Raw genomic sequence first — 142914 nt, forward strand, 5'->3', positions numbered from 1 at the left:
AAGACCCTTAAAATCATTAACTGACCATTAATCTAAAACTGCCAACTCCATCACTAAACCATGTCCCTAAGTGTCACGTTTCCAAGCCTTTTAAATGCCTCCAGGGATGGTGATTCCACCACTTTGTGGGCAGCCTGTTTCAATGCTTGACAACCCTTTTGGTAAAGAAATTTTTCTTAATATCCAGTCTAAACCTCTCCTGGCACAGCTTGAGATTGTTTCCTCATTTTTCAGTCATATTTTCAGTCAGCAGCCCATGCAGATACAAGTGGTAGCATACTTCTCTATAAGCAGGACCCCAGACCCGAGCACATTAGCAGCCCATTAGTTACGATGTGTTTGTGGTTTTGAAGTGTCTTGTTTTGTTTCCAGTCAGGTATTAGAGCCTCAGCTGTAGTCTGGTGAGTCTAGGAGTGACAGCTTTAGGAAGCACCTTTCAAATCCAGGAGCTAAACCAGTAAAACATCTGGGATGGTTACTGCTTGAGTGAACAGCCCAGTGAAGAAACAAATCACTGCATGTGACCCTTCATGCTCATTGTCTGCCTGATCTCCATTTTCCCACTGCAGCCAAGGTACCCTCATCACCCAAAAATCAAATGCAATGCAGTACAATAATACAGTGCAAGAGTCTCCTTTTTCTTCTCCAGCTGGGCTTATTTTCCATCCTGTGCTACAGAAAAAGGGGGCAAGCAGCCACCAAGCGGAATTCAACGCTCCTGCTCTTGTTCAGCAAGAAATTATTCGGTGAGTTGCCATTGTGTCCCAACAACCTTGCACTCCCTGGTAGATAGGTGAAAAATGTCTTCCATGTGGCACTGGCACTCTGGGTGGCAAACACTCCCCTTTTTATGTCTGTTTATTTTAAGGTGGTCTAGATAAGCAGTGTGGCAGCCCTTTCATTAATCAGATGTGTTGCTGGCCTGTGACCTGCTAAGCCTAGAACCATTTCTGTCAGATTTAACCCTCTCGAAGGCAGAGTAGAACGGGCCAGTGGTTCTGGGGGGACTGGGGTTGTGTCTAGTCACATCACATTTCTTTGCTGAGGGCCATGCACTCAGATAAATAAGTGAACCCATGGAGCATTAGCTTGATCATTTAACAGCCTCTCTTTCAAATGCATGAAGCATTTAGTTCTTGTTAGTCTGCAATTAAACCAGTGACTCACAGTTAAAGGCAAAAGAGAAGAAGGAAGTATCAAGACAGCTTTCAGACAAGCTTCTGAAAATTGCCAAAGAGCAGCACCTTATCATTTTCCAATTGCTTAATGTTAGTTCCAAGGCATTTAATTTTTGAGTGTTGAATGCCCTCTTAAATACACCCTGCCCCCCAAGTGAGACTGCTAATGAAACAAACAGATGGTGATTTGAATAGAGTAAAAGGACATAATAAAGATGTGCTTTGAAATAGCCAGACAGAGCAAATTAAACAGAAGACTGGGGGAAAGATTGATGGAAAACCGAGAACAAACCACCTCAGTATTTACTTCAGTCACCAAATGGCCCAGCATATGAGTGGAAAGCTGTTTAATGATCTTCCATAATCTGATATAAAATTTGGGGGTTCTTTTACTATGCTGAAAGTGCTGGGGTGATAAAAACAGGACTGTAGCCTTGATGGAGCACCAAGGCCAGTTGCATGGATCTGTCTGTGCATTTTGCTGCTGTCCCTGGGGCTGTGTGTGTCAGCAAGGACATCGGTTTGCTTTCTGTTTTAAGCAGTGCCTGCAGAAAAAAATACAACTTTTTGTTGTTGTTGCTTGCCACTTTCCCAAACTAATGTAGTTTCAAATGCTGTGCCAGAGAGTTTGGAAGTCCTGAGGCAAAAGTCAAAACTGGCCCTCTTAATACCAGACTATTGTGGTAAGCTTGAGTATCTTCTCCCTGGGTGGGGGACTGCGGAAGGATGGCCCCTGGGTGGGTGCCTCATCACTCCCCTCTTTTAACTCCCACTGCACTGTATCTGGGCTGCCCTGTGTTCTATGATGCTGGCTGGTGCTGCTGGTTGGCCTTTCAGTGGTTCTTTCTCTCTGGTGATCTCAGGCTGATTTACAAACACTGAGTTAAGCTTTATAAGATGCTGTGAGGAGAAAGAATGACAAAACAACAGATGATTTACTTATTTCAAGTCCAAAGAAAAATAAGTAGTGAAATCTGGCCCAAGACTGCAGCTGAGGAAAAACCTAATCTGATTAAAAAAAAACAACAACCCAAACAACAACAACAACAAACTCAACTGATTTATTCTTTTTTTAATACAATTCTTCCCTGTGAGGGTGGTGAGGCCCTGGCACAGTTTCCCAGAGAAGCTGTGGCTGCCCCATCCCTGGCAGTGTTCAAGGCCAGGTTGGACGGGGCTTGAAGAAACCTGGTCTAGTGGAAGGTGTCCCTGCCCATGGCAGGGGGTTGGAACTGGATGAGCTTTAAGGTCCCTTCCAACTCAAACCATTCTATGATTCTATACAGGCAGCAGTTTGCATATGAGAGAAGGAATGCAGATGTGGTACGGGGGCAGCCATCGACCCTTGCAAAGTGGTGTAACAAACGGGTGATGAAAGATAAGAAAGAAACCTCAAAGGATCTTCACATCAAAAGCAGAGAGAGAAGCTGCAATTAACCTGGTCAGATGTGGGAAATTTGGCATGGGAGAGAACCAGCACCAGAATTTGTACTGATGTCCTCCTGTCCAGACCCTATCAATCTTGCCAGGGAATCTGACAGGTGAAAAAAGTCAAAGAGCTGCCCAGGGATTTTGAAATCAAAGGGCTTTGAAAGCTGGATCAGAGAATGGAGCTCAGTTTTCCCATGTGCTTTGAATTTATTGTTGCTAATGAGGAAGCAATCTCTGGTCTGAGTGAACATGCTGGACCAGAGGGGTCACTTCAGATTTCCCTCGCATTCAGGAGAGGGATATCAGGAGGCTTTCTCTAAGTTAACCCTTTCACTGCCAAGCATGTACACATGAGCAATTCGGAGTAAGATGGCATGTAGAGGGAAATGTTGGCTCCTTTCAGGCAGATGGAATCTTAGAGACCTTAGAGCAGCTTCCAGTGCCTAAAGGAGCTGACAGGAAATCTGGAGTGGGGCTCTTGACAAGGGCCTGTAGGGACAGGACAAGGGGGAATGGCTTTAACCTGACAGAGGGGAGATTTACATGAGATATGAGGAAGAAGCTTTTCCCTGTGAGGGTGCTGAGGCCCTGGCACAGGTTGCCCAGAGAAGCTGTGGCTGCCCCATCCCTGGCAGTGTTCAAGGCCAGGTTGGATGAGGCTTTGAGCAACCTGGTCTCGTGGAAGGTGTCCCTGCCCGTGGCAGAGGGTTGGAACTGGATGAGCTTTAAGGTCCCTTCCAACCCAAACCATTCTGTGATTCTATAAACTTCTTTGTGGACCAACCCTAATAAAGGACTACACCTGAGCGTAGCTGGTTTACTGCAGGCATTTCTCTGTCAGGTGTGGGATGTCCAAACGTCACAAAAAAAAAGAAATACAAACAACCCCCAAAAACTGTATTTATATTTCACTCTAGGATGCCTTATTAGGCCCTTTCCCTGTTCTCTGCATCTGTTTCATCTCAGGTTTATTTGAGTGATACATCACTCCACCCCTGAGATATCTGCAGACCTTCCTAGAGACCTGCCAAGGCTGTACTTCCCTCCAGGACATATTTATTCTGTAGCAAATCCTACAGCCAATGCCTGTATATCTGGCAATCCTGACAAAAAAAAAAACAAAAAAAAAACAAAACAACAAACAAAACAAACCATGGGTAATAGGGAGCTAGCTGTGAAAATGAAATTCATGTCAGTGAATCGATCAGAACCATCTGGGCTTGACTCATTTGGAAGTGCCACAATCTCTTCCTCACTCTGCAGGGGTATGTGCACCACACAGACGGTGGGGAATGAAAATACATGACATTTCTTTTCTGTGCTGATCAAATTTAACTGACAGCTATATGAAAGGAAGGATAAGGCTGCCTCCAGCAGGTGGAGAAGGGAAGGGAGCATACCAAGGGGAATCATCTCAGTAAGTTGCTGGTTTACATGGAAAGTCTTAAATTGAGACAAAGCAAAGGAGGTTCTTCCAAAAGAAAGAGATGAGCTGATTTTTCACTGGAGCTTCCATTCACAATTTCTTTCCAAAGCCTTTCATATGAATGAGGCAGAAGGACACACTCAAAGTGGGTCAGGGAGAGGTGAAGACTTGCTCTCAGCTATAAACCCCAGCAGGACATGATTCCTTTGAAGAGCATTGTAATAGTGATTCAGGTTTTAGTTCAGGAGTATGTTGTATTCTTAAAGCTCTGTGGTACTGTATTCCTGAGAAATGGGAGAGAGTGATAAATTCCACAAAAGACTGTTTTCTTTGTAGACAGCAGAGAATCATTTCAGCCTGCACTGTCTTAGGGAACACAATACTCTAGCACTGACCTCTTTTTCTTGGCAGTATGCTCAGTACATTTGTAAGTTCCTTTGCCTACACACTTCAAGAGGCTTAACACCAAGAGGATCAGGTTAATTATCCTATCTCCTCCTAAATAGATGTAATGTAGCTTTCTAGCTGCTGGGCAGAAGACAGAGGTAAAGTGAGATGCTCAAAAGTTCTGGCTGTGTGTCCCTTTCTAGAGAATTACCAATGGATTGAATTTCACTACCTGAAAGTTGACTTCATTTTCAGTGACTCACAGACTTCATGACTCTCTTCACTGCTTCAACAGAAGCATTAAGAAAGTCTGTGTATTTACTTTTTTTTTTGGTACTTTTCATTTATCATTGAATTCCTGAAATAGGATGGTGTTCTTTCACTGCCAGAGTGCAGTCTGCTCTGGAGTGGAGGATCATAGAATCATACAATGGTTTGGGTTGGAAGACACCTTAAAGCTCATGAGTTCCAACCCCCTGCCACAGGCAGGGACACCTTCCTCCAGACCAGGTTGCTCCAAGCCATGTCCAACCTGGCCTTGAACACTGCCAGGATGATACAGAATGATTTAAGAAAAGGGAAATGTAGGGGAAGAAGAAATTTTAATCAAAAATGCCACAAAAATGATTTTTCTTGTGCAATGTTTCCCTGGGATCCCTTTTGATACTGCATATTGGATGGGCCCAGAGGGACGGTTATCAGAAGTATATCAGAAGTATCTGAAGCCTGAAATCTGATCCTGAAATAACTGAATGAAGGTGCAGGATCCTTGTTGATATGGATGAGAGTGTCAGTGTCAGTCCCCAGTGGTGAAGACAAGGCCTTTGCCTTGGAGAGCAAACAGTCTAGAGAGGTGATGTGCAGACTAGGGCAGAAGAGGGAATGACGGGTACACCTTGGTTAGATTTCTTGCTTAGCAGTTTTTATTTTGGGGTTTTGGTTTTTTGTGTTTGGTTTTTGGTTGTTTTGTTGGTTTTGGGGTTTTTTTGTTTTTTGCAAGCATAGGAAAGGTTTTTAATGTTTCTTGCCTGAGGACAAGGTCCAGATTTCATTTCATTTCCAAGGGTCGTTGCTTTATTGAAAACTGTGTTATCACACCCACAAGGGGAGCTTTGAATGTGTCTCTTCTAGTGCCTTTAATATTAGCCAGATCTTCTAAGATAGTACCGAAGGGAGAAATGAGGTCACTGGAAAGCAATGCATAGAAATTGTAAATAAGATTTCTCACAGGGTTGATGTGATAGATGAGACTAACAGTGATGTTTGAAGTTTACCATCTGTGCCCAGGAAAAGGAAAATATCCTGAGACACAGATGGCCACATACACTTTCATGCTGCCCTTTTGAAGGAAGTAAAAGAAAAGTTGTCTCTAAATCCAATTCTCAAAGCTTACAGTTATGCAGTGCACTCCAGTTATGCTTTTGTGTTTCTTTGATTTCATTATCTTCTGATTCTTTATTTGTCACCAGACATGTCTTTACAAGAGCATATCAACTGTGTGTAGACAGCCAGTTCAAACTTTCTAGATTATCCATGATGCTCTGCTGTTCTGATTTGGTATATCCTGGAATAATATTGACTGTTATTAGTGGATTAAGAAAAATAATATTCAAAAGTAAGGGTCATGTCTCAATGTGGGCATATAAATGAGATAAATACAGAAACAGGCTTGGGCATGAGGCAGCAATGCTTAAATGCCATAAAGCACTAAGGAACCAAATAATCTGGGACAGTGCGTAATTTACTGGTTCTGGTCACAGATGAACTTTCTGCAGGCTGAGCCCTGCCATGATGTGGAGCAGAGACACAACCCAGGGAGCCGTGCTGGCTTGTGTAGCACTTTGTTGGGAAGTGATGATGACATTTGCCTCAAGGCTTACTGATACAGACAGTTAGAACACCCCTGCACCTGCAGTCACTGATACAGCTAGCTGTAAAGATGTCAGCATTTCCCATTAGCCCAGTTCCCTGTCAGTGCAAAGGCCAGGCACTGGTATGCTGCAGTATTCTCATTTAGGTTTCTTATCTCTTCCTTATAGCACTCCGCAGTGTCAAAGCAAACTTAGGTTGTGGTGGGATTTTATTGCGTTTGCTGGGTTTGGGGTTTTTTGGTTTGGTTTTTTTTTAAAGAAACTAGAAATCACACTGCAAGGTCCAGATTTTCAGTGTAAAGTTCCTCCTCCATCTTATTTGCATGGCTGAGTTATAACCTTCTAAATCACAAACAAAAGCCCTGGCTGACTCAAGCTAACAGCTCTAATGGAGGCTGTTATATTTCTGCTGCTACTTGGCAGTCAACCTTCACTACCTCCTCAGCATAAAAGAATGCTGTCAACATGAAAAACTGTCTTCTTTGGAGGGGAGGGGGGGAGGCATACCTACTCTTGTTCCAAACCAGCCTTTTACAACAGCAGTAACTCCAAGAGAGTAAGGATGCAAGTGGGATGCTATTTAATGGTCTCTGTTTGGTGTGTTTACTTTGCATGTTTGACAGCACTCTGTGCTGTGCAAGTGCTGCTGGGATGCATTAGCATTTCCTCTTTTAGACTGGCAAGAGAATGCCTGCTTGGAGGGTGCAGAGGGGCAGTGAGGAGAGGAGATGCTTTCATCCCAGGCCTTTTATTAACAGCAGCAAGAATCCATATATATATGTATATGTGGAGAATAGAGATCAAATATACAGGATGTATTGTGCTTAGAATCATAGAATCACAGAGTGGTTTGGTTTGGAAGGAACCTTGAAGATTGTTCAGTTCCAACCCCCCTGCCATGGGTAAGGACACCTTCCACTAGACCAGCTTGTTCAATAAAATTTGTTTGCAACATGCTTGGGAGTGAAGGCGCTCTCCCTCCGCCTTCTTCCTTCCCCCCCCGAGACGATTCTTACGGTGCCCTGCTCACCACTATTTAAAGCCAAAACAATGCAAACCTTCAGTTGTCTGCGATGGGCCAGTTTGGAAACTGGTCCAAACATTCCAAGCTGTTGGTATCCTCTATATACAATGCCATTCTTTCCCTTGCAGGTGCCAAAGCTGTCCCTGGAGGAATTTACAATTCCCTGGCAAAAAAAAAAGAGAAGGCAGGTTGTCTACTTCTTTGTGATTAAAATGACTGGCACACTGCAGAGAACTGACTGCCACTACCTTCTCTGCCAGCTTCCCCTAAACTGTGCTCAGCTGCTTCACCCCACAAATGTGTTAGCAGATGACAGACCTTTTGCTAACCAGTTCTGTTTTGCTGCTAAAGTGAACTGGTCTCTGTAGGCTATTGCAGGCATTCGGTTGCTCCCAGCTTCTGAGGACAGCCCAGGCTACTGCTTCCTGACCAGGAACTGCTGAGGGAATAGAAATGAGAGATCAAGGTCGCCATCTCCTGGGGAAAAGGTATTTACGCTTACAGGAAAGTTTAGTGTATTCCTTTCATTCTCACACTTCTCTTTGTGAAAGACCAGGGTTGTAGGAGAGTCTTAGGAAGCATGCCAGGCTTGCAATGCTAGCTCTGACCCTACTGTGGTTCCTCTTTTCCTATGAAACTTGATAAAACAAAGACAGTGAGTTTATGTCACAGGCTGTTGGTATTTTTGTTATATACTTCATCCATACTTCAGCAGTAGCAACGTTGGTGGCAAGACTCGTATGCATTAATAACCCCAGAAAAGAGGTGTGTAGAGTGTTGAGCAGATGCAGGAATAGTCAGGTTCTTAATGTACCTTAAATGCTAACGACTGTTAGCAACTGCCATGTATACCCTGTGAGAACAGGGACATGTTGTAGCTACTGATTAGTTGCAGTATAATACCTTAGTTTTCACCAATAGTTGTATGTCACTTCAAAAACTGATGCCTACCATGAGGCTTCTAAGGATACCTATGGATTCAGCAGGGCTGTGCTACTGCAGTGATACTCCTGGCAGTGTTATTGTAAAGTGGTTAGCCAACTGGAGGCTAAATTACATTGCATTAATCAAGTTACACATTGGAGGTAGCAGTAATAGGCAAAGCCCAAATGTCCCAAGTATTATTAACTTCTTATATCAACAATAAAAATATTATGAAAATGTAATAGGCAGAAGTTCTTCCCTGTGAGGATGGTGAGGCCCTGGCACAGGGTGCCCAGAGAAGCTGTGGCTGCCCCATCCCTGGCAGTGTTCAAGGCCAGGTTGGATGGGGCTTGGAGCAACCTGGTCTAGTAGAAGGTGTCCTTGCAGGGACCCCCAGCAGGGGGTTGGAAATCGATGAGCTTCAAGGTCTCTCCCAACCCAAACCAGTCTGTGATTCTGTGAAAAATACAGCAAAAATCAGCAGCTACCTGCACAACGTCCATGTAGATGGGAGGAAAAACATGTAACAGTGTAATTACCGTGTTGTGGAATGAAGTTTCTAAGTGGTCAAGTAGTTAGAAAAGGGTCTGGGGAGGTAGGATTCCTCAACCCCCAGTGCTATCACTGGTTAAATTGCAACCTTATGCACCTACTTTACCTCTCTACATCTTAGTGAGATGAAGTTTTTTTCAGGGGTATGTGAGAAAGATTGATGAATTCATTAAACTAGTTACTTTTGTAGGGGTTAGTGTGATTCAGAATAACTACAGTTATAAAGCATCTAAGGAAGTTACACGTTGTTCCTAGCAGCAAAAACTGAGATTAAGCTGAGCTTTTGTGATTTTGGGAGAGCGATGTTGTTCACTTAGGAGATTTGTTACAAAAAAAAAAACAACATTTTTCAGTCCTGATCTGGGAAGGGGGTCCCATATACACTGTTAAGTATAAACCCTATTGGACAATTGGATGCCAAAAAAACTGCAACTAACATTTTTTACTTAGGTCAAAACAATTTTAAATAGGATTTTAAACTAGTCATGGTATGTGAAGTGAAATAACAACATCTCCATTATAAACAAAGCAAAAACTTTGTATAGGTAATAGTTTTGATAGAACTTGAATATGTAAATTTCACAAACCCAAAACTTAAACCTAGATAGAGTAACTATTATACTTGTACCAAACCAGGATGATTCTTATAGTCTTCTACTGTTTTAAATATGTTTTGCTGTTATACTCTTTAAAACTTATGTTTAAAGATTATTAATTGAAGGGGAAGCTTAGAATCCTAAAGGCATTTTCTTCCTGAGTTGTTCTTCCTCCCAGTCCCATCTATACAACTTTTAGCCTGAACACCCTGAAGTACACATTTCTCGCAGTAAGAGAAAGCAAAATTTAATTCAGAATAATACAAAGTAGGCTTTAAAGTTTTTAATGCTTTTTCAATGCTTTGACATAGTCAAATCCAACACAATGTCCGAATTGAAATTATAGTTCAAATTTAACTTGCATCTTGTGTTTTACAAACAAATGTATGCTTTGCTTAGTGTAACTGAGTTATCACTTGATAAACAGTGTGCATGTAGGAGGTGTTTTTTGTATTCCTCAAATACTGGAATGAAAATGGAGTTTTTGAGCTCCACTTCCCAACCAAGGCTTGTGGTTTCTTGGGAGGAGGAGTTCATTCAGGTGATTCACATACTATGCCAGCTCTATTCTTTATTAATGTCCTTGAACTATTCTCCCAAAATGAACAACTGTGGTGACCCCACTCAAGGAAGATGCAAACTAGAGTGAAGAATGGTCCCTACGACGCTGAAAGGCACAGAATATAGAGCTTACTAGGTTCAGCCATCAAAAGCAGAGGGGGATTTTACTGCTTCTAAGTAGGAGGGTGTCATGGTTTCATCTCAGCTGGCAAAAATTGAAAGGTAGAAGTAAGCTGAAGAGAGTACTGGCTCAGGAACAAGTAATTCTAAACACATATAGGCTAACCCACCAAATAGCAGCAGTACATGGAAGGAGGAGAAAAAGTAAACTGATTTTGAGAGCAATCATCTTATGAAAGAGATCACATACAACTGCCTGCGATAGCAGGCACATTACTCTCTCCCTGTGCAGCTGTCTCTGTAAATAGGACTTTAATGTGACATACTCTTGCTGGTCAGGTAATGACAGTCTTACTCAGCCTGTCTTGTTTTATACACCTTTTTTTATTGAGCAGTCTCAGCTCTTCTGGCAAAGGTGATAACAGCCAACAAGGAAATACATATCACTTGAGGCAAAGATTTGACGGCAAGTTCTGTCAGCCTCCTAAAGCTTGGGCTAGAAAATACCAGTATTTTCTTGCAGAATTACTTGAGCTATAGCCCTTGAAGTCATCAGATCTTTGTCCTGACTCTGAGTCAGTGGACAGCCCCTTCTATTAAGTCTTCACAAACAACTTAGAAATGCCTGCAGCTAGCACCACTCTAACACTGGAAAAGCCTTTTCAGTTTTAAGTCTTTCTTTTCTTTTAATTCTATAGCTGTATAACAGGTTTGTGAGGGAACTCTATGCAACTATCAGTTTTTCATTTCATTGGGCCCTACAACATTCTGGCTGTAGCGTCAGTGTTTATCTTGAGGATTTCCTCTGTGTATTCACTCCCTAGCTCCTCTAACACTGACTATTTCATTATGCATCATTTACCTCCTCAGTGAGTCTTACCTTCTAAAATAAACAGTACAATATAAACTACTCGGGGATTTTTTTAAGGCTAGGCTGCAAAGCCACAAAATTCCTCAAACTGAAGAACTGTCTTCTAGTCTGGAGCATTACAGAAGCTTATCAGAAAGAAACATCTGAATTTTGTTAATTTTCTGCACTTACTGCTCCACACTTTCAATGAAGATGTTTTTAGGTCAGGGTCATCACCTGTGATATCACACAGAGCTGGTGCCCATGTTAAAAAGGGTGTCCTGAAACTGTTATTATAATGAAGAGAAGACAGTTTAAAAGGTGAATTCATTTCAACAGGAAACAAAAGATCTCTCTCCAGCAACAAGAGTAAAGATCCATTAAACAGCCTACAAACTAGCACCGTCACAAAGAGCCTGAGGTAACCCAGGACAACATTTCTTCTAGCCTCAAAATGATTCACTAAATCAATTATCAGTTCATTTTTTAATTAAAGGAAGAATTAAATAAACAAACAGCAGAACACTTTGGGGAAGTATAGGCACATATTGCCACAGAAGGATTTCCTCCAGTGTACAGACAATGGCCATCAATTTTTTACTGTCCTAGTCTTTCGTGCAGTGAAGGCAAACCCCAGAGCATAATAAACCCAAACACAAATTATCTGAACTCTCTTTTTTTCTTTTCAAACAGAAAGAGGAAACTACTTGCTGCTAAAGATATTAAGGCTAGTCATTTTGCAAATGGTGCTATGAAGCTGATTGGGAGGGAATGTGTTGTAGCGTAATTGCCCTATTTCAAAGCATTAGCATGTAAGAACAAACTTGCAGCACGGCTGTGTTTCATTGAGAGGGAGAAACTGCTATATCCAGCATGCACCTTAGTACATGCACATTCCACAGAGAAGCACCCTTCCTTTCTGCTAGTGCTGGAAGGCAACACATCAAACAGCTTAAGCCTTTTAGATCCTAATTTCAGGGCAGAAAGATAGCACTTGCTTCACTGGCTGCAGCTGTTTGCTGTTTCCAGTTATGATCCTTGTGATTAAGCCAAGCTCTGAGACCTCAAATCCTAGTCTAAAATAGAGACCAGCTTTTGTTCAACAACATCTTAGGAAAACACTTTCTGGCATCAGACCAAAGGAATGTTTAAGTGTTAGCTTTTCAACAACTATCTTAATCAAGAAATCTCTTTGATTTTGTTTTGCTACAACAGGAAACATGTTATGCTAGGCTGCCACTTGTGAGAGCTATAGGTGGAGAATACTTCCCTTCCTCACTGCTGGAATCCATGTCCTTGAGTATTTATTTGTTTGCAACAGCAGAAAGTTGGTCCCGGATCCTTCCCAGACCTTCTAACATAGTGTCTAGGGTTTCTTTGCTCAGTTCCACAGTCAGTGCAGAAACAACAGGACTATTTCCACACAAGGCAATATCTTCCTGCATCTGAAAATAGGAATGCAGGCATTAGCTGATGAAAAATGTATTCATGTGTTTCTTTGGCACCATTACGAAAATCAGTGTTTATTAGCTAGATTAAGAAAAATGGCTTAAATTTGGCATCCAGCTCCATTCTGAAGGACCACAGCACATTTTCTAAGCTGTGTGCCTTACTAATGAAGCATGCTACCACTGACTGTGTTTAAGTAAGCATAGACTGCCATGGCTACAGGGAAATTTTTAAGAGACTTGTAGCAGGAAGCCACATCCCTATCACAAACATCTTAGCAGATACTGCATAGGATACTTCACCCATCCCACACACAGAAACTAAGGGGTTTTTCCCCCTCCTCTTCTGAAACCCACTCATCCCACTTTTTACTGGTTGGGGAGATCCAAAACTCTGTAGAATATAATAAGCAGCAAGTTCAGCTATAATCCCTAAACGATAAATATGGCCAGTGAAGGCAGTTATTAGTAATCAAAAGTAATTTCCCAGCTAATGCAGTCAGCTAAACATGGCGATGAGTGGCTCAGAATTAAAGGGAAATGACTTTATAATTTATCTTCATTTTTTCTGCAGAGATCAACGGTGAGCAGGCACAAATACACTGTCTCCTCGCATCCTCCTGCAAAGAAAACTCTCCCTTGCAAGAAGAGGAAGGCTTTCACCAGAGACATCATTCCCAGGGTCTGTGGTATTTCAAAGATCACCTCTGGTTAACTGCCCACTAAGCAATAGGCAAACACCAGACGCCTGTCTGCACTGCTTTGAACTATCACTGGTAAGTCTGGTGTTGGACTTGGCTGTTTTGATCCTGTACCCTTTACAGCCACTGACATTACCTTTAACTGAAGCAGGCAAGTAGGAACTGCCATTCTGCTGATGCTGTCTGAAGATGTCTTGATGTCCACCCTCCAGTCCATGTCGACCAGCCGAGGCAGGGAGACTGAGGGATTAAAAAATGGGTCTGTTAGGCCCAGCAGCACATGATGACACCAGACCCTGGAACCCCTGACTACCAGGACGTACACGCTTCTCCACTTCTGGCCCTGGGAAGTGTACAACTTTAGTGCTCCTACCTGGTTTCATATCAATTTTACTTGGCAATAAGCCAGTCTCTGAAAGCCTCCTCATGACACTGGCAGGACAAACAGGGTTCTCCAACCACCACATGCAAAGACGGTACAGTGCAAGACAAGTATAGTTGGGAAGAGAGCAGTAGCCATTCATGTATCTGTTGTTTAAATCTCTGCCTTGGTCCCTAGGTAATATATGTCAGATATTTCATGAATATAATACTAAAATAATCCATTCCCTAGAAGACAATCTCACTGCAACAAGGTTAAATATTCTTCTAATGAATACAAAGACATGAGTGTCTGCGCAAAGCTCCTGGGTGGTGCTCCAAAAGCCTTGCTTCTGGGTTATGAAGAGCTAGCTTGTGTGTTACGCTGGTGTGTTACGCTTGCTCTCATTTCCTCTAATGCATGATAGCATCAAGGATACAGGAAAAAGCATTACATGTCTTGGTAACACTAGAACATTGTTTAATGTAAGCAACTGCTTTATTTACTGTATTAGCATTACACAAGTTTATTCCCTCTACCTACTTCCAGGCCATGAAAACTTAGAGGGACAGTGTATTTCCAGGTCTTGCCATACTGTTTAGCTGTTGGGCATTATCTCCTCTGGAAGGAAAAAAAAGGGTTAGGAAGATTGATGCAGACCTCAGAGTAGTCTGTTATGCACCGGTTCTCATTTGTAAGCCTCCAAGTGCTACGGTTGTAAAGAATACCTCTTGGAGAGAAAAAGTGTTGTAGCTGCATGAAACACCTAACTGGGATGTAACTCATTGCCTGTGACATTAAGAGTTTGCATTCCTTAATTACATCACAGTTTAGAAAGGTGAGAAAAAAGCAGTTATGAATGTATGCAGTGTACTTCCTGATGCATGGAAGAGAAGAATGCACAGAGTTGTGTAGACGTGCAAAGATAAGTTATTCCCCAACATATACATCTCCGTATTATTGAATATGGACATCACTTTATGACTTGAATGGGGAAGTCAGAGTGCTTCACTTTCAAACTCTTGCAAATAATTACTTGCTATACATTGCACTCTGCAAGGCAGGAACAAACTGAGCATTAAATGGAATTGCATGAAGACTGGTAACAATTTTGAACAGATCTAAATGCAAGCTTTTTGGCCTCTGCTAAGCTCTGTGATTCTGCAGTCATACAGCTTCATCTAAGGCAAATGGGTGTATCCATGTGCTACATTAAGAAAACACACTGCAATGCACTATTCTAAACAATGACCTCAAGAAACATTAATTGTATCAAGGTATGAATTACTACTTACTCTGACTCGCTTGTGCTTCATTCCTCCAAGCAGAGCTGTGAAAAAGTGAAGAAAAAAGCATCAGCAGTGCTTGAGGCAGCAGGAGGGAGGAGATGAAAAGAAAAAAGGTAGGGAAAGCATTCAGAGTGGCTTATCCCTGACAGAAAGGTCACCAGGGCTCCAGCAGTAAGCAGGGGAGAGAAACTCCTTATGCCAGAGTGCCAAGGAAAGGCTGTCACTGGTGATGGTAGGCAAACTGATGACAAGCCATTAGTTTTTTATAGCTCACTTACCCCACATACCTTTCTCCCAGGTTTTATCAAAGTGATGAGCTACCAGGCAGTGAGATGTACAAACGTGCAGAATTGCCACCACTTCACTTATGCTCTATCATATGCCTCTACACATAAGCCAAGGTGGTAAGTGGCTGGGCATCTAGATACTACTCAAGCAGATTCTGTAGTGCTGAAATCTAGCCCTCAAAGTTTTATAATTTTTCCGCCACACAGGTGAGTGTTAGGATAAAACGGGGTTTGCCTTATGTGAATGAGTTCCATACCCATTCCAAAAGTCTTGGAAAAACCCTCTGTGCCCACCACAGTTGTGTTTTGCTTGCTGTTCTACTCAGATGATGGATTTCATTCCACTCTGCTCATCCCAGCCTGTGTGATTATGTCCAAGGTACACACAGAATTAATTAATCAATCACACATGAATTTAACAGGGGGGTGAGGCTTTGAGCAACCTGGTCTAATGGAAGGTGTCCCTGCCCGTGACAGGGGTCTGGAATTAGATGATCTGTAAGGTTCCTTCCAACCCAAACCATTATGTGATTCTATGAACAGAAACAAGACTTTGTATGCTTCCAGCTATCTACACATCAAAAGAGATACTATGGCTTTGACTTTCCAGCCAAGAGCAATGGCAGGTAGGTAGCACTCACATGTTCTCCAAGATTATCTTAGTCAGAAGGTTTTTCAGATTTTGATGGAAGTTTTCGGGAAAGAGCGCGAGGACGTCTTCTGCCTTTGTCAAGCCACGGTACACGACGTGTCTGGTGAGGTTATGCAAAGCAGATACCAGCTGTAGGAAAGAAAGAGGAGGAAGGGCTCTGCTGGGTTTAAAAGCATTACATGCAGCACAGGACGAGCCTTAAGTAGCCAAGAAAGACAGAGCTTCTGCAGCGAGACTGACACACACCCCCCCCTCCGCCCCCTCAGGGTCTTGGACATTTCAAGTGGTGCCTGACAGCCTCAACAGGTATGGAGCTGAGATTCAAGCTGCCCTCCGGCGTGCATGCCTCTTCCCTTTTGCCACCCTGTACGGCCCCTCCAGGCAGTGCCTCCCGGAGAGGATAGCTTTTACCGAGCACGTTTCGTTCCCGCAGCGGCCGCGGTCCCTGGGAGTCCCATGGGGCCGCGCATCGTCCACAGGGCCCGTGCCAGCCCCAGTGCTGCCGCTGCTGGAGGCCGCTCCTCCCCTCCCTCCCGCGCAGTGTGGCCCGGCGAGGAGCTCCTGTTCTCCTGCTCCTTCGCACGGGGCCTGACGCTGTCCCGTCCGGTCCTACCTGCTCCGCTGCCTCGAGGTCGGCGGTGAGGCCGGGGCAGGCGCGCTGCGACAGCGGGCCGAGGCCGGCGGGTGAGCTGGAGAAACACTCCTGGCACAGCTGCCGCACGGCGTCCTTCGAGGGTGCCTGGTGGGGAGCAAAGCAGGGTATGCTCGGCCACGGCCCGGGAGAGGCGGCAGCCGCCGGGCAGGGTGCCACGTCCCCCAGCAGCTCGGAGAACCGCTCACCTTCAGCAGGCTCTGCAGGGCGGCGAACTCCCCGTCCCGCAACGCCGCCATCTTGGCGCTGTCAGCTGAGGCGAGCGGCGACCTCCCCGTGACGCGCCGCCGCCATCTCGGTGCTGTCAGCTGAGGCGCGCGGGCACGGAGCAGAGGGCGGTGCGGCCGGCCGGGCTGGGCTTTGTAGTCCTGCCCTCGGGGGGCACCTCGCGTTCCTGCAGGCGCGAAGGCCGGCGCGCCCTCAGAGCCCGGGAAAGGCTGTGGCTGCCTGGGGGTGCCATTGGCCGCCGGCTGAACATGATCCAGCTTGTGCCCAGGCGGCCAACAGCATCCTGGCCTGTATCAGCTGTAGCGTGACCAGCAGGGCCAGGGCGGTGATCATCCCCCTGTACTGGGAACTAGTGAGGCTGCACCTCGAGTCCTGTGTTCAGTTCTGGGCCCCTCACTACAACAGGGACATTGAGGTGCTGGAGCGGGCTTAGAGAAGGGCGACAAAGCTGGTGAAGGGTCTGGAGCACAAGTCTGATGAAGAACAGCTGAAGGAACTGGGGTGTTCATCTTGGAGAGAAGAGAAGGTTCGGGGGGACCTTGTCTCTCTCTACGACTACATGAAAGGATGATGGAGTGAGGTGGGAATTGGTCTCTTCTCCCAAGTAACAGGTGATAGGACAAGAGGTAATGGCCTCAAGCTGCCCCAGGGGAGGTTTACATTGGGTATTACGAACAATTTCTTCCCCAAAAGGGTGATCAGGCATTGGAACAGGCTGCCCAGGGAAGCAGTGGAATCACCATCCCTGGAAGTGTTCAGAAACCTTGTAGATGAGGCCCGTAGTGACATGGTTTAATGGTGGTCTTGGCAGTCCTGGGGTAGTGGTTGGACTTGATGATCTTGCAGGTCTTTCCAACCTAGTTGATTCTGTGACTTGAAGAAGAGATGTAGGTTTGTAAGGACTTACTAGTCTTAAAAATACTGAACTTACAGAAACCGTAATAGCCTCCTCAAGTAGGAAGACTGAGCTGGCTTGAGATGAGCAAACATTTTGAGCCAGCTGCATCAAAAGAAAAGTATTTTGCTGGTTCCAAAGCACAGGAATCTGAGTGATTGATGGAAAAACTTACTAGTGCCTTTGTGCTAATGTAGCTGCTCTTAACAGAATCTCAAAAGTACAGAGACACCTCACGAAGACACAGAGGTCTGTTTCTAAGTGATAGCTGTTTCAGCTGCTTCTGGTCTCTAAATAGACACAAGGGTCTCACCCCTGCTGACAGCACTGCAAGCCAGGAGGCATTTGGGGCGGTAACTCAAAACATCCCATATCCAGCTGTCCTGAAGAGCTTGTGAGGAGCACATCTTGTCTGTATTTTCCATCTATAACAGCTGGACTGAAGGAAAAAAGCACGATGTTGCTGAGGTTCATTTCCAGATAGTAGTGATTATTTTTAAGGCTGCTGGTGAAGGCAATACCAGCAAAATACTCCAAGTATAAAATTATACATTAGTTCTCATTATTTGTGTTACGGGTACAGCCAAGGTTTTCGCAGTTCATATACAGAATGGAAAATAAATATAATAGTAGTAATAATAATAATAGTAAATGGCCCATAGCACCTGAACTGTTTATCTACCTTGAGACTTGCTTATAAAAGATTACCAGTTAGAAGTTGGAAATTTTGTCTTCTCTTTTTCTTTCTTACTAGGTAAGGTAAGGAAAATGCACATGAAACTTGGAAGGTGGTGTTGCAGGTCCAGTACCAGAAATCCCTATGGCAGGTGGTCTGCTGCAGTATTCCCAAAGAGCTCATCTGTGATGATGTTTGCTGTGAAAACACTGGGGGGAAATGGCTGGTAATTCTGAAAACAAAGAAAGAAAAAGACAAACAAGGAAGCTTCTCTCTTATATTTTTGAAAATTATGACAAAAAGTAAAGTAGGTGTTTTAAATATAGACATACAAGGAAAAAACTTTACTTTAGAAATGAGATCTGCATTGTTACCAACAGAGCAGAGATTCCTGCTAAGAATATTAATGGTATAATTCTTCCCTTAATAGTGGTGGAATCCTACTACCATGGCATATTTCTACAGTCTTTTTTCTGTTGATAGCTCTCAAATGGAAGGATGTCTTTCACAATGGAAAGCATTAATTTTGTGGAAATATAAAAAGAATGGAAAGTCATAGCCATAGGGCCAAGAAACAATATCTAAATTAAAACTGATGTTATAATGCAGATAAAGAAGGAACTTGTTTTTAGAGAGCTCGAAAAATAGCCATGACATTCTTATGTATTTCCATTGCACTGTGATTAAATACACCACAGCATGAAAGACTGGAAATAAATCTGGCTTCCACTATGTAAGAACTGTAATTGCTCAGTACAAGCAATTTTACAGTGTGTTGTATTTATTTGAAATAGATACTATGAAGAATTCTAAAAGCATGCAGGGCAGCAAGAATAATCTAATTTTAAAATTTCTCTGTATTGTGAGGGAAAATATTTAATCCCAAAGCAGATTTTTTTTCTATTTTCAAAAAGAGAAATAGAAATAATGATTTGACCTAGTCTTGCTTATGGATCAGAATTAGAAGGAGGGTAGAAGAGAGGGGACATTAGAGTGGGGGACCCTACCATGGCAGGGAATTTAGAATTGAATGATCTTAAAGGTCCCTTCCAACACAAACCATTCTATTATTTTATGATTTAAAAAAAAAAAAAACACAACAAAACAAACAAACACCACCAGCCCTCCCCCCCAGAAAAACCCACAAAACAACAGGGATCTTTTCTTGTACACTTTTCCTTTATTTCATACATTCATGTCACAAGGTGAGAAGCTGATACAATGTCAGAAGCATCCTAATGCTCTTAAGGAAAAGCAGATTCCTAGTAGTAAAGTTGCTTATCCATTTTTAAATTAGAAGACACAGGACTTAGCTCCTAAATTAATGCAGTAGAGATGTGACATCAAGTATATGTTGGTCGAATTGGATGTAGACTATGTGGTGACCTATGCAGGTAAGCCCTGCAGAGTTTCAAGGCACAGCGCAGTCACCTGTCTGTCTGTCAGCACTTAGGGACCACACAGGAGAGTCAGCAAGAGGAAAGCCTGCTTATGCAGCACCCACTGCAGTGCAGACTGATGCCTTAGCTTCAGAACATAGAATCACAGACTGGTTTGGGTTGGAAGGGACCTTAAAGCTCATCTAGTTCCAACCTCCTACCATCAGGCAGGGACACCTTCCACTAGACCAGGTTGCTCCAAGCCTCATCCAGCCTGGCCTTGAACACTATCAGGGATGGGGCAGCCACAGCTTCTCTGGGCAACCTGTGCCAGTGTCTCACCACCCTCACAGGAAAGAATTTTGTATGAGAATAGGTGAAAGATCAGTCACCATTGGTTTAAATTGCAGCTCGGTAAGCAGAAGAATTCTTACTCCATTATCAATGCAGTGCTGGTGTCATTCAGGCCCCTTTTGTTGCTGTTGCTGCCTTTTATTCGTTTGAAATGATAAGTATTAAAGGCTTATTTCTGCTTTACTAGCTAGGATTGTCTTTTCATTCTGTGTTAGTATCGGAGAACATTATCATAGAATGGTTTAGGTTGGAAGAAGCCTTAAAGATTATGTAGTTCCAACTGGCTAGTTCAAAGAAGTCCAGGTTTAAGTGATAAGAAATAGTAATGAAATCATAAAGCTTTGATTTAGTTGGAGAATGTGTTGACCACACATGTAATTGCAACAGAAAGCAAACAAAAATCAGTTTATTTCTCTGATTGTTTTGGGTGGCTTAAAACTCAGAAAAGGTGAGGTATACCACACACACTCAGAGAAGCCTCTAGTAATGCTTCAAAACAGAAGAACAGGATAGTAAAAACTAAGAAACTTGAATATAAATTATATCCCTCTTTCTTCCGCTAAAGCTTTACCTCATCACAGTTGAATTACTGTGCTTTACTTACCAGGGCACAAAAGGGTAAATGTCAAGATAAATGTTTTTCAGTTTCCTTCCCTGTATTATTAACACCACCATGGACTGTTAAAATTATTGGGGTCTTTAAAACATAATTGTTTTTTCATTATTTATCTGCTGTTACCACTGTTCACTTCCTTGAGTGCAAGTAGTAAATCCCCAGAGGGGTGTTTCATATCTGTGTAAAGGTGTATTAGAAGCTTTGCCTCTGGCCTTTTAGAAATCGTACCAGTGCAGCTGTGTTTGTTTGTGCATCTCTAATTTCAGGATTTGAGCCAGCCTCTCAAAGAAGCTTCCTGTTGTTAGCCTGTATTTTACTGTCATCTGCAGAGTTTTGTGGAATATCTGATATTAGTGACTGGACTGTGTGAGGCAGCAAATGCTGTGGACTATTCATCTGCTCTGTCATGGAAATTTCTATCTCAAATTATTCAGAGGTAAGAAGTGTCATTCAGTGTCTTGAACATGTCATGGCTGCCCAGTTGTGTTTACAGCCTCTGTGCCTGCGCATGTGTTTGCACACACAAGAGAGAATAAGGGCTCTGATGAGGACTGTTACGACTCTGTCAGTACTAACCAAGTGGGCCTGAGATGGCTATCACCCTCACAGACATACAGTCATTTTCTAAAGGGGGAATAATACAGTTTCTTCACTTTATATCTGTCACAAATAAGAGAGCATTGTTTGCTGTAAGAGATGCTTAATTTTATGCTTCCATTTCTATTCATAGAATTATAGAATCACAGAATGGTTTGGGTTGGACCTCCAAGTTTTTCTCCTCAGGACCGTTTTCAATCCATTCTCCACCTAGCCTGTAGTTGTGCTTGGGATTGTTCCGACCCAGGTGCAGGACCTTGCACTTGGCCTTGTTGAACTCCATGAGGTTTGCACAGTCCCATGTCTCCAGCCCGTCCAGGTCCCTCTGGATCCCATCCTTTCCCTCCAGCATGTTGACTGTACCACACAACTTAGTGTTGTTGGCAAACTTGCTTGAGGGTGTGGTCAGTCTGGCCCCAATACCAACCCGTGAGTAATACCACTCATCACTGGTCTCCACCCAGACATCAAGCTGTTGACCCCAACTCTCTTGAGTACAACCATCCAGCCAACTCCTTATCCACCAGGTGGTCCATCCATCAAATCCATGCCTCTCCAATTTAGAGAGAAGTGACAGTGGTTTCAAGACATTTTATGCCTATGTTGATTTATGGTCTTTTCCTCTCAGTAAACTGCAGAACAGATCTTGCAAAAACCCCACCCTCTCAGGACATGCTGTATTTAATCCTGCACCCTAGATACATAGTTTGATGTTTTCTCTGAATCTTTTGCCATGCTGAGAAGAACACCTAAGCATTGGTAGGCTTGTTGTTTTGTTTCCTACTGACTGGTACATCCGGCAAACAATCTGATTTCATTCTTTGTAGCCACAATGATACCATTGTACAATGTCATAGATTCAGTATCATCTGATGCATGGTTCCTCGCAGTACCAGAGACTGAATTGAAGGGCTACTGAGGAGTGTCATAGCCTTAAAAAAATTATGTGGCCAAACGTAGAATTTGTTTCATTTTGCTTTGTTTTGTTTTGATAGCTGTTGTTTAAACTAGGCTCCCCAGTATTTCTTGATTAAAAATAAATTCTTCTGACATGGTTAAAAAATTACCTTAGTTGAAAGGTAAAGCCAGTGACCTCAGGTCTGTCATCAGCCTTAAGAAATTGTCTTACAGCTCCTGATGTTGCCCTGTCAGTGGAGTACTTGGTTGCTTTTCCACAGGCTGTGTATCCTCACTGCAACAGATTATATTGTCAGAAGAGTCACTACCTGGGGCTTGTCAATCTACAGTGATGTTACATGCAACTTCATTATGCAGTGACACAAATATCATTGAGCCAAAGTGCTACTTTCAAGGAAAATTGCTTCCACCATTAAAAATAATGTTTAAATCAACACAAACACTGATTTTGGTGGTAAGGCAGCTTCATGTCAGCAACAAATCTGAATCAGCATGTCTTGAAATGAAATGATGAATTCTCATATCACCCCCACTATGGAGACAGGCTGAGAGAGCTAGGCTTGCTCAGCCTGGAGAAAAGAAGGCTCCAAGGAGAACTTAGAGCAGCTTCCAGTGCCTAAAGGGAATGATGAGAAAGCTGGAGAGGGGCTTTTGACAAGGGCCTGTATTGACAGGACAAGGGGGAATGGCTGTAACTTGACAGAGGGGAGATTGAGATGAGATATTAGGAACAAGTTTTTCCCCCTGTGAGTGTGGTGTGGCACTGGCACAGGTTGCTCAGAGAAGCTGTGGTTGCCCCATCCCTGGCAGTGTTCAAGGCTGGGTTGGACGGGACTTTGAGCAACCTGGTCTAGTGGAAGGTGGCAGGGGGTTGAAACTGGTCCCTTCCAATCCAAACCATTCTGTGATTCTCTGATAAGTAAATGTTAAACAGTGTTTGGAGAAAGTTTCAGTGTTTCAACTCAGTACTGAAAAATATGCTGCACTTTCAACAGATTACACTAGATTTTTTTTTTTTTTTGTAAGCAGAAGCAAACAGGAAGCATAACTCTTTCAGTATCACCACTGAGTCAGATTTGGTTCAACTAGGAAAGAAAATCTGTAGTAGAAAAACCCATTAAAATCCCCTTTCCTTCCTGGAACAGGAAATGTAAAAATAGGAATTGGCTACTTCCAAATCCTGCTAAAAGAGTTAAAAATGACTCATTTCTTTGAAAAAAAAAGAAAAGAAAAAAGAAAAAGAAAAAGAAAAAGAAAGAAAAAGGCTGTACCTTTGGTTTTGGAAAGGCAAGTGTAATGACCTAACCAGTTTCAGATATGAATATACAGCATCTTAAAAAGGCACTTTCTGAAGTGACATTGAAAACACTGAAGCACACAGAGATTCTAACTACCTTGATTTTTGAGACTGCTATTGCAACCTCCAAACCAGTGTCAATCAATTCAATCTGTGAACTATGAACCACTATTGATCCATAAGACGTAAGAGTACAGGCACTGCAATACTTGCTGACTTCTGACTTTTGGAAGCCGGTGAGCAGTATCAGTACTCCAGTTAGCATCTCCAGTTACAATGGCTGTGATTATAAATGTAATTTAATTTTTCTAAAATCACAGCATTTTATTAACTAAATGTCAGGTGCTTTATCCTCTGGATGTCCACCCCTCGCTGCAAGGGTCCAGGATGGCGCAGATTTACCTTCTCTGTGTTGCCCTGGCAGTGAAGCAGCAGGATGTGTTGCAGCTAACCCTGTGCATATCTTATGCTTGGCTTCTGGATATAAGGTCCCACCACTTCAAGGTTTCCACTATATTTTATTTTTATTTTTTCTTCCACCACCTTTTAAAATTAACAGAATCAAAGTAGTGACATTTTTGCCTGTTAACCTGCTTGCGTGTTTGGTGTGGCCATTATCCTGAACAGCCGTGGTCACCTCTGGGTACTCAGTGACCTAAGGCCAGTATGTTCTACAGCCACAACACTACCTAGAAAACTCTGAAACTCTGAAAGACTTTAAATAAGTTTGCAGCAGAAGGTGCTGGCACACTGGGGATGCAGGCTGGGTGATGCCATCTCCATGTGAACCCAGTGTCCCAGCAGCCCTTCACCAGTGTATCTCACGTGGTAGCATGGGAACCCCTCTGAGCAGATGTATCAGCCTAAAGCAGACTGTCTCATAGCAAAGTGGTCTAGCCAGGACTTCCAGCAAGTGCTGGGGAAGTCCAGAGCTGGTGGCAGTGATGCTGCTCTGCTGCTGACCTGTGTCTTGCAGCCATCTGTTGTCCGTAACCGAGGGTCAAAGGAGGTGATTCTGCCCCTCCCCAAAGGAGGTGATCCCTGCTCTCGTGAGACCTCAGTTGGAGTAATGTGTACAGTTCTGGTGTCCTCAACATAAAAAGGACATGGAGGTGTTGGAACAAGCACAGAGGAGGGCCACAAGGATGATCAGGGGACTGAAGCACCTCCCGTATGAAGATAGCCTGAGAAAGTTGGGGCTGTTCAGCCTGGAGAAGAGAAGGCTGTGTGGAGACCTCCTAGCAGCTTCTAGTATCTGAAGGGGCCTTTAAGGATGCTGGGGAGGGACTCTTTATTAGGGACTGTAGGGGTAGGACAAGGGGTAATGTGTTCAAACTTAAACAGGGGAAGTTTAGGTTAGATATAAGGAAGTTCTTTACCGTGAAGGTGTTGAAGCAATGGAACAGGTTGCCCAAGGAAGCTGTGAATGCTCCATCCGTGACAGTGTTCAAGGTCAGGTTGGACAGAGCCTTGGGTGACATGGTTTAGTGTGAGGTGTCCCTGCCCATGGCAGGAGGGTTGGAACTAAATGATCTTAAGGTCCTTTCCAACCCTAACTATTCTATGAGTCTATGATTTATTGAGCTCCTAATTCACAAACACTAGTATTACATAAAATGGTATGGAGAGTCACCACTTACAAAAGGTTGAGAACTTAATTTGTTTTGGCCCAGGTTTAGGCTTGGATGTTGATCCTTAGTTAGAAACTTTCCATTACAACTCTCTTTTGGTCAACTTGAAGCCACAGATTGAAAAATGGATGCCTTATTTTTCCACATGTTGAAGAGAGCCTTCATGTTCAGAAGACTCAGTAATCCAAATGATTTGAGGTAAGCCTCAAAGACTGTTCAGTTCAAGCTCCAGGCATTTTGAAATGGGAGCCTCAGGGTCGAAATCGCCTTCTGCTGGAGGCTTGAGAGTCACTGTGTTTGGACAACCATTCACATTTCTCAACATAAGGAGGCAGGAGAGGAGTTCTGAATTTTTCAGGTCTGATGCATGACCAGCAACTTGACTACAGAAGTAGTCGTATTGAGGGGGACTCGAACAGGTGTACCTCTCTCAAAATGTTGAGGCCAACCCTCCTCCCGTCTAGAGCAGGAACGTTTCTTGCGGAATACTTTCTTGGTTGCATCCAGCAACCTCCACTCACCTTCTTCTGCAAATACGATCTACATGATTAACTGGAACTGAATCAACACCCACAGATTAGGGCACAGGATACAGAAGGATTTTATTATGAGTTGGGTTTCCTGGAGGGAAGTTCAGTTAAAGAGGAGGCTTGCATTCTCCCCAGTCTATTGTTCAGTCAGACTTGGACTGTGGCCTCTTCTATTTATTCAGACAGCCCATCTCCTTGCATACCAATCTGTATGTGTACAGTAAACACTGGAAGCTCATTCTAGTGGTAATAATGCATTGCAGCAAAAGGAATCCACATCTTGCCAAGTCAGCTGCTCATCTTGATTCTTTCTGCCCTCTTCTCTGCTTCCAGGCCTATGCAAAAAAGGTAGGTGCAGACAGTCTGCATCCTGTGTATACAGACTGTCATTCCTCTGAGCACTGCTGCATCCTGCAACTTCCATCAGGTGAAAAAAAAATACCTTTATGTCAGCAAAATGCCTTTTTCAAAGGTAATGGAGGTGACAGAAGATTTCATGGCTTAAACTTTCATTTTGTAACAGAGGAAGTTGGTTGGTTGATGGTTTGGTTTGATTGGGGTTTTTTTGTTGTTTAATTTTATGACCATTTTGTGTAGAGAAGGGGGCAATATGGAATCAGATAATGGCTAATTAGAATTGACTTCACAGTTTAGTCTCTGGCTACGTATTTGGCATCAACATAGTTTAACTTGTATTTGCCCAGATATTTCTCTTTGCCTTCTCCCAGGAATATGTGACATTCTTGTGCCATGGAGTTTTCCCCATCAAGACATCTGCCCTTCACAGACTTTGGAAAGCTCAGATGTGAAAATAAATTCATCCACATCTGTAATTGTAGAGAAGGAGTGATTGAAGTGCAGGGAGCACCTCTTGCCAACTTTAACTTAGCTAATACAGGTAAAAATAGCGGTGGTGGTGTCTGAGAAAAGTCACCTTTCCATATGTTTTTCTTGCTCCTGTGGTCCATACAAGGTATCTACTGTTGGAGGCAGAAAAAGGGCTCAAGCCCCCCATATGTTACATTGCCTGGTAATCAAGTGCAAGCTGGCTGGGGTCACTGCTAGCCTGCCTGAGCTGAGATTTATGCAATCAGACAGGTTCCCTATTTCCAGCTGGCTGTAACAATTGTACAATTAGACTAAGCAAGCAACTCAGAGTGGTAGAACTACTAATTTGCAAAGAAGTTGATCATTTATGGTGAAAATGATCATTATGAAGATGCTCTGAGGCTGGAGCCCCTCTCCCATAGAGAAAGGCTGAAAGATAGGGGCTTGTTCAGCGTGGAGACCAGGTTCGAAGAAGAACTTAGAGCAGCTTCCAGTGCCTAAAGGGAAAGACAAGAAATTTGGAGAGGGTGTTTTGACAATGGCCTGTAGTGATAGGACAAGGTGGAATGGCTTTAAGATGACAAAGGGCATTTAGATTAGATATTAGGAAGAAGTTCTTCCTCATAGAATCGTAGGATCATAGAATTGTTAGGGTTGGAAAGGACCTTAAGGTCATCTAGTTCCAACCCCCCTGCCGTGGGCAGGGACACCTTACACTAAATAATATCACCCAAGGCCTCGTCCATCCACCATTCCATCTCTACTCTCACCCTGTGAGGATGGTGAGGCCCTGGCACAGGTTGCCCAGAGGAGCTGTGGCTGCCCCATCCCTCGCAGTGTTCAAGGCTAGGTTGAATGGGGCTTGGAGCAACCCCGTCTAGTGGAAGGTGTCCCTGCCCATGGCAGGGGGTTGGAACTGGACGAGCTTTAAAGTCCCTTCCGATCCAAACCAGTCTTTGATTCTGTGATTCTATAAAAATATATCTGCCATACAACATGTAGCTGCACTTGCTTTTGCCTCTCACTTCCAGAATCCCCTGTCTATGCCTGAAGATCACTTCTCCCTCACTGAGCAACCCTATGCACTAGGTGCAGCCTGATACAGTCTCTTCATAAGGGACGTTTCCCAGCTGCAGGTGAACACAGTCTCTTTGCATACATGTGCCGTGTTTGGTAGACTTCCTGGCCCATGATGTAATGCAGTGCTAGACCATGCATTGTTTTACTGAGGTCTCATTAAAGCAATTTTTTTCCACAGTTCAGGACTCTGCCTTTCCTTAGCCGTGACCCAGCAGATGAACTTCTTGTTGCAGAGAGAGGATGTGAGAGAAGATGCCTGCCCAGGGCAGGGCATGGTGTGCCTGGATCCAGTGAGTAATAATCCAGGGTAAATTACAGTTTACTTGGAATGTTTTCGCCATTATGATTTCAAATGTTTGATCAAGGTGTGAAAATGGTGGGGAAAGGAAGGAGGGAAACGGGGAAGGAAGGAAAAGAAGCAGGCTGGGCCTTCAAGAAATCTGCAGAGGGGCTTTTGACAGGGGATGTAGTGACAGGACAAGGGAAAATGGCTTTAAACTGTCAGAGGGGAGATTAAATGAGATGTTAGGAAGAAGTTCTTCCCTGTGACGGTGGTGAGGCGCTGGCACAGGTTGCCCAGAGAAGCTGTGGCTGCCCCGTCCCTGGCAGTGTTCAAGTCCATGTTGGACAGGGGTTTGCGCAAGCTGGTCTAGTGGAAGGTGTCCCTGCCTGTGGCAGGGGCTTGGAACTGGATGAGCTTTAAAGTCCCTTCCAACCCAAGCTATTCAGTGATTCTATGATGTGTTGAATTTTTTTTGGTTGCAAAGCCTGTGTTGGCCCTGTGTCTGTTCTAGTGAGCTGGCACTACACACACAAAATCTCAGGTCTCCTTCATGAATGGCTGAAATTCCAGTCTTGTTTGGCAGAAGGGAAAGTTCCACATGAACAGTCTCTATGGAGAGGTTTTGAAAATCAAAAACCCGAGAGACTGAGAAAAAATGTGAGAACTGGAGATGCATGAGCCCAATTTGCCCAGCGCAGTCAGGATATGACTCTCTTCCACACAAATGCAGAGCCCTAGACACAGATTCCACAGCTAGTGTTCAAACACCACATTAGCTCTCTGGAGGAGAGCATGCCTGTACACACAGCCACTTGGCCACCGTACAGTATTGCTCATTAGCCAAAATGAACACATTTTTATGGGATTCTTCAGTTAACACACATTTATACTGGCAATCACAAGCTGAATTCCACTAGTGCATAGACCCTACCGGCTTGCTGTGACTCCTCCTATGCAGAAGGTTGATACAGTTTTCACTGTCATTTAAGCAGCACTTTTAGCATCTTGTATCCTTCCTCATGCATTATGGTGCCTTTGTGGTACAAAGGCTGTATCTGATAACAATAGATAATTTGGGATCAGAGGCATCTGATAACATGGAGGAATATTCTGTGAAGCTGTCTTTCCCTTTATGATCCAAGTAACTACCACAAGCTGTGCTTATTCCAGGTATTTGCATCTTACTCTGTATATTTAAATGCAGTCCATCTTTCAAATGCCCGCATTTGTCCATCAAGCCTTCTCAGCCTCTCTAGTTTAATTCGACAGTATAACATCACTGTATACATCACTTCTGTGCCAGAAATCACTGACATTCCTATGCCAGTTAAGAACATCTATTCAAGGTGTTTAACTGATCGGGAAAGAGGGGTATAGTTACGGAGTTATAACTCACTAATTCTGCCTGTCCCTTTCTCTGTGTAGGTAAAGTCTGAATGGACGAAGTTTTTCTTCTTTCCCTTGTTATCCCACAGCCTTCTTCCCCACAGCACAACCCCATTCTTGGACAGACAAAATAAGATTTCTTAGCCACTAAAGGCATCTTCCAGTTTGGATCAACCTCAGGAGTGATGCATGTGGAAGAAATGACCTGTCGTTTACCGTGGAAGTCAAGAACAGATAACTAAAGGAAGCACCGAGATGTAAACCTGTAAATTCAGACTGTGGCACCCAGCTGCCTTCTGTCATTCCTCACATCCCCAAGGAAGGCAGGGTCACCTCTGGGAGGTGAGGCCAAGTTGGCAGCAACTGTGTCAAATAGTGTGGTACAACATGTGCCACTTGACAACAAATGAGAAGCCTGCTCTGAAGGGAAAAGCATGTATGCTCATCATCCCATCAACTGTGGGATGGCTGGGAGGGTTCAGGTCTTTCCCACATTCTTTCTGCATATAAACATAGAGCCACTGTGATCGCCTCTGGGGTGACACATGATTTCTTCTTGGCCCCTGACTAAACTGCTTCTTGTCTCAGTCAGCTCAGGAGGTGAACATGTCCTTCTGCTGCACCCACACAGATTCATTGGCTTCATCTGGCTCTTGAGAGCTACAACAAAGTGAGGATACTGTTTACATTTAGGTGTTTTAAGTAGAAAAGCCTATTTTTTTGAACTGAGGAAGCTGTACCTCCAGGTGGATCTTTCATCATGTACAAATGCTTTCACCATGTAGGAATGCTTCTGTCACACAAAGCAAGTGAGGTGTAAGAAGTGAATATCTAAAGGGGGCCTACAAGAAATCTGGAGAGGGACTTTTCACAAGGGCATGCAGGGACAGGACAAGGAGGAATGGCTTTAACCTGACAGAGGGGAGACTGAGATGAGATCTTAGGCAGCAGTTCTTCCATGTGAGGGTGGTGAGGCTCTGGCTCAGGTTGCCCAGAGAAGCTGTGGCTGCCCCATCCCTGGCAGTGTTCATGACCAGGTTGGATGGGTCTCGGAGCAACCTGGTCTAATGAAAAGAGTCTCTGCCTGTGGCAGGAGGGGTTGGAAATAGATGAGCTTTAAGGTAACTTCCAACCCAAACCATTCTGTGATTCTGTGAAATAAATGACATACTGAAAATCAGTAGACAAATCACAGAAAGTTGGGGATGAATAAAGGAAGGCACCTTAGAAATTTGTAATTAGAACAGTGTGATCTGTCACCCATTTGCCAATAAGAGTCATCTAATACCTTGTGATTCACTTGTTTTGTGGTAAGAAAGAGGTCTTGTACCACGTGCATACTCTTTTGGGTTTGCAGCTTTGAAAGACAGTATAACCCAAAGCTGTTGCCAGCAAATAGCTAATACATGAAATACCAGACCTCTGCAGCTGGTAACTGAGCGATTTGTCACCTTGCCAAAATTACCTGCTACAGTGACTTCTTTACTGGCACAGCGTACAGATCCTAAATGACCTGAAATTGAGCCCCAACAGTGCTGCTCTGGGGGCTTTCCTCACACTAAGAGCACACACTAGGATTTTCTCGGGCTCTTTGGCTGGTATGACTGTGTAATTCACACAAAAATTGGTCTAAGTGCCTTTTTCTGATGCCATCCACAGGACAGTCAGGTCAAGCTCCCTTGGAGAGTGAGAGAGGTGTCATTTTTGTAACATAGTTCATCTTCCAGCACAGAATGATGACTAGACCAGGTTGCTCAAAGCCCCATCTGCACTTCCTGGCCTTCAACACTTCCAGGGATGGGGCAGCCACAGCTTCTCTGGGCAACCGGTGCCAGTGCCTCACCACCCTCACAGGGAAGATTTCTTCCTGATATCTCATCTTTGACCTCCTGTCAGGTCAAAGCCATTCCCCCATGTTCTGTCCCTAGCTGCCCTTGTCAGAAACCCCTCTCCTGCTTTCTTGTTGGTCCTTTTAGGCACTGGAAGCTGCTCTAAGGTCTCCCTGAAGCCTTCATTTCTTCAGGCTGAACAAGCCTGAAGAAGAGAAATAACCAAAGAAGAAAGAGAAGTAACAAAGAAGAAGAGAAATAACCCAAACAAACAAACAAAAAAAAAACATTACCAAGCTGAATGAGGATACAGTGATGAAGCAATTAAGGAGGTAGAAGAAACCATGAAAGGACCATCAGAGGTAAAAAAAATACAAAATACAGCCATGTGTTTCAAAAATGACTCTGTCAGAGAAGATGGGAACTGCTCTGAGGGTTGACTGAACTGTGATATTTGGAAAATGTGACATACCACTCTGATGCCTAAGGATGAAAACTAGATTGGAGAGGGTTTAGGTCAGATGAACAGAATTCCAAGTAATTAATTTAAATGTTCAGTTTACTGACCTTGAGGATGAAAGGCAAGATGGAGTGGACAGAGATGCTAGAGAGTCAAAGTCAGGAGTGTGAAGGAAAGAACAGTCTGTTTTTCTTTCCCGTGTGCTTTTGACATTTATGTTACTGTTTCTAGCAGAGGTCAACAGAAAGAAGACTGGTTGCCACTGCCTTTGCCTAACTGTGGTTTGTCGTGTGACTATAAAGTATCACACACAAGCATGCTTTAGTTCTTTTCTTCATTTAGATCTTGTCCCTCCATGGGCTAGATTTTGTCTTCTCAGAGTTTGCCACTGACATGACAAACAGTGGGCTACAGAGGAGGAAGCTTTAGAAACACAGAAATTAGAGATAGAAAATTTCTCTGGAAAAGATCAATTGTGCTTGGTAGGCCAGGGGATAAACTCTGGCGTTGGGCTTATTTAAAATACGACAAGAAGTCTCCTGGAGCAACTGCTCCACCAGGCAGTGCATTTTACAGCCAAGCCATTGTAACATTCAGCTTTTTGCCTCCTTTCAGCCTAGTTTCTCCTTCCTCATAATAATAATGCACTCAGCTCTGCAAACCTAAAGTTTTTCTCCCAGTGTCTACTTTTTGTAGCTGTGTCCTACATGTCATATGTAGCTGTATTTAGCTCTTCCAACTCATATGACAGCATCTCTAAATCAGTCCTCATCAATTCTACTTAAAACAAAAAAACAAACAACCTTTATGTTTGCTGATGTATTTTTGATGCACAGATATTCAGGACTGAAGGCAGTGTTCCAGGGGGTTTACACTACAATACCACTAAGAGGCCTTTGTTACAGTTTCTGTTCCTGAACTCTACTATCCCATTGTTTTCTGTTTTTCCCCCCGGTTCTGTCATCTCAAATTACAGGCAAGTCTAATTTTCTCTCTTCTGCTATTGTAGGTCTCTTTCAGCATTACACCTTCTGAGAATTCTTTCTGAAAAATAGCTGGGATTTGAGTTATTTTTCAGCAGATGTAGTATAGCTGCATTTTTCCCTGTGGAATTACATTTGGTTTCCTGAATATAATTTGTGTCAGTGCTTTGACTTGTAAAATTAATAGAATAATGTACTTTCAATCCTGCTGCTTGGAGGTGCTTCCCTCCCTGCCCTTTTCCTCCCAAAGCCTGAAACCATAACAATGAATATTAAAATATAAGAAAAGTAATGTTTTTAAATTCTCTTCACAGGACTTTTTTAAGCTTCATAGCATCACTGATAATGGAATTTTCTCACTACAGCCACAAGAGAAAGATGAACCGTATTGTTAAACAGTTTGCACAATACCACTGAGGACTGCCACACTTGTCCTCGCTGTCTTAGCTGGGAGCTGAGGTTGCTGCTCCCAACTTGTCCCTAGCTGTCTTCCCCACACTCCTTGTCAGAATATGCAAGGTAACTTCAAATGTAGCTACTAGCTAATCTTTTGCTGTCCAAATCATCCGCATTAGCTGAACTAAATTATTTCTTGCTTGGTTGTGTGCCCTCTCTCTCATTGGTCAGCTGGAGCAAATAAATGTTTTCCCAGCTGAAGGATGTTGACCTCAACATGGTTCAGCTGCAAACCTCAGCAATTTGGATATTAGTGCCAGAATGAGGAATGCTCTTCAGAAATTATTGTAGAATCACAGGCTGTTTTGAGTTGGAAGGGACTTTAAAGCTCATCTGCTTCTGCCCCCTGCCCCCTACCCGCCCCTAGGCAGGGACACCTTCCAAGAGACCAGGTTGCTTAAAGCCCCATGCAGCCTGGCCTTGAACACTGCCAGGGATGGGGCAGCCACAGCTTCTCTGGGCAACCTCTGCCAGTGCCTCACCACTCTCACAGTAAAGAATTTCTTCCTCAGGTATAATCCAAATCTTCCCTCTTGTCAGTTCAAAGCCATTCCCCCTTGTCCTGTCACTGCATGCTCTTCTCTAATGCCCCACTCCAGATTTCTTGTCAGCCCCTTTAGGCAGTGGAAGCTGCTCTAAGGTCTCCCTGGAGCCTTGTCTTCTCCAGGCTGAATAAGCCCAGCTCTCTCAGCCTGCCTCCATGCAGAGGTGCTCCAGTCCTCAGAACGTCTCCATGGATTCCCCTGGACTTGCTCCAACAGCTCCATATCCCTCTTGTGTTGGGGGCTTCAGACTCCCGCATTGCCCTCCTTATAGATCACACTGTGGGTCTTTTCCCAGAACTCATTTCTGGGAACCACATGATGCTGAAGACCTGATGGATCACATATCTAAAGCAAAGGCAATATGTTGTGAATTCATCCCATCAAGTGCATCATAGAGCAAACTAATAAAAGGTCACATCTGTTAGTCACAACTCTTGTGGTTTGGCTTCTGTTGAAGCCCAGGCTGTGTGAGAACAGGACGTGTGTATGCTCAGGGCTGTCTTGCCATAGAGCGTGCTGCTGAGAGGATGTGTGGTGTTGAGGCAGACTGTCAAAAACAAAATTAAGGCTGTATCTATTTTTCACATATCCATTCATTACATAAATGTAGCAACCTTGTTGATGTTGTGAACTTGCCTGTTTTTCAGTTTTCTGAGATGATGCTGCAGACTTGAACAAGGCCACAGAAGAGTCCTCTTAAAAGTGCATGGCAGTCCGTTTGCACCATGTATTGGCTTTGAAGCTGACAGCAGATGTCTGTCAGTTATCACTTGTCTGTAAGGCAAGTAGCTTCCTTTGGAAACAATATTCTCTGTTTGCTCTAACAAAAGCTAAATGGGAAAGGGGGGCTATTAAAGGGTATTTTTCAATCTAAACATAACTCTTTTCAGATCTCTTTCACTGCAACCTTATTCCACTCGGGTAAGTTTTAGGGGCAGAATTTACGTAACTTTGAAAGCTAGGTGTGTTTTGCATAATCTCAGATAGCTAAGTTAGGTAAAATTGATCCCACCTAAGTATTTTTATCTCTCTCCTTGCTAATATTTCTATTTGTCTGCTCTTGTATAATGTCTCCTCAGTACCTATGCTCTTGCATAAGGTAACTAGGAGCCCTCACTCCCAGTGACAAGGACTCTTCACAGAACCTTCACTTCTTCCTGTTGTGAAAATCAAAGGGAACTTCCCCCTTTCTCCCAGTGCAGTGGCATGGTTCATGTTCAGCTCTTTCCTCCCTGTTATTCCACAAGTGGGAGTGCAGCCAATCATCAGGGTAGTCACATTAAGTCTGTGTTGTAGCGGTGAGGTCCCTAGGTGGTAGCCCTGAAGCTGAAACCACATGGCTATGATGGGTTTCTGCTCTTAAATGCAGAGCTCCACAAGTCTGCATGTGTAAGTATGCGTCCCACACCTGAAATGTATTGTCAAGTTTTAACTCTTAACCATGTGAGTTAAAATTTGGGGAAAGATTCCAACTTGTGTGCTGTTTTGTTGTTTTTTTTTTTCTGAGAATTTCCCTTGGAGGGTGCCATCTGAGCAGGTATGTCAGGTCACCATCCTCATCACCTGCACATTCCTTTGCTTGCCCATGGAGAACAGTTCAACTATGATCAATCACATCCTTGCTTCTGCTGTCAATCTACCCATAGTGGTGGAAACTTCCCAGCTATATCATGAGCTGCAAGCTGAGACCACCACTGAAACTACACTTCAGCAACACTGTCCCTGAAATGTTAGTGTTAGTTTGAAAAATGCATGCAGAAGGAATGAAAATACTCACTTTTAGTTGTTAGTAGATTAACTGATGAATTAATATTTTATGGCTGGATAGGTATCAACTCTCATCATATGCCACATCATTCTGGGGCTGGAAGTGTGCTTTTGTATGAATCATAGAATCACAAAATGGTTTGGCTTGGGAGGTATCTTAAAGACCATAGAGTTCCAACCCCTTCATCATCTTGTCCCCCCCTGAGCAGCATCAGCTTTCCTCATTTTAAGATGCAACTTTGTTGTAAAGTTACAATTTGATTTCTCTTAATGAGCATTTTAGTGGATTACCAAGCAGCAGCACTACAATTCATCAACTAATTCACAAAAGCCTCTTAAGCAGCTAGAGAAAATGATACTATTTTACACATTTGGTCTGTCTCCTTTAAAGACTTAAAAATCTCAGAGCATTAACTTAATGAGTAGCTCTCCAAAAGCTGGCATTACAGTTTGAGTTAGACATTCCAGGCAACTGCTCACTGATTGCAACTAGTTGCAACTTTTTCATCTCCTTATGGACCCCAATTACATGTGTTTTTTTCTTTCAGCAGTTTCCTGCCTGATACTGCTGTAGACTGACAGCCCAACAGAGCAAACTGCATGGGGCTGCGGCTGCCAGAGGAACCTTGAACTGTGAGATCAAAATAAAAGAAGCCCTATCTTTCCAACAGCACATCCACTTCCCCATGCTGCACATTTTATTGGCCATAACACGTTTCTTTATCTGTAGCTCAGTCAGAAGGCAAATCTCCTGCCCCAAGACAGGCCTGTGAGAAGTTGTTGACAGGTCCAGCATTTGAGAGCAGCTTCCAGTGCCTTTAGGCTGACAAGAAATGTGGAGAGGGGCTTTTGACAAGGGCCTGTAGTGACAGGACAAGGGGGAATGGCTTTAACCTGACAGAGGGGAGATTGAGATGAGCTCTTGGGCAGAAGTTCTTCCCCCCTGTGAGGGTGGTGAGGCCCTGGCACAGGTTGCCCAGAGAAGGTGTGGCTGCCCCATCCCTGGCAGTGTTCAAGGCCAGGTTAGATGGGGCTTGGAGCAACCTGGTCTAGTGGAACGTGTCCCTGCCCATGATGGGGTTGGAACTAGACGAGTTTTAAGGTCCCTTCTAACCCAAACCATTCTGTGATTCTGTGACTTCTCGGCCGACTCGGCGAGACCCCCTAGCATCGACCCCGCGCCGGTGCTGTGGGTACGCCCCACGGAGCCCAGGCCATCCTGCCCTGCCCCGGGGAAGGGCCTCGGAGCTCCTCTGTCCTTTCCTTTCCTTTTCTTTCCTTTATCCTCTCTTCCGCTAAAGGTCAGAAGAATTTAAACTTACTGACTCTACCGGGACGGGCTCCCCCAACTCCTCAGCGCTGGGGGATGCAGCCCCCTGAGGCCGGCCCCGCTCCGCCCGGCCCGGCTGGGCTTAGGGCGGCCCGGCAGCCTTTTGTCTGTGCTGGGAGGAGCCAGTAAGAGGCAGATTGTAAAAATAAAGGCTGGCCGGCGGCCAGGAAGTGTAAAATCCTGGCCGGCTGGTGGCAATTTCGCCAGATCGCGGCGACAAGAGGCAGCAGGTCGGCTGGTCGGTCCGTCGGTCGGTCCGTCGGTCGGTAGCGGAGCGGCCCCTCCTCGCCCCTTACTGCTTGGCGCGGTGGGGCGCGGCCTGCCGCCTGCCTCCCCTCCGAGGGGGCTGCAGTGCGGCGGCTTGGCAGCGGTGCTGACACCAGGAGGGAGCCGTTGGCCATGCGAAGGGGGAGCTTACCCGGTGGTGTCCTGCGGCAAAGAGCGGGCTGAGGCGGTCCCCCGACCTGGCCGTGCCTCTGGAGCAAAGCGCGGGCATAAAACTGGGTAAGTTCTCCTTTTAAAAATATAAAAAACAGACCCTCCGGCTCCGTAGAGCTGCCGAGTGAGTCATTTCCAAACGAAATGTCTCAATCTAACCCTTTTCCCCGCTCAGAAGGCACAATAGTTCTGAAACCGGGGGTGAAGGGAAAGAGGTTTTTCGTCTTCCCTCTTTCTCTAAATAAATTGATCTAGCACGTAGCTGCAGCGAGAGGATTCAAAAGCTGTGAGTACCAGGCCGCCTGTCTAGTAAAGTGAATGGTAGCCCCATCCCTTTCCCTCTTCCCTCTGGCCTATCCCCCGTGATGACGCTACCCTTGTCTCCCTGACTCTCGCTCAGAGCCTCTCTGCCCCAGGAATCTTCACAGTCCTTTTCCTTTTCGTAGCCATAACCTACTTTTCAGTTCCTTCAGCTGCCAAAGCCATCCTCTGCTGCCTTCTTCTCTGTGGGCTATCAGCCACGCATCTTGCCACTCAGCACAGCTCCTGGTTGTCCTTCCTCAAAAGAAATGCCCAGAGCACAGCTGTATTTTTTTCACTCCTGTGTTTTCCAGTCATATGACAGTTTGTTCATGGAAGTGGGCTATCTCAACCGGAGGGATGTTTTTGTTTGTCAGCAGCAAGTGCTGAGCTTATTATAGGTGATGCTGCAATTTTGTGGTGTGAAGGGTTTCAGTTATGCAGAACTCATTGCTACCTGGATCAGTTATCAAGAGCTGCTTACATCATGTGTATCATGGTATATATGCATGCATGTTTAATGTATATACCCAAGATCTTATGTCACAGTGAGGCAACATGCACAAAACACAGAAGCTGGTGTGTAGTGTTTTCTAACCCAGATTGCCACAGTTGAGCTGTGCAGTAGTCCCTAACGGTATCATCAGCAGAGACAAGACACTGTGCTGTCCTGATAAACTGTCTTTTCTGAAACTAGGAAACCACCTACACAGGGTTAGAGTCTGTCCTGTAAAGCCTGTGAAGAACTTTGTTAGCATTTAGCGTGTATTAGTGAGGCACTGGCGCAGATTTCCCAAAGAAGGTGTGGCTGCCCCATGAACGGGGCTTGGAGCAACCTGGTCTAGTGGAAGCTGTCCCTGCCCATGGAAGGGGATTGGAACTGGATAAGCTTTAAGGTCCCTTCTAACCCAAACCATTCTGTGGTTCTATGATTCTAAATTAAAATTTCACAGTAATCTAAGACATCGTGCAATCTTGATACACACTTCATAGACCACATATGGCATTCCTGGAAAGATTTTAGTGCCATGGACTTCTATAACATATCAGAGGGAGGAAAATACTTGGGCTTGAGTCAAAAACCTGCTTTTTGGTGAAGCCAGAAAAAATGTTTTTCAGATGTGGATTCTTCTGTGGTTGCCTGTGACGGGTAGATCCTGAATCTCTGATTGAAGTAGTTGTCAAGTCAGGTACAGTGTATTGCACTGGGATCTGCATGGATGGTACCTCCAAGGGGCAGTGCCAAGGGGAGACAGGGAAATTCATGCCCATGTGGGAGTCTTTTTTGATATGTCAGTTTAATAACAATATTTCATTTTGTCAGTTTTACATTAAAGTTAAGGTAACAGTTTCACATTTTTCTTCAGTCTTCAATATAAAATTCTTTGTAATTATTTGTATGCAGTGTGTTTACGGGCCATCTGATATCAGTTGAGACTGATAAGACTTCTAATGTTCATCTTCGAAGTTCAGCTGGAACACAGGTGGTGTTTACCAACTCCTCAATCCCTTTTGGAAAAGTTTCAGTTCCTTAAATTCTGAGCAACCAAAGACACAGACTAGGGGAGATATTTATCCTTTTATCTGAGAAATAAGTACATGTAGCTTCCATTCTTACGGAAAGAGTGAAGGAATGGGACTTGAATGTATCCTTAAGGACTTAGAAGTAGCAGGGAAATAAGTACTAGAATGTAATCATCTGTAATTAATTTCATTGTGTTCAATTTTCATGTGACTTTTCTAACTGCCTGTAGTATTTGTGGATTTGTTTTTCCCATAGTGTATGACCTTTGTACTCACTGTTACTCCTGATGTGAATTAAAGTATAAATATACACTGAGTATGTGCTGGGTTCCAGGGCTTGCTCAGTAGAGCATAATAACCGTACTGAACACACAAGATGGGCCTAAGTGCAGATCAGAGGGTGGAAGATTGTGCTAAGGATTTTAGCAAAACCTCAGTTATGCTAGAGCTGGCTGAGGGTAGGCTGTGACTATCAGCAGGCAAGGTAGCTGCCATGCTTTGTAGTCCCAGGGTTAAAAATTTGGGGGATACTCATGGTTTAAATAACAGCAACAGGAATGTGAAAACAAAAAACAAACAAAAAAGAATAAGTATGAGAGCAAGAAAGCACAGAGAGATTGTCATTATAGTGGCAGCAGAGATAGTTCCTAAAATAATTGCAGTTGCCAGTGTTTTATTTGATGAAGTGTATCCATCATCTGATTAACATTCCTAGAAAATTAAAAGTGTCATTACATTTAGACTGATACAACTTTTTTGCTTCCGAAACTATGTTTCCCCCTCCCTCCATGCTTCTGCGTGGCACATTATGATAGAATGGTTTGGGTTGGAAGGGACCTTAAAGCTCATCCAGTTCCAATCCTCCTGCCATGGGCAGGGACACTTTCTACTAGACCGAATTGCTCCAAGCACTCTCCAGCCTGGCCTTGAACACTGCTGGGGATGGGGCAGCCACAACTTCTATATTTAGATGCCTATTGTTTTGCATGGGATGTGAATTAAGCACTAAAGTTTTCCAGAGACAGATTTCCAAAAGTGTGAAGGCATGAAAGGATGAGGGTGTAGGAAGGCCCATAGCATGAGGTTGGGCCCCAGACTGCCTCCAAAATTATTGACATTCTTGCTTTCAGTAACTTCTGACATACATGTAGGACCTTTGTTAGTTATGGAATAAACCTTGATTTTGATCATGTCTTTCTAAAAAGCAGACTTTGTTTATTTTTAAGAAACTGAGCAATAAGAGGAACTGAAAGCGTTGTGTTTTCTTAGAATATAAACTAAGTTCATGTATGTGCAGTTGTGATGACCATAAAGATTTGAAGTTACAGGTTGTAGGCTGATTTTCTACTTCTCAGTATGGCTGCGTAGCAAATAAATGGGCAATTTTGGTCAGAAATAGTGTTTTCAGATCTTGTCCGTTGAACTTGAATCAAGGATTTTGCCAATCACGTACTTTGTTAAGGATTTACAAGGAGAATCAGGTAACAAAAAGCTGGATGGTTTTCTGCAGATTTTTGTGTCTGAGTTAAAATGAAACCACTCATCATGGGTCTGCAGGCCTAGTACAGCAGGGAGTTTTCTTAAGATTCTGCTTCTTCCACACAATCATTAAAAAATCTGATGTGTGTTGCAATCTTCAGTTTGTGTGGTTTATAGTAATGGCTCATCAATGCACAATTGCACAAAACATATAAAGGAGAGAAAAATGGGCAAGTGTATATGTTTCTTCATGAAGGGGCTGTTCTTTTAACACTAAAAAATGTTTAAATAGCAAAATATCACTTATATCTGGATAACACCACATTCTCTGATGCTGTGTTTCAGGAGACCTGGGAAATGCTTGTTTCATATAATCACAGAATGGTTTGGGTTGGAAGGGACCTTAAAGCTCATTCAGTTCCAACTCCCTGCCATGGGTAGGGATACCTTCCACTAGACCAGGTTGCTCCAAACCCCATCCAACCTGGTCTTGAATGCTGCTGGGATGGGGCATCAACGACTTCTGTGGGGATCCTGTGATTTCTCCACTCTTTGCTCTCTTGCTTTAAAGTTACTTTTCCCCCCATCTGCTTTAAATTTACTTTTTGACTAGTGGCTTTTTCGTCTGAATTTGGTGTGAAGTAGTGCTGGTGCAGGTTTTCCTCTAAGGAGCAATGACAGTTGCAGTTTTTGCTGCTCTGTCACTTCCATATGTGGCTGTTGTTCTGTGTCTTGCAGAAAAGGCATCACAAGAATTGAAAATGGTCTGTTTTTTTGTTAAATCTTAGTTACCATGGGCTTTTGTTTGTTTGGCTCAAGATTATCATGAGGGTTCATAACTTGGAGCATTTGCTGTCAACTTTTTCTTCTGGTTATTCTTTCTTCAGTAGAGATCAGTTGATAGAGGTATATTGCCTGATCTTGCTTTTCATCCAGAAAGTCATATGTATTATGGTCTGTTGGGAGGGAAAGGTCTTTTCATCAAATCATTTTATAATGATTTCTCTGTTTGTTTTCATGGTTAAGAGGAAACAAAGGATAAAAAAATCTAGCTTGATGACTGTAATGTTTTTATAAATGCCTGTATCTGTGTGTGTGTTGGAAAAGGATTTGTCTCCATGCTTGATTCTTCTCTTTAAAGATTCAGATTAATCCTTAAAGTGTTTACTCAGATGTGATGAATTACAAGTGGATGAAATAACATTGTTGTCAGATTGACTCATCATCCCCCAGTTGAGAACATTGACTTCTAGTTCTGAAAAGCTTGCTCACTCAAAGACCTGGTTTTTACATGGATTAACGTATCTCCCTTGTTAGAGATGTGGAAGGTTTAGAGAGCTGGGTTTTGAGATAATAATCAAGGATAAAAGAAAACAAAGACCGGGGGTAGGGCAGCTGAAAGGGAAAGATCAATCCATCTCTCTTTGACACACTTATGATAAGCATTTTCTCCCAAAAAAGTAGGGTCATTAAGAGAAATGAGAAGAATAGAGAGTGTTTTAGGACATATCAGCTATCAAGGGGTTTGAAACCCCCATAAAGCATTGCCCTGGCAGCTGGAGCACATGACAATGAGAGATTACCTTGGTGAGGTTGTATCTCTTATGCAGTTGATGCACTTCAATTTTCAGGTCTTCATGCTTTTTATAATCAGTGGTAAGAGTGTTGCTTGGTGGCTAGAGCATGCTGCACGCTGGTATCTCTCTTCACTCCATATAAAAGGGGAAAAATAATAATTGCTTCTCTGTAAAGTTTTTTCTAGTTCTGTGGTTGATACATAATAGGACTGTGATTATTAGCAGTAGGTTGTATTTGCTGGTGTTCTAAGAAGCTTTAATGTTAGGAAGAGGAGACTGTAGATGTGAGGGAGTTTGGACTGAAGGCCTCTACGAGGACAATGTCAGTGAATATTAGTGAAGAATATTATGAAGAAATTCTTCCCTATGAGGCTGGTAAGGTACTGCCACAGGTTGCCCAGAGGAGCTGGAAATGTTCAAGGCCAGGTTGGGTGGGGCTTGGAGCAACCTGGTCTAGTGGGAGGTGTCCCTGCCCATGGCAGGGGGTTGGAACTAGGTGAGCTTTAAGGTTCCTTCCAACCCAAAGCACTCTGATTCTGTGATTCTATAAAGTAACAATTGTATTGCATTTATAACTATGAAAAATATATGCTGTTTTCCTGGTATAAAAATTGTTAAGCTAGAAATTTTACTGCCCTGCTAGAAGTGACCTCTCACTTACTCAGCTCCTTACCCTGTCACTTTTGGAGCTATGAGATTACAAACATTGGCACAAGCACTGGTTTTGCAACAGAAGCATCTGTTATGTGTACACTTTGCCTCCCAGGCACCTTTTGGTGTGTTGTAAGAAAAGCCTGCCCCTGACTTTCCAAGGTGCTGTGGCTCTTATCCTCTGATGATTTCTGATGTAGTTAAAATTGACAATAGAGAAATTGATGGCAGGTTGAAAATGTGTGGGCCATGTCTAATGAACTGTTACTTCAAAATGTACACAGAGGACTCTGCTGATCTGGTTGTATTAGTTTACATTTATTCTTCGTTTCTAGAAGTTATCACTATTTTTTTTTTTAATTGGAACAGGACAGCCACAGAATCAGCAGATTACTGCCCTTTCAAACAGCAACAGTCAAGACTAAGCTCATATCACAAAGGACTGTCAGGGCTTTGTCATCTCCAAAGACAGCCAGTGGCTGTCTAAAGACAGAATAAGGTTGCACTTGTAGCCATGTTCCAGTTCCACAGATACCTGTGCAAACTATATTTAATTTGTGGGGGAATAACCACCATATTTAATTCTTGTATATGACCAAGAATGACAGTATTACATGTTTTGGGGCCTTAAAACCGAGGTGTTTTAACTTCCTCAGTGGTGGGGTGCATGGTATCTGTGGCATAGCAAAAGCTTGTGAGAGCTTCATGGGGGTTTATCAGGATCAATGAGGCTGTGCAGAGGTGGGGTAGCAGAGTGAGCTCAGCATGAAACAGGGCTGGGCGGATGGAAAGAAAGTTGTTCTCCTACATGTGATTTGGGGAGTAGTTGTATTAGAAGCACTATGCAGATAGACAACATTTCTTTGGCTGATCACCTCTGTTTTCATGTCATATTGAAGATGTGGTGGAAATGATCTTGCATCTCATGTGCAGTTCAGTTACAGAACTCTTTCCCACCCACCTTTCTCATTTCTCCCACATCTCCATTCTCCAGATCCAACTACATTGGCTGCTTGTATTCATCTGTAGTGGGAAGATTTCAAAAGAGCTTTGCCAAGGTTTTTTTGTGATTTTTATCCAAGCTAACTTATTCTATTTCTGTGATTTAGTTGGGGCTACATATTTGTCTATATGGAGAAGATTATCAGAGTGGAAAATATGGGCATTTTGTATTTGGCCTAGCAATTACTTCTCACTCTGTAGAAAACAAAGTCCTGATTACTCTCAAAGTAATCCAGTTGTCAGATCTCTTTTGCAGAAGTGCCTTATTGTATCCTTTATAGTAATGGACTGATAATGAGTGGGTGTATGCCCTTGCACAACACTTCCCCCAAAAAAACAGGCAATGTGCATCTTTTTTTTCTATTGTTAATCTTTTATTCCTTTCTGGTGAAATACTTTTCTCTTTCTCCAGTTTCTAGTGTTTTGTACAGGCTGAATGGCTAACTGTATTTAAAGGTATTTGTAAGGTGCTTCCAGCAGAAATGTTCAGGCACTTCTGTTCTTGCATCTCTGCCAATTGAAATGGAAAGAGAGACCATGCTTGTATTTCTGGCTGGCTGTGTTGGGTCGTTATTTAAGGGGCAAGATGGGAAATGGGACTGCTGTTGAAAAGCTGCAGAAGATTTGCCCAAATTTGCTGTTAAAAGGTTAGGATATTTCACCGCTCCTTTCTCTGTCTTGCTCTTTTCCTTTCTCTTTGCCTTGCAGGACTGCTTCATCACCTTGTGATGTGTGTTCATGTCACAATCTGACCCCATGGGGGGCTGCTAGTCCAAGGCTGACTCTTTGTTTTTGCTCCAGGAGAAGTCCTAGATTTTGAAGATTCATTGACATCTCTGAGACTAACATTTGGATCTTCAAAAGAAGAGACTTTCTGATGGCCCTGCTCTGCTCCAGCTGATCCTATGACTGGAGGGTTCACCGTGGCTCCATCCTTTACTCTCCAGTTCCACAAGATGGGTTCATTAAGAAGGCCCCGACCTCGCTTCATGAGCTCTCCGGTTCTCAGTGATCTACCACGGTTCCAGGCAGCCCGGCAGGCCCTGCAGCTCAGCTCCAACTCTGCCTGGAACAGGTGAGCAGCCCCCTGATAAGAGCCATGCATGTCTTACCTTCATGCTTCAGACTGTTTATGGTGAAGCTTGCCTGTTTGTAAGCACACATGAATTTTTGGGATGCCCAAGATTTGCTGGCATTGAAAGCCTCTGTGGAGGTAAAAAAAGTAGACCTAGTAGTGTTCAGCCTTCCTTTTGGCCAGAGTTGTTCAGAGGTAACGTCTTGAAGTAAAACAGAAGTGCTCTTTATTAACAGTTGTATCTTTTAAGCACTATTTAGGAAAATGCATCCTAGCAGTGTAATAATAACCAATTTCTTAATGCACAATAGGCATTTATCTGCATATTATGAAGCTTTTACCACAGTCAATTTCCTCTGACAACTGCTAAGCTTGTGGCTTCTACCAGCACTTCGTATTACAGCCAAATCCTGTCTGCAGTGTGCGTCATGCAGCAGTGGCAATGGGAAAAACAACATGTAGCATGAGGAGTGAAATGTCCCAATCTGATCTAATGGTCTGCTGCTACCAAAAGTGGGTGTTCCGAGCTTCCCTTCTGCCACCAGCTCTGTGCTCTGCAGACCCCTCTCTTGCTCACCTAGCTCAGCTTACTAGTGTCACACAAAACGCTGAGAGAGTTAGCTTATTCAGCTTGGAGAAGAGAAGGCTCCTTGGAGACCTTAGAGCAGCTTCCCATGCCTGAAGGGGCTGAAGAGAAAGCTGGAGAAGGTCTTTTGACAAGGGCCTGTAGTGACAAGACAAGGGGGAATGGCTTTAACCTGACAGAGGGGAGCTTGAGATGAGATATTAGGAAAAAATTCTTCACTGATGTTTGGAAAGGACCTTAAAGGTCATCTAGTTCCAGCCCCCTGCCTTGGACACTTCCAGGCATGCAACAGCCACAGCTTCCCTGGGCAACTTGTGCCAGGCCCTCACCACCCTCACAGTGAGGAATTTTTTCCTCATGTCTGATCTAAATCTCCCCTCTGTCAGTTTAAAGCCATTCCTCCTTGTTCTGTCACTACAGGTCCTTGTAAAAAGTCCCTTAGATCCCCTAAACAGTCATGTGAAGGATTTATCTAGTATGAACATGTTCTTTGTGAACAGTGTCCCTGTAATGACTGTCCCTTGCTTGCTCTAGGCACAAGTTGATGCTGGTTTTGCTCCATCTCCTGTGAGAAATGTAGGTAAATAAGAGTGATTTCCAGAGTAGAAAGAGGGGAAGTATTTAAGTGCAATTAACCTCTCCACCCTATTGCAAGCACTCAGCTTTTGGTGGCTAGCTCACATTGCACTCTTGTGTTAAATCACACTGCTGGCTGTTATTTATGGATGTTGTACTGTCTCATTTCTTTTTTGGCAGTGTTCAAACAGCAGTGATAAATGTGTTCAAAGGGGGAGGCTTGCAGAATAATGAACTTTACACTCTCAATGAAAATATCAGGTAGGTTGCTGAAATGCATGAGAAGGGATTTTTGTCGCTGCTTGTTTGGTGTTTCTTGTGTTTATTCCCCTGCAGAACAGCAATTACAGGATATTGGTGGGAGGAGCAGGAATCGAAGCAAACTTAAGCACAGTTAGGAGATTTCAGTCTTAATTCTTTTTTTTTTGCTATGAGGTGCAGTGAATGGCATAGGGCACTTGGATAATGTTTCTCTGACTTGTGTGGATGCATAGCTTCACCAAGGACAGGATGTGTATTGACTCGGACTACAAGGATTTTGTCCTTCCCAGTGGTGTTTGGCTCTTCTGGCTGTTTTTACACATTTTTATCAGGGGATTCAGGGTGGTAATAACGTCTTCTCTAAACCTGAGTTTCTCAGAAATGTGGAGTCTTTAAAATGAAGGCACAACACAACATTTCATATAAAAGCTTAATCTCCACATCGTAATTGCAGGCCAAGACCTGAAAATACTAAGCTTCAAGATATAAAGAAGTTAAGGCCTAACAAATATTTTCCAACACTGATGCTAGTGATGATTGAAAGTATTTTATATTTTTTTAGCATGTGGTTTCGTTCTGATTATTTGGAAAGTTTGGTTAGCATAGATAGGTCTGTAAAGTAAATAAAGAACAATTTACTCTTGGTTCCAAGTGCTGATAAGAGGAGCATTGTCAGAGCTCATGGGTGTAGTTCCTCCTCCCTCTCTCTTTCCCACTACATCCATATTCATTCATCATGAATGCTGTTATATAGGTCTTGGCTTCTCCTTTTCTGTCTACCGCCTTCCACCTCTCAATTCCTATGGCAGATTTCCTGAGTGCCAAGTTTCAAGTAGCAATTTAGGCTAAGCACATACTCAGCAGCAGTCTAAACTACCCCCTTCCCTACTTTCAAAATCAATGCAGCTTGCAGAGTATGAGACTCTCCTACTTGGTCTGGTCCCAAAGGTGAAAGTTAAATATAATTCCTTCTGAGAGCTGAGTGAGGGCAATGTTTGTCTCATGCTTTAGTACTATTTTAGTGTGATCAGGTCAGAAGTCCTCAAGTTAGGTTTAAGTACTTGGAGCAATCTTAATTCTCCACAAAGATCCTCTGAGAGCTGGAGCAATTCCACTCTGGAGACAGGCTGAGAGAGCTGGGATTGTTCAGCCTGGAGAAGACAAGGCTCTGGGGAGACCTTAGAGCAGCTTCCAGTACCTAAAGGGGCTGACAAGAAGTTCAGGGAGGGGCTTTTGACAAAAGGGTGTAGGGACAGACAAAGGGGAATGAATTTAAACTGACAGAGAGGAGATTTAGATGAGATATAAAGAAGAAGTTCTTCCCTGTGAGGGTGCTGAGGCCCTGGCACAGGTTGCCCAGAGAAGCTGTGGCTGCCCCATCCCTGGCAGCTCTCAAGGCCAGATTGGGCAGGGCTTGGAGCAACCTGGTCTAGTGGAAGGTGTCCCTGCCTGTGACAGGGTGGTTGGAACCGGATGAGTTTTAATGTTCCTTCCAACCCATACTGTTCTGTGATTCTATTATTCCTTCCCACCCTTGCAGGGAGCAGTACACCAGGCAGAAGAGACATGTTGCCTGGGCTTGGCTCCTGGGACTGGACCATGCTTTCTTCATATTGGTTACTGAAGTGTTGGGAGCTGTGTGAAGAACAGGAGGTGCTTTGTGAACTGTGTGCACTTTGTAAACAGTGCTGCTGGTGGAAGTAGAAATGCCCTTTTCCACGGACAGGCACTCCCAGGCAGCCCTTGGGAGCACTCACCTTGAAATATATGATTGATGTGTCTGCAGGTGCTCTGAGCATTGGTTACATCTCCAAATGTCATTCTTTAAATAGGGCACTTGAATATTCAAGTAGCTCAATAATGTTCATCTAAGGAGCAAACAGCGTGCAACTTCATGTATGTATGTGTGCACACCTGCACACAGTGACTCTGGGTGTTGAGGTCAAGCTGGTGCATTTTCTGTATTTGCAGTTACCCATTCCTCTCTTGGGAGAAGTTAGTAATGCTAGGTGCTTCAGGAGCCTTGCAGATTGTGTACAGAGCTTAGTTATTTGACTGTGGGAAATGCAGGAGAGTTTTAAAGTAGGACAGTAATGACAGGACAAGGAGACAAGCACAAGGTAACATTTTGCTCTGGATTGCTGCCACTAAGTAATCTCACTGTGATTTAATATCTTTTCACTGGATACTTTATTTCTGCCCTGAAAGTCAGTTGTCACAGCAAGAAGAACTGTTAAAAAGTGCTGTCAGGAGATGGGGTTTCGGGAAGCAGGAGGTGACCTAGCGATGATTAGGAAGAGACCGACCTGTTGAGCTCTGACTAAGGTGCAAGCCTCTGGTTGTTGGTATACTGTTCTGCAGTGGGCTTGTCAATAAGCTGATAGGGAGCCCATGGATTCTGCCAAAGCCAGTAGAAGACCTTCTGGCAACCAGGACCCCAAAGACTTCTCTGGTTTATCTATTTCACAGAAATAGAAATGTGCTTTGAGATGGGTGGGGGAAATATAACCTCTCTGAGGAAGAGTCAAGGCCTGTTGGCATGCAAATTAGTGGATAAGAAGCGTTACAAAGTGATTAGGGGGGAAAGTTGCTATCAAAATTGACTTTCAGCAAAGATTAGGAAAAAGTGGTGGAGTTTGTTGGTAAGAACCCAGCCTGAGAACTTGATGGTCCCTCGTTCAAGGGCTGGTTTTGAGCACTCTTGATTATACTTCACATTGGTATAAAGCAAAATTCTTTGAACAGGAAAAAGAATACAATGTATTGCCGTGGAAAGTGCTGGGCATCTTTTAAATTTAGGCAGAATTTCCTGCTACAGGATTTAAGCTCCTAGTTGCTGAAAGCTGGAAGTGCAAATGTACTGAACTCTGTAAGTTGGTTTGTTTTTGGTTTGTTGTTTTTTTTTTTTTCTTTTTTTTTTTTTTTTTTTCCCCAATGCTTCTGCTGTAAAACAACCCTGATTTTTATATCAGGGTTTTGAAATACAACTCTGTTAGAATTTAAAACTTTTACCACAGCCTGTTTTAAAATCCAAAAGTTTTTGTCAGAAATACTCATTTGGAGTGGCTTCTCCTGGCATGAAACACCATTTAAAACACCTCTTGTTAAATTTCTACAATTTCTTTCTTGAAAAATATGCTGTCTTTTTATTTTTTACATGTCGTAGTCATGAGGAAGCTGCAGCTTCTGTTACTTCATTGCTCCTCTCCCTACTTCCAAGACAGATAGACTATCTCTAGGGAAATGAAAGGTGTCTTTGTTTAAACAAAAGCAGAAAAAAATGTGAATTTCAAACTAAATAATTTTAAATTGTCTTCCCAACTTTCTGTGCATTCAGGGGGTAAATGTGGTTTTTTTTTTTTTGTTCTATATGTATGGCTTATAAATACAGGCCTTCAGGGAAACTGCTTAATTCCTCCATAATTTCATAATATGAGAATAGCCTTTGTGGGCACTTGTAGAGTATATATCTAAGTGTAAAAAAAATTTAACCGTGGCCAAAATAACACATTCCCATATACTCATGTATCTTTGGTAAAACCGGTAGCAACATGTGGATATGCCTGTAAGAAATTACCAGGGATGGCTGTTACTTCATGGATGCATTCCTTCTGTCTACAGACGGCTGCTGAAGAGTGAACTTGGATCCTTCATCACAGATTACTTTCAGGTATTACATGATTTGCTTGCTTGCTTTGGAGGTTTGCTTCTTTCAGCTTTTTAGCCTATAAAAAAAATCAGGAGTCCTTTTGATATGCACATAGCCTACAAGGTCCATTTTTGGTTTCCTAGAGAAGATGATGAAGTTCTGGACATTCTGAATGTGGGCCATGTAGCTTTGGGAGTAATCATATTTATCGGTGTATGTGCTAACTTAAGTGTAATCTTCCTTTGTGCTTCAAAAAGGCTGCAAGTAGCCTGCCAAGATCAAGAAGGAACTCACTTGAACTTTTAAAAGAAGATGGGTTACCTTCCATATTTTTTTTTTCATCTTATTTGTCTAGTACAGAGAATTCAGGAGTAGGTTTTCTGCAACAGGGGCTGGCAAAAGGGAAAAAGTAATGGATGTCTGTTGGGGAGGACTAGGGGGAGGGCAAAGAAGGAAGTCCCTATCAGCAGGAAATCAGCCTGGGTACTATTTGCCTTCTAGTGCCACAAATATAAATGAAGCCTGCAAACAAGTATAAGATGAAGGATGAAGGAAAGACCTGAGCAGTCACAAATGTGAATAAATGTTATTACCTTTGGCTGACACTGTCCAGATAGAGGCTCAAATATAATTACATGAAAGTGTGTTGGATGATTTTTGGGAGAGCACTCATAGCTTTCAGTGTTTTAAGTTGTTCAGTGTAGTGTTGATTAAAAAAAGAAAAGGAGGATGCTCCTGAAAACAAGAGTATTTTCTTCACTGAAAGAGAGAATTTCAGTACTTCTTGAAGGGGAAGTACTGCTGCATATTGTGCTTAGGGGGGCAGACTAATGTTGTTTCTTATCAGTATTAGAGTACATGACTTCTATCAAGTGAGAAAGAAACTCCTACCACAGGGGAGTTATGTTTCACTTCTCTGGGCCCTATCTGCACAAGTCCTTTTCTGCAGAGGCTGCTGCTGCTGCTGAGTGGCGGGATGTTGCCTAGACCATGAGGGCGGTCTGGTAGAAAAGCTGTTGCGCCCATAGCCCAAAGTGCTGGCTTAAGTGGAAATCTGCTACTGCTCCTGCTAATTGAAAAACAGGCAAAGAAAAGTTTGTAACTAAATATATGTGGTGAATTGAAATCTGAAAGGTCTTGATCAGGTACCCAGTGTTAGGCATGGTGTACAATGCTGGAATAAGCAGAAAATGTCCAGAAGAAACTTCATGCACCCATAAGCCAAAGCTTAGCACAGTCCCAAGGGATGTGAGGTGCTGACTTTGGCTGTTATCTGGTTTTGAAAATTCAGAGTGTACTGAAAGAGGCCTGGGTGGCTTCCAGCACTGAGTAAGACACAGCTGCACCTTGTTGCAGCACAAGAGGAACCAGTGACTGCTGGGGACCAGATGGCTTGCAGCACTGGGGCTTGAATGTGCTGTTCTCTTCTTCCAGGCTGTAAACCTCCAGGCTGTCACAGTCACACTGGGGCTAGTGGCTTTAACTGAGACTCCTTATGTTTCCTGGAAGTAGAACTGACAACTGAAGAGACTCACTGCTGGAGGTGGGATATTTGTGTGGCATCGCTCTTTGAAAGCATGCAATGCAAGGCCCTGGCTGCACTCACCTTGGAGTTTGTTCTTCTGTCATGCTTCACCTGAAGCTGCTGTTCTCCCACTGAAGCTGCTGGGACTAAAATTTGATTTCTAGGATTTTCTTTATGTCTTTTTTTCTCAGTGGTGAAAGTAGTAACTTGTTTTCCATCCAGCTTAGCCTGAAGCAAAACTCTTGGTGGTGGCAAGTCGTGAAACAAACTGAAATAAAGGCTATTGCAGGAAATGAACTTTTTTTTCTGTGCTGTGAACTATGGTGCAGACTTAGTTTTGATTCTAGACTGACAGCACATGGCATAGAATCAAATGGCATATGATCATAGAAATGTAGAATCACAGACTTGTTTGGGTTGGAAGAGACCTCAAAGCTCATCTAGCTCCATCACCCTGCCACAGGCAGGGACACCTTCCACTAGACCTGGTTGCTCCAGGCTCCAACCTGGCCTTGAACACTGCCAGGCATGGGGCAGCCACAGCTTCTCTGGGAAACCTGTGCCAGTGTCTCACTACCCTCACAGGGAAGAATTTTTGAAGAAAGTTACCACTCCCTCCTAAATGTCTTTACTCAGAAATCCTCTGGCTGTGGAGTGGGGAAAGACTATTCATGTGCCAAAGAAGGGCTGACAACATTATTTCATTTGTCTGTGGGTTCAGTTTCGCTGCTGATGTTGGCTGATTTACAGCAATATGGCCACCAAAATGAGCAGTTGAATCAGGCTGCTGATGTGGCTGAAAAATAACCTTGGGAGGGAAAAAAGGTTTTTAGCTACTTCCTTTGACATGCACTCATCACTTCTGACATGGGGGAGGTGATGGGAGCAGGTCATCAGGATGGGAAGTGGAGTGGAAGTGAATCTTCTGGCAGCGACTTCCTCCTTCATCTGTTAAAGTCCACTGAAAAGCCCTCCTGAGAACTAGGTTTACTGTTCTCTTGGCCAGAAATGGACCCTTAAGGACCTGCTCTCTTGTGTAACCAGGTAGTTTTAAATATCCTAGCAGCAGTTAAAGCAACTAACTGGATCAAGTCATATTTAGATGGGATAAATTGACTTGAATGTTTTCCATTCCTTATGCCACAGCACTTGTAACAGGAGCTACTTGGATAATTTTTAAAATCACATTTTCCATTGTTTTAAGAGTTCTGGCTCTTCCATTATGTATATTTTACAAACACACAGTTTTTCTAACCACTGAATTTTTAAGACTAAAATGGAGCAGAGCTTTTATAGTGAGACACCTTTACCTTTGTGATCAACTGTGATCCTTTTCACCGACATTCATGCAAATTACCAAGTTTTAGCTCCTGAAGTTGCTAAAGGAAAGTTTAGGAAGCAGATGGGGATTAGGCAGCCTTTCTCTGCTACCAAACCATTGTCATACCAGAGTTACTGGGTCTGTTTTGTATTTGAAAGAGAAATGTAATTCCTGTAAAAGTTTGTTTTTGTTTGTTTGTTGTTTTTTTTTTATTTATTTATTTTTTTTTTTGGTGGGAACTCAGATGTATCATTCTGAAGGAGATTTGTGTTTATAAATCTGCTGCTTTAGCAACTCATATATACAAGCGATCTCCTTGGATCAGAGTCTAAGTGTAATTGCCAGGTAGCTGAGACTCGTAATATTGTCTGTGGATCTGCCTTAAAACAATGCTTCACACTGCAGGTTTTCCAGTATTGATTTTGCCCATAAACTGATCCTGCTGATGAAAAGGGGCACTTTGTAACCACCCCCCTGCTGAGTAACCCAGCAGGGCATCATCTGCTGTCATTGCTGGGTTAGTCCTCTGGTGGTCAGCTGAACTGCAACAGGAAAGAGTCCTGTGGCTGTGGAAGGTAAGAGGCTGGGATTTGGAGGAATAGGGTGTATTTGTGACTAGGACTTCTCCAAGGCATCTATAAAATTATTCCAAGGACCTGTACAGCTCTTGCAGCTGGTTGGTGGCCCTGGGATCAGTGCTGAAGCTCAGTGCTACTGGTTGAGTCCCTGCTTCCTCGAGATCTGCCCAGGCAACCTTTTTTCTGGGCTGCATCCCTGGGCTGGTGGTCTGGGTGCCAGCAGCTCCAGCCTCTTTCATTGGGTTGGTGGCCTGGGTGGAGCAGGCCAAAACTTTCTCCATGGAGTCTTTTCTTTGATGACAGAAGCTCAAGGCCTTCCCCGTGAGCTCCTGGGCTAAATATTGCAAGTTCCAGGCCTTCTCTGTGGGCTGGAGGGCTGAGTGGTAGGAGCTCCATTCTGTGTCCCTAAAGTGGTTGTCTCTCTGCCAGGGTGTCTGCACTGTGTCCCTGGTTCCTTGAGATCCAGTGTTGAGCTTACCCCATGCGGGGTGTCCATTTCTGAACTGGGGGGCTCAGTGGAGGTAGACTGGCCTCTGTTGCCCTCCTGGGAAGAAGCGGCAAAGGGGAGCAGGTTTATGGACAGAACTGCAGCAGCAAGGGCAGAGCCAGGGTTCCACGCACTGTCTCCAGCACTGTCACCAGCCACTCTAGGCTGAAATCCCACACTCCACTCCTAGGACACCCTTTCCACTCTCCCCTTGCTGAGTGACAACTAGGGCCACAGGGTGATGCAGGGAGACAGGCGAGGGCCCCAAGAAACACCAGCGGCAGTTCACAAAGCCACAATGAAAGAGGCTGGAGCTGCTGGCACCCAGACCACCAGCCCAGGGATGCAGCCCAGAAAAAAGGTTGCCTGGGCAGACCTCGAGGAAGCAGGGACTCAACCAGTAGCACTGAGCTTCAGCACTGATCCCAGGGCCACCAACCAGCTGCAAGAGCTGTACAGGTCCTTGGAATAATTTTATAGATGCCTTGGAGAAGTCCTAGTCACAAATACACCCTATTCCTCCAAATCCCAGCCTCTGGTGCCCTGGGATGGATGTACGCCATCATTTTGTGGATCATCCTGGAGAAGAGAAGGCTGCATGGAGACCTCATAGCAGCCTTCCAGTATTTGAAGGGGGACTATAAGGGTGCTGGGGAGGGACTCTTCATTAGGGACTGTAGTGATAGGACAAGGGGTAATGGGTTAACACTTAAACAGGGGAAGTTTAGATTGGCTATAAGGAAGAAGTTCTTTACTGTAAGGGTGGTGAGGCACTGGAATGGGTTGCCCGACAAGGCTGTGAATGCTCCATCCCTGGTGGTGTTCAAGGCCAGGTTGGACAGAGCCTTGGGTGACATGGTTTAATGTGAGGTGTCCCTGCCCATGGCAGGGGGGGTGGAACTAGATGATCTTAAGGTCCTTTCCAACCCTAACTGTTCTATGATTCAGGTAACCTACCCTCATTTTCATGCTCTCTGACCATGTGGTTGTGGACAAATTTTTGAAATGTAAAACTAGTAAGTATTGATAAATCATAGAATAACAGAATAGTTTGTGTTGGAAGGCACCTTAAAGCTCATCCAGTTCCAACCCCGCTGCCATGGGCAGGGACACCTTCTGCCAGATCAGGTTGCTCCAAGCCCCATCCAACCTGACCTTGAACACTGCCGGGGATGTGGCAGCCACAGCTTCTCTGGGCAACCTGTGCCAGTGCCTCACCAGCCTCACAGGGAAGAACTTCTGACTAATGTCTAATCTCAATCTGCCCTGTGTCAGTTTAACTCCATTCCCCCTTGTCCTGTCCCTACAGCCTTTTGTCAAAAGCCCCTCTCTGGATTTCTTGTCCTCTTTAGGCACTGGAAGCTGCTCTAAGGTCCCCCTGGAGCCTGTCTCCATAGGAGAAAATTGACGCATCGAAAAAACCCAACTCATGCATTATTTTCCTGTTTCTGCAAACAGCCTAAGAAAATCCCCTCACCTTCGGAAAGGATAAACTGTTTCTTTTCACTCTCTTGGGGCTTGTTAATCTTGAAACTCATGGGGGAAAATGGAAATGTTAGCTCTTTCACAACTGACCACTTTAGCAGAACTGCTTGGTTTATGTGTTTAACTCCAAACTGTCTTCTCCCAAGGAGGAGAGACCCAAGCCCTGTAACCTCTCCTAGCACCTTTGGCCTGCAGATGCAGAAAGTCACACAGCTGGAGTTTGTGCCTCTCCAGCCTGACATCCAATGCCTACACTGGCAGAGCTGGTTGGTGAGGGTTGCCAAGTGGGCTGTATTTCCTCATATAATCCAGTGAGAGCTTTGATGTCTTAAAACCAGAAGTGAATCTGTTATATAATTTCCCACCCGCTGCAGTGGGGAGCCGTGGGAGTTGACAAGTCCTGACTCAGAATCAGGCCTGGCTTTCTGTTTGTATGCACAACCACAGGGTGTGAGCACTGGTATCGCTGGGGTGTCGAGTAAAGTCGGAATACCAAGATATTGGTGTGGCAACATAAATCTTTTGCTGAAGTCCCTAGTACGCATCTTTCTGGGACTCCAACCCATCCAGCATCTCTCCAGATGCTTGCTCTCCTTCAAAAGGCTGCAGTTCTGCATCCAGCTCTGGGGCCTCCAGCACAAAAGGGGCATGGAACTGTTGGAGTAAGTCCAGAGGAGCCCGTGGAGATGCATCAAAGGCAGGAGCACCTCTGCTCTGGAGGCAGGCTGAGAGAGCTGGGCTTGTTCAGCCTGGAGAAGAGAGGGCTCTGGGGAGACCTTAGAGCAGCTTCCAGTGCCTAAAGGAGCTGACAAGAAATCTGGAGAGGGGCTTTTGACAAGGCCCTGTAGTGACAGGACAAGGGGAAATGGCTTTAACCTGACAGAGGGGAGATTGAGATGAGATATCAGGAAGAAGTTCTTCCCTGTGAGGGTGCTGAGGCCCTGGCACAAGTTGCCCGGAGAAGCTGTGGCTGCCTCATCCCTGGCAGTGCTCAAGGCCAGGTTGGATGGGGCTTGGAGCAACCTGGTCTAGTGGAAGGTGTCCCTGCCTGTGGCAGGGGGTCAGAAATAGATGGTCTTTGCAACCCAAACTGTTCTGTGATTGTATGATTCTGTGATATGACTCATCTTTAGATAACTGCATGCAAAGGGGTTAACACCTAAGAAAAAAAACAAAACAAAACCATGGCAGGGGGTTGGAACTGGATGGGCTTTAAGGTCCCTTCCAACCCAAACCAATCTGTGATTCTGTGATGTGTAAAGCCATACTAACAGCCGAAAATGCTATGTCGTCTGTCTGTCCTGGTTAGTCAAAGAGAAAAATTTGGTATGTGTGACATTTCTTTACTTGATTCCAGGTTTCTACTGCATCTTTCACAGCAAGGCAAGGAAATAGTGTTGTGGGTTATTGGAGTGATGGTTATTGCTGTATAAAGGTAGCATTAGCTCTTCTCTGGCAAAGTGCTGTCCCATGCCTGCTGTTAGTGGTTTCAGCAGCTTGGCTTCTGCACAAGGAGAGAGCATTCACACTTGTGGAATTTGTAGACTTCAGATGTATGTCTCCAATACTCTTTCTGATCAAGCTGCTCTTTATTATCTTTTTTTTTCTCCTTGCTGTCTGGGAACCCCTGTTCATGCAGGTCTGTTAATTACTTCTGCTTCATCTGGCACTTTCTGGGACTGAGCTTTCATGGGGCAGCTCCAAAGACTCCATAGCAACTGCCCAGCTTCATTATCACAGATGGAGTCCACCCAGCAGCTCAGCCCATGTTACTGTGAGCCAAGAGAGGACCTAGTCCTGGGTGACAGTGGCAACAGGGACACCCTGTGTGCATCGGCTTTCTAGATGCCTGTGATTCAGTCAAAATTGTTCCTGGTCGCTATGGCTTAAGGCATCCCTGGAAGTGTTCAAAAACTGTGTAGGCAAGGCCCTTAGTGACATAGTTTAATGGTGGTCTTGGCAGTCCTGGGGTAGTGGTTGGACTTGATCTTTACCTTCCTAGTTGATTCTATGATTTTATGATTTGGCACATTGTGGTCCAGATGATAGCAGTGCTGCATACTCGGTCTGCCTGGTCTGCTCTTCTTACTCTCCCTGCCTCACTCTTACTTTCTTTTTTTAGCTGTCTCTAGAAGAGTCATTTTAGGATGTTATTTATCTCGCAGTTTGTTTGCTATGTAGGATTGAAATGATCTCTTTGCTTCTGTCACTATTTCCCCTATTTCTGGAGTTAAAGGGTGGTGGGGATGCGTCAGGTATGAGATGCTGCAGCTCATACAGGTTTGCATTTGTTAAAACACTGCCAAGATGTAGGTTTCTGTGCAACTGGCAATAACTTTGTGGAAGATAATTTGCCAAGGAAGGTTGGGTAATGCTTTTTTCCTAAAATTAACATTGGGTTATCCAAGAAACAGTGGCTATGTGCCTATAGAGTCTGTAAAAGCATAGTTTAATGCTAGAACAAAAAGTTGGCTAGAAGAGAGGGTTGCATTTCAGAAATCCCATAATGTGTGGAAGAAAACCTGATTTTTTTTTTCATCCAGCAAAATGGGGCCAATTATTTTGAGTTTGCTCTGGGTCAGTTTACTCCTGTGCCAAGCTTATGTTTCTGTTTGGTTAACTGCTACTAATTTGTGCATTTTAATGTGCCTTTTTAATGTCATATTGGCCATGTTCAGCTTGGAGATATGAAAGGAAAACAAAACATGTCTGTACTTACATGGGTGTTCATGTAAGCATTTTCCCCAAGAGTAGTGGCTTATTTTGAAATAGTTATATTTTTGGATTAGCAGGAGAATTCCTTTTTGCCCTATTACACTGCTGAGACTTCGGCAAAGTCAAGGAGGTACTATTTTGAATGTCCACACAAGAAGGGTCTCCTTGTTGGGGATGACCAGCTTATGAAGGGTAGGGATAAGGTCCTCACCACCACTGGTTTGGGAGAGGAGCCCCAGCTGCTGTGCCTGGGGTGGGTTCCACCTCTAGTTGTGCTGGAGGAGGTGGAATGGCTCCTCTGGGTATGGATGAAGAAACTTGCCTCAGTTTTTCTACAGGGGAGGAAAGGGGGAAATATCTGTGTGAGGAAAAAGAAGGAATTACCTGGAAAGTGTCTATGTTTTATGTGGCTGGCTTCAGTTTTTGGAACACATGTTCCTCTTTGTTGAGTTAAAAATGAAGTATTCTTCTGGACCTTTGAATCCTGCCTTCCAAAACTTGGGGCATTAGACAACTCGCTTTTTAAAGGCTTTGTCTTAGGTGCACTTCTTGGTGGTATACCTGAAATAGCTACTGTGGTTTTCTGCATTGAGGAAAGAAAGGGGTTTTCGACCTGTGAGATTTCAGAAGCCCACTTCAATGTGCTGTGAAATATCTCTGTGAATTTCTCAACTGCATGTACATGGTGGGGTTTCACATAAATGCATCCTTCAAGCTTACTTGGTGAGCATCTTTATCTGGTCTTGCTTTCAATAAGTAAGATAAATAAGGTTTCTTTTTCTTCTTAGCTCTCTACCTCTGCATTGCCTCTGGCAACCAGGGTTAAAGCAGTAAAAGGAGACTTGTAATCTGGGCACGGTCTGCTCCAGACCTCTGCTGTGGTTGCGTTTATTGGATTTTATTGATTTGTCAGCAAATGCTGGAGGGATCTTTAATGAAAATTTACCTGTCTGGCCTGATCTGAGGGGGTAATGTTGGGATTGAACCCATTTCTAAGCCTATGATTTCAGCAGAAAAGACAGATAAGTAAAAGATCCAGATAATTTTAAGATGGGGAGAAGGGAAATTAAGTGTGGTTAGTTTAATTGTTTTTTTTTTTTTTTTAAGTTTGTCTCTTCCACAGGAAAAGGGACACCCTGAGAGGATAATTGAAACATCTGTAGTAACTATATGGAGCTAAGTTGGTTTTTTTTCCTTAGAAACCTTGAGAATGAGATGTAGCAATCTGTTTAGCACATAGAATTACTGATAATACATTGATAAGAGCATTATAAATTTTTTACTACAGGGTAATGATTAACATACCTGGTTTTAGTAGGTAGAACTGTGCTGCCCATAAAGGTGTACAAATACATATTTTGTTTGGTGACATAGACGAAAAATAAAATAAAACTCTCTGAAAGTAGAAAGCATCAATCATACTAACTTGCAAGCAATGCAGGCAGAAAATTGAATCCATAGTGCTCATGAAACACATGGAAATTGATACTTAATGTTCTAGTACAGATAGAGGAGAAATTTGTATTTCTTGAGAGAAACACAAGGAAAATGCACTCTCATATATGTATGTGTATATATTTTTTAATAATATAGTAGTTTAAAATGACATGGTATTAAAGACCAGCTGTAAATTTTCCTTGCAATATATTAGAGATAATTACCTTGAGCTATGAGATGAAAAGTAAGAATTAAAGCGCTTTAGTCCTTCCAAATGCTTTCAGTTTATTAATAATCACTCCAAACATTATCTTATTGCTCAGGCAGAAAAATATTTCCATTTTTTTTCCATTCATAATTATTTTCACACTCCAGACTTTTTCCTCTGTTTTCAAATTTTTGTGGGTTTTTTGGTTTTGGGTTTGTTTTGTTTTGTTTTGTTTTTTGCCCCTGGAGAGTCTTTTTGTTGTTGTTGTCCAGCGCCTAACGTGTCATTTTATTTCTGCCGACCAAATCTAAAATTCAAATGGAGATCCTAACAGCTTAATATTTCCCTCCAAATCCTATATTTCTGCTAGATTCCCCTTCCATTAGCTGATAATGTTTGGAAATGTTGCAGTATTTCTTCATCATCATGTGAACATATTTATACAACTTGCTCATCACTGCTGTTATTGTCCAGATGAAATGTCTCCCAGGCATGTTCCCTTAGCGGCTTACCCATCCTCTGGCAGTCCCATTCCTCTCACGCTTTGCTGGGAGCTCTGTCTTTCTCTTCTTCTCAACCCAGGCTTCTGCAGGAAGGGGATGAAGGGGTTTGTCTGTGAAATTCCAGAGTCCTAAAATTGTAGAAAATAGCCTTCCTCTTCCCCCAACCCCGTGTATGTCTTTTTGGCTAAAACTGAATGAGCCGTTGTAAGCAGGGTGAGGTACTATCATGGAGGAGGTCTGCACCACCAGGCTCTTAGTGTTGCATGTCCTGCTAAAGGACCCTCCACTCCTGCTAACCTGGGTGGGCATCAGCATCATGGAATGAGTCAGCAAAGACCAAAGCTGTCTGCAGTATTGCCAGAGATCTGCTTTTACCTGTTGGCATCAGCAGGTTCTCAGCTGCAGTTAATGTTTGTGAGTGGGTTCAGAAGGTTGCATGCAAAAGTGCTTTGGGTTCCTGTCTCCACATGGTCACCTGTGTGCAGAATAGCAATTCTAGTGTGGTCTCTGATCGCATGACTATTCAAGTCAGCTGGGGTTCCTGCGCTGAAACTCACAGGATTGGATAATACTGCTGAAATTGGTTTACAGCTTGATTGTACCACATAGTTAGGATTCCTTTTACACTATGCTAGAGCTACTAAAGGTCAAAGTTTTGTGACTTGGGTGGGTGGTTCAGATAGTACAGTTTCATCCCATGTGTTGCTCCTAAAATGCTCCAGTTTTGTTGTAACTAATATAAAAGGAACCTAAAATCTACATTATTTTTGGAATATTTTCAGGTTTGAATTATGAAAAAAAACAAAGCCACCTGCTAGCAGGGCCAATATACCTTAATTACAAGCATGACCGTTAATTGTTTTTCCCTTGTATGAACTATACAATATTTAACAGTTATTGCTACTAAGAGAACATACCACTGGTCAATTGGATGGCCATTCCTCCTTATCTCATGACTGAACTACTGAACTCTGGATATGGATTAGGGGGTTTTGGTGGTGGTTTTTTTCTTTCTTTTTATGTGGGGGATTTTTTTTCTGTGTGGTTTTTTTTTTGTGTGTGTGTGGGGGGGGTGGTGTTTTGTTTTGGTTTTTTTTTCTGTTTTTTTTTGGGGGGGGTGTGATTTTGTTGGCTTTTTTGTTTGTTTGCTTTTGTGTTTTTGTTGGGTTTTTTTATTTGTTTGTTTGTTTTAAGCAGCATCTTAAAAGTACTCACGTCTGGCTCATTTAAAGCAAACAAGCCAGTGTAGCAAAACATGGGTTAATGTTTTAATGTGGATGAAATAGCCATGAGATGGGACAGCAGCCACAGGAAGGTCCCCATTTTCTTCCCATTGTATAACACTGCACTTTTTTCACACTATGAAGAAGACAATGTCCATATGGTCTTGTCTTGAGATGAAGCTTTTCATGGTTGCTCCCCCTACTATCCACAGCATGGGAAGCAGCTGGTGATTTGCATGGCTTGTTCTTTCTTCCAGGCTCTTTTTGCTGAAATATTGACAAAGATGCCAATGGAATGATTTCTCTCTGGTATTGAAGTGGCACCCAGGCCCAAAGGGTCTCAGAGCTCACCTTGCATGAGGTCAGATTCCAAAGCAAAAGAAGTTTCTTGAATTTATTAATTTCAGCATTTTCCTATCTGACAAATTTTTGAAGATACACTCTCCTGGTGGAGAACTTATCCAGAGATGTTGCCTTACTGATAGGATATATGGTGGTCTCTCTAGTCTATCAGCCTCAACCTACTTGCAAAAGCCTTCTAGAGCCTGTTTAGATACTGTTTCAGGAAAGGCCCTTCCTTTTCTACACATTTCAGTGAAGTCTGATGCTAACAAGTAGGACTCTCTAATGGTAAGTTTTTCTTTTGTTCTGGAAAGTGAAGTACAAGTAGAAGCAGAGAATGTCACAGAGCAATGTTTCCTTCTTCTTATTCCTTTCATTTTGTGCTACCCTGATATTGGATCCTTTTCAGAGGGACAGAGGGCTTTATTCCCTATCAGTATGATTTCTGTGGTATGACTGGACTTTTAGGATGCAATAATAGCGTGTTACATGGTGATAGCAGCTCCTTTCTCAGGGATTCTTAAAAGTTTTCAGAATGCCTGATACACCTAGTGCTTTGGGAGAACAAAAGGTAGGTATTGGTGTTGCACCTTTCTTATGTTTGGGGGAATGGGGACAGAAAGCTTATCAGATATTTAGATGTCCTCAACTGTAAACAGGCATATATGGCAGAGTCTGGCCCTTTGATCACCTCAGTCATATGGCTGAGGTATAGCTTATGTAGGTGCACTCATGATAAAAACCATTTTATTTTCTTGGGTCTCCTGTGACCCAGGACAGATCCTTCCTTTCTTCCCACTTCTGGCAAGTGGTTTAACTGTCTGCTATGTCTGTTCTGTTCTCATGCCTGGCTGAACAAGAGGGGTTAATGAGTTTGCAGCACTTGCAGTAAGTCCAGGTCTGGTGGTAGGAGTGGCAGAAAGTACTATGATATAAAAAGTACTACAATAAAGAAAGTACTACAAGACATGGACCTGCTCAAGGAAGTCCAGAGGAGGCTGTGAAGATGCTCTGAGGGCTGGAGCACCTCTGCTCTGGAGATAGACTGAGAGATCTGGGCTTGGTCCGGAGAACAGAAGGCTCGAGGGAGCTTCCAGTGCCTAAAGGGGCCAACAAGAAATCTGAAGAGGGACTTTTAACAAGGGCCTGTAGTGACAGGACAAGGGGGAATGGTTTTAAACTGGCAGAGGGGAGATTGAGATGAGATACTGGGAAGAAGTTCTTCCCTGTGAGGGTGGTGAGGCACTGGCGCAGGTTGACCAGAGAAGCTGTGGCTGCCCCATCTCTGGTGGTGTTCAAGGACAGGTTGGATGGGGCTTGAAGCAACCTGGTCTAGTGGAAGGAGTCTCTGCCTGAGTCTAGTTGGAGGCCTGTAACTAGTGGAGTGCCTCAAGGGTCAGTACTGGGACTGGTGTTACTTAATATATTCATCAACGATTTAGATGAGGGAATTGAGTGTACTATCAGCAAGTTTGCTGATGACACTAAGCTGGGAGGAGTGGCTGACACGCCAGAAGGCTGTGCTGCCATCCAGCGAGACCTGGACAGGCTGGAGAGTTGGGCAGGGAATAACTTGATGAAATATAACAAGGGGAAGTGTAGAGTCCTGCATCTGGGCAGGAACAACCCCAGGTTCCAGTATAGGTTGGGAACGACCTGTTAGAGAGCAGTGTAGGGGAGAGGGACCTGGGGGTCCTAGTGGACGACAGGATGACCATGAGCCAACACTGTGCCCTTGTGGCTAAGAAGGCCAATGGCATCCTGGGGTGTATTAGAAGGGGGGTGGTTAGTAGGTCGAGAGAGGTCCTCCTTCCCCTCTACTCTGCCCTGGTGAGACCGCATCTGGAATATTGTGCCCAGTTCTGGGCCCCTCAGTTCAAGAAGGACAGGGAGCTGCTGGAGAGAGTCCAGCGCAGGGCGACTAAGATGATTAAGGGAGTGGAGCATCTCCCTTATGAGGAAAGACTGAGGGAGCTGGGTCTCTATAGTTTGGAGAAGAGGAGACTGAGGGGTGACCTTATTAGTGTCTATAAATATATAAAGGGGGAGTGTCACGAGGATGGAGCCAGGCTCTACTCAGTGGCAAACAATGATAGGACAAGGGGTAATGGGTACAAACTGGAACACAAGAGGTTCCACTTAAACTTGAGAAGAAACTTCTTCTCAGTGAGGGTGACGGAACACTGGAACAGGCTGCCCAGGGAGGTTGTGGAGTCTCCTTCCCTGGAGACATTCAAAACCCGCCTGGACACATTCCTGTGTAACATTATCTAGGTGTTCCTGCTCCGGCAGGGGGATTGGACTAGATGATCTTTCGAGGTCCCTTCCAATCTCTAGCATACTGTGATACTGTGATACCTGTGGCAGGGGGTTGGAAATAGATGGTCTTTGCAATCCAAACTGTTCTGTGGTTATATGATCCTGTGATATGACTCATCTTTTGATAACTGCATGCAAAGGGGCTAACATTAAAAAAAAAATAAAAATTCATGTTTACTTTAAACCTCAGAAAAGGCAAATGAGTATCTCTCTTCTCTCTTGGCAGAACCAGCTCCTTGTGAAAGGCTTGCTGTTCGTAGAGGAGAAGGTTAAGCTGTGCGAAGGCAAGTATAGTAAGAATCCTGTTTTGGAAGAGAGTTGTGTTTTGATGTTTGGTCAGATGAGATGATTTTCATGTCTGAAAAGCATACAGCCGTTTCTGGTACTGTCTTGGGGTGTCACACAACCTTGTCAGGAGCAGGTTGCGCTGCAGCCCTCGTGAGGCTTAAGGGGTGGTGTGCTGTTTGAATAGCCATGTAGCGGCAATGCCTCCACCAGCTACCTCTCTGTTATGAGAGCAGGAATGTCAGCTTCTGTGGCAGCTGAACCTGCTCAGAGCAGTTCTGGACTGGACATAGGTCCTGTTGCAGAACTGCTCAGAGTAGTTCTGCCTTTTATTTCTCAATGTGATTTGCAGGTTGATGGAAGTATAATTCTGGTTGTTGTCTCATGCTTTTGAGAGCTGAGCTGACAGGTTTTGTGTAAATTTATGGAAAAAGCAGTCACTCAGGGAATTAAATCCTTCTGGAAAGAAGTTGATCGCACATGGAGTTCTGTTCAAACCACTGGGCTACAGATGCTTGCAGAGCCTCTGGATGAGGCTAGTGTGGTGTGGTGACTCCCTGTTGGATGCATGTGGGATTAGTTACATTTATTAACAGTTTGCTCAAGCACAGCAAGCTGTCTCGAATATGTGTCTTTATTCAAAACTAGGCTGCTGGTTGATTTGACCCATTTTCATAGCCTGTAGGGAAGATCCCTTGCTAATCACCAACCTGCTGTATCTGGGTCATTAAATGCCAATAGGCACTTACAGACTTATGATCTTGTGTCACTATTGGTGCCAGATTCCTCTGCACCGTTCTTCACCAACTGACTGCTCCACTCAGCCAGCAGGCTGTAGGATGCAGATCCTGAAGGAGCTGTGCAGCCACTCCTGCTTGGTGCCTGCTTTTTCAGCAGTGGCCCTGTAATGGAGGTAAAAAGGCAGACTCATGCATTTTACCTTAAGGAGATGACTCATGGTCACCTTTCTTTCATAATGTGTAGGTTTGGTGCAGCTCTTGTGGTCACAGCAACAAGAACTTCCTGTGCATGCCTCTTGGTTAGCTCTGTTTTCCTGGAAAATTCCTACTGTCCCAGAAATCAGAAACAGAATAATATTCCTGCTGCAGGGCATAACGTTTTACTGTGTCTGTTTTTCAAATCACAGCCTTACTTTAACATGATTTTTCTTTATACAGCTTGTCAGAATCTCTTTCAATGCCTGTAGGATTTATGATTTCTTGAAGAAACAAACCATTTCCCCTTCTCCTGCAGAAGGAAAAGTGATCTATGACATTTCTTTCTGGCTCCACACACCCAAGTGTTGCAGCTGCGGGGAGGAGGCAGAGGAGGGAATGAAACATTCTATTAGTTTGTTTCCTGTTGACTTTTTGTTGGCAGTTTCTGGGTAGCTGTTATGGGGGCGTTGAGTAGGTGCTCATTCGCCTGCAGTTGCAGTTTTAAGGCTGGCATCATACCTGACACCGTGAGGCTTTCCTCTGAACCCTCCTGTGGTGGTTGTTGGGCTCTCTGCTCAGAAAGAAATTTCTACAGGATATGGTCCTGCTGGCTTTCTGCTCTCTGTCCTTGTCCTAAGCAGTGCAACCCATGGACAAGCACAGTGCAAGCCCATGTAGAAGTTTTCAGATGGCGAAAGCACTTTAGTACACTGTGATAAGGCTCCTTTGAGCTGCAATTGTACTTTGTTCCAGTTCTCATGTAGGGCCTTTAGTCATGTTGAAGCTGAGCCTTCAAAGATGTCTTGAGCAGCTGCCTTCCATTACTGTTCCTTGAGTCTTGACTGCTGTGAGCTCCAGCTGACGCTCTGTAGAAGGTATCCTGGAAAATTCTTCTGTCGGAATCTTGTATTGTTAAACCTGGGTCTGTGTTTGCACCTGACATTTCTGGGGAATATATCCAAAACTTGAAAAACATGGCAAATCTTTGGCCTTTTTTTGGGATGGGAAAGATCTCCTAAGAAACTTAAAAGTTTTGGGCCCAAATGCTGAGGAACACACAGGTCTGCAAGTCAAGCCTATGCGCATAATTTAAGTCTATCCAAACCATTATGTTCAGTAAAGCATTTTTTGTTAATAATAGGCTTTTGACCACAGTTGTATTCATGTTATGGGAATCAGGAGTTGCATAACTTAGTCTGCCTTAATTTTAAATACCCACTTATATTTGGGGATATTTGTTCTTGTTGGAGTCATAGGAGGGGTGACCACAAGTGGATTTAGTTCTGGAACTTTCCCAAGTGCCATATTTGAGAGGAGAGCAGTGGCTTTGTGGCTCATCAAGCTCCTGACTACGATGTATGTGCTTGGGAGCAGGGTCTCAGGCATTGTGAGTGGTCTCCCTGACTCAGTTTGCTGCAGAACAGTTGATGTTGGACATTACAATTGTGCCTGACAAATTTGATGGCCTTCTTACAATGGGGTTATGGCATTGGTGGGTAAGGGAAGAGGACCTGATGTCACCTACCCAGACTTGTGCAAGGCATTTGACAGTGTCCTGCACAACATCTTTGTTTCTAAACTGGAGAGGCATGGTTTTGACAGATGGACCAGTTGGTGGATATGGAATTGCCTGGATGGTCACACTCGAAGAGTTGTTGTCAATAACTTGATGTCCAAATGGTGACCGTTGTTGAGTGGTGTTCCTCAGGGGTTGCTGTAGGGACTGGCACTATTCAACATCTTTGTCAACGACATGGACAGTGGGATTGAGTGCACCTGCAGCAAGTTTGCTGTTGACATCAGGCTGTGTGATGTGGTTGACAACACTGGAGGGAAGGAATGGGATCCAGAGGGACCTGGACAGGATGGAGTTCAACAAGGCCAAGTGCAAGGTCCTGCGCTTGTGTAGGGGCAATCCCAAGCACAACTGCAGGTTGGGTGAGACTGGATTGAGAGCAACCCTGAGGAGAAGGACTTGGGGGTTCTGGGTGATGAGAAGCTTCCCATGACCCAGCCGTGTGTACTCGCAGCCTGGAAACCACCCATGTCCTTGGCTGCATCATCAGCAGAGTGAGCAGCAGGTCAAGGGAGGGGATTCTCACACTCTGCTCTGCTCTGGTGAGACCCCCCCCCCCGCAGTGCTGTGACCAGCTCTGGGGCTGTCAACACAAAAAGGACGAGGAGCTGTTGGAGCAAGTCCAGAGGAGGCCATGAAGATGCTTCAAGGACTGGAGCAGCTCTGCTCTGGATACAGGCTGAGAGAGCTGGGCTTGTTCAGCCTGGAAAAGAGAAGGCTTCAGAGAGAATCGTAGAGCAGCTTCCAGTGCCTAAAGGGGCTGACAAGATACTTGGAGAGGGACTTTGACAAGGCCCTGTAGTGACAGGACAAGGGGGAATGACTTTAACCTGAAAGAGGGGAGACTGAATTGAGATCTTGGGCAGAAATTCTTCCCTGTGAGGGTGCTGAGGCTCTGGCACCGGTTGCCCAGAGACGCTGTGGCTGCTACATCCCTGTCAGTGTTCAAGGCCAGGTTGGACTGGACTTGGAGCAACCTCGCCTAGTAGAAGGTGTCCCTGGCTTTGGCAGGGGGTTGGAACTGGATGAGCTTTAATGTCCCTTCCAACCCAAACCATTCTGTGATTCTGTGATTTACCTGCTGGTTGTCGGATTCAGCTGCTAACACATGGCTGTGCTCCCATGCTAGTTGAGCACGCTGTGAGCTGTGAGATTTGCAGTCCTTTGTTGTGGAGTTAAAGCCTCTGGTTAAAGAGAGGTTTCACTTTGTTGTTGGAATTCATCTCATGTTTCACATAGAGCTGTCTTCTTTGCAGTAAGGGACAAAGCAATTTATGGTCACAGTCTTGTGTCTCTGCCTGTTAAGGTGAAGCTCAGCTGAGTGATGTCCAGTTTTGGATGGAAACTGTGAAGGGTGGGTTTGTATCTCTTATCTGGGGGGTTAGAGAGTAGTGGGAAAATTCAACTTGATTTTGGTGTTCCTTTTGCTAAAGCTCTTGGTCCAAATCTGTTTTCGTAGGTGAGGATCGCATTGATGTCCTGTCTGAAATCTGGGATCACTATTTTACAGAGACTCTTCCTACACTCCAGGCAATATTCTACCCAGTCCAGGTAACCTTAATTATAACTCAGCCTTCATTCAGGTGGGGCAATGTAGTAACACTATCTGCTATCAGCGCATAGAAACTTCTGTTTCAGCAGCACTTTTTGGCCACTGGCTAAACAGGTCTCAAAAACCTTTAAACTGTATCTGGGAGGAAGTAGAGTGGCATTAACTATGTAAGAAGAACTGCTGAAATCTACTGGGCAAGCACAGTTTGGGCTGAATTTATTCCTATTTGTCTACCCTCTCTCTGTGCTTAGCTAAGCTTTAATGCTGAAACTATTGGATGATGCGTTATCTAGGCTGAAGCTCTGTGCCATTCGTATTTCTATTTCTTCTGCTTTTAAATTGCTGGGACTGTTGGTGCAAATGGTAATACTAACAACTTGTCTTCAGAGGGACAAGTCTGAAGACTAGATCAGGGACAAATGTGTCTAGCTCACCCTAACTACTTTTGGAGGGCTTATGTCCCAGTTGTGCCTTTGAAAAATCCTCTATTGGGATTTTTTAAGCTTTAATAAGGGGACAAGTAAATCTATGGGTAGAGGATGAATGAACACCTTCATGTAAAACCTGTTTACTGGACATTTTGAAAGCTGAGTATCCTGTCAGAAGTGTTGAGCTGTATCATTTTTAAAGGTAGTTTTAGTCAGGGTTTCCATACAAGCAGTGCAGCTACCTCCCCGGCCTATTTTAATCTTTTTTTCCATGAGAGGAAAAGAAAACCATACCTCATGAGGAGACTGATGTTCTTGGAAACACTAGCCTCCTCCTCTTGACTTCTGACTCTTTTGCAAGACACTGCTTTCCAGAGCACTTTAAAATTATTTTCTCTTATATTGTTTGAAAGGCAGCAGGTAAAGCTCAAAGCTTGTCCTTTTGCTCTAGTCCTGTTAAGGCTGGCATTTCCTAAAAGAGAAAGGACTTCTGCAAAAACAGATACTAACCTTTCTGCTGTGTTTATTTTTATTCTTTCCTTGCTGCAGACGCTTAAAGGTAGGTGTTTGGCAGGTAAAACTGCACAATTATAATATCTTCCCTTGTCTGTCATACCCACTGATGCTAATAATTCTGCCACTTACCAGAAAAATTTATTCCACTCCTATTAAGTGTCTCTAATGAGAAACTGAACAAAAGTTACTGCACAGTGGGTGCAGGTTTTGATAGTAACTAGATGGTGAAAGATTTACTATAGGATGTTGAAGTTCTTTGAAAGCATAGGTTTTTTACTATATTTGTCATGTCACAATATCTGAGTCACTCAGAATTATTTCACAGAAGCTGTGAAGTTAGGGAAGTATTGCCATTTAACAGAGGAGGAACTGCAATGTGACAGACAGTATATTTAAAGCTCTGTAGCCTACATAAATGTATGGATTTAAACCACCTAAATACATCCAAGAATACAGCCAGGTTGGACAGGGCTTTGAGCAACCTGATCTAGTGGAAGCCGTCCCTGTCCTTGGCAGGGGGTTGGAACTAGATGAGCTTTATAGTCCCTTCCAATCCAAACCATTCTGTGATGCTACAATAAGAATTTGGGTGAGCTCTCCTAGGCTGCGTCAGAGAGAGTTGCTGGTGAAGCAAGGAATGAGAAATTGCTCTTATCCCAGGCCAGTGCCCTAATAACAAGATCGGGCTCTTCCTATGAAAAGGATACTGTATGTTCCTATTTACACATTGTGTCACCACATGCGAAGAGAGCTCATCTAGTAAATCTTTTTCACCAAGCCGCAGTTCCTTTATGTGCTGCTCTGGAAGATGGGAAAGTCAGTTTGTGGTTGGTTCCCTGTTCTTTGCTGCAAATGTCAATGTGATTATTTGGTTGTGCCCTTCTGTGGTTTCAGGGACTGCCCATTGAGAATGAAAGTCAGCTGAATGTGTGAGCGTATGATACTGAAGGTAGTAACTAGAAGTAACTTCCTATTTCAGCTAAATTTAAACCCGAGGCTCATAGCTGTTTCAGAACTATGACCTTTAAGCCAGCCAAGTTGGTTAAATTGCTGTACAGAGGGAAACTGTGTAAACAGGTCACTGGCTTTCATATAGTTGCAGCTGTTGATGTAACTACTTGGTGTGGAAAAAGAATAGCAAATTTTGTTTTGTTTGGCATGATGAGATGTTTGCATTTTGAAATGGGGTTTGAAGTTAATGGGACTAAACTGCGTGATATAAATAAAAAGTGTGCAGCTGTTGAGATATAGTTCAGAGATATGTACCAGTCTTTTCTACACCTCTGTGTTTCAAATACAGTGATGGTTTAAAACAGCAAAGTGCTTTTATTATGGCAGAGCTGCCCTCCAGACTATTGGATTTACTATGTATTTACATATTAATGCTGTTAATTATGATATTAAACCCATTATGAGTTAACGATTAACTGCTTTTAATTCCTTCCAGCTAAATATTTGCCATGTTGAGTGTGTTATGGAGACCATAAATTAATTCCCAAACAGACCATGGGGTAGAGATTAATGTACTGGGAAGAACAAGAGAAATTCTTAAGGCTAGAAATTGCTGGGCAGGGCTGGAAGGAAAAGTTTTGCCATTAACCTGCAGTGGGGCAAGAGAAAGCCGTGTGGATGTTAAGCATAGCAGAGGGAAAGGCAGTAACACCAGAATGCCTAATGGAGTCCAAATGCGTTTAAGTATGCTGAGAAATATTACATAATCTTCATCTGTTAAGCCTGCTCACTTGTGTTGTTGATGTAGAAGAGTAACCAGAAGGATATAGAGCACCCTGTTGCTCCTTAATATGATCAAAGCTGTTGCTCTTTAAAATGATGTTTGGTACAAGCAGTCTTGCTAGCTTTGCTGTAGCCTAAATCCTAAAACCTGTAATGGACTGACTTGTGGATTTTTGTCGTATCAGCAAGGTCTAAAGTGTAGTCGTGGTTTAAGCCCAGCCGTAAATCAGACCATGCAGTCTCTGTCTCACTCCCCCTCTTCCCCCCCTCCGTCCCCCCTGCTCCCGGAGGGGTGGGGAGGAGAATCAAAAGAGTGTAACTCCCACAGGTTGAGGTAAGAACAGTCCAGTAACTAAGGTATAACACAAACCACTGCTGCTACCACCAATAATAATAATGATAAGGGAAATAACAAGGGAAGAGAATACAACTGCTCACCACCCACCAACCGATACCCAGCCAGACCAAGCAATGATCTAGCCCTTCTGGGTAACTGCCCCCAGTTCTACATCCTGGGCATGATGTGCTGTGGTATGGAATACCTCTTTGGTCAGTTTGGGTCAGTTGTCCTGTCTCTGCTTCCTCCCAGCTTCCCCTCCTCCCTGGCAGAACATGAGACTCACAAAGTCCTTGGTCAGAGTAAACATTACTGAGCAACAACTAAAAACATTGGTGTTATCAGCTCTGTTCCCAGGCTGAAAGTCAAAACCACAACACTGCACCAGCTACTAAGAAGGAGAAAAATGACTGCCACTGCTGAACCCAGGACAACCTTGACCAGAAAGAGGATCCAGCACAGGCCAGATGTAGGCTTAGTTAAGGAATACTCTGTACCAACCTCTTTCTCTGCCAGACCTTCTCTGGTTTCTCAGCTCAAAAGCAGGAGCTGCATCCATCTGGCCTTTGGATGTTTGTGAACAAATTGGGTGGCAGTTGAGTTTCATGAATATGTAGTCTTTTGGTGAAATACAGACCCATTTTGGCTTCACTCCAAACCTAGTGACATCTCAGGTGAGGTGTTACTCTTTTTGGAGTTTGTGTGGGGCGGAGACTGAGAGGGAAGTGATCAAAGAGTACTATGAATCCTCAACCTTATCATCTGGGAGTGCTTTGCCACAGCAGCAAGGGCAGGATAGACCCTTTCTCTCTGTGTGCATACATGTGTTGATGTGATGCTTACACATCCCTTCACCAATTCTTGGACTTTGCCTTCTGTGTTTTTTAGGGTCAGGAGTTGACGATCCGTCAGATTGCTCTTCTTGGCTTCAGAGACTTGGTCTTGCTAAAAGTAAAATTGGAAGAAATTCTTCCTCTGGTCCAGACAAAACTTCCAGCTTCCATTGTCCAGATGCTGTTAATTCTGCAGGTGGGGAGTCTCTGTTATTTGTCTGACTCTACCTGGTTCTCTCAATCTCATTGAACTGGAAAGGAGAGTGAGGAGGGAAGACAGTGTGATGAAGGGGAAGCAATGTGTGCTAATTTGGGAGTGCTAAGTGTAGAAATAAAAGCTGAATTTGAATGTCCTGAGTTTCCCTGGGAACAGGTAAGGAAGTTGCCATGAAAGGGCTGGGTTTTGCTGACTGGTGTTCCTCCTCTCCAGCTAGGAACAGAAATAGGTTTGTTTTTTTTTTGTTGTTTTGTTTTGTTTTGTTTTTCCCACATGTATTTTCATCTCCCAGCTTCTCTGAAGTCCTGTTTGTGCCCTGGTTCTCCTCGTTTCTCAGCTTTACCATGTCAGGGTGAGGGTCTGTCACAGTGAACTGTGGAATTTGGATGAGCCGTGACTGCCAACTGACTGACACCAGCGCCTTGGCTGGCTGGGATGCTAAGCAGCACCTCCCATGAGAGGGGGAATACCTTTTGGCAGCAGGCAAAATGTTATACATCTTCCAAAGGCCTCTCCCAGACCTTCTGGGAGGACTAACTTTTTCATCCAGACCTCAAGAGAATATTTTCCAAGCATGCCAAACACAGTTGACTATACCAGCTAGTTTACCTTCTTATGTAACCCAGCCTGACAGTCCTGCAAAATACCATGTTAACCAGGTGGCTGTTTGGGTTTCTTCCAGTTTTAGTTCTTCTTCAGTGTACCTTATAAAAAGTGGCAGGGAATAAAACTTCCTCAAGTGCAATCAAAATTGAAAGTGGCTTAGCTGGTATTTCTGTGGGAGTTTTTGCTATTCAGATGTTCCCAGTGACCCAGACTTCAATAGCAGAATATACTAAAGTGTCAACTTAATTTCCCTGAAATATTTTAATAAAAGAATCTTGAGGGCAAAGGGGGTCCTAGAAAGAAAAGCTTACTGAGGCTTAGCAGGAAGTTAAGACCGTGTACAGTTTCTGAAATTACTGTTAAATTGGTTTGTGTTATCTACCATCTTCACAGCTGTATGCTGAACTACAGAGGTGCCTTTCTTGCAGTCCTGCCTAGGAAAGGAGCAGTGCTTTGCCAAAGATATTTTAAGGCTTTTTTTATGAAGATCTGTTTCCTGGTAGAACTAGCAAATCCTTGGTGTGAGTGTGCCTTGTACCTACCTATCCCTTGGTCAGAAAAAAGACAGCTAGGTATATGATGTCTATGGGGTTATAGCTATGACTTGAACATGGAGGTTGACCAGAATGGCACCCAAAAGCTCCATTTGGGCTTATCAACTGTGCTTCTCCATGTGGTCTACTGATATGGTTGAATTATTCCAGTGCAGAGATATTTGACAGATGCTAGGCTTTACTCAAAAACCTGACTCAGAAGTAGGTAAGAATAATGTTGCTTTTAATGGTTGAATTTCAGAGTGTCCATGAGCCTACTGGACCCAGTGAGGGCTACCTACAGCTGGAAGAACTCGTCAAGCAAGTAGTATCACCATACTTGGGTTTGTGTGAGGATCATGGCTTCTCTGGTAGCACCTGCTTGCTTGGTAAGTCATATGTATCATACAGAAGCCCTTTTTGGGGTGTGAGGCAGTGCTAGAAAGTTGACAGTGCATAGCTCCGTGAGAAACAGAAATCAAAGGCTAAAACATCTTGGCCCACTTGGTGGACCAGTAACAGATCCCATGAAATTCAACAGGGCTGAGTGGAAGGTCTTCCTGCCTGTAGCATGGTGTTGAAACTGGATGAGCTTTAAGGCTCCTTCCAACCCAAGCCCTTGAAACTCGAAGTGTTTAAAAAAAAAAAGGAAAAAAAAAATAAAATTTGTATATAAACTGTGGATAAATGGGTCTAGGTGAGACAACTGGCACTTCACTTCAGGAAATGGATACTTGTTGTGGAAAACTCCTCCACACATGATCCGTGAGCTCTGCTTAAACACATGGCCAGCCAGAAAGGATTGGCTAGCTAGGAAATGGGTGTAGTGGTACTGATTTGATAGTTGAGAAGATTTAAATAGAACAAGTAAAGAAAGCTCTAGTCTTCCTCTGTTTGTATAAGCTTTAGCCTTTGTGTAGATGCAGACTGTAGCAAGCTGGAGGCACACAGCCTGTCTTTATTACACCTTAGCAGCACAGGAGAAAAGATGGTCTTGCACTCAAAGGACTTATCATGACTCAGATGATCTGTGCCTCTAACAAACTCATGGCACCATTTCAGGCTAACTGTGGCTCAGCTTTTTGTTCTTGTGGTTGCTAAGCAATTAAATACCTTTTGTGCAAATTAGCATGGTTATACAGCTCAGCATCGATTTGTAGGCCTGATCAGGAGCTTAAATCTAGGCTAAAAAGTTGAGGTTTGACTAATTTGATTGCTTTGCTGTTTATGGACACCTGCATGCTGATGGGATAGTTTGGAAAGTAGCCTTCTGACCTGTACTGAAGTTTCCAACCATCCTGAATTTCCACCAGCTGAACAAGTCATTAGTGACAAGAGCAGATTTTTGCATGGATTGGCCTTGTAAACTTTATGTGCCTTAATATAGTTGTACTTACTTGTATTTTAGCTGTCATTTATTTGTGTGTATTTCCAAGGTGGCCTTTTGCCCCCACTCCACCCTGTGCCAAGCAAGAGGAAAGAATGAACTTCTGTTTGCATGACACAATACTGACAGCAGAGCAGCACTTCTCTGCAAATATTCTTGGCATTTCAAAGTGCTTCTGTGGTGGTTGGTTCTTTTCATTAAGTCCCACTTCTAATCAAACCTCATTCTCTTCCTCTGTCCCTCCTCCTGTCACCTATTTACTTTCTCAGAACCAGTTTCTTCTCTCACTGGGCAGCCTCTAATGATGATGGAGCCCAGTAGGTTCCCTCTATTAGCTTTTTAGAAATGGATTATTGAGCTTTGGAGGTGCTTGATTCTCAAGAGATGCTGTGGAGGCCAAACAGCCATCTGAACTGGAAAGCCTTTAAGACAAATGAGTGTTGGGAAGTACAATGTTTGATCACAGCTGTGGACGCACATAAGGCTTTAAGTATCTTAAACTTGATTTAAAGTGAGAGAGGAATGCAGCAGGCATAGGTATGAAAGGGGACACGAATAGCTCACAGAGGGGGTTCGTAGAGGGAATAGGGAAAAAGATAAAACAACCACCCTGTGTTTTAAGCCTAATGTGTTAAACCTAACATCACTACTGATTCGAGTTTGCTGGCAAAAAAAAATCCTAAAAAAATTCCTCCCAGTTTATATTCCTGACCATAATGCATCAAAATAGAAATAACATTTCTAGTCACACTATGAATGACAGCTCCCTTAAGAGACTGTCTGTTGTGGCCAAGAAAGTAAATGGGGAAAAATAAAGCAATAGGTGAATATTCAGAGTTCATCCTAATTTTTACCTGCTTCTCATGAGGGATTTTAATTTTGTTGCACAGAAATAATCTCTGGATTTTTTTCCTCAAAAGAGTCAGGTCCAACACTACAGCTTGCTGTGGTTTGAGGTGCTGGTGATGCCTAAAGAGTATATGTATTGTAACCAGCCAATAATTGTTTGCCCACATTCTTAAGCATTAAATGAACCATTTAGAATGAATGTATTATTAGCAACAGTTGGGTGAAGTGCTGTCATAACTTGGCTCTCTGCAGCAACATATAGTTTGTTTTCTGCTTTTCTTCCTGATGCAAGCTTCCAAAACTCTTTTATAACCTTCAGTTACAAGTGTATTTTTGTTACTCTGTCTCTTAGGCTCTGCAGTCTTGGTGGGCTTTGAGCAACCTGTCTAGCAGAAGGTGTCCCTACCCGTGGCACGGGGCTGGAACTAAATGAGCTTTAAGGTCCCTTCCAACCCAAACCATTCTATGATTCTATGGCTTTATGAAATGAGAGCCTGCACTTCAAGGAATTTGGTGAGAAACAGGAAGACAGGTAGGGAACAGATTTATCAGCTGCTTTGCGAATAGTTAAACATGAGGTGTTTAATGCCACGTAGCATGCTGCATGGCAATAGAAGACAGAAGGTGAAAAGTAATGCTGTCTGATTCAACCTGAATTACAGCGAGCCAAGGGACATGTTCAGACCTGTGCTTTTCTTAAAGCTGTCAGTGCCAGAATTGAAATGATATAGGGCTGGGGACTGTATCTTAGGTTTGAGTTTTAAACCTGTGCTCCAAAAGTCCTGCCTGTCTCTTCCGTGCCTTTGCCTCCTAGATGTTGTGGGCTGTTGCTGTGTGCTGTTAGGTCTTGCCAGTGTTCAGCCCCCAACCCAATATGTTTTAAAGCAGATGAAATGTTCTTTTTCTTGCATAATCTTTTAAAAATGCAGTGGGATAACACTAGCAGAGTCACCTTTCCTAGGGAGCTGGAGAGCCAGTTCAATGCAATCATCAGGAATATCATGTTGATACCAGCTATTGGCATCTCCTGTGAGAAATTTTCTAGAGAAGGTGATAGCAACTTACATCCTCACAGAATGTTTCTTGGACTTGTGCCGCTTTAGGAAACCTGCACATGAGAGCTCCTAGTTGGTCCTCACCTCGCTGGGTGAGAGAGACGACCATCAGGATGCTAAAGGAAGTCCCTTTGCTGCACTTAGTAGTTGTTGAATTACTTCTCTTATGGGCAGCAGCACTGTTGCCATACCACAGGATGGGAGGTGGCTCCTTCCCAAACCTCTGACAGTAATCACAGGATCACAGGTTTGGGTTGGAAAGGATCTTAAGGTTATCTAGATCCAGCCCCCTGCCATGGGCAGGGACACCTTTCACTAGACCAGGTTGCTCCAAGTCCCATCCAGCCTTGCTTTGAATACTGCCAGGAATGGGACAGCCACAGCTTCTCTGGGCAACCTGTGCCAGGGCCTCACCAATAACAGCAGGAGATCATTTATAACTAACTTAATAGTTCATAACTAATGAGTACCCAGTGGTAATGAGGTGAGACGTTCTGTGGCTCCGTACCAAGCCCTCTCTGTTCCAGAAAGCAAGCATTAGCAGTAGATATAGCTCCTAACTAGCACATAACCTGGTAGTAATGAGGTGGGAAGGCCAGCCTAGGAGTTGGAGCAATGCTTTGTCTGTGCCCTACTGACCCTTCCTGCTTCCTTTTTCTCTTCCAGAGAGACGGTACTCCAGATCCCGTCCCAAGACTGGTGCACCGAATTATCCATCTCACTTGGTAACGAGCCGGCAGCCTGGCGAGATGGCCCTGACCCCGCTGACAGAGCAGGAGGGTGAGGCTTACCTGGAGAAATGCGGTAGCATCCGCCGCCACACTGTTGCCAATGCTCACTCGGATATTCAGCTTCTGGCAATGGCCTCCATGATGCATACAGGAATTGTGATTGAGGAGTCGGATACTACTGATAAATGCCTCCTTCTGCAGCCCAGTTTTAGCCACAGGCAGTGCTCCAGTGAGCCCAGTATTCCTGATGGGCCAGAGGGAGTCATGGCAGCAGGTAGGCAGGACCCTGCTGAGCTGAACTGCACATCAGTCAGCTAGAAGTCTTGCTGAGGAGAGGAGAACTGTATGTATATTCAGTGTGTTGTGTCATCCCTGCTGGAGGGGAAAAAAAAAAGAAAAATATCAAACTTTGCTCATGTCATTGAAATGGCCTTGAGGGATCTTCTGTTTCTATAGGAGTACTCTCTGGACTTGCTAGTACTCTCTAGATTTATTTTTCTTGCCTGTCTGGGACCCTTGTTGATGAAGGGACCAGGCTGCTCCCAAATGGGCACTTTCTATACTTTCTTCTGTCAGCTTTCTCCCTCTAGTAGTTCAAAACCTCAGGTTTCCTTCTGTTTCTTTGTTAGGATACAAATTAGCCCCTTCCTGGTTTTCTCCATCTCTCCCAGCTTTGTGCTACTTGTTTGCTCTTTGTTCCTGCAGCAGAGTGCTCTGTGCAAAATGTGCTCTTTGCTCCTGGCGGCAGGGATGGCTGAGGATGGCGTTTTTCTCCTTTGAAGTTGAACTCAGGGATGAAACTATTTGCATCCTGCAGAAAGGTCTGCTCAGGTGGGTTGTGAGAGGAGATCCTTCACTTTGCCTCCCATGGGCATGGATGAAAAATCCAGATCCAACTTTTTTTGGCCCAGACCCAAAGAGAACTCAAGGAGTCCCAGCTGAGCTGAGTACTTCATATTATTGTATTTAGTTCCAGTGACATCTTTGGGGGTGCTGGTGTCAATTTGGTATAAAGAATGTGTGAGTGTGTAATTTGTGGGCATATATAGTCCTGAGCATCATGGCATTTGGCATCAGTTTGCTTTCAAAATGTTGTTGGAGGGCTACAATGAAAGGAGAAATCCACATAGGTTCCTTTGGGAAGGAGACACTGGGCAGAGCCTGCACTTGTTGGGGAGGCATAAAGGTGCTTCCTCAGCACTGGCCCATCGTGATTCCAGATGATTTCATCCTTGGGCTGCCCTGGTACTTTTAGCACTTGTGAAACCACGGATAACTGGTAGGTAGTAGAAAGGAGTCCTGTTATGGTAGTGTATTCATGAAGTGCTCCTGACCTCCAGTGGTGTCTGACTCAGTGCAGTGTTGCCTTTAAGATGAAGTGAAGGTTCTTTGCAGTCTTGCTTTTTGTTTTGAAGATTATGAGTGGTTCCAGTTTCCAAGTGTCAGGCCCTGCAACCTGCACTGTCTACTCTGTAGCATCATTTGGTACTCAAATGCTGCTTCTGTGGGAACAGAACCCGTCTGTTTTAGCAATTCCCTGGGTTGCTCTGCTGCTGTCTTGCTAAGCAGATTTCCAAATGTAATTAGAGGCTTAGAGGTGAACCAAAATGCTGCCTTAAATGTCAAATCCCATTAAAAATAGGGGTATAACACCACTGCCACTTGAATCTAGTCCCTGTGGTACTGGCTGTAAATAGATCTGTCTTGACAAGGAAACAGAAGGTTAGGGTGAATCTTCAGGATGTTTTGTTTTGGTGTTCTTTTTGCATGCTATGGCGTTAACTGCAGAATTTGCCCTGCTTCTGTCAGGCATTAAACATCTCCTGTTCCACTGGCTACATCAAAAGTACAGCTCCAACTTGTCAGGATTGGGCATTAAACATCTCCTGTTCCACTGGCTGCATCAAAAGTACACTTCCAACCTGTCAGGATTTGCCCTTAGTAGCAAACAGAAAGCAGATTATTATTTGGTAACAAAGCATCAGAAATACCAGTGACGAGCACAAGTCACACTACCTTTGTAAACAAGGGTATTGCCTTGTCTCCTGTGGTTGCAAATCTTGAAAGAGATACTTGAGTGGGCCTGATTTTTTTCTTGCAGCCACTTAAGGCACCCTAACTGTTGGCCTTTGTGGAAATGCCAAGTGTTTTGATCACCGTCTGTGCTTACATGTTGAAGAAGAGAGATATAGTTGTGCTGGCTGCCTCCTCCTCAGAGTGTGCACAGTCCAGTGGAGGTCAGGAAGATGATGTGGTTTTAAGCAGTCTTCCCTCAGATGAATTCTAGGATAAATTGCCCTCCTATTCATAAATTGGAGTGACCAGGCCAAATTATTTGATGGAATCTGCCCTAGGGTGGCCACGGACTGTGATGGAGCTTCAGAATCTCTGTGGTAACAGCCAAGCCTCGTAGACCATGCCAGCCTTGCAGCATTTCAGTTCACTCTTATAAATGCTTTTCTTTTTTTCCATTTCTGCTCCAACCCATTTGCTTTCTGTAGCTACCCAAACCATTTGGATCAGTGAGCAGCACCTCTTTTATGGTGCAATTAGAATGCTTTATTTATTTCCTGACATATTCTTGGGTCATCTCTAGGGTTAATAGAAATCCAGTCCTGGTTTTAACTTGAATTTCTTTTGTTTTACATGTACGTATAATTTTAATTATTTTGATTTTGTGTCTGTGACTTTGCAAAGATTTGCACCAAGCCACTCTGAATCGTGCACTTCCTCAATTGTTTTGGTTTTTAGGGAGAATTAAAGCTGGTGGCTTTACTTTGTAAACTGAAGAAAAGTTTTTCTGTAAACTCCACCAAGGGTCTGGTCGTAAGCAGCACTTTTACAGCCATGTTAGATGCAGAAGCAAACTGGGTTAAACTGGGAATGGTTGGAAAGCTGGGGACACACCTGGGAGGGCTGCTTCTTCATTCACCGCATCGCAGAGCCATTGACAGGGGCACTGGGCAGGTCTTTTCTACCCTCAACCACCCAAGAAAACCTCTTGGAAGAGCTGGAAGAATGTGAAGAATGTATTTTTTTCACCACTTGCCCAAGTCTGTCTGTTACCTTCTAACTGGATAATTACCTAGATTGAGTGACGTCCCATCACACTGAATCTTTCTTCTCTTTTTACTCTGTCTCCTCTTCTTAAGGTAAGGTGATTTACTCTCTGTATCCTTACAGTTCTGTCATAAAATTACTGAGGGGGCCTCATCAGAGATATTCATAGTCACAGAATCAAAGACTGGTTTGGGTAATAAACCATTCAAGCTTATCCAGTTCCAACCCCCTGCCATGGGCAGGGACACCTTCCACTAGACCAGGCTGCTCCAAGCCCTGTCCAACCTGGCCTTGAACACTGCCAGGGATGGGGCAGCCACAGCTTCTCTGGGCAACCTGTGCCAGGGCCTCACCACCCTCACAGGGAAGAACTTCTGACTAAGATGTCATCTAAATCTCCCTTCTGTCAGGTTAAAGCCGTTCCCCCTTGTCCTGTCACTACAGGCCCTTGTCAAAGACCCTTCTCTAGATTTCATGTTGGATACTTTAGGTATTGGAAGGCTGTTCTAAGGTCTCCCTGTCTGTATTTTTGTATCTAACATACTACCTTTATTAATTTATTATCTCTTTCTGAGACTATTACAGCTGTACTGGGAATACATAAGTCAGAAATAGGTGCATTCCAACACTGGCTTCCATTGCTGTCTGATCATCTCTATCCCACGATTTGATTATTTCCACGTGGTTTTCGGTGGTCTGACCTTCCCTTTCCTAACAGTGCTGACTAGCTTTTCAAAATCATTGTTTTCCACTCTTGTAAAGTCTAAACCCCTTCCATTTCCAGGGGATACAAAGTCTAGGTGCCATAGCCAAAGCAAAACAAAACAAACCAAGGTAGATCAGTGAGTTGAATTTTAAATATCGACTCACTTTTTTAATTTCAACTATTAGGATGAGGACCTATGTGAAGGAATTTGGCATGAAGATACGTTAACTGTTAGCCCAAAGAACTCTTTCGAGGAGGTGAATCTTATTGAAGGGATTTGCTAAGGTCAGTCTAAACTCCACAATGTGTGAAGTTTATCACATCTCAGCGTGACACTGAAACTAGCATGACTTTTATGTGTTACTTTTCCCTGGCAGTATCTTGGTTCCTGAACCCCCTGTTAGCAAAGTCCAAGCTCATACCTGGCTGAAACTATCACTTTATTAAATGCAGCAAGAGAAGCAAAATTAAATCTCAGAAAGAAACAAGTCCCTGCATGCATAATTGAATACCAAAATGAAAATAAAAATGCAAGCTCAAGCACACTGTTGTAGGACTTGACAAGCCAAACTCGTGGACTTCACAGGACACCTTTGCCTGACATCCTGTTTTTGAAGAGAGAAGGGAAAACCCACAGGTTACCAATACTGGCATGGAACAGAAGAGTCTGGACTCTGCAGAAAACTGTCTTCTGTGCAATGAGGTAAGTTAAAGTTTGTCTTGTTGCTTTTCCAGGTTCGGTCTTTAGGCGTAAGAAACTTTCATGTTGCCTCTGAGATCAGTCAAAGCACAATTCAGAGGGAGAAGGCAGTTTATTGAGAGAAGCTAGAACTGCCGCTTATAAGGAAATTATTTTTCTGCTTCACAGTCTCCTCACACACCTTCAGAAATTTTCCAATTCTAAAATTGGCTGGATGGGGCCTTGAGCAGCCTGGTCTAGTAGAAGGTGTCCCTGCCTGTGACATGTGGGGGTAGAACTAGATGAGCTTTAAGGTCCCTTCCAACCCAAACCGTTCTGTGAATTCCACCTGAGAGGAAAAAAATCCAACTACCCCTAGCCTTCCAGAGCTGTAAAACTGGAGTGCTTGTTTCAGTGGAACATGATTGCCAACCATGTTTCTTAGAACAGAATACACTATGAAGCAGGGCCCCAGGATTCGAGCAGAAACAGCATCGTGAAGATAATCTCAGTCTTTATCTGCTCCTCCTGCATCATAAAATAACAAGGTAAATAATTTTTTACAATTTTTGATTTTATTTTTTTTAAATAGAGAAAATTGCAGTCTCTTCGCAGATGAGAAAAATGTGGCAGTAGCTCTTCTTGGCATAAAATACAAGTAAGGGTAGACTGAAGCTATGACTGCTACAGAATCTCTTTCTGCTACCTTGTAGGCAAGAGGAAACAAAAAAAGGAGAAACAAGAGTAGTGCTCTCTGTGGGGTGGATTTTTAATTGTCTGTGAACTGGACAAAACTATAGATGTAACGCAAACTTGTCACACATTGTGACCTTTCCATCTTGTGCTGACATATTTTATCAAGCAGGTTAGGTTTAATTGGGGGAAAAAACCCAAACCAGACATGAAATCTGCAGATCATGGAATTTTGTATTTCAGGTCAATAAAGTGCTCAGATCCTGTAAGGGGAGTGGTAGCACTAAAGTCCACTTAGCCCATTTTGGTCTTTCAAGATGGAGCAGACAAAGGCTCAGTGATGGGAAAATGAGGAGGGTAAGACAGTGGTGACAGTGAACTGTATTACCTTTGGTCATTTTTCCTGCTAGCGTAATGGCTTTCATCTGACAAAGGGAATATTTAGATTTTAGGCAGAAGTTCTTCCCTGTGAGGGTGCTGAGGCCCTGGCACAGGTTGCCCAGAGAAGCTGTGGCAGTGCTCAAGGCCAGGTTGGATGGGGCTTGGAGCAACCTGGTCTAGTGGAAGGTGTCCCTGCCCATGGCAGGGGTTTGGAACTGGATGAGCTTTAAGGTGCCTTCAACCCAAACCAGTCTGGGATTGTATGGTATCTGAGCATGCTTTCCCATCCATTACACATAAAAGTAGTAATTAACTTGACATTAGCTCCACTTGCCTTAAAGATTATGTCTAATAAATACCATCACATTTCCCAGAAGAATTTGAATGTCTTGAATAAAATATACATTTGATGGGGCATGGAGTCTGAAATCAAGGTTTCCCTTCCTGCAGATGCTGTTAAAAAACAGCTCCAGCCTCTCTCTGTGGTTGAGATAAATTAGCAGATTGCCACGAAGCAACCACTCATTTCTCTCACAGAGGAACTCCCTTTGGTTTCTGATCCGAGTATCTTGCAACAAACCTTCAACCCAGAGCTGGTGTTGTGATAAGCATAAGAAGCAAGCAGGATGTGGCCAGAGCTGATTGTGTTCAGCATTCAAAAATGATCATCCGATATTGCATCTTAAATTACAGGATGATCATAAGAACACTGAGTTTATTATCAATTGCACTTGCTCTGTCTTCTAGCAATGAAGAAAATTATTGCTACCCTTCATAAATTACACAAGATTTTATCTTGAAATATATCTTTTGCCTGCATGGTGCTATATGGTGCATCCCTCATTAAGACCAGCCAACAAGGCAGAAAAACTACCCCAGAGGTCCTGTGTCAGCTCATCTTTCTGAACAGCCTTCCAGAGGAATAAAGATGCAGCATGCTGTGCACAACTGAATTAGTTTATTTTTTAAAGTCCTGTCAGAAATACAACTGTGCAATTAATTACAAAATATATATTAAACAATCTATTGATATTTCAAAGGAAACAGGAGTACTTTCATTCTGTTCAAATGCAAACTAATACAAACCTTTAACACTGTCCCCAGAATCATGTTTTGCATCCATCATCAATGTATTTGATGTGAAAGCATCTCTGAATAAGAACAGAAAGGCCACCTTCATTTTATTTCATGGGCAAGTTTAATCCCACAGCAAACATGATCAGGCATATCATGCGACTAGTTCAAGTCTATACATCTCACATTATCTGAGCTCCCACATATACATTACATACCAACATCTTTAGAAAAAGATTTCTCCCTGCCCTGCAGGGGAAGACATTCAGAGGCAAAAAGGAAAACACATTTGCAATATATTATAATGGGAGAATTTGTGCCATAGCAGCTTTGCAAAGACATATATTAAGTATGGCTGGCTTAAACAACATTCAAGACAACTGAAGTCTGGGAGATAAAAAAGGCTAAGCCACTCTCTAAACCACCTTGAGATCCAGTAATGGTGCAAGGCACCAAGAGTTACAGACCTAAAGAACCCCATTCCCGAAGAAATTATGCAGTAACTGGTTAAATCCTCTAATTACTTCCCATTTGTTTTAGAAACAGGTCTTAACCCTGCATACCTTTCTACTTCCATTTAAGCAGTTCTAGCCATTACACCTCAATCCACCATGATAAAATGATGTCTCAGAAAGTGAGATCTGGAGGAAGGTGAAGAGAAATGCAGTTTCAGTGAAAATGCATTTTCACACAGAAACTGAATCTCTTTGTGCTAACCTTAGAAAAGTTCAAATACAAGATAATAGTCACAAAGACTATACATTGAGATGGCAAAGATGTAGACTCCTGAATTCTTCCATTAGCTGAAATTCTTATTTGTAAGAGAAAGTTCTGGAACTGCCATTAAAATGAAGAGTAACTTGGAAGGTGGGAAAAAAAAGAGGAAAACAGAATAAATTCATGAATAAACATTTCATTAACATTTATATTTTTTCATGAAAGCAAGATGTAACTGTAGCAAATTAGCTCTGAGAGTCTCTGATGTAAAATTCTGGCATTACAGGAATTTGGAATCACTAGGAGTTCTGCCTGGTAATATTAAAATACAAAAACAGTAGAATAGCAGCAGTGACTAAAACATCCACGTTACTGTAGCCAATGCAGTACTATATATGCATTAGCATTTTACTCCCTATTGGTTTGTGTTACTGTACAGTCTTAACCCAAATCATTTAAACTCCTGAACCTGCCACCAAACTGAGGCTTCTCCCAAGGCAGAAGTATGTCAGATCTAGCAGATACAGCTCAAAGCAAAAATTCAGTACATAACACAAAGCTTCAAAAGGAAAGTATTAATGCACTTGGTGCACATTGGGTCTAAATTATTAGAACACAGATTAAGGACATTTGTTGTTAGGATCACTAGGGTTGGGAAAGTAACCGTGGCAGGAAGAAGCTCTCAAATTAGAAGTCTCCTGCTCCCCCACCCCCTCAAAAAAAATTAGGAGAATGGTAGTCTTTGAGCATCTTGAAGGAACATGGATAACAAACATAGCTTGAAAATGACTAGAGTACTAGTGTACAGTGTCTTCTGGTTACAGTGGGACTGAGCACTGTCACGTACATTAAAAGCTCTTGGTTAAGAATGGTTTAACTACTAGGAGTAGTCTAACTGAAGGCACTCTGAAACAATCCTGCTAATAGGATGGGGCTGCTCAGTATAAAAACTACTTAAGACATTCAAAAAAACAGTTTTAAAGCCTGGATCTCTTTCTGTTTTGAGTAATATATGTTCACCTGTCCTCTAAACAAACATACAGAATACACTCACTCAGTCAATGACTGACTTTACCATTAGTTAAGAAGTTCATGTTTCACTAGTGACAATACTCCATTTAACGTAATTCCTCTTCAACTAATAGGCTCTATCTGCAAAATCAACTTTAGTCATCTGAATATGATGATGAAAGTGGTAGGTTGGGTCCTGGAATTTTTCATCCTCCCAAATCCACACACTATGGTAGTCCTTTGTTAGCTTTGTATGTATTAAGCATACACACTTTCCCCATTGATGATACCCATGGCGTTGATTTCATAAGGCCGAATAACTCTTCAGTATCTTTTAAATTGCAGTGTCTGAAGTCTTTAGGTTGCTTCACTAGGTTAGAGAAATAATACTCATATGTATTGCTTAGTTCTTTCTTCAGTATCAGACTCTACACTTAACTTATGGGGTGGACAAAACCTTATTCTTCACTCCTTTTAAAGACAAGAGTCAGACTTTATCAGCACCATAGTAACTTAACATTTTTAGCACCAGTGAACTTGAACTACTCAACTTTGGTCAAAACATTTTGGTGGCATACACACAGTCAGTAACAGAAAGCAGTAACATACACAAATGTTAGTAAGCACCTGAATTCTTGCCATAGTGAATCTAGTGTTTGGTAAATGAGCAACTATGGATTTTCTTCCTAAGAGCAAACAGGATTGCAATTTCTCCTCACAGTGTCAAATTAACAGGTTTTTCTTTCCCTCCAAAGCTTTGAGGGTGGCCTAGCTCCTACTGTCTAATGGTACAGGAAATACCCGCAGCAGATGGATGTTGATATGGCCCCTGAGTATTCACAGGAGACAACAAATCATAAGTCATCCACAGCACCAGCAGATCACTTGAACAGCTGCAGATCACAAGTTCACCTTTGGTACAAGTTCAGGTTTCAACAACAGTAGGCCCAATTCTGCCTCGCCCTATACAGTTGGTACGTACCTTCACTCATGTATCCAACTCACAACCTGAAAAACATCCAGCACTATGAGATCCCACCAACACAAAAGGTATCTCATTCAAATGCTACCCTTTTGTCTCTCTGGTGATGGTGATTGACATTTTGGGACCAGAGCACAAACTTACAAAACGATTTATCAAAATAAAGAACTGGGGGATACTTTCAGAACACATTAAAAATATCTCCTCAGTAAACCCGGCTCAGAGTTACTTAGCCTTCTCCATAACACTACCATGTTTCTGAAAGACACGGTAGTGTCTTTCAGACACTACTACTAGAGTCAATTCTACATCAACATGCAACTCCCTGAAGAGAATGGCACAGAAGGGTCAAAGCATACCTCAACCCTAGGCATTCTGAGCAAGGCCTTAACCTGACTTCAGATTTCACGAGAAGCATATCCAATTCAAACTTCTGTGTAAGTCAATACAGAGAACTGTCTCAAATCTCCCAAGCACTGTGAAAAACAAAACCAACAAAAAACCCCCTCATCTTCATGAATTTAGCCATTTCCCTGATACAGTATCTATTCCAAGGCACTGACGTGAAAAGAGTTACAGGTCTTTTCTGATGAAGTTTTGCCTAACTGAGATGTACAGATATGTCAACAGGACTTTCCTGTTAAGGCAGTTTTGACTGACAACACTTCATTTAGTTAGCTTGCTACAGAAGTAGCTTATTACTTTAAGAGAGAACAATACCAAATAATTGAATACATGACCTCATACAGAAAAAAAAATTATATCAGCAACAACAAAATTCTATTCAGGTGAAGATCAACTATGTTGGCAATTATGATCCTTTACAAACATATACGGGTGATGAAGCATAATCTGTGATGGAAGAACATGACTAGTGGCTCCACTCCTCTGGTTAAGACTTTGAAGCTACATAGCTCCATCAGCACTGCGAGCTTGAAATCCTTCTCTGCGAAGACTGTTTAAATCTAGACGTGTTATAACTTCACAGCGCACCAGAAGTGTATCATCCTTTACAAAGGTTCTTTGTTTCAAGGTTTGCAGGTGCATGAAAGTCACATAACCAAACCCTTTTGGATTGCGGTGAATTGTTGGTCTCTGGAAGGCTAGTAACTCCGGCTTGGCCTCCATTACTTCTTCATGATTCTGCCTGTCAGGGCCTTCTGACTGATCCAAAATAGAAAGTCGTATAGTGCCCTGGAAGGGCCAAGGCAGATGGCTGTCATATTCTCCTTGCATAGTGTGGACAAACAGAGAAATAAAATTAGCACACCGCTGAGCATTTGGTAACTGGATATGCAGGCGCAAACACAGCTTGTAGCCAGGCTTTCCAGTATAGAAGCCAGGACTGTGCATCACAACAGGTCTCTCTTCTTCCTGTGCTTTCTGAAGTCCACTGAAGTTCTCAATCTTCCAGATATAAATACCATTGCATTGCTGTGCTTCCATTTCAGTAATCTTTCCCTCCAAATTTCGGATAGTACGTTTGAGTTCTGCCATGTGGGTGTTCTGAGTCTCCATTTTAGCAATGAGTTCTCTGATTTGGTGATCTTGTCTTACCAGACGACCTTCCAACTGCTGAATAGTTTCTTTGAAGTTTTCAACTTCTGGATTACAATCATACGTGGCATGTGACGCGTGTGAGAAGAGGGCAGGCTCAAAGGGTAAGCCATTGATGAAGGGTACAGGATTTGTTGCAGTAACACTGATATTTTGAAAACTCTGAGCCATCATTCTCATGTGAACCTGAGTAAACTCCTGCATGTGTCGTGCCAGTTCGTTCCTTTGCATCTAGAATTTAAGAGATGTGCAATTAGGAATGCATCAAATGTTATCTGCAATCCCATCTTAAATGTGGATCGGAAGAAAACCAAACTAGTTTCTTCTGTTACGTGTGAAAAACTGGAATATGAATCAAGGACAGGTGATGTGACAAAGTAGCACTTCACCAATGGAGGGTTCCAAATTTAAGATTGCTGTTATGACAATTCAAATGCTGGTGGGCAATTACTGTTCAACTCAAAATAGTGACATGGTAAAAAAATGTTAGTGATAAACATGCATTTCCTATTTTTTCTGTCTTATAAATCAGCAATGATGTATTCCCTTCATTAATTTGCTAAAATACTCCCCCATATCAAACACAAAGGTGCATGAAAACTGATGTAGAAACGCTGAAGGGAAAAGATCTATTTTTATGAAGAGGTATTAAGCAATAATTAAAAACAATACTATCCAGATTAAATAATTTTAGAATTTACTCAAATTTAAAGCACTGTCAGGTCTTCTTCACTGAGCTCTAAGAGCCATCACTCTATTTGGTCAGAACTTTGGAAGAAACGCTAGAAGCTACTTTATTGCCATGAAAGCTAAGCAAACACTAACAGATTAATAAAAGCAAGTTATCAAGCAAATCATTCATAGAATTTTTGTTAAATTTGAAAAGGACTTTAAAAAGGCAATGTATGAACATGTAGTGGTTTACAATCAAGACACCTCAAAGCAACAACAGAAAGAAAAACAAACCCACAACCAAACCAAAAAACCCAAAAAACTCCACATGAATCACAGAGGATTTGGGCTGGCGAATGAGACAAGAATAGGGAAACGTTAAAAAAAAACCCCACACAACAAACACATGCAGAAGGTCTGCAATACCTTATTCTGACAAAAGGCTTACCTTTTCTGGACACCCAAAAGCACTGTAAAAACAAGGCACTGGAGCAGTAGGACAATCATTGTCATAATGGTTAGGCATCTAAAACAAATCAGATTTGAAATTAATTGTTCAATTGAGAGTTTTATTCTTTTATACCATCCTAAAAGAATATGACTGCATGGACTTTGAATATGCAGTGGAAGTCAGATCAGTTTATACCTATATAATTTCTCAAAGAAACATGGAACTTTAGAAACAAAATGGTAACTGATGACAAAAATTCTACCTCCTTGTATGTACATTAACAATTCATTACCTTTGTTCTTACAGAAGGCATCAGAAACCATTCAGGTTTTCCTGCTAGAACAAATGCCTTTCGTTTCTAGCCTATCCTCAAAGCTAGATCACAGTTCACTTAATAGATTCATACAATCATGGAGTAACAGAACGGTTTCAGTTGGAAGGGACATTAAAGACTCCAGTTCCATCCCTCTGCTATGGCCAGGGACACCTTCCACTAGACCAGGTTTCTCCAAGCCCCATCCAACCTGACCTTGAACACTGCCAGGGATGGGATATTTCCTTCCTTTCTGAAGCACTACTTGCATATACTTCTTGTTATCTGTCTTCATTAACCTCTTCCCCCAAAAGCTCAACATACTTCATTTTTTCTTATGGTCTGTGTTTTCCAGACCCAATTATCCCACTGGTCAGGATTCCTCCCTATCCATCCCTACCTCAAAAGCTGGACAGCTTCAGCTGAGACCTTACAAGCCCTAAGCAGAGCAATACAGTTCATTATTCTACCTTACAACACATTTTTGCCTTTGTCATTACTGAACTCAATCCTTTTTTTTAGATTATTTCTCCAATTTGACAAGTTCATTCTTAATTTTAACAGAGATGGACTGTATATTAAAACATATTTATCTTCCTGTTGATGTTATTCACTAGAAGAAATAGTAATGACTATTACAATAGTAATGGAGAAGCAGAATTCCAGCCAGCATGTACAGTTCGCTAGTGAATTATTTATAACTAATTTCCAACAATAGCTAATTACAAATACTCTCCTTCCCTGCCCAAATGAGAGCCTTGTTTTCTAATTTCAGCCATAAGCACTGGCAGTTTGGTATTTAGCCTCCACTCAAGATCAAAACCACACAGCATGGCCCCAGTCAACAAGCAATATAGCTAAATGTGCTTTGCAGCCAAAAATCCCAGAGGCTTACCAGACTGCAGCTGAAAACTGAAGCAGCATTTGAAAGAGTATTACACCTGCACTGGATGAAGCATTTTTAGACAGAGACAGGTAAAGATTTATTGGCTAGTATGCAAACCATTTCTTCAAATTAGATCTCATATTAAAGAAGTAATGTACATGCAAAACATCTGCTACAGATTAAACACAGAGAAAGGTAGTCTCTTACCTGCTCTCTGATGAGCACTGTGTTGCAATATTCACAAAATACATTGGCAAGTGGGCATGTCTGGTCATGAAGCTTAGTTACCAAACATTAAAAAAGAGAAGAAAGAAAGAATCAATGAAGTTACACAGTTTAAAAAGATTGCTCTGATGCTATTATCTTTATTTACATTCCAATTTTGCACTTAGCTGTGTGCAGCTGTGATAAAACACATCCTTATGAAGAACTAGAAGCTCAAAAAGGAAAGGACAATCCTCAGCATCACCCAAGTAAAAAAATGCAGAGCCAGGAGAAGAATTCAGAAATTGTCTTGGTCTTTTATGTGAGTAGATACCCCCAAAAGATTCAGCTCCTGACACATCCTTTCTGCCAGGCATAAGAACTGTAAATGCAAATACTGCTTCGTGTGCTACTCTGGCAGTAGGTATTGGCCTCACTGATGGGAAGGCCAAAAAATTCAACAGTTCTTACACAAGTCTGTTCACACGCAGGGTTCCAAATAAGTTTGTATTTAAGCACAATCCTCTCTCCAGCTTTTGGCTGTTCTAGACTAATGACCCGAGTTTGTAGCATCTCACCTGTGCAGCACTATGAGCTCTTCTATACCAAATATTTTTTTAAAAAACTGATATTTTGTTTACAAGCAAGCCCATGTGAATGAGGGTTGAAAAGCTGAGATTTATGCAAAGTACCTCTTTATCTTCATAGGCCATAGATGTGGCACAGTTTGGACAACAGACTTGACGCCTTGGACACTCCTGTGTTATGTGCTCTTTCAGATGGTTCTTCTGGAAGGCTCCTTGGCACTGTGGGCATTCCACAGTGGAAAAATCACACTGCAACTGATGGTCCTGAACAAGGACAAAAGAGGGATTTGATACTATAAACAGGTACTGTGGTCTCATCTGTTTCCAAGATAAAGTACAGTACAAGAGGAATGAACTGTAATCCTTCCTTCATGCAAATAAATCCTTATAAACTTATGCTGACTTTACGCATGTTACTGTCCTGTTACCAAGATCAGGACTTCATGTATTTAGAGCTTTAACAATGCTCTTGGGTAAAAATTCAGCTCTATGTTTGGCCTTTTCACTTTGCATTTTATTTTCCAAAAGAAAATATTTCAACTAATGTATCTAGCTGCTTTGAAAGAACATTAAACTGACTTTAGGGAATTTGTGTGAAGCACAGATAGAGATCAAAACACAAACATGATTGATCCAAAAGAGAAAACTGCATCAATGCAATTTTTATGCACTACAATGTTCACTTGCAAATGACCTAATTACAATTAAAAGCTGATCTAAAACCAAATACATGTAGCCATAGACTTGAATAAACAGTGCACTGCATCGGCATAAACATGACCCATCTATGTTATTCAGAATTTTGACTTGCTCATGAAAACCACGTTGCATGTTTTCCAAGCTAATTCTCACCTCTAAATGCCTCAGCTCCATCTTCATACTGCAGCCCTTGTTAGGACACTTCACCGTTAATGAAAGGATTTCCCGTTTAGCAAAGTTGTCAGGAAAAAGTTGATTTTCAAGCAGAATTTCATTGTCTACCGGACATTTGTGACCTGCATCTCTGTAATGCCAAAAAGAAAGGAAAAAGATACTCCAAGTTCCCTTTGCCCTTAAAGTATTTTTACATTAGCAAGACATTAGTGGCCAAATTATAACACATTAAGGAAGTCTTTGAAAAAAATGGCATTTACGTGACATTTAGCAGAGTATGCATTGTACATGAGTGAACTGTCAATACACAAGTTCTATTAGAGGTGGCACGACTGGCGTGGCAGCAGTTTCTAATTCACTAGCTTTTATCTGGACAAATGCCAGATGGATACCCTGGAAATAAACTTGAGGAGGATGTAAAGAAACTGAGAACTTATGATCCCATTTCTGCAAGTAATAATAGCTCAAACAACAAAAAATATTTCACATACTATTTCAAAGCAATCCTTTAAAGATTCTTGGACCTTCTCTCCTTTCCTTCTCACTTTATAAACAGCCAAGATGCTGACAGCTGAGCAAAATCAAAAATGTCTTTGTTGTTCCAGGTTCATCTATTAGGCATTACTTTTCACATAGCTCATTTCACTGTTTTTCTTGGACAACCATTTGATCTTTTAATCATCTTTTAATTTGCATATTTATGCAGCAAAGAAAGATGAAAAAAAACTTAAGACACAAAAATTACTACGAAAGGTATTAAGTATTGGAAGACTCCTTATAGCAGCTTTCCAAGTACCTGAAGGCGCCAACAAGAAATCTGGAGAGGGACTTTTTATGAAGGCCTGTAGGGCAGGACAAGCAGGAATGGCTTTAACCTGACAGTGGAGAGACTGAGATGAGATATTAGGAGGTTCTTCCCTGTGAGGGAGGTGAGGCCCTGGCACAAGTTGCCCAGAGAACCTGTGGCTGCCCCATCCCTGGCAGTGCTCAGGGCCAGGTTGGACAGGGCTTGGAGCAGCCTGGTCTAGTGGAAGGAGTCCCTGTTTGTGGCAGGGGGTTGGAACTGGATGAGCTTTAAGGTGCCTTCCAAACCAAACCAGTCTGTGGTTCTATGAAAATTACACTGGATTTGGAACTGGGTGTTGTATCTGAAGCCATTTTAACAGCAAACAGACTGGAAGTTTGTGTTAACTGGTGCAAGTTTGGAGTCTGATGGTGGATCATGGGTGCACGCAAGATGCACAAAACTGTTCCACTTTGCCAGGTTGTCTACCTGCATTAAACACAAGAATCATTGGAAATGGAGTAAAAAAGAGATTCACCTCTACCAAATCTTCCTTCAAAAATTATCCAGTATCAGCTCATTTCTGAAAGCAGCAGGTCAAAATACCTATTCACAAGTAAGTAATACAGCTGAAGAGGCATGGAGATCAAAGCTTCTGAGCTGAAGTGCTAATGGAAACAGCCATAAAATGGAAAAATACATGGGCCAGAAAAATTTCAGAGCAGTTGTGGTGGAACGATCAAAGGCCAGAGCATTGTCACCGCTCAGAAGCAGGAGGGGAAGTAGAACATAGTGGGCTGTGGAGACCAGGAGGGAATTTGTGTTCTTTGCTGGAAAAGGAAATAATTGCTCAGCAACTCCATCAGCAACGTTGCTAGAGGAAGTGGGGGTAAAGCTGAGACTTCAGAAAGAGACAATGAACTTCCTTTCCTAGGTTTTGCTCACCACAAGTCTGTGACAGTCACACTCCTAAATAAGTGGAAAACTGAAAATACCTAGTGTGCTGTTTTGTTTCCTAGCTCCCAGGGCTAGGATCAGAATGCTGGTCACAGCTCAGGGACATTCCCTCACCTCGCAGACAACCTACAGTAATCAGTTATCACAGGTGTATTTCAAATCCCCTGTTTAGTGAAGCTCTGCAGGCCTGCTGAGAAGACAGCAGCCTTTTTTCTATACAGGAAAGCTAATCATGTGCAAAAAGAGCCAACAACAGACTAATTTGGAATAATGATTACCCGATCCCAGTTTAAATGACTAGCAGGCAAACGGTAAAATAAGAATGAATGGCAGATTTCCAGTAATTATAGTAAGGAAAAAGCAATAACACTGTAATATATTAATCACATAATCACAGAATGGTTTGGGTTGGAAGGGACTTTAAAGCTCATCTAGTTCCAACCCTCTGTCACTGTGCCAGTGTCTCACCACCCTCACAGGGAAGAATTTCTTCCTAATATCCAATCTCAATCTCCCCTGTCAGGTTGAAGCCATTCCCCCTTGTCCTGTTTACAAGCACAGGGACTGTGTTTAAAAGGCTGCTTAGACCCATCTACAGACAAAAGATGTTGCTATACATCTTCTATCACACAACTGAGTTTATGCACTTCGGTTCCAATCCGTGTTCTGGTGGAGGCTTTTCTATGCTATAATTACTTATCACACTTGGGTGTGCCCAGCAAAACAGTACCTGTGAAACAATCATCTGCTACAAAGCACAATAAATATTCCTATAATTTCCCTTGAAATTAAAATATAGGTATGAAAAGTAAAGCCAGAAGAATTCTGTTTGAAGAAAAAGCCTGCTCTGATTTTATCAACTGAGAATTTGAGCCCAGAAACTGAACACAGCTGGCATGCACTGCTAGCTCTCAAAGCTTTTCTTGCTGCCCCTTATCAGCTCATAATTCTGCTTTACCAATAAAGAAAAGTTCTGATATTTGGTGAGGTCTTTTACAAGCCCTAAGTCAGCTTTGACCTAAGATACAAGGAAAGAAAGACTGGAGTGTAACTTAATTAGTTACTGCATCTGAACTTGGTTCTTCTAATATTTCTTACCAAGTGCTTTCTAGAAAGTATCATTTGTAAACTACAATTTGTAGCTTCTTAGGTAAATAAGCTTCTTTATTACCATGAGTCATAGCACTTTAAAGCACTTCAGATAGGGTTATTTAAAAAGATGCCAAGACTTTCTGGGAGGGAAACTTTTTCTGTGATCAAACCCATCTGGTCTAATCCTGTCCCTCAAACTGTAAGATCTGAGACTTTGAAAGCTTTATGAAAAAAAATCTTTCTAGTTGTAGCCACAACTCCTTCAACACGGGCAACTACAGTTGCTTAAATCAAAAGAAGCAATTAATCAAAAACTGCTTGCCCATCCTTTGTAATTTAGTATCCTTAATCTCTGGGCTCACTTAAACTGGACAGTGTGGAAACAAGGAATGAACAGAAGCAATTTTTTATCCTGATCAAATAAAGGCTGTGACAATCAATAAATAAATTAAAAAAAAAAGTTGCTTTCCATTTTCATTTTAGCTCTGTAGAAGCTTCTCAATAACATCAATCATTATAGTACTGCAGACATTACAAACTCTAGTATGAACAAAAGCTTCTCATCATTGAAATGGTTTGAAACTGTTTGCGGACTTGGAACTTTGAGCAGAATGACTGCTCTGTTAATTGAAAAAGGAAGAGAAATCAGTCTAAATGCCTGGGGTTGAAGAAGGAAGTTTCTCTACCTGGTGTGAAATGTGTTCTGAGCACGGGTTTACTGCAGTTCCTCACTCAGACATGTGGTAAATTCTAACCAATGACTGTAACTGTGCCTCTCATCAGCAGAATAATAAACGGCAGAGTATCTAAAGCTCTTGCAACCTTCAAACTCATGATATTTTGACCATACATGGTGTTTATCAGAAAGTACCTTTGGTGAATTATAAATTCCCAGAGTTCTATTAGCACTCACTGGTAATTCACCTCGAGCAGCTCTATTCAGTTTACACTGTCCTTAAGCTACTCTGCTTTGGTAAGTGAATTCCTTCTTAAAAGCAACTTCCATGAATTTTCCTTTACCTTATGGATTTGACAATACAGCCTTTGCAAAAACGATGACCACATGGTGTCTGCACTGCTTCACGAAGAGCCATCAAACAGATTGGACATTCATATTTACTTTCCAGGGGGGGATCAAACTCCACATCATAGCCTTGTGTTTCCTCTGTGAAAGAACTCTGAGGATTTCCAGCCCCGCTGCTGACACTGTCTTCTTTTGCTCCAGTGCTGCAGGCACTGGCCATAGCTGCACAGCAGCCGCTCTGCACGTCTCGGGCTCCACTACTGTTATCGCTGTAGAGTAAGCTCATAGTAGCTAATCAAGTGCTACACAGAAACACCCTGCAAGATGACAAAACAATGTGTTAATTTGAAATACTCCAAGACTTTTCTTTCCAATCAAATCTTTCTAATTAGAAATATCTGGTTCTATTAAAATCACTGGTGTTGTTTTGTCCCAGTTTCTGTTATCTTACTTACCTTGTGATAAATAGGAAAGAGCACTGCATCCTGTCAGCCTAATTCCAACAAAAACACATCTTTCAGGAACTCTTTCATCTAACCCCCTAATTTCTGTAAAAAGAGGCATACTCTTTGTCTTTGCTATGCTTACTGAAAATGCCTCTTTACCCCTTCAGTATAATTTACTTCTAAAACATTCAAATACAATTTGCATTAAAAATACTATACAAAACCAAGTTCTGTTGGATGACAATAGCTCAATTCCATATTTACCTCTGCAGTGAATAAATGTTATTTAACATTTTCTGTATACAGTGATTCACAGGACAGGTTTCAAATCACTTTATGTGCATGCCCACAAGTCCAGGTGCCCAAATCAAACAGATGTTGTGATCCAAATGAAATTCAAATATACAGTACTGCTGATAACACTTAAGAACTGCCAACGTGACTTTAAATTGTGTAAAAAGCTACAAATGAGGTAAGACTAATACTTCCACAGCAAAAAAGCTATCTACAAACCAGTAGCACTCAAGAGTTCATGCTCTTTTTTGATGAAGGAGCTTCAAACAGAAGTCTGAACAACAAATACGAAGTTTTAAAGTCCAAGAAATTTTCATTTAACTTTATTTTTTAATGGTTACAACCATCTTTTTAGAATCCTCCTGTGGGTAGTTTTCTATATAAACCACAGTTCTTCAAAACAAAGAGGTTATCACAAGGTGTAAGGCAGTATGATTAGGCTGAAGGCTACAGGAACAGGCATGTGAAACAAGCCTACTAAGCCCATGATAGTTTGACCTTCTTTTGCACAGCAGTATAGGCAAAGGTCTCTTAAAGTAATATGAAATAACAGACACTGCCAGGGATGGGGCAGCCACAGTTTCTCTGGGCAACCCATGCCAGGGCCTCACCACCCTCACAGGGAAGAGCTTCCTAATATCTCATCTCCCCTCTGTCAGGTTAAAGCCATTCCCCTTGTCCTGTCACTACAGGCCCTTGTCAAAAGCCCCTCTCCAGATTTCTAGTTGGGCCCTTCAGGCACTTGGAAACTGCTCTGAGGTCTCCCCGGAGCCTTCTCTTCTCCAGGCTGAACAAGCCCAGCTCTCTCAGCCTGTCTCCATAGCAGAGCTGCTCCAGTGCTTGGAGCACCTCTGCGGCTTCCTCTGGACTTGCTCCAACAGCTCCCCATCCCTCTTGCGTTGGGGGCTCCAGAGCTGGATGCAGGACTGCAGGGGAGTCTCACAAGAGCTCCCCCAGTGGCTTAGAATGGAAGCAGAAGAATCAATGCTTAGAAAGATGGTCTGTAACAGAAAGATTTTTTCTTAGGCTGCTATCAGAAGGTCTCTTCTCCAGAGAAAAATAAATCAAAACAAACCTACTTGCTCCCATTGTTAAACTAGCATAACTTTTATTTACCAGCTGCTGCAGAGGACGATTAACCCTCTTGTGAAACCCGTATTTCCCCAAAAATCTCAGTAACTAAGTCAGGCCACTGCAAGGGGAAGGCGGGTATGCAGGGTATCGGAATCCACCAGCCAGCCTAGGACTGAAAGATTCACATTATTCTAAGCTACAAGGGTATATTTAATGAGACTAAGAAAGGGAAGAGGAGCATGTATCCCTTCAGCAGTGTCATAAAGGAAGTCAGGAAGTTGCAAAGAGGAAAATATAATAGCTTTAGCCAAGTTCAGCTGTCACATTAATTTCAAAGAAGTACGCAACTCTTCCCTTGGGCTAATCCTAGGAAAAAGCAGACTATTTGAAATATTGTTCTTACAAGGAAGTAACCAGGATCTGACTCAGTAAAATCTCAATAATTGAAGACTTTGAAGATTCAAGTGCTGCGCAAGTGGTGCTGTCTTTGCCTATTTGTTTCTACAGACACAGCAGGTATGGACAATAAGTTTACAGAAACAGAAGTCCTATAGCAGAGCCATTTGAATGAATGACTCACTGCAACCAGTCACCACCACAGTCTCACACAAAAATCCCCTTATTCTGTGATACACTCCACTCCCACATGGAGCTTTTTGTCTGCATATGACCAAGGGGTTCATCAACTACCACTGTCTCTTCTCTTGAAATAGGGAAATTCAGGCACAAAAAAGCAACTTAAAGAAGGTGGTAACAGACACATCTTTTAAATTTTGTTCATGTTTTACTAAGAGGGTTCCTCCTCCTCTGATCTGTTTCATCTTATCTGTGAGGAAAATCCTCCTTCCTCCACACATACGTATAGGTGTGAGGCAAGGAACAATTTTCCAAATCAATATCCACACTCCTATTACTCAGACCATTAACCAAGGCCTGATTACTTCACCATAGCTTAAAATTATTCTCTACAAGTTGTAACTATCTTAGGAATTGCTTCGTTTTCTTGTGGCACTTATTTTATCCTCCATGAGTAGGAACACAGATCCAATCTCGAACAGAGCAGTGCTAGAGCAAGCCCAGCTCTATTTGGAATGTTGACGACAGGTCTCTCCCGTAAGGAAGGTGGAACAGATGGTTCCTGAGCCTGCTGAAACAGTTTTGCATGTTCCTCCCCTGGGGAATTCAAAAAGCTTTCAGGCTAGAAGAGGATGGATTTTAAACCCCAACCAGTATATATCCCCAAATTCATATCAAATTGCTGCCCTTCCTTTTCAGTTACCAAATATATGACCTGTGAAGTAAAAACCTAACATTTCCCCCAAAACCACATTGTTTTTTCTTCCTATTGATAATAGCTCCTCTGTGATTTTGCTTCCTATTGATATTGCTCCTCTGTGCTGAACAAAATTAAGTCAAATACAAGTATAACAATATAAAAATACTAATTTATAACAACTTGCCTACACCACAGCCTTCAGAATTCATCCTGGTAGCCTGCTCTAAGACTTTCTTTTGTTTCAACAAGATTCAGTCTTCAGATAGAGGAACAACTGAAATTAAACTGGATCATTATTACATGGTAATTCTTGGTTTTGCTAGTGTGGAGTTTCTCAGGCAGAGGAAGCTTTGAAACTATGTTTGGTAACGCACCTGAAATGCCCGCTTCTAGAGCTAGCAAGTTCTATCAGACTTGCCAAGTAGATGGATAATGGGTTTTAGCTTGTTCACACAAGGTACCCAAAGTCCTTGGGCCAGGGAAGGCAGATATTGCTCTCCAAGGCAACAGCTGTATTGTGTGACAACAGAAAGGAAGGTGCTTTCCATGCCAAATGGTAATGCGCAGAATTTATCTGATCAGTACTTGGTGCTGCAGAAATATGGACTGCCCTAAGGATCAAGCTGTCGTGTCCCAGCAAAAACACAGGTAAGACTACAGGGAGTCCCCATGCCACTCTTCCAACCCTAACATGAAGCCATAATGCAACCTTTCTTCAGTAAGCACCCTGTGCTATGTTGCTATTTACACTGTTACCTTACGAAGTGATTAGATTGATTTGAAATAGCACCATCAGACCAGAAGAGCAAACTCCTGAAGAATAAACATACCTTACAATTCACAAACCCAACCTCAAAACAGAATTAAAGCCCCTGTATTTTAAACTCAACATATGCAACAAAACTCAGTGCTCCGATTTGTGAAGTCCCATAATGTAACAGAGCTTAAGTAGGACTTTTACAGATGCTCATGCTCCAAAGAGCCACAGGATTAATTTAGAAACTTTCTAAATCCAAAGAAGAAATTATTGGTACCAGACAGTACCTTCAGATTGCCTGGAAAATTACACTATAATTAGAGTAACAGGGAGCAAATAAAAGTAATTTATCAATTATAACCTATTTACACTGAAATATGAAACAATACCTTTGGACATTTAGCAAAGGTGAAGGAACACAGTACAGAGAGTGTACTGGGTACCACGAAATAGAAAATTTTAGTATCAATCAGTAAGTACTGGGTACAATTAATTTCTACATGCCTTTTCCTAGGAAATTCACTCTGAGTAGTCATATAAATAAGGAAATCAATACAGAAGACTATTTCAAATACCTTTTCTTACTTGAAGCCCACAAACATAACTAATCACAGAGCCAGCAGGGGAAATGCTTTCAATGCCTTCATGGACTGGAAGGCTCTTCTGCTTTGCCAAGAACAGTTTTGTACATAGAGATTTCTGGGTCATGAGACTGACAGACCAGTGGAGTGACTTTGGATCACTTGTTTATGAAGCAATACCTGCAACACTTATTCCCAAGCATATTAATCAATGGTCTACTGACAAGTGATAAGTGCTGTGTTTGCACTGTGAGGTTTGTAACTATTATCTCTGTGGACTCATCCAGGCAGAACATATAAAATGATGCAAGTTTCTTTAATTAATACCTGTAAAACACTTTCATTTCAAAGCTATCACATGGACAGGCAAGCCAAAGCAACAGGAGATTCAGGCAGGACTTGTAACTGCAAAAAACAAATTCTGGTTTCTTGCAGAACTCTGCAAGCATTTTGTTGAGATAGCAACTAGTTTTGGTTTTCCTAATAGCAGTAATCTTTCAGACTTCCAAGTCTCCTGGATAACCACTACGCTTATCATTTAAACATGTGAACCTAACAACTTAGAATTGTAACATTTGAGGCAAAAGCAATCAAATAACAACATTAAAAGCTCATTAGACATAACCAACAGCTTCTGCCACTGGAGCAGAGCAGCCTTGGAGGGTGTTCTGAAGCCTTACAGGTGATTTCCAGGATGACCAAGAACCTGTGGCTGCCCCATCCCTGGCAGTGTTCAAGGCCAAGTTGGACAGGGCTTGGAGCAACCTGGTCTAGTGGAAGGTGTCCCTGCCTGTGGCAGGGGGCTGGAAACAGATGAACTTTAAGGTCCTCTTCAACCCAAACCATTGTGCAATTCATTCTATGATACTGTTTCTAAACTCGATAGCTCTATATTTTTGTAAAGAGTGACACTACTTTAGGGCGATTTTATTAATGTAGTAAGTTATTACTTCAACAGTGCTTTCCATCAATTTCATCTGTTTTGGATAGACCATACTGAGTCTTTTCATTCTTAAAACAGAAATCACAGCCATATGTGGGAGGAAAATGTTTTAATTATATCCCTTATACCCAGTAGTTAGCTGAAAGTACTTCTCTGTGTTCGCCTCTGACAACTTGATCGTGCTGCAGAGCTACCCATGAGTGATGTGGACTGCGCCATGCCTTAGATACCACTGACAGAACTAAGTACTGATTATGAGGGAGAGGTAAGAAAAGGAACAGGGGGAGGCAAAGTTACTGGCTGCGCTAACAGCTTATTTAACATCTTCAGTGCCTTTTGCACTGTGTGTTCTGTGTTAACACTTGCAAGAAACCTGCTTTGTCTTTTCATAGAATGATTACACAACAGTTTGAGTTGGAAGGGACCTTAAAGCTCATCTAATTCCACACCCCTGCCACTGGGGGGGTCACCTTCCACTAGACCAGGCTGCTCCAAGCCCTGTCCAACTTGGCCTTGAACACTGCCAGGGATGCGGCAGCCACAGCTTCTCTGGGCAACCTGTGCCAGGGCCTCACCACCCTCACAGGGAAGAGCTTCCTAAGATCTCACGTTAATTTTCCCTCTGTCAGGTTAAAGCCCTTCCCCTTTGTCCTGTCACTCCAGGCCCTTGTCAAAAGCCCCTCTCCACATTTCTTGCCGGCCCATTTAGGAACGTAAGATTGTTAACATGGAAAATAGTTAACAGGAAAATATTTAAAACGCTTCCGGATTATTTTTAAATCTCCATTCCATGCTTGGAAAAGGAGCGCAGAGCCCACTTTCCAGGTGACTGGGGGCTGCACAAGGACACGCTCCATAGGTGTCCGGTAACACAGTTAAGAGGCAAAGACAAGAGCCATTCCAGCCGGTTCCAACCCGCGGCAAACCGGCCTAACCCCGAGCCCCGGCCGCTGACAGACCGCAGCCCGGTGTCTGTGCAGCTCAGGCCTCAGCTCCACCACCGTCCTCCCTACCTCCAGCCACCGCAGCGCAAGTCCCCGGCCCTACACAGGCGTGGGCCGAACAGCCGAGTCCCGCTCTGCGGAAGGCAGGACCGCGCCTCCGCTTCCCAGCCAGCGGCCCCAGCTCCGCGCCCAGCCCCTCAACGGCCCCCGCCGCACTCACCGCCGAGCACGACCCTCCCCGCCGGGCGCCACTTCCGCCTTCTCCGCAAAGAGGCGCAGCACGCACCGAGCAAGGAGGACACACCGACGCGCCACAGCCGCTGCAGCGCCCCCTGCCGCCGCGGAAGGAGATAAGCAGCAGGGTTAAGCACAGGGGGCCGGGTCTGCAGAGCTGTACCGCGGAGCGGGACTGGGACTGTTCTGTCCGCTGCACTATCCCCCACATCCGGGAGCCAGTGGGCAGTACCCCCCCTGCATCCACCCAAGGGCCTGACCTCGCCTCGGTTCGCCTCTTGGCGCCGGCCCCTACCTGTTCCTGCCGCCGGTGCCGGGACCCGCCGCCATGCTGCTCGGGGGCACTGCGCACGCGCTGGCCACGGAAGGTGCGCCGGAGGGACCAAAATCGGCACGCGATAGCAGAGCTGCGGCCGCGGGAAGCAACGCCCGCGAGCACACGTCGAGCCTGCCAGCACGCGGACGGGGAGCGGCGGCATTCCGCACCGGAAGGCGTCGGCCCGCAGGCGCCACAGGAGCGCCTTGCCGGTACCGGCTGAATATAAAAGCTCCACGCATGCGTGGAGCTCGAGCTGCAGTAGCGAATGTTGGCCACATGATGGCAGGAGCGAGAGGCGCCCGCCGCCAAAGCGGTCCCTGCTCGTCTGCAGTACCGGGTTTAGGACACACGATGGTAGCAATGAGCAGAGCCCAACGCCACGCGTCAACACCGCTCTTGGAAACGAAATTTCAACACCTCAGACCTGTATTCGCAGGCTTTAATTTTCCTTAAATCTTTCCTCCTCCTCCAAATTCCTAAGTTTTTGGGGGCTGTGAAACCCTTTTAGGGGGTGGGTCCTCCTTCATGACCCTTGTTATTCCCATCTTTTCTGCTTCCGTACCATATATGCAGTCTACTGACATTAGGGTATCCCCAGTGACATCTTGGTCCCCCAGATTTCCTCATTCTTATTCACCTCCCCCAAAAGGGCACAAACCAGCTGGCAACTTGCTGCTTTAATGCCATTTACATATGCACAAGCCCTTCTGCCTCCCCACAGATGGGCTCCACTAGAAAAATAAAGGGGAGGCAGCCCCACCCACAACAGTTGCAGCCCCATCTCCTGCTGGGGTTCTGCTCTGTGATGTTTCCCCTCCATTCCCACCCTGCAGCACTACTATCACCCATTAACCCCTCTACCCAGAACTGAATCCCTCCAGGCTGCTCCCAGTGCTTGGACATCCCTGCATGCCTGTGTGTGACATCTGTACTGTCCTAGTGCACCACCTTCCCCTACTAGCACTGCAGTGCTGCATCCTCCTCCTGCCCCAATGCGGGTCTCCCTAGGTGCTGTCCTGGTGCATGCCTGTGCTTGCGCCCCATGTGCCACGCTGTCTGGGATGTTCTCAGTTGCTGGGATGCCCTGCATGTGCAGGACCTGCAGCCCCAAATGCAGACTCTTCACCTTGTCTGCAGTTTCAGCCACAGTCTTGATCCCTGCTGGCAATGCTTGTCCCAGACTGACCCTAACACAACTACCATGAGTAGTACAGCCCGATCCAGCACATGGCTTCTTTGATCAGCAGAGTCCTTCACTCCTAAGCTCAGATGCAGCTGGTACTATGTCCACAGCTGAAGCCCTTACCACCACCATTAACCTCCGAGACTGGGGCTACCAAAGGTTGCGTATTAGAGGCATGTCTTGGCTCCTGAGAGCAGTTTGCTGGAAATTAAAGAGAGAGGCCTGGGATGCACAAAAGGGAAAAAGCTATATTTAAGAGAAAAGAGAGTAAATGCAGAGAACTTTGTGACAAAATGCTATATAAACACACAGCCTTGGGTATGCAGAAAGGCACACAGAGGTCTAAGGGCAACCCAGAAATGTGGACTGAGGGATTCAGATGGCAAACAGAGGGCTCTGGGGCAATACAAAGTACAGAGAAAGGTTGTGGCACATACCAAAAGGCCATAATGCATTCCATGGGCATCAATATGGCTGATTAAAGTTGCTTTCAAGGACTCCCCATTCCTGTCAAAACCCTACCACACAAAGCGACCCTGTGAGAGAATGTTCCAAAATCATACTCCACTGTCCATTGTCTCAAAGATTGGTATGAGAAGCTGTCCTGGGTTCAGCAGCGGCTGAACCCAGATTTCTCCTTCTTAGTAACTGGCGCAATGCTGTGGTTTTGACTTTTGGCCTGGGAGCAACACTGATAACACCAATGTTTTTAGTTGTTGCTCAGTAATGTTTACTCTGACCAAGGACTTTGTGAGTCTCATGCTCTGCCAGGGAGGAGGGGAAGTTGGGAGGAAGCAGAGTCAGGACACCTGACCCAAACTAACCAAAGAGGTATTCCGTACCACAGCATATCATGCCCATTGTATAAACTGTGGGGAGATACCCAGAAGGGAACAATTGCTGCTCAGGTCAGGATGGATGTTGGTTGGTGAGTGGTGAGTGGTTGTATTCTCTTCCCTTGTTATCACCTTTATCATTATTATTATTGGTGGTAGCAGCAGTGATTTGTGTTATACCTTAGTTACTGGACTGTTCTTATCTCAACCCATGGGAGTTACATTCTTCCCATTCTCATCCCCATCCCTCTGGGAGTTGGGGGTGTCCTGGGTTCAGCAGTAGCAGTCATGTTTTTTTTTCCTTGTGGTAGCTGGTGCAGTGCTGTGTTTTGACTTCCAGTCTGAGAACAGTGTTGGTGAAGTTGATGTTTTCGGTTGTTGCTGAGTGATGTTTACCCTGACCAAGGACTCTGTGAGGCTCATGCTCTGCCAGGGAGGAGGGGAAGCCGGGAGGGAGCAGAGACGGGGCGCCTGAACCGGGCTAGCCAGGGAGGTATTCCATACCACAGCACGTCATGCCCGGGGTGAGGGGTGACTGGGAGTTACCCGGAAGGACAGGGGCTTCCGGGTGGAACTCGTTTTTCTTGGCCGGTGGTATCGTATTCTCTTCCCTTGTTATTTTCCCTTATCATTGTTGTAGTTGATAGTAGCGGTGGTGATTTGTGTACATTGGTTGCTGGACTGTTCTTGTCTCTATCCGTGGGAGTTGCACTTTTTCGATCCTCCTCCCCGTTCCTCCGGGAGTGGGAAGGGGAGAACCCCGGTGGGGGGGGGACACGGACCTCGATTGTTGTCAGCTCGGCACCACTCACTGGGAGTGAGTGAACAAGTTACCTGACTGCGTTTAAACCACGACAGGGGGGAAGAAGAAGTTGGGGAGTGAGCGAACGGCTGCGTGGTTCTGAGTTACTGTCTGGGCTTAAACCACGACAGTTCTTTGTGGTGCCCAACGTGGGCCCGAAGGTTTGAGATAATGACAGATCTGACAGGAGTGTGTCTAATCATATTTGTGATAAGCATTCATTGTTTCAGATTCATAGCCACATGTCACAGTGCTGATTTATTGGCTCTCAAAGTTGTTGCTCTTGATCTCACAGTTTCAGCATGTCATACCTTACTTACAGCTGGCATTTGCTGTTTTACTATTTATTGGCTGGGGGGCCTGGGATAAGGTTCTTGTTTTGCTGTGCTTTGTGGTAATGACTTATAATACTGATATGTGGGTAGACTCCACAACTCATTAAAGTTGTAAAGTAGGTATGCTTTTATTCAGCACTAAGGCGCATGGGGTGTAGCTCCTCCAAAGGCATGCGTACCTCAGCATTGTTCTCCTTCATATTTATCCTCTAAACTATTACATATTCATGAGGTTATGCAACACTCCTATATATATTCATGACCTATCCCCGCTTCATATTGCAATGAGGTAAAAGGTCCTTGCTTGCGTAGGGTCTCCTGGTGGTCATGGGTGGGGGTTTCAAGATGAAGTAAACGAGTCTTCCCTGAACTTTTCATCTCTAGTCGTTGCGCATGTTCCTTGGTGATTTAGTCACTGTCCAAACTGCAAAGCTGATTTCAGTCGGTTTAGGGGTCCAGAGAACAGAAGTTACCGTTCCTTCCTACTATCAATAGCCTTGGTCCTCCCACTCTGTTCCGGCAAGCACGATAAGTGTTGAGAACGTATTTGTTGAGTAAGTATGAGTAAGCAGTACATCGGTTAACCCTTCACATCAGTCCCCCCTTTTCTATAAAGTTAGTAAATTCTTTTACTAATACATAGATTCTTCTTCTAGCAAACTCCTGCGAAAGGTATCTTTTAGTTCTGTACCATGTTCTCACAGCTGCTCACCCTGCTCTGCAACAGCACTTCTGGTTTAACCCTTTCTTAACTCTGAATGTGAATCTGCCGCTTGTTGCCAGTGACAGCAATCTCCTCCTCCTTATCAATCTCTGATAGGACAGGAACAGAGGGTGCTCCTCTCGGGGGTAATTGTGATACATAATTTTCCTACATATCTTCCTGATTATTGTTTTTTAACTTTAAACATCATTCCCCCAGTGTCACAACCTGAAAAACATCTCTCCATCTTAGCTTTCGGTTTTTTCCTGTCCTTTTCCAAAGCCAAAAGTAAGGAATCTGGTGGAGCTATATTAATTTTGCATTCAGTCTGTTACTCCGGGTGGTTTCTTAAAGTGAAAAGCATATCTGCATACTTTGCTTCATCCCATTTTCCTCGCTGCCTCAAAACAACATTAATTGTAACAATGTATTATAGTTCAGAGTTCCATTTTTAGGCCATTTTTTCCTGATCCTCCAAAGTATATAAAGGCCACCATTGGTTACAATATTTTACTAATGTTTTCTTGTTTACCGAGCCCCCAGGAGACCCTCCCAGTTCTTTCCAATGTGCCAAAATGCAACCCAATGGTCTTTTCTTCAGAATTCCCTTGCTTTGACTGGCTCCCATTTCAAACAATCTTTTACAAATCTCTATAGCCTCTCTCTTCCAGTGCTCCTTGGATGCAATTATAAAAATAATATGAGAGCACCTACACACAAGTTTTATGATATTCTCAGTGGGTTCAGTAAAAGAAATAATATCTCTGGGTTCTGCAGATCAACTCCCCTGTTGTTAGATCATAGTTTTGGTTCCAGCAAAATTTACACTATCCTAGTATCCACGGCAGGTTTCACTGTTCAAAAGTTATTATGCACTCATATGTGAGGCTGTAATTCTCTGAGTGTAAAGTACAGGTCTCAAGAATAGGACCACAAATATTAGAGGTTATACTTAGCCTTGGTCCTCTCACTCTGTTCTGGCAAGCATGATAAGTGTTGAGCACGTATTTGTTGAGTAAGTATGAGCAAACAGTAACATTGTTAAGCAAGCGGCTTAACCCTAACCCCCCTGTACATCGATTAACCCTTTGCATCAATACAATAGACTCATTGATCATGAAACTGATCTGGCTTGTGTTCCCAGTGTGGTCACCACCTCTATACTTTGGGAAGTATATAACGGAAGTGTTTAGCAATTGCACATCATTTTTTTCCTCCTCAGATGGTCAGCCTAAGAAGGATACATTCACTTACCTTCCCATCTCCCCCAGCAAACTATTTACAGAATCATTTGAGAGTTATGAAGGTTTAGAATGGCCTTTGAGTACCCTTGAGACCTGCCTGCTGATTGTGATGAGTATCAGCATTTTGGCACACATACAGAGTGTGTTTTATCCATGACCATTTTGTCTGATCTCAAAAGTTAAGCAGAGTCAGGTTTGGGCCTTGTCTGGGGTTAGATGATGATATAGGAGGACCAGGAGATTTTCCCCAAGGCTGGGCTGCCATGAGTGGCAAGGTGTGTGGGATAGTATGGGCAAGTATCCAGGCCAGTGGGCCCCTCCAGTGCTTTGGAACTTCATCATTGAACAAGAGCAAAATCCAGAAAAACTGATAGAACACTTAAATGAGGTGTGTTGTCATCCTGGTCATACCAGAGAGGGATAAGTCATGGCAATGTGCTGGGGCTTGGCCTATGCCTACAGAGCCCTGTTCAACACTATCCGGCATCTTCAAAGGGAAAAAGATGTCTCTGGATCTGATGGCAAAGCAACAGACAAAGCAGCTACTACAACTCCAAGTAGAGCAACTACACCACCCCAGTCAAGTACAGCAGCTACTCAAATTCATACCACAACAGAGAGTGGAGCTACTCCAACTCCAAGCCCAGCAGCTACACCAACCCCTGTGACAAGTACAGCAGCTACTCAAACCCCAACAGCAACAGACAGTGCAGATGCTGGTGCTACTCAACCCCCAAGCTCAACGACAGATACTGCAGCCACTCCAACCACAGATACTGCAGCCACTCCAACCCTAGTGGCAGGCACTGCAGCCACTCCAACCACAGTGACAGTCACTGCAGCTAAACCAAAGGACCAATTTGTGCCAATATAGGTTGCCCCTATACGCAAGGGGAAAAGCAAAAAAGAGGCACAAAAAGCAACCCTTACAGTGAAGAAAGATGAAGAACTTACTACATGGGACAGCATCTGAACTAGAGTTATTATTACGTGGATCAGAGGAAGAGGAAGAAGAGGTGACTTCTCAATCCCAGACCTCAACTGAGCTATGGAATATGCAAAAAGATTTTACCCATCATCCAGGGGAGCACATCTTCACCTGGTTGCTCCGATGCTGGGACAATGGGGCTGACGGTCACGAACTAGAAGGTACGGAAGACAAGCAGCCGGGATCACTTGCTATGGAAGGGGGAATTGACAAAGCAAATGAAAAAGAGAAACAGTCCCTCAGCCTTTGGAGGCGGCTCTTGGCAGCTGTGAAGGTAAGGTTTTCCTACGAGGATGATGTTATGAGTCATTCGGCCAACTGGACCATGATAGAGAAAGGCATCCAGTCTCTGAGGGTATCAGCCATTGTAGAAATGATCTATCACAGGCTGGATGCTGGTAATGCACCCATAGATCCAGATGAAGTCGAATGTACATGACCCATGTGGCAGAAATTTATATGGAATGCACCATCATCATATGCCCACTCACTGGCATCAATAACCTGGAATGATGTAGCACCACCAACAGTGGATGAACTGCTTTGTCAACTCCAAGAGTACGAAGACAATCTCACCCCTTTCATCATTTCAGCTGTGGAAAAACTGTCCCAGGAGTCAAAACGATTTGAGAGACAATCTGTCTGACCTATCCAGCTCCCCACATGGACCAACACATCTCAGCTATTAACAAAAGGCCTACTGCTTGAGAGAGAAGATATAGGAGGTACATGCCACAGGTCACCCTACGGTTTTACCTGTAGGATCATGGAGAAAACATGAGAAAGTGGGATGGAAAACCTACCTCATCTCTGGAGGAATGGATGCATGAACTGAAGAGGAGAACAAAGATCAAGGATGATCATCCCATGAAAACTGCGGCTTCAGGCTCTGGTGAGCAGGTTCTCAGATGGAGTGGAAGAGTTGATTTTACTCCAGCTCCTGTGACAAAGAAGTCTAATCCCTTTATACAAGATATAAGTGACCAATACTGTGATCGTTATTAGAGGACCTGCCTCCAGCCAGGTGGAGGTAGGGGACAGTCAGATTTACTGGACTGTGTAGATCAGATGGTCTGACACATCAGTCCCGCAGAAGTATAAGGCTCTAGTAGATACCGGTGCACGGTGTACCCTGATGCCATCAAGCTGTCAAGGGGTGGAACCCATCTATATTTCTGGAGTGACAGGAGGATCCCAAGAGTTGACTGTACTGGAGGCTGAAATCAGCCTGACTGGGAGGAAGTGGCAAAAGCCCCCCACTGTGACTGGTCCAGAGACTGCATGCATCCTTGGCATAGACTACCTCAGAGACCCAGAAGAGTACAAATGGGCTTTTGGTGTTGCTGCTTTGGAGACACAGGAAATTAAGCAGCTGTCCACCTTGCCTGGTCTCTCAGAGGATCCTTCTGTTGTGGGGTTCATGAAGGTCGATGAACAAGTGCCAATTGCGACCACGACAGTGCATTGGTGGCAATATCGCACCAACAGAGACTCCCTGATTCCCATCCATAGGCTGATCCGTAGACTGGAGTGCCAAGAAGTGATCAGCACACCCGCTCACCTTTAATAGCCCCATAGGGCCAGTGCGACAGTTGAACAGAGAGTGGAGACTAAGAGCAGACTATCGTGGCCTGAATGAAGTCACACCACCATTGAGTGCTGCTGTACCGGACATGCTAGAACTTCAGTATGAACTAGAGTCAAAGGCAGCCAAGTGGTATGCCACGATTGATATTGCCAAGGCATTTTTCTCAATTCCTTTGGCAGCAGAGTGCAGGCCACAGTTTGCTTTTACTTGGAGGGGTGTCCAGTTCACTTGGAACCGACTGCCCCAGGGGTGGAAACACAGCCCTACCATCTGCCATGGGCTGATCCAGACTGCACTGGAACAGGGGCAAGCTCCAGAACACCTGCAATACATTGATGACATTATTGTGTGGGGCGATAGAGCGGAAGAAGTCTTTGAGAAAGGGAGGAAAATAATCCAAATCCTGCTGAAAGCCGGTTTTGCCATAAAACGAAGGTCAAGGGACCTGCACAGGAGATTCAGATTTTGGGAATAAAATGGCAAGATGGATGTAGACATATCCCCACAGATGTGATCAACAAGATAACAGCAATGTCTCCACCAACTAATAAGAAAGAAACGCAAGCTTTCTTGGGTGCAGTGTGGTTTTGGAGAATGCACATCCTAAATTACAGTTTCTCCCCAAGCTGGGGGGGAATGGTAATACCTGGAGCCTCTGGCAGAATGCTCCAGGGGAGACTCGAAGTTGACCCTTCGGCTTCTGGAGTCAGGGATACAAAGGATCTGAGGCCAGCTATACCCCAACTGAGAAAGACATACTGGCAGCCTATGAAGGGGTTCGAGCTGCTTCGGAAGTTATTGGCACTGAAGCACAGCTCCTCTTGGCACCCCGGTTGCCCATGCTGGGCTGGATGTTCAAAGGTAGGGTCGCAACCGATGCTACATGGAGTAAATGGGCTGCACTAATTACACAATGAGCTCAAATTGGAAATCCCAGTCATCCAGGCATTCTAGAAGTCATCATGGACTGGCCAGAGGGCAAAGATTTCGGAATGTCACCAGAAGAGGAGGCGGTGCGCGCTGAAGAGGCCCCACCATATAACAAACTGTCAGAAAGTGAAAAGCAGTATGCCTTGTTTACTGATGGGTCCTGCCGTATTGTGGGAAAGCATCGGAGATGGAAGGCAGCTGTATGGAGTCCTGGACGACAAGTTGCAGAAACTGCTGAAGGAGAGGGTGAATCGAGTCAGTTTGCCGAGGTGAAAGCCATCCAGCTGGCCCTGGACATTGCTGAACGAGAAAAGTGGCCAGTACTTTATCTCTATACTGACTCATGGATGGTGGCAAATGCCCTGTGGGGGTGGTTGAAGCAATGGAAGCAGAGCAACTGGCAACGCAGAGGTAAACCCATCTGGGCTGCTGCACTGTGGAAAGATATTGCTGCCAGGGTGCAGAACCTGGTGGTGAAGGTGCTTCATGTAGATCAGCCCATGTACCCAAGAGTCGGGCCACTGAGGAACACCAGCACAACCAACAAGTGGATAAAGCGGCTAAGATTGAAGTGGCTCAGATGGACTTAGATTGGCAACATAAAGGTGAATTATTTTTGGCCCGGTGGGCCCATGACACTTCAGGCCCTCAGGGCAGAGATGCAACATATAGATGGGCTCGTGATCGAGGGGTGGACTTAACAATGGACACTATTGCCCAGGTTATTCATGAGTGTGAAACATGCGCTGCAATTAAACAAGCCAAGCGGTTAAAGCCTCTTTGGTATGGAGGACGATGGTTGAAGTATAAATATGGGGAGGCCTGGCAGATTGACTATATCATACTGCCACCAACCCGCCAAGGCAAGCGCCATGTGCTTACCATGGTGGAAGCAACCACCAGGTGGCTGGAAACATACGCTGTGCCCCATGCCACTGCCCGGAACACCATCCTGGGCCTTGAGAAACAGATTTTGTGGCAACATGGCACCCCAGAGAGAACTGAGTCAGACAATGGGACTCATTTCTGGGACAACCTTATAGACATTTGGGCCAAAGAGCATGGCATTGAGTGGATATATCACATCCCCTACCATGCACCAGCCTCTGGGAAAATCGAACGGTACAATGGGCTGTTAAAAACTACACTGAGAGCAATGGGTGGGGGAACTTTCAAGCACTGGGATACACACTTACCAAAGGCCACCTGGTTGGTCAACACCAGAGGATCTGCCAACAGGGCTGGCCCAGCCCAGTCAGAAATTTTACATATGTAAAATAAAATAAAATGGAATAGAATGAAATAAAATAAAATAAAAACATACTGTAGACGGGATAAAGTTCCTGTGATGCACATAAAAAATTTGCTGGGGAAGACAGTCTGGGTTATTCCTGCTTTGGGTACAGGCAAACCCACTTTGCCTTTGTGGGATTGCTTTTGCTCAGGGCCCCGGGTATATGTGATGGGTAATGCGAGAAGATGGGGAAGTCCAATGTGTACCTCAAGGGGATTTGATTTTAGGGGAAAACAGCCAATGAACTTAATTGTATGCTATTGCCTGCTATGTAGCACTTTTATAGCCCACCAACTAGATGTCTTCAGGTTACCACTGACTGGCCCTGACTTCCCTCCAACCATCATCCCAACAAAGAATGAACTTTGACAAAACCAGACAAACTCAACAGTGACCAGACGAGCTCAGTGGTATCATCAACAGGCAACAATCCAACACCACACAGTTTCTCCTTCTCTGAAAGACTGTTACAGGAGATGGAACCCGACATCATGGACTGGATGAATTCAGCAGCTTTATAGGGATTGGCACATGGACTAAGGAATGATATCTCTCCCTTTGTGTGTGGATATATATATATATGAGAAAAAAGTGGTGGTGTATTGAAAAATGTGGGATATGAGCATGATGTGAATGGTATGGAATAAGGGGTGGATACTGTCCTGGGTTCAGCTATAGCAGTCATTTTTCTCCTTCTTGGTAGCTGGTGCAGTGCTGTGTTTCTGACTTTCAGTCTGGGAACAGCACTGATAACACCGATGTTTTTAGTTACTGCTCAAATGTTTGGTCTGACCAAGGACTTTGTGACTCTCATGCTCTGCCAGGGAGGAGGGAAAGCTGGAAGGAAGCAGAGACAGGACACCTGACCCAAACTAGCCAAAGAGTTATTCCATACCACAGCACATCATGCCCAATATATAAACTATAGGGAGTTACCTGGAAAGGCAAGATTGCTGTTCAGGTTGGGATGGGTATTGGGGGTGGGGGGGTGGGGGAGCAGTTGTTTTTTCCCTTGTTATATCCATTATCATTATTATTATTGGTGGTAGCAGTAGTATTGTGTTATACCTTAGTTACTGGACTGTTCTTATCTCAGCCTGTGGGAGTTACATTCTTTCAATTCTCCTCTCCATCCCTCTGGGAAGGGGGGTTGGGGAGGAAGAAGTGGGGGAATGAGCAAGGGACTGCCAGGTTCTCAGTTACCAGCTGGGCTTAAAACACAACAGAAGATGAGATGGAATTCCACCTATCTCTTATCTCAGAGATGGATGGGAGGAGTTAAGATTCCAATATCCATTGCCTGGGAGAAGGGTGTGAAGAGCTGAAATGGGACTCTACCCTCCATTGCCTGAGGGATGAGTGGAATAGAGCTGAGATAAGACTCTTCAATCCATTATCTGGAGGAATGGTATGAGGAATCCCTGTCCATTATCCCAGGAATTGCTGCAGACAGGTGCAGTTGAAGAGCTGGCTGCAAGAGTGGGGAAGCTGGTCCACCTGGAACATGTAAGATGTGACATGAAGAACAGAGGTACTCCCCCAACTCATTATAAGAGGAGGAAAAGGTAATCACAAAAAGGTAAAATAGTCAAATGAATCACATCCAGAATCCAAAAATTGGCTCATATTCCTGTCCAAACCTGGAAAGGATGGGAGTTTGACCCTTTTTCCCAGCTTCCAAGAGGCCCATGGGTTAAGCAAATTTGATTTTGTTTGTTACGTGGCTTTGTTATGTGTTTAGTTTTACCTTGTATTATTCCTTGTCTTGTTCAATTAATTTGGAGTGTTGTAACAAACATGCAGTTTGTAACTACTGCCTCTCCTGAGGGAACTAAACAAATCAGATTAACACGTCCACAAAGTACTTGACCTCGTTTGCGCCTTAATTTCACTCTTGGGATCATGAACGAAACAGGGTCCAGCACTGGGCTTTTCTCCAACTGGACCCTGACCCCTTGACAGAGCCTCTGCTCAGCCACGTGTATTGCTCAAGTCCAGATTCACTTGTGATCTTCCATTCGGGCTGTGACACACTTTTATAAACGTAATGAAGAGATCACCAGTATTTAAAAAATTAAGATTATGGATATTATCCTCTTCCTAGTGGGGGCTGTGGGCAAGAAATGGAAAGAGTTGAAGAGGGAGTACTGTCAGAAGGCTCTGTTTTTCAGTTGGGTGGAAATAGAGTGGCTGTGGTAGGCAGGACTGATTTCCCATGAGATTAAATGGATTTACAGTCTGTCCTCTTGTGTGCTACAAGGAATCCATCTGAACCATCTGCAATGGATTTTTAAATAAATATCAATTTTTTAATGGAAATTTCACACTGATTTCTGCTCTGCTGTATTGACATGCTGACAGCCAACACATGGGAACACTTGCCTGGAAAAATTGAATGTGTGTCTGCAGCATGGCACAGGTAGTTTGCACTAGATGCTCTTCGGAAGTCCCTTCCAACTCAACTAGTCTAGTCTAACTTTTTCTTCTTCCTACCTCCTCCTTTCCCTAGTAGTTCATGGTGGGGAAATCTCTGATGGCATTTCTTCCCAGCCTTGCGCTATCAGAAGGCAATGAATACCCATAAGCATGTCCCAGTCGAGGAATTGACTCTGTCACCTTCTGGGAAGGAGTCATGTACCTTCTGATGGGGTAAGAGCTGTGGATTGTCTTGAGATGGTTTGACCATCTGATCTGCTTTGCAAAAAGCCAGTGTGGAACGTGTTCTTTGGAAGTCTTGTGCGTTCATCCAGTTGAGCTGGGTTTCCACATCTGACACTAGCAAGGCTTGAAGCCTCAGTCTGAAGCAGGACATGCTCCTCAAGCCAATGGCTGCAAATCTTTTTGAGGTGAGAAATACCTGTTCAGTTCCTTATGAATTTGATTTTATTTCCTCATGCTCATTTCCAGAAATGCCTGAGCCATTTCCCTTGGAAGAACATGCTGAAACACGATAACCTTAGAACAAAATCAAAGAGTAAATGAACCTCAGTTTTCAGATGTAAGGAATCTTTGTTATTCTTATTTCTTTTTTAATTTTCGTTTTCAGTTTGTTCAGTATGAATTAATCTAGTGAAATTTGTCTTTACAAAACTTTCTTCTTTTATCAAAAGTTGGCATTACCTTTAATTCATTTTGAAGCTTGGATTTCTAGAGCAGCAAGTTTCAGCAAGAGCCCTGCCTGAAATTTTGAGGACTGCTTATTGACCTCTCTGTACAATATGATAACGTTGTTGTCGTGGTTTAAACCCAGTCAGGCAACTTGTTCACTCACTCCCAGTGAGTGGTGCTGGGCTGACAACAATCAAGTGCCCCCCCTGGGGCTCTCCCCTTCCCGCTCCTGGAGGAACGGGGAGGAGGATCGAAAGAGTGCAACTCCTACGGGTTGAGACAAGAACAGTCCAGCAACCAATGTACAACACAAATCACCACCGCTACTACAGGACACCGCTACACCACTACACCGCTACCCAGGACAGTTGTTCCTCAATCTCCAAAGCAGCAATACCAAAAGCCCACTGGCATCCTTTTGGGTCTTTGAAGTACCTTCTCTTGAGGTAGTCTATGCCGAGGATGCATGGAGCCTCTGGACCAGTCACAATAGGGTGCTTTTGCCACTCCCTCCCAGTCAGGCTGATTTCAGCCTCCAGCACAGTCAACTCTTGGGATCCTCCTGTTACTCCAGAAATATAGATGGGTTCCACCCCTTGATAGCTTGATGGCATCGGGGTACACTGTGCACCGGTATCTACTAGAGCCTTACACTCCTGTGGGACTGATGTGCCAGGCCATCTGATCCACACAGTCCAGTAAATCCGATTTTCCCCTACCTCCACCTGGCTGGAGGCAGGACCCCTCTAATGGTCATCACAGCATTGGACATTTAAGTCATGGTAAAAGGGATTATTCTTCGTTATCACAGGAGCTGGAGTAAAATCAGCTCTTCCATTCCATCTGGGAAACTGCTCTCCAGAGACTGAAGCCGTAGCTCTCATGGGATGATCAGTCTTGGCCCTTGCTCCCCTCTTCAATTCACTCACCCATTCCTCCAAAGCTGAAGTAGGTTTTCCATCCCACTTTGTCATGTCTTCTCCGTGATCCAGCAGGTAAAACCATAGGGTACCCCGTGGCGTATACCTCCTGTATCTCCTCTCTCGAACAATAGGACGCCTTTTGTTAATAGCAGAGACGTGTGTTGGTACACGTGAGGAGCTGGATAAATCAGATAGATCGTCCCTCAATTGTTTGAGGTCCTGGGGCAGTTTTTCCACAGCTGAGATGATGGAAGGGGTGAGATTGTCTTCGAACTCTCGGAGTTTATGAACCATTTCATCCACTGTTAGTGGTACTATGTCATTCCAGGTTACTGCTGCCAATGAATGGGCATATGATGATGGTGCATTCCCTGTAAGTTTTCGCCACATGGGTCGTGTACATTCAACTTCATCTGGATCTATGGGTATATCCCTGTTATTCGGCTTGATGTGATGTATCATCTCTACGATGGCTGATTCCCTCAGAGACTGGATGCCTTTGTCTATAGTAGTCCACTTGGCTGAACGACTCGTAACATCGTCCTTGTACGGAAACCTTTCTTTCACAGCTGCCAAGAGCCGCCTCCAAAGGCTGAGGGACTTTTTCTCTCTTGCAATTGCTTTGTCAATTCCCCCTTCTCTAGCAAGTGATCCCAGCTGCTTGGCTTCTGTACCTTCTAGTTCGTGATCATCGGCCCCATTGTCCCAGCATCAGAGTAACCAGGTGATGATGTGCTCCCCTGGTTGACGGGTAAAATCTTTTCGCATATTCCGTAGCTCAGTTGAGGTCCGAGGTCAAGAAGTTACCTCTTCTTCGTCATGTGATGATGACTCCTGATCAGATTCTGGACCGGGTGGTCAATTCATTGGTTCTTCATCTCGCTTCACCCTTCTTGCCTCCTTTTTGCTTGTTCTCTTGTGTAAAGGGGCAACCGATATTGGTACGAATTGGTCCTCTGGTTTGGATTATCACTGTGGTTTGAGTAGCAACTGTACTTGTTGCTGGGGGTGGTGCAGCTGCTGTGCTTGGAGCTGGGGTAACCGCGCTGTCGCAGTCAAAGTTTGAGCAGCTGCTGTACTTGCCGCTGGGGTAGCTGTGCTGTTCATTGCAGCCAAAGTTTGAGTAGCGACTGTTGATTTGCCCTCAGATCTGCCGACATTCTTTTCCTTTTGAAGGTGCTGGATAGTGTTGAACAAGGCCCTGTAAGCATAGGCCAAGCCCCAGCACGTTGCCGTGATTTGTCCATCTCTGGTATGGCCAGAATGACCACACACCTCATTTAAGTGTTTTACTAATTCTTCTGGATTTTGCAGTTGTTCGGTAGTGAAATTCCAAAGTACTGGAGGGGCCCACTGACCTAGATACTTGCCCATACTATCCCACACACCCTGCCACTCATTGCTGTCCAGCCTCAGGGAAAATCTCTTGGTCCTCCTACATCGTCGTTTGACCCCAGACAAGACCCAAACCTGACTCTACTTAACTCTTGAAATCAGTCGTGGGCAAAACCCACTCTGTATGCGTGCCAGCATGGTGATCCCCACCATGATCAGCAAACAAGTCTCAACAGCACTAAAAGGCCATTCAAAAACTTTAAAACTCTAAAATGTAAATGGTCTGGGGGGACAACTGGGAGGGTAAAAGGATCTCTCCTTCACAGGTTGAGCACCTGAGAAGGAGAAAAAAGATGTGTAATTGCTAAGCACTTCTATTATATACCTCCCAAAGTATAAAGGTGGTGAGCACACTGGGAACATAAGCCAGATCAGTTTCATGATCAATGATTCTATTGTATTACAAGTCATTACCATAAAGTACAATGGGACAAAAACCTTAGCGCAAGCCCCACACTTGAAAAACACTAACACAGCAAATACCAGATGGAAGTAAGATAGGATATACTGAAACTGTGGGATCAAGAGGAACAACCTTGAGAGCCAGTAAATCAGCATTGTGATGAGTGACTATTAATCCAGTCAGATCTGTTCTTATCTCAAGCCCTCGTGCCCCATGCTGGGCGCCAAAAAGAACTGTCGTGGTTTAAACCCAGTCAGGTAACTTGTTCACTCACTCCCAGTGAGTGGTGCCGAGCTGACAACAATCGAGGTCCATCCCCCCCCCCACCGGGGCTCTCCCCTTCCCTGCTCCCGGAGGGATGGGGAGGAGGATCGAAAGAGTGCAACTCCCACGGGCTGAGACAAGAACAGTCCATCAACCAATGTACAACACAAATCACCACTGCCACCACCAATGACAACAATAATAAGAGAAAATAACAAGGGAAGAGAATGCGATACCACCGGCCAAGAAAAACGAGTCCCACCCGGAAGCCCGTGTCCTTCCGGGTAACTCCCAGTCACCCCCCACCCCGGGCATGACGTGCTGTGGTATGGAATACCTCCTTGGCTAGCCTGGGTCAGGCGCCCCGTCTCTGCTTCCTCCCGGCTTCCCCTCCTCTGTGGCAGAGCATGAGCCTCACAAAGTCCTTGGTCAGGGTAAACATCACTTAGCAACAACCGAAAACGTCAGTTTCACCAACATTGTTCCCAGCCTGGAAGTCAAAACACAGCACTGCACCAGCTACCACAAAGGAGAAACATGACTGCTACTGCTGAACCCAGGACAGTTGTCTTTCTTTGTTGTTTAATTGTGTGGCGCATGGTATTTTCCAAGAATGCCTTTTCTAAAGAGGAGGCTCAATCCGTATTTGCATCAAAAGCCTTTATTCGTTAATTAAAAAAATTGCACATCCTTTTGCAGTAAAAGATCTCGAAGCATTCCAAAGCTGGCTAATATCATTTCGTATTTCTGTGTATGTAATTTTACAGGTGAGGAACAGGAGGCCAGATAGTTGAATCTGCCGTTGGCCCATAGTGGCACAGTTCCAACACACCTTACTTTCAGCCTGAGGATATCTTTTCTTTAACTGCGCTTCCTATGGCTTCTGTAACACAGAAATAATGCTATAGTCATTAAGGCTGCTTAGAATGATTAGTTTATTTGCCAAAAGCAGAGTAGCACTGTTGCAACTCAGAAGTCCATGCACTCTTAGCTGGAACTACTTTTCAGAATCATTCCCTGATGTTTGGCTGTTCTGTTGAAGTTACTTTTGAACAGAGCAACAGCTCTTTCAGTTTAAAGAACAAAATGGGCTCGCTGTGGATTGCCTTTCAAGCACCATTTTTTTGTTCTTGTTGTTACTAAACAAGGGTGCAGCTGTCACTAGAATACAAAAACCTGCATTTCACAAGTAAAGGCCTAGGGTTTGTTTGTGGGGTTTTTATTTGTTTGTTTTGGTGTTTTGCTTCTTTGTTTGGTTTTAATTTTATTTTTGAAACAAAAATGTGTTTGTATGTGCCCAGAGTTCATCTGTTACTTAAAAATCCAGGAATGACCAGCAACATGCCTTCACATGCACTACTTTGCTCATCAGGGTCACCTTTTCTGTATAGGTATTTTGCTGGAGTCATATGAGGAGAATTCTGCTATGGGTAGTGGAAATGCTTTGAAGTATTGAGAAAATGCCTCACAACTAGATGCTGAATGAGTGATATGTAAAACATTTAAAAATAGTGTCTGATGCAAAAGATATCTAGGAACATTCCTTCTGACACACAGGCAGTGATACGCTGGAAAAAAAAGAAAGGTGGCAAATTGAAGCTGTCAGAAGTGAATATTTAACTGCAGCTACTGTATTAGCAGGATCAAAATTGGACTGTACAGCTATATGGATAACTAAAGTGTGGAAATGTCATGGAAATATTCTAGGTGTTCAATGATAATGAATAGCCTTGATATAATGGGCAAGAACCATATGTTAGAAATAAACCTTATTTCTGAGGATGTATACCTCTATGCTTTGTAATAAAATAAACCTCTCCTTTTAAATTATCTTTATAGATAAATCCCCTGGAAGCATGTGATTTTATAGTGCTTACAAGGCTTCCTACAGTGAGCTTCAGGGTAGTGAAAGTTGTCAAGTAATTTGTATTGGACAGGAAGGACTTCTGGTTTGATTTCCGTAGTGCTGAAGTGGAATATATAGTTCTGACAGGAAAAGAATGTGGCAGAGACGGATTGGTTTTTTGTGTCTTGGTTTGTTTGGTTTGGGGCTGTGTTGTTTTTTTTTTGTTTGTTTTTTGTTTTTTTCCTAATTAGCTTTAGTCTTTAAGACTGATTTGGCAGTGTGTGTACCTATGTGGTGTTGGATCATCATGTAATATATATTAATGGAGTCCTTACATATTATTAATTGGACATAAGTTTAAGATCACTGGGTATGAAAGCCTAAATGAATGCAAAATAGATGAAAGTTGTAACAAATGGCAATACTGTAATTTTAATATGCTTTAATGATCACCTTGATATGGGGCTGACAGCTTTTAAGTGTACTTGTAAAGTTGCTAAAGATTCTAAACTTTTTGCTTTGTGTGCAGCTTATAAATGATCTGGGATCCATCACCCCAAGCAAAGAGTTGTTTTTCTTTAGGATTGTAATGTATAGTGGAATGGCTACCCTGACGCTTTGGAAAATGCAATACTGGGATTTCATAAGTATTTACAGCATCCAAAACATCATAAACACATTGTATGCGAGAGGTGCCTCCACTTGGAAAGTTGTAGACAACATAGAGTGTGTTGCATATCATGAAAGCTGCTTCAGCATCCTTGCTATTGCATGATGTGTCCCAGGTGTGCTCTACTGTCATGGTTATGTGGTTGATTTTAGTGATTACAATGTTTCCTTCAGTCTCTGGTTCTGCATGTATTGCCCAGAGCCCTTGCTCATCAATGGCAAGATCTATTTTTGTAGGTGGAGAAAGCTGATAAGCAGGAATTCTTCCAGCCCCTGGCAATAGCATTTGGTCAGTTATGTTTCTTTTCTGGATATTGAATTTAATTATTTCATTTAAGGAGCTGTATTTGTGATAGAACAGGAAACCCTGATATATGATGTGGCCAGTTCCTTGCCAGGGAAATGGCAAGGTGACTTTGTGAGCTTTTAGCATATGATTGCTTTCCACGAATGTCATGATATTTGCAAATTCCAAAATAACATTATTTACAGAACCATTGAATAAATAGATCTTTGCATGCTTTTTGCCAGGATCTTTCATCCAAGAGCCATGCTTATCTCCAGTCTTCTTAAGTATCTTTAGGGACTTAATACCTGAAAGCATGTGGTCGCAACCTGCAAAGAAACACCCAAATACAAGAAAACAAATAATTAGAATATCCTTCCTTTGAATTACTTAGTTTCCTTTTAATCCTGCTATAAGATGTATGTTAATATAACAGTAAAGCTGTCAGCAGCATGGCTATGAAAAGTAGTGTTGAAGCTAATTTTACATAATATATTCAGCATCTCCTCCTAAGGAAACTGCATATCTTCATTGCAATAGTGTGTTCTTTTCTACTCTATTAGACCAGTGTTATCCAAAAAAGATTCTATTTGTGTACCTGAAAAGTGAGCAAGAGCATAGTCAGTGATTCTATGATTATTCCTGTCAGATCTTACAGGGCTTTAATTTTTACTTCAGAGAAGTTACTTCTGCTTTAAATCAACGCAATAAAATAATCAAACTTATTTCTTATTGAAGGCATACTAATTAAAATCCATTTTCCTGGTATGCCAGGTGTGTAGGGTTTTTTTTTGTTTCAGGAGTTCTCTTATTGTCTGTTAGCCTCTTTTATTATTTTTTTTAATAATAAGTCAAATAAAAAGAGATCATTATACTAGAAAGTCAAAACATTCGGTAATCTTACCATTCCCCTTCTCAACACCTGCAAAACAAAAAAACTAGGACAAATATATATATCACAATTAATTCTGAATGCCTATACATTAAGGTGAGCTTTAAACTGTGTTATCAATTCTTACGCTACAAGCATGTCCTGTAGATTTATGTAATTGTTTAGCTTGCTATAGGCACAAAATTGGCACCATCAGAGAGCAAGTCATAGTTTTGTATGCACTTTGTATGCACTTCATTACATTTTGTATGCACTTTCAACAGATGTTCGAGACCAAAAAACCACCACATTTGTCAAAAACTTGGGCATCCAGATGCCAAGATCTTTATCCAGTATCATCCTTTTCAGGAAAAATTCTACTGCAAAGCATATTAACAAACTCTTTTACCAAAGGCACTCATAAATTACAAGAGACAGTATTTGAAGTTTAAAGAATTGCCTTTAGTGAAGTGCATCCATTTTAGTAAACAGAACATAGCCCTAAGGCAGAAAGTTCTGGCAGTAGATGAAATAAGGAAAGCAAAACCAGCCTCACTGTTTGGCCTGATATCACAGTATCACAGTATGCTAGAGATTGGAAGGGACCTCAAAAGATCATCTAGTCCAATCCCCCTGCCGGAGCAGGAACACCTAGATAATGTTACACAGGAATGTGTCCAGGCGAGTTTTGAATGTCTCCAGGGAAGGAGACTCCACAACCTCCCTGGGCAGCCTGTTCCAGTGTTCCGTCACCCTCACTGAGAAGAAGTTTCTTCTCAAGTTTAAGTGGAACCTCTTGTGTTCCAGTTTGTACCCATTACCCCTTGTCCTATCATTGTTTGCCACTGAGTAGAGCCTGGCTCCATCCTCGTGACACTCCCCCTTTATATATTTATAGACACTAATAATGTCACCCCTCAGTCTCCTCCAAACTATAGAGACCCAGCTCCCTCAGTCTTTGCTCATAAGGGAGATGCTCCACTCCCTTAATCATCTTCGTTGCCCTGGGCTGGACTCTCTCCAGCAGCTCCCTGTCCTTCTTGAACTGAGGGGCCCAGAACTGGACACAATATTCCAGGTGCGGTCTCACCAGGGCAGAGTAGAGGGGAAGGAGGACCTCTCTCGACCTACTAACCACCCCCCTTCTAATACACCCCAGGATGCCATTGGCCTTCTTGGCCACAAGGGCACAGTATTGGCTCATGGTCATCCTGTCGTCCACTAGGACCCCCAGGTCCCTCTCCCCTACGCTGCTCTCTAACAGGTTGTTCCCCAACCTATACTGGAACCTGGGGTAGTTCCTGCCAAGATGCAGGACTCTACACTTCCCCTTGTTATAGTTCATCAAGTTATTCCCTGCCCAACTCTCCAGCCTGTCCAGGTCTAGCTGGATGGCAGCACAGCCTTCTGGCGTGTCAGCCACTCCTCCCAGCTTAGTGTCATCAGCAAACTTGCTGATAGTGCACTCAATTCCCTCATCTAAATCGTTGATGAATATATTAAATAATACTGGTCCCAGTACTGACCCTTGAGGCACTCCACTGGTTACAGGCCTCCAACTAGACTCAGCCCCATAGACTACAACTCTCTGGCTTCTCTCCTTCAGCCAGTTCGCAGTCCACCTCACTACCTGATCATCCAGTCCACACTTCCTCAATTTAGCCGTGAGGATGCTGTGGGAGACTGTGTCAAATGCTTTGCTGAAGTCAAGGTAGACCACATCCACTGCTCTGCCATCATCCATCCACCGTGTTATTTCCTCATAAAAGGCTAAGAGATTGGTCAAACATGATTTCCCCTTGGTGAAGCCATGTTGACTGCCCCTCATAACCCTCTTATCCTTGATATGCCTTAAGATGGCACCAAGGATAAAGCGTTCCATCACTTTCCCAGGGATGGAGGTGAGGCTGACCGGTCTATAGTTACCCGGGTCCTCCTTCTTGCCCCTTTTGAAGACTGGAGTGACATTTGCTTTCCTCCAGTCCTCAGGCACCTCTCCCGTTTCCCAAGACTTGGTAAAGATGATGGAGAGTGGTCTAGCAATGACTTCCGCCAGTTCCCTCAGCACCCGCGGGTGCATCCCATCTGGACCCATGGATTTATGGATGTCCAGATTGCTCAACTGGTCTCTAACCCATTCCTCATCAACTAAGGCAAACCGCTCCCTTGACCTGACTTCATCTAAGGTCTCAGGGGTATAGGGCTCTTCAGGACTGAACCTCTTGAAGTCAGTGGCAGGATTCCAGTTGTCTGTAGAGAGCAACCTTTATGTCATTTGTGTGTACTGATACCCTCTAACCAAAGCATTTAGATATACTGCTACAGCATGATTTTTTTTCTTGAGAGTTCTCACTCTAAGATTCACCTTCCTTGAGCAATCTTTCCCAAAGCTAATATTTATTGATCAGATAGATTCTAAAAACTTAAAAAACCTGTTGAATGCAAATACCTAGCTAGCCTTAGCACTATCTTCCTCTGCAGGAGAGATAACATGATTGCCAACTGAAGTCTATGAATAATATCTCTCTTTTTGAGAGATTTTTCACTCTCTGGCTTTCATAACAGCTTGGAGGAAGACTGCGAAACAGAGGCATTTACAGTGGGAAAAAAGTTTACTAGTTTTTTTCCACATTCTCCACAATAATATCTTCAAAGCTCACTGTTTCTTATCATACCACAAAATGCGCAGATCATTTCCCATTTCCCACCAAAGCAGGATGAGGTGTCGACTACTGCATGTAAAAACAGTAATTCTACTTGATTGTTATTTTCAAGTCCGTGCGAACTTGAACCAAAAACAAAGTTGGACTTAAACCACATTTTTTTGCTAGAGTTTTGGAACAGCCCAGCAAAAATAATTGTAACTTCTGGCTAACATATGATAACATAGAAGCAGAGCTGCTATTTGCTAGGTCTTGCTACGTTTTCTAAGTGCTGCACAGGGACTAGTTTTACCATAGGCATCACTGGGTCAAGCATCTGACTAGTACTGATGAAAGTAAAGTTGCTATGAAGTGTTGCAATAAAATTAATAATTTCCAATAAGGGAAATGGAAAGTAATTTCTTTCCCTCTAAAACTTGTAAAGATATATTTTTCAAAGTGTCCTTACCACAGTCAGTTTAAGAATCCTACATTTTTTTGCCTCAAAAAAATGCCTAATATTCAAAAAAATCTATGTATGGAAAAAGAAATCTTGATATTCAGAGCATTCAACTGTGATATAATACTAGATTTTAGAACCAGAATAGGTGATTGTTTCTGTTACCATCTGCCTTATTAATCTTTTATTATAAGTTATAAACTTATTTGTAAAATTAAATCTAATTATGTTGAAGCTAATAGAATTGTGGAAATATTGATGCTAAAGATCTTTCACCCAGCTTTAAAAAAAAAAAAGGCAGTTTATATTTCTTACTGTTTAATCTCTTGCTACTTTTGAATGAAAATGAAACAGAGTACTTCAAATATGTCTACAATACATAATTTACATCAATAACCAACTTTCTTAAGGCAAAGATACCTATAAAACTTTTTTTTAAGGTATAGGTTGTGTATTTATTTTTCATACTAAGTACCTTAAGACTTAATTTTCAGATGGGAACTGAGCTCTGCTTGCGGCTAAACCAGTGTGTTCTCATGACAAAATACATGGAGGGGAGAGGGAGAGAAAGAATAACAGAGGACAGTAAAACAGACACAGATTGTAGGAATTAATTAAGTCCTTTTATTACGTTGTTAGTTCACCTTTGAGTTGAGCTTTTGACCCCTGCTCACGCCAATAAACAAAGACCACCATCAATTTCTTGGTATAGCTGCAATACTCAGAAATGCACTGGCATATTTTCTGTGTCTTTGCAAGAGTGTACCTTCAGAGGCTTTTTACATAACTTTATAATAAAAAGCAGCTTCCAACAAACCATTTTGATACGCAGCAGAGTATCTGCAAAATAAGTGTTTGAACTGTTCTTTCTTCCTTCCCTCTCCCATGCTATTTTTGTAGTGGGTTTTTCTTTTTTTTCTTTTTTATTATTTTTGTCTAATACTTACACAAGCAAAGCTCCCTGCAATTATCTGTGGTATTCACACAACTTGTGGAAATCTGTTATCCCTGTATCAGCATGCATGCACTGGTGCATTCATATCAAAGTTCTGAAAAGTAGACTGTTCTTACTTGCATTAAGCATGAGCTTAAGTTTCTTTTTTGTTTCTGCTTCTTCAAATAGCTGCTGTTTCACCAGGTCTTCATGTACTTCTATACATGTATTAGAAACTGTGACAGATCCAAAGTAGTCAATGTCCCCCTGTGCTCGTTCAATTCTTGTTAGCAAATTCTCTAATTCACTTTTAACCTCAGCCTTGTAACTGTTCAGTCGTGCCAGGCGTGCCAGTACCATCTTTGAAAAGTCTCGAAATTCTTCCACGTAATCCAGTATGTCTTGGTTGCATTTTTCCAGCCTCTTCTTGAGTTAGAACACAGGAAGAAAATACATGGATAGACATGTGCTTCTGATATATGATTACAACCTCATTCATGATTACTTTAAAGACTGCACTATTCTTTCCTTTCCAGTCCCCCTGCCCCCCATCTATTTCAAACTGATGGTCTGTTGCTGTTTATTTACATGAAATGGACATATTAGACTAGCATTAGCATTCACAACTCTGGACAAAAAAAAAGCTACACTTGTTTTCTTGATGTGGTTACTGACCACCAGATACTTTGTTTTGGTGCCTAAAGTGGGGAAAGTGCTCTGGCAGAAACAGCCAGAGACACTTAAGTGCACATGATCTCAACTGCCTGCTTTCCAGAAACTTTTCAGAACTCCTCCTGTATGACCATTGGTGAAGTAGTCACTAAAGTTTTTCTGATGGAAATCTAAAACGTGAACATTTCACATAAATACACCCCTTCTGACCAAGAGAGTATCTAGTGTGGCTGGTTTTCATTTATTTAAAATGAAAAATTGAAATCCTATGTTTGAGAAGGTTGAGAAGGTTTGCTGTATTTAAAAACAAAACAAACCCAGCAACAGATCTTTCTTTATACCTAGATTCAAATTATCAATGTTTTTAAAGGTGAGGAAACTGGTTTCTCAGTTCTAAAGCAGCCACTTCTGTGAAGATCATAGGTGGCCTGAAAACAGAAGCCCAACTGCCACTTTGAGAAGGTGAGAAAATTGAACCGATACATAAACCCAAACACAGAATCACAGTAGAGCTAACTTGGTTGTTCTGATTTGGTCTTTTAAGCACAGGTTTCGTGCGTTTTATTTAAGGTGGTGTTTGAATAGGGGACGTCTGAGTTTGCTAAATGAGTTTGCAGTGTACAGGTGTTCCAAGGATACTTGGAAGTGGTGGTTTGTTTGTTTTGAAAAGTGCTCATTGTGTCGTGTCCTCCTTCCCCCCCCCCCCCCCCCCCCCCCCCCATTTTGTGACCATAAGTTTCATAAGTTTCCAGGATGTGGTACTTTCTACAATTTTAAGTATTTTCAGGTGTTTTCTTCAATATCTGCCTCACCCTTGTTCTTTGTTTCTTGCCTCTTGCACCAAATGCCACAAGTAGAATTGTATCATTTTTAATGGGTGCTAAATGGATGGAAATTAGCATGTGAAGTTATTTCTACAGTGGCTAAGAAAAAATAAATCTTAGTCTATACAATGGGAACAGACTACCAGGCTAATCCTTCTGTTTTTTGTGTTGTGATAAGACCAGTGAGAGCTTTTTACAAAAAGGGAATGCAAGATCAGGCAAGTTAAAGCTTCTCTAAGAGTCTGCAATACAAGTCAGGAGCCAAGGACATGTTAATGATTTAAAATTTACTATGTATGATTACAGCATGCCAATACTGAAAAGGTATTTTGAAGTTCTGGTAGTTTTCTTCTGCAGAAAAAGAAGGTGGTACTGGTGCTTTTGTATAATTAATGGAAAGCAAATGTCTATTTCAGCCTTGCAGCTCTAAGAGAATTATTTCAGCTCCTAATTAAAATGCAAATATGCTGCTAGTTTACACAAATGTGTCTTAAAGATTTTCCTGGTAGGCTCATCTGTACAAAGGAAAAATACCTGCTGTCTATTAATGTCCTTATAGTCTTTATTAATACTTGAGCTCTTCTACTGGTAACAATACAGTTACACTGTTCCCTATGATGGACTGTGACAGTACTATAAATATTTGCATATTTAGATAAATTCACTGGTGTAAAAAAAATACAAGTGATAACAGAATAAGAATATAACATTATGAAATCATATCCTGTGGCAAATAATAATGTGGCAATTAGGAATCATTATAGTTAAAGGTTTAGCTACAATTTTACTTATTTGAAAAAGCTGGAAATTTATCTCCCTTGTATTGTTTACCATACAACTGTGTGTTCATATACATAGAAGAAACTTCATATATTTTCAAACCTCTTTGCAATTAGGCAGTATTGCAGAATTATACAACTAGCACATACCTCTAAAGACAGGAAACGCCGGTCAATGTAGTTCATCAGCGCTGCATCTTGCATCATATATTGTGCCGCTCCCATGGTGCTTGTGAGCAAAGGAACTAATAAAAATTGAAGTTGCAAGACTACCATTGTTTCATAAAATTCTGAAGCAAAATAGTAGTGAATTAAGTGTGTGTGTGTTAAGAGTTGTCTGATGCCATGATGTGAAAAAGTAATACTAAAAATTACTAAGAAGTTAAAAATACTGCGGCTGCAAGTATTAAAAAGGCTTAAAATGGCAGTTGCAGTTTGTCATTAAAAAAATAAATTGTGGAAGAGGAACTGAATGTGTTTATTTCTAGAAGCCATATGACTGTTTTCCAGTCTGTGATCCTCTGATCAATCCCAGATGTTCAGTACTGAGTCACATAAAGCCTGCAGGCCAAATTTTATTAAATACAAATAAAAATAATTTGTTTTCCTTTCTTTTTCCTCCCATCTGCCTTCCCATGTGACCAACACTGTGCAGTATGTAGCTGGTCTAAGTCAGCATAGATTCAAAGTCAGTGGAGCACTGGTCATTCCTTAACAGGGAGATCTGCATAATGTCTGTAGCTATTTCAACAACCACAGCTGTTACTGTAAAACAATCTAAAGCAATTGTTTTCACTTCCAGAATTCAGCCTATTTGTAGTAAGACAGTAGGACTGAAAAAATATTTTTACTTTTTTTCCTTGTCCTTCAGTACTTTTCCAGATAAAATCAAAATACTTAACACAGTTTTGTGTCAATTTAATGTAGTCCTTGCTGGGTCTCTTATTTTGCAACAATAATTCCACTCAGGATGATTTAAAAATTAACTATAATTAAATTTCATGGGTCTATTGCATTTGAGGAAATATTTATTTATTCTTTTTCACCATTTCCATGAGTGAAAGCCTTCTGTGGAAATATACATGGCTATGCTAACACTGTATTTGCTAGGAAACCATGTGTTAGGATGTCAGAAAGCTCTTTGTATCTGAAGCCAAACAGGATGTCTCTGTTTGTCTTTCTCAGAATTCTCCACCTCTTCACTGTTTTTAAATTCCATTTTTTTTCTCTCTGTTTCTTTTCCCTTCATACTTACACAGCCTTTTTTTTTTTTCTTTCTGACTACCTTGTATGTGAGCATGTGTTTTGTGCCAGAATTCAGGAAAATGTGACACAGCAGGCAGATTTTTACTTCCATTTGCTTGGTTGTTGCAAGGTATGCATGCTTTACAGGCAAATTTTACAGAAATGCATAGATAAGTATTTTTCATTTAATATTGCTTTATCTTAAAAGGCATAAATAATTTGCCAGTTTCTATTTAAAGGTGAAATCGGTGATGCGCAAAGAGTTCTATACCAAGTGATGTACTTGGTTATATACTCCAGTGTTATTTCACTTTATTCCAGAACTTGTGTCTGGGAGGACAAAAAGCTTACTTGCTTGGATCCTTAAAGCATTATGCACTGAGAACAGACATCCTAGGAAGTGTGGTCTTTCTTGATTATGTCCTATGGTATGTCTTGACAAAGTGTGCGGTCTTCCACAGAACGATCAGCTTCAACACTAGAGCAGAATACAGAAAACCAATTCCTTTTGTAAGTTCCTAGGTGAACCTGGAATCCTTCTGAGTTGTTCTCTGAGTTTGGTATGTCTATCACAATAATCTAAGGTAATGATCAGGAGATGAAAACTATGGAATTCAATAGGTTGATTTCTTCATTTAGTGGAGGGAGGATTCAGACATCTTTGTAAAAGAAAATCTATCACGGTTTGCCTGCCCTTTGGAACAAGCCTGACTTAAGTCGTGATTGCAAGTCCTATCTTAAGGTAATGTGAAGCAGCAACTCAACTTTATGACTTTTAATGTTCTTTTTCACTGCAGTTTGTAATCTAGGTTGCCATCTAATATAAGGCAGTAGTCTCTTGGATTATGGTGAAACATCAGTCCAGGCAGAACTCCTTACTGAAAGTTTTTCCTTAGAATAGATATTGCATATTTTTTTTATAATTGCAGACAATTCTTCAGACTTCACTAGATGAACAATGCCATTTATCAGTTTCACAGCAACTTTATTTGAATCCAGACACCTAACCAAATAAAATGCCCTAAGCAAAATATAACAAACTTTTAAGAAAACATACTTAAAAGTCAAGATTTAAATATATAGTTTCTTTCTTTCATCTTAAAACAGGGACAAATTATCTACAAAGCAAAATAGCTTGAACTGCTAAGCATACTTTATAAGGTTAAGCATATTGCATTAGAAACTGGATTTTGTAATATTGCTCCATCATTGCTTAGAAATGCCAGCAGTTGAAAGACCAGAATGTTTGAAGGATTTCTCTTAATGAGACATTCCCATGCTTATTAAACTATGTTCTCTAGGTAAATGGCAATGATGGTCCATGTCAGATGCTGTATTCTGGGAAGGCATGTTATAGCATCTGGTTAAGAATGGAGCTTTGTTGGTGTTTTTTGTGTTTTTTTTTTTATTCATTTGTTCCAGTTCTGTTCTGTCTAGATATATTCATATACATTTTTCCCAGCTACATATTAGCTGTATATGTAATAAATATATATACATTTATGATAATAATTTAAAGCAGGATTGCTTGGCATGCCTGGGAAGAAATTCACCTCACTGCACAGGATGTTACATGCCAACAGAGCAGAAAGATTATTCTTATCTCAAGGAACACTTTTTCTCTTATGAAATACTCCTGGAATAGGTTTCTTATTACTATCTCGACTTGACAGGCAAACTTCTAAAAGGAAACAAGTATGTCAATATAAGTGTATATGCCTTTTCATTGTTTTTGTCCTCTCTCTGGGTAAGACGGTATTCTTTTCCTGTCATTGGTGCTTCTTTGCTGCACTTATGCGACATTTTTACCATTTGTTGTCTCTGTTTTGACAGCTGTTTGAGGTTTCCAAATGAAAAATAGGCATTTTCAGTTCCTCATCTATGTCATGGTTTTGATTTCAGATACTGGATGTGGAAAAAATGTCATTTCTTTAAGATATTATTTCATTCTTACACAACTACACACTATTTTTGTTGGTGTTTCTGTTTTAAAAGTCAGTTTCTTTCTAGCATTTCAGTTGGTAAAACTAGAGCAGGACCACAATAAGTCAGGCTTTTTGCAGCAATATGCAGCACTCTATGGTACTTGCAAGTCCTGTTACAGTCAAGGGGGATGTAGTGAACTCTGAGTTTACTTCTCTGCAGAATCTCATTTCTGCATCATACTCATGATGGAGAAATTTTGTCTATCATGAGTGTCATGGTCAAAGCCCAGGCCGTAAATCAGAACCATGCAGTCTAATCCCCCCCCCCCCCCCTTTCTTTCCCTCGCTGCCGGAGGGATGGGAAGGACAATCAAAAGAATGCAAACCCCATGGGTTGAGATAAGAACAGTCCGGTAACTAAGGTATAACACAGACCACTACTGCTACCACCAATAATAATAATGATAAAGGAAATAACAAGGGAAGAGAATACAATACTGCCCACTGATACCCAGCCTGACCAAGCAGTGCACTAGCCCTTCCGGGTAAGTCTCAGTTTACTTCCTGGGCATGACGTGCTGTGGTATGGAATAACTCTCTGGCTACTTTGAGTCAGGTGTCCTGTCTCTGCTTCCTCCTGGCTTCCCCTCCTCCTTGGCAGAGCATGAGACTCACAAAGTCCTTGGTCAGACCAAACATTTGGGTAGTAACTAAAAACATTGGTGTTATCAGATCTGTTCCCAGGCTGAAAGTCAAAAACACAGCACTGCACCTGCTACTAAGAAGGTGAAAAAATGTTTGCTACTGCTGAACCCAGGACAATGAGATAGAACCTCAGCCATGGAGACCTGGAGATTACTGCTCAAGGCACTTTCTTGCCTTGTCAGAGATGAGTCTCTCTGATTTGTTGCAGAACTCCAGCTCTTCCACATCACTGTTGTAGCTTCCTGTTCCTCATCTTCATCAGTCTTTTGACTTACCTCCAGTCCCGCTGAAGCTTCCTGTAGGCATGCCTTAGTTCCTCACAGGAACCGCGAGACACAATTGTTGTCCCACCAGAGTCATAACACATAAACCTCATTGTGTCATTGTTGGGTCTGTCCATGTCTGTGATGCTAATAGACTCACAGTGTCCACTGTAAACACAGCTTCACATTTTTCTTTCTGAGCTTTGGAAACATCCCTGACTCCCAAGCTCCCTCACTTTTCTTCCTTGGCTTTTTCTTCCTGTCCTAATGCTATTCCTAATGCTGTTTCTAATACTCTCTTAATGCTGTAGGAAAATATTATTTTCCCACCTGAAAAAGGTGGGAAGACCCCACTCCTGTGTCTTAGATCTAAGTAATACACATATACATATAGATACAGACACAGATATAGGTATAGATATAGATATAGATACAGATATATGTATACATCAGGTTTTACTCCTGAAGACAAGACTGGCTTAAAACAGGGCTGGTTATGTTATTCGTCTTTGGTTTACCTCTATGTCTAAAACAATAATAGATAGATTAAAAGAAAACATCAGACACAGTCTGATTTACAGCTTTCTACATTACTGACCTTGTACAAACATGCAATAGAATAAGTGCTACTCAGTCTGATGCATCAGTGATACATGAGTGCATATGTGCCTCATGGTTTTGTATCTCATGATCATTAATCAAACGTGTTACAAGCAAAACAAAAGAAAAAGGTATAGCTATCTGAAATAATGGGATTTTGTTTGTAATTGCAATTTTGCTTAGTTCACAGTTGCCTAATTCATCAGGTTTTGGTGCTGATAAAAAATAATGATACATTATATTAATTATATATAGTGTATTGCCTTCTGTATTTTCTATTTTTGTTCAGACTTAGGTCTACAGAGTCACATTCCTTGTTAGTACTGGCCACTATACCGTTGATGTAGGTTGTCTAATGCTGGGATCTGTGAGGTTAGAAAATATTTTTGTCATTGATTCCAATTAATTAATTCCAATTAATCCAACATTTCCAATTCTTAGTTTTTGTAAAGTACTTTCAATTTTATATATTAGAGGGTGATTCACATTTCTGTAAAAAAGACAAACATATGAAATCTAGTTGGCATCCTTAAGTGGTGTTCAGCTACAAGAATAGTGTCAGTAGTGATACCAGTAAGGAATGTAACACACTGTCATAAAGACTGCTGCATTTTGGGATTCAGAGAAAGGCCTCCACTAGGCGGCTCTCAGGTCTTTAGAATTGAAAGGCAGACGTCACTGAAACACATTATTGCCAAATTCTGAATGGGATAAACTATGCTTAAGCAAGTATGATTCAGATGGTCCAAAATGATAGAGAGAAACACAGTTATTGATTACATCTTTTCTTAAATATTTTTCTACGTAAAATCACTTTCTACCCCATGTATATGAGTGAAGCAAGAGCTGGGTGCCTGCAACTGCAGAGACAGGCATTAGTGCATATGAAGCCAGGAAAAGGAGTCAGGACAAGGGGAAAAGCCTTTTGTGACAGCCACTGCAGCAAGTGAGGACCAGCCTGTCGTGGTTTAAACTCAGTCAGGTAATTCGTTCGCTCACTTCCCCCCCCTTTCTTGCCCTCCCCCTGCTCTCGGAGGGACGGAGAGGAGAATCAAAAAGAATGCAACTCCCACGGGTTGAGATAAGAACAGTTTAGTAACTAAGGTATAACACAAATCACTACTGCTACCACCAATGATAATAATGATAAAGGAAATAACAAGGGAAGAGAATACATCATCTCACCACCAGCCAACCGATAACTCGCCCCCCCAGCCTGACCAAGCTCTGACCGATACCTCCTCCAACCCTGCAGTCTCCCAGCCCTTCCGGCTAACTCCCAGTTACATCCTGGGCATGACGTGCTGTGGTATGGAATACCTCTTTGGTCAGTTTGGGTCAGGTGTCCTGTCTCTGCTTCCTCCCAGCTTCCCCTCCTCCCTGGCAGAGCATGAGGCTCACAAAGTCCTTGGCCAAACCAAAACATCACTTGTTATCAGCTCCGTTCCCGAGCTGAAAGTCAAAACATTGCACTGCACCAGCTACCAAGAAGGGGAAAAATGACTGCTACTGCTGAACCCAGGACACAGCCTTAGGAGCTGGAGGGGCCACAGATCTTGGGAGCATCCTGGCTGAAGCGCCAGCCAAAGCCCCAACCAAAGCCTTGGCCAAATCCCACCAAATCTTCCCCTGAGACAGGCTCCAGGGAAAGTCTTCCGTGCGCAGCTCTTGTCCGGTCCACACGGTGGCGCTGGTGGCTCAGGGGAGGGAAGTGGGCCCTAAGTCCATGGGGTACATGACCATAGCTGGTCACAGGTCAGGCTGGCCCAGGATGTGAAGCAGCCCCCGGGGCAGCCATTCTGAACCGCTGCTCCACAAAGCCAAGCTCCTGCAGCCGGGGATCTCCCTGGAGTGGAGAGCTGGTCGAGGGGAGAGCCCTCCCTGTGGAGGTGAGTGATGGTGCACATTGGGTCGCTGGACATCAGCTGTGAGAGCAGGGTAGTGGCAAGTCCATGTGACACCCCGAACCTGTAGCTGATGTTGGTGGAGCTTTAGTTGAGCTTGAGCAATAAATTTTGCTTAGCCTCAGTTTATTGGTTCAGCAACATTGAAACTGGAGTAATTGGCAGGATGTCCGTAGAAAAATTGTTAGGGAGGCATGGACGCATCCTTTCACCCCACGTGCACAAGGGGCAAAAGAGAAGTGGTTTGACTCTCCTAGAGAGAATCATACAGTGCTGTGGATGTGGTGGAGATGGTAAAGAAAGCATGTGCACCATATTGGGCATGTGCCTTGTACAGGCACAGGACTGTTTTGCAGAAAATGATTTGGAGAAGCAGTTGCAGATGGACTGTTTGAAATAGGAACTGAAAGGAGAAAGAGAGTGAACATGTTTATTGGAACAAAGAATTGAAATTATGCTGGCATGAGAAAAAAAACAACAAACCCCAGTATTGTCCAACTTTGGAAGTTGATTGTGGGTACAGACCTGGAGGATTGGGATGGGGATATCTGGGGAGATTGTGATGAGAGTAGTTCTGAAGATGCAGAGGAGTGGGGGGAGTTGTATGTGTAAAGTATTGAAATCATCCACAAGATTTGGTCTCGACACATGTCACAGAATTGCCATCATGAAACCAACCATGTGTAATTATTTTGAATTGTTTGTTTGTTTGTTCTAAAACTCAGAACTGGATGTTCTGTTGATTCATTTCACCTACCTTGAAGCTTAGATCTGTATAACTCTGAAACTAAACAAACTTTGAATTGTAGAAGTCAATATAAACTCTTTTTTTTCCTCTTTTTTTTCTTGTTTTATAGTATGAAATCTGCTCATGAACGTTCTCACTAAAATTTGGTTTGCTTGAATGTTCATGTTCATTAAACCCGTTTGCAAAAGTACAGTAATCAAATGATAGTGTTTTAAACTCAGAGTATTTACATGAATTGGTGATGAGAACTGCCCAGCTCAGGTCAGATGACAATGCCAATTGTGGTTTTGTGGTTATATTTAGCTTTGAAATAGGTATTTTAGGTGTGAAGCATGACTTCTGTTTCCTAAATATCACATTAAATCTTACCAGGATAAAAATGTGAGAAAATAGTTTTAAAATTTTAAACGCCTATAATGAGGTACTGGTGGTTTTTTTTTTGGTTGGGTTGTTTGGTTTTTTTGGGCGGGGAGAGGAAGAGCAATGCTAGAGACTGATATGGCAACATTTCATTGTATTTCAGTGTTGTTTCATTTATCGTTGCACTGGAGAGATGGATTCATAACCTGTCTATCTATATGCTGTAAAGAAGAGAGAAGGGATCTGTATATATCTGGGAAAGCTGTTAAAACTTACTAGAGTAGCTTTGCTTTTGAGATGACTAAATGTCACTAACTGGTGGAAAAAAATGTTTTTACTGATGATGAATAATGCACACTTCTGTAGTTCATTGAGAGATACAGAGAGAGTTTGTAACAGGGTGCTGTGCTCTGAGACTAAAGCAGTGAATTCAGGACTCTTCAGCTATATTTTTTAAAACTGAAACTCTGGCCCTACATTAAACTTCCAAGTGATCACTGATGACATGTTCAGAGATTATGGTGATAGCTACGGTACTGGAAACTTGAACTGAATAGGATGGAGTTGTGTTAGCAAGTGTCTAATTAAATCTACCCAAAACCTAAAAGATAAGAAAATGTCTATGAACTGGGTGAACTAGGACAGAAAAGGCCCTGAAGGGGCCATGAGGAGCTTGATGAGGGTGACTGAAATTTGTTGTGCTGTTTTTTTCACATTACCCAAAAAGGAAAAGGGGGCAACTCCAAAGTCAGCAGTCATGCTTAAAAATAAGGGGTATTTTTAATAGATATTTTTAAAAGCTGAGATTATGATTTAAAAAGAAACTATTTGCGATTATCTTTCTTACTATTTATATCTGCTTGCTATCAGCTGAATCTTGGTCGCCAAGGTAAGCCTCATTAAGAGGCTGTTCTCAGATTTCTACGTGGGAGTATCTGAGATTTCTACTTTTGGAAAAGTTGGTTAAATTTTTACACTGCTCAAACATACTTCTCTGAATGAGTTCAAAATTAAGAATCATATCCATGAATTGAGCCAAACAGAGTTACTCTGACTTTAAATGGAGATACACAGATACGGGTTTCTGTCTCACTCTAATCCTGTATGAAAAATACATTTCATCAGTCTTTTTTATCTCTGTTAACCTATTTATGATCTCCCTGAGTCTAAGCAAAATAAACTGTTAGCAATTGTGATGCAAAGCAGGGGGTTCTGAGCTACTCAGCACAGAATAAGTACATAGTAGGAGAACTTTTTTTTTTTTAAGCACATTAATATGAGCATTAGTTCAGAGAAATCTCCTGACAAACCAGCTCCAGGTCAGGAGATGGCATATTTGTTGGATATGCAGAGCAGTCATCTGTGCAACTTTGGAAACTGATATTTTTCAAAGCCCCATCATATCAAGACACCTTCACATTTCCATTTAATGTAAGCTTCATATTATGCTTCACCCAGTCTCTAAAATTGAATAAAAAGTCAGACATTCACAGAAGTCTACAGATTAGAAATGGTATCTTCCAAACCAACAGAAAATGAACTCTAATTATGACACATATGCAAGAAATGGCTTTTGTGGCCTTTATTCTCTTTCTAAGGTTAGAGCTATCACATTTGAAAGTCAGTGTATCAGATGAGGTGGTCCTAGTGCCAGTTCAGTTTATGATGAAAAATAAAGCTCATGCACTATGCTGATTAAAAAGGTCATAAACATGTTTAGCTGTCATGAATAATAGATACACATTTCTTTAATTTTTCTTAGAAGTCAACCTGTTGTTTAGCAGTACTATCACTGTTATACTGAATCCACTCTCAAGCTTTGTTGTATCATCAAAATTAATTATTTCCATCCAGGAAAAAGGTCACATATATTTGTGCACAGCATAGAACATGCCACAGTGTTATTATCAAGTGAATTTGATCTATTCCCTTTGACCTGTCAGGGCTCAGTGCTCACTGAAATTGTGTGGTTTGAAATGTGAGCTTCTGCTGAAGACAATTCAGTCTTGTCATATAAATATGTAACTCATAGAATCTTCTCTTAGGGAGAAACAGAACACATGTCTGAAAAGGGAAGCCAAAAAGGACTGAATCCATCCAGTAAGACATAATATGTGGTAAAATTTTCCATCTCTCTAGCCCTCAGTTGACCAATCATAAACTGTTATTAACTGAATAAAAGTGAAGTTCAGTGCCACCATCATGGCCTTTATTGAATCGTAGGAAAAGAACCACAACAAACTGTTTTGCCCTGCAAGCTCTCCAGCCTGGCTCTGTTTGTTTCTCTGAGTAGATAGGGCATCACTAACTCGTCCATATGTTCAAACATAAAATTCCTGCTGTGGTTCTCTGCAACAGAGGACAAGCAGCATCTGTACACAAGGGATGTCTTTTCTGCACTTGAATCAGTATAGTCCTCTGATGGGACACGTTTATTCCTGACACTTGGGAGCTAGCATAATGCTGCATCTTTTAGGCCCGCTGGTATAACAGCAAGATATTCCCCTTTCTGCATATGATATTCAAGTATTGCCTCCAAATGCTCTACCAAAACTGTCTGCTCTGTCACTTCTGCCTCTCACAGAAAGACTGTGCAGTCTCTGTAGTATTGTCATTGCACTGGGCCCATGAACACAGTGGGGTGAGTTTTGAGAATAGTCTGGGATAAGCAGTTAGTGCAGTCATTCTTACATGCTGTGCTGTTGTGGCAGAGTTAGGCAGAGAATTTGTGTGTCATTCTATGGGCTGTGTTAGTGTTTATATATGAATGGGTGTTATGTCTATTCTTTTAGATCCTTTGACAAAATTATCTGTGTATGTCTACCTGAAAGGTGATTAAAAAAGATGTTACTGCCAGACATCATATAAGTGACAAATTAGATTTGGCCGCTACTACCGTTTTTGTTACTTTCTGTAACTTTCTAACGATTATGCAGACAGGAGACAACTTGGACCAACTAGAAAGTGATGTTAATATAGGAATTGTTGCTTTACAAACCTGTTGGAAGCCAATGAGCTCCTCTTTCTAGTGCTAAGCACTTCTAAAACCATCTCTATTTGACAATTTTGGCTCAAGTATCAGGTGGGTGAATGTGACACAACACATATGGAGAAATACATAGGATAAGCTTTAGCTCCTTACTAAACCTTTATTGAAAAAATGTTTATGAACAGCCTTACAAAAAAAAAAACACTAGAGAATTAGAGATGAATCAAAAAAAAGTAATGAAGGAAGATGTGGCTGCCTAGGTAATGTGTTTATATCCTTACCAAGGAAGATGTGGCAGCCTAGGTAATGTGTTTATATCCTTACCATATTACAGGCCCAAAGCTGCAAACACACTGCTTTTTGTAGAGAAACAGATACTGCTACTGGAAAACATCTCAGCTTGACGTCTATGGCCAGATGGTCAAACCTGTGCCCTCTGTATATTGTAATGCATGCAGATAATTCTGCTAAGTGTAGAAAAACAGGAATATGATTCAGTGATTGTCAGCAGTTAGACAGGGTTACAGCAAACTCTTGCATGCACAGCCAAGGAACATAAGTTGTTGGTGATTGTTTATGCCGCATGTGTGGCCTAATTGTGAGATCTAAGCTTTGGCCCAGCAATGGTCCTGACTTTCAGCAGCTCTTTCAGTTCAAAATGGGCAGGTTCTTGTCTCGGGAGGGAGGTGACAGATACTGGACCACTAGTATCATATCCTCCCAGTTGCTACTGGTAATAGATTTCTGTCCTGGGTTCAGCAGTAGCAGTCATTTTTCCCCTTCTTGGTAGCTGGTGCAGTGCAATGTTTTGACTTTCAGCTCGGGAACAGAGCTGATAACAAGCGATGTTTTGGTTTGGCCAAGGACTTTGTGAGCCTCATGCTCTGCCAGGGAGGAGGGGAAGCCAGGAGGAAGCAGAGACAGGACACCTGACCCAAACTGACCAAAGAGGTATTCCATACCACAGCACGTCATGCCCAGGATGTAACGGGGAGTTAGCCGGAAGGGCTGAGAGACTGCAGGGTTGGAAGAGGTATCGGTCGGAGCTTGGTCGGGCTGGGGGGGCGAGTTATCGGTCGACTGGTGGTGAGATGATGTATTCTCTTCCCTTGTTATTTCCTTTATCATTATTATCATTGGTGGTAGCAGTAGTGATTTGTGTTATACCTTAGTTACTAAACTGTTCTTTATCTCAACCCGTGGGAGTTGCATTCTTTTCGATTCTCCTCTCCGTCCCTCTGAGAGCAGGGGGAGGGCAAGAAAAGGGGGGGAAGTGGGCGAACGAATTACCTGACTGGGTTTAAACCACGACAGTTCTTTTTGGCGCCCAACGTGGGGCACGAAGGGTTGAGATAACAACAGATTTGACTGGATTAATAGTCACTCATCACAATGCTGATTTATTGGCTCTCAGAGTTGTTTCTCTTGATCTCACAGCTTCAGAATGTTGTAACTTATGTAGAGCCGGTATTTGCTGTGATAGTGTTTATCAAGTATGGGGCTTGGGCTAAGGTTCTTGTCTCACTGTGCTTTATGGCAATGGCTTGTAATACGGGCGGGCTCCAGCAGCAGGGCGGGACGGACGTGGCCGTGGACTTGTACCTGGCCGTCCGGCTGCTCTTCACCGTCCTGGCCCTCGCCCTACTCTCCATCTTCGTGAGGCTGCGGGGAGCCGAGGGGGAGCGGCCCCGGGAGCCGGCGGCAGCCGAACCGGCCCGGGAGAGCGGCCCCGGGGACCAAGCGGCGGCGGGAGCGGGGCCGGAGGCCGCGAGGGGACGGCTGCCGGTGGAGGAGGTCGGGGCGGTCGAGGAGCAGAAGGAAGCGGCTGCCGAGCAGCGGGAGAAGGAGGCGGAGGAGCCGAGCCCCGCGGAGGAGCCCAGCCCCGCGGCCGAGCCGAGCCCCGCGACGGCCGAGAGCATGCCCCGGAAGCCGCCCGCCGAGCCCCAGGAGGATGCAGGAGACCACGCAGCATTTCCCAGCAAGGCAGAGGAGGAAGAGCTGGACTCAGGAAAAGAGAAGCTGGCGGTGGGAGAGCCGGCAAGCACAGCAGCTACACCAGCCCCAGTGACAAGTACAGCAGCATCGTTTGAGAGTTCTGAAGGTTTTGAATGGCCTTTGGGCATCCTTGGGACCTGCCTGCTGATTGTGATGGGGATCAGCATGTTGGCACACACACAGACTGTGTTCTACCCACAACCATTTTGTCTGATCTCAAAAGTTAAGCAGAGTCGGGTTTGGGTCTTGTCTGGGGTTAGACGACAATACAGGGGGACCAAGAGGTTTTCCCCAAGGCTGCACAGCCAGGAGTGGCAGGGTGTGTGGGACAGTATGGGCAAGTATCTAGTCCACTGGGCCCCTCCAGTGCTTTGGAAGCATCGGAGATGGAAGGCAGCTGTACGGAGTCCCCAGCAACAAGCTGCAGAAACTGCTTAAGGGGACAGTGAATTATTTTGAGCCTGGTGGGCCCAATGCACTTCAGGCCATCAGAGCAGAGATGGAACACAGAGATGGACTCATGATCGAGGGGTGGATTTAGCAATGGACACTATTGCCCAGGTTATTCACGAGTGTGAACACTGCACACAGTCTCTCCTGCTCTGGAAGACTGTTACAAGAGATGGAGCCTGACATCATGGACCAGATGGACTCAGCAGCTTTATAGGGACTGGTCTATGCACTAAGATAAGAGTATATTGAAAATGTGGGATCTGAGCATGACGTGAATGGTATGGAATAAGGGGTGGATAATGTCCTGGGTTCAGCAGTAGCAGTCATTTTTCCCCTTCTTGGTAGCTGGTGCAGTGCAATGTTTTGACTTTCAGCTCGGGAACAGAGCTGATAACAAGCGATGTTTTGGTTTGGCCAAGGACTTTGTGAGCCTCATGCTCTGCCAGGGAGGAGGGGAAGCCAGGAGGAAGCAGAGACAGGACACCTGACCCAAACTGACCAAAGAGGTATTCCATACCACAGCACGTCATGCCCAGGATGTAACGGGGAGTTAGCCGGAAGGGCTGGGAGACTGCAGGGTTGGAGGAGGTATCGGTCGGTGCTTGGTCGGGCTGGGGGGGGGCGAGTTATCGGTCGACTGGTGGTGAGATGATGTATTCTCTTCCCTTGTTATTTCCTTTATCATTATTATCATTGGTGGTAGCAGTAGTGATTTGTGTTATACCTTAGTTACTAAACTGTTCTTATCTCAACCCGTGGGAGTTGCATTCTTTTCGATTCTCCTCTCCGTCCCTCTGAGAGCAGGGGGAGGGCAAGAAAAGGGGAGGAAGTGGGCGAACGAATTACCTGACTGGGTTTAAACCACGACAATTTCATTGTTTCTCTTTTGTTCTGCTCCAGTGCACAGTCAAAGAGGCTGAAACCATCCACAAATTAAACTAACCTGTTCGAATTTGAAATA

The 142914-nt window shown here is 43.2% G+C and overlaps 4 protein-coding genes and 1 long non-coding RNA gene across 7 annotated transcripts; 2 read left to right on the plus strand and 3 right to left on the minus strand.

The window, feature by feature from the left end:
* Positions 1–10435: 10435 nt before the first annotated feature.
* COMMD9 (COMM domain containing 9) lies at positions 10436–16644 on the minus strand. The gene is made up of 6 exons (XM_062620244.1): positions 16499–16644; positions 16272–16397; positions 15648–15787; positions 14726–14760; positions 13206–13309; positions 10436–12365 (listed from the first exon to the last, which is right to left on the minus strand). The coding sequence occupies exons 1-6, from the start codon at positions 16547–16549 to the stop codon at positions 12225–12227; spliced, it is 597 nt and encodes a 198-aa protein (XP_062476228.1). The 5' UTR covers positions 16550–16644; the 3' UTR covers positions 10436–12224.
* Positions 16645–17551: 907 nt separating this feature from the next.
* On the plus strand, positions 17552–27749 carry LOC134164470 (uncharacterized). The gene is made up of 4 exons (XR_009965161.1): positions 17552–18335; positions 20725–20894; positions 26160–26329; positions 27518–27749. It is a non-coding gene; the product is annotated as an uncharacterized LOC134164470 (long non-coding RNA).
* Positions 27750–36625: 8876 nt separating this feature from the next.
* Positions 36626–77617, plus strand: PRR5L (proline rich 5 like). Its single transcript, XM_062620283.1, has 9 exons — positions 36626–36882; positions 44151–44424; positions 45767–45847; positions 49469–49517; positions 63866–63923; positions 67898–67989; positions 71894–72034; positions 73457–73583; positions 77152–77617. The coding sequence occupies exons 2-9, from the start codon at positions 44255–44257 to the stop codon at positions 77532–77534; spliced, it is 1101 nt and encodes a 366-aa protein (XP_062476267.1). The 5' UTR covers positions 36626–36882; positions 44151–44254; the 3' UTR covers positions 77535–77617.
* Positions 77618–87188: 9571 nt separating this feature from the next.
* On the minus strand, positions 87189–102890 carry TRAF6 (TNF receptor associated factor 6). 2 transcript variants are annotated; one of them, XM_062620247.1, is made up of 7 exons: positions 102764–102890; positions 95916–96236; positions 92042–92192; positions 91295–91453; positions 90606–90677; positions 89197–89274; positions 87189–88307 (listed from the first exon to the last, which is right to left on the minus strand). In XM_062620247.1, exons 2-7 carry the CDS (start codon positions 96203–96205, stop codon positions 87426–87428), a joined length of 1632 nt encoding a protein of 543 aa, XP_062476231.1. In that variant the 5' UTR covers positions 96206–96236; positions 102764–102890; the 3' UTR covers positions 87189–87425. The 2 variants fall into 2 exon arrangements, with proteins under 2 accessions (XP_062476231.1, XP_062476230.1); XM_062620246.1 differs by lacking the exon at positions 102764–102890 and adding an exon at positions 96630–97301.
* A 17945-nt stretch (positions 102891–120835) lies between these two features.
* Positions 120836–129087, minus strand: OLFML1 (olfactomedin like 1). 2 transcript variants are annotated; one of them, XM_062620249.1, is made up of 3 exons: positions 128917–129087; positions 126629–126914; positions 120836–121913 (listed from the first exon to the last, which is right to left on the minus strand). In XM_062620249.1, the coding sequence occupies exons 1-3, from the start codon at positions 129040–129042 to the stop codon at positions 121135–121137; spliced, it is 1191 nt and encodes a 396-aa protein (XP_062476233.1). In that variant the 5' UTR covers positions 129043–129087; the 3' UTR covers positions 120836–121134. The 2 variants fall into 2 exon arrangements, with proteins under 2 accessions (XP_062476233.1, XP_062476232.1); XM_062620248.1 differs by having other exon boundaries at positions 126629–126917.
* Between the last annotated feature and the right edge of the window lie 13827 nt (positions 129088–142914).

Source organism: Pezoporus occidentalis, unplaced genomic scaffold (genome assembly GCF_034315485.1).
Source record: "Pezoporus occidentalis ecotype Australia unplaced genomic scaffold, CSIRO_AGI_Poc_V1 ctg22, whole genome shotgun sequence".
In the NCBI taxonomy this organism is placed as follows: domain Eukaryota; kingdom Metazoa; phylum Chordata; class Aves; order Psittaciformes; family Psittacidae; genus Pezoporus; species Pezoporus occidentalis.

What these genes read in the sequence shown, in the direction of transcription:
- COMMD9 (XM_062620244.1), bottom strand. Translation starts at nt 16,549, where the DNA reads ATGGCGGCGTTGCGGGACGGGGAGTTCGCCGCCCTGCAGAGCCTGCTG. An exon ending in CCCTGCAGAGCCTGCTGAAG is followed by an intron (nt 16,398 to 16,498) that starts GTGAGCGGTTCT and finishes GCTCCCCACCAG; the next exon opens with GCACCCTCGAAGGACGCCGT. An exon ending in CTTGCCTGCTTCAGTTAAAG is followed by an intron (nt 12,366 to 13,205) that starts GTAATGTCAGTG and finishes TCCTATTTTCAG; the next exon opens with ATGCAGGAAGATATTGCCTT.
- PRR5L (XM_062620283.1), top strand. Translation starts at nt 44,255, where the DNA reads ATGACTGGAGGGTTCACCGTGGCTCCATCCTTTACTCTCCAGTTCCAC. An exon ending in GAAGGTTAAGCTGTGCGAAG is followed by an intron (nt 63,924 to 67,897) that starts GCAAGTATAGTA and finishes CTGTTTTCGTAG; the next exon opens with GTGAGGATCGCATTGATGTC. An exon ending in TGGTAGCACCTGCTTGCTTG is followed by an intron (nt 73,584 to 77,151) that starts GTAAGTCATATG and finishes TTTCTCTTCCAG; the next exon opens with AGAGACGGTACTCCAGATCC.
- TRAF6 (XM_062620247.1), bottom strand. Translation starts at nt 96,205, where the DNA reads ATGAGCTTACTCTACAGCGATAACAGTAGTGGAGCCCGAGACGTGCAG. An exon ending in TGGAGCTGAGGCATTTAGAG is followed by an intron (nt 91,454 to 92,041) that starts GTGAGAATTAGC and finishes GTCCTTGTTCAG; the next exon opens with GACCATCAGTTGCAGTGTGA. An exon ending in CAGTGCTCATCAGAGAGCAG is followed by an intron (nt 89,275 to 90,605) that starts GTAAGAGACTAC and finishes GATTTGTTTTAG; the next exon opens with ATGCCTAACCATTATGACAA.
- OLFML1 (XM_062620248.1), bottom strand. Translation starts at nt 129,042, where the DNA reads ATGGTAGTCTTGCAACTTCAATTTTTATTAGTTCCTTTGCTCACAAGC. An exon ending in GGCGTTTCCTGTCTTTAGAG is followed by an intron (nt 126,918 to 128,916) that starts GTATGTGCTAGT and finishes TTCTAACTCAAG; the next exon opens with AAGAGGCTGGAAAAATGCAA. An exon ending in TAAGCTCATGCTTAATGCAA is followed by an intron (nt 121,914 to 126,628) that starts GTAAGAACAGTC and finishes GTTTCTTTGCAG; the next exon opens with GTTGCGACCACATGCTTTCA.